Raw genomic sequence first — 144,179 nt, 5'->3', positions numbered from 1 at the left:
CTACCCACCAAGAGATGGGGCCCCTGGAGAATCTGCCCCCTGAAGGAAGATGTCTCTCTATGCCCGGTGGAGAGTCTTAAGGTCTATCTTCAAAGAACTTCAGACTTCGGTGTAGGACAACTCTTCAAAGGAGAAACCCCGGGTAGCGACCTGTCACTGAAACAACTAAGAGCAAAAATCACCTACTTCATTCGCAGAGCGGATCCTGATAGTACACCCGCAGGTCACGATCCTAGGTAAGTCGCCTCTTCTCTGAATTTTTCAGAATATGGATTTCGAAAGCCTCAAGAGCTTTACAGGCTGGAAATCATTGCGCGTGTTCTTCAAGCACTACGTAAAACAGGTGCACGAAGTGAAACATCTCGTGGTAGCTGCAGGTAGTGTAATGAAACCTGCCGCTTAAATCTCCATAGAACAGTGAGTTATTTGGGACTCTAACTCTACGGATGATCTAACTCTACGGATGCCTGTGTTGACCCTATCGTGATACACAGTGATTTAATGGACACTTAGTGTTTCTAATAGACTGTTCTTTATCAAGGTGAAATGTCATAGAAATTTTACACGTGTGCCACATGCTCTCGAGCATGTAGCGTTTTTTGGACTATAAAAGACTGGCATTCCCCGGGGAACTTGTGTTGCTGAAAAGCGAAATTTCCTTTTCAGACTCAAGATCACCGTCTTTAATTTTCTATGTACATTATTCATTATTATTGTAAATAAATTCTATAATCATTATGGTAATTACTTCTATAATGACTTGCAATCTTAGAAATAAAATGTCTATTTTATTTCCCATGTGTGTCTCCTTTCGCTCCTATTCCTTATTAGGAAATATAAGATTGTTATAGTTTCGTTTACCCCTTTCCTGTCTGATCTAAAGAATAATATAAGTATTTACATTATATACTCACCTATGCTTGATAATATTCCTACTCGAATATTAACCTTTGATCTGTCTCCGAGACCAGCATGATCTCTCCACCAGGTGAGTAGTTCTTCAATGATCACTTCGAGATATTCCTCTTGTCCACCAGGACTTCCCTGCCAGGGGGGCAGGAAGCCAGTTCATCGTAGAATCTCTGGTAAGGACAATTACTAAAATTGTCATAGTCTCTACGGTCTCCAGACCATAGGAATATTACTCGAAGCCCTTGGCACTTGGATTAAGGGAAAAAATCCACGATACATTAATTCTCTGGTACACTTCTATCAGGACGACATGGCTTGAGCCCAAAAAACGGATTTTGAGTGAAGCGAAAAATCTATTTTTGGGTGAGATAGCCATGTCGTCCTGATGGACCCTCCCGTCTATTCTAGTTCAGCCTTTCAGGCCCCTCCCTGACCTACTGTATCGCGGAGATTGGTAGGAGCTGAGCTCAGGATGAAGACGGACGTGATGTCATTTAGCAATGGCGCCCGTTTGTTTACGTCTCGAGTACCAAAAGTAGCCACGGATGAGAGTAACTTTGGAATGCAACCTTTCCATATCGAAGTGTTAACTCTATATGGGGTGCAGATAGCTATGTGGCGTGTTAATACATGCGTCCCCTGTTGATATACGATATCCTAGAGGGAAACCTTTAGGGTACTCGCACCATAAGTTAGAATTCTGTGATAACCTTTAGTTTAATTCTCTGGGAATATCCACTGTAGTTAAATATACCCTAGGAAGCTACTGAAGTAACCTTCCATCAGGACGACATGGCTATCTCACCCAAAAATGGATTTTTCGCTTCGCTCAAAATCCGTTATTACGGCCGTGCTACCTTCTCTATACTCCGTTACCTTTGGTTCTCCCACACTTCGGTGCATGTAAGGCTGTAGGATGAGCTTAACCGACATATCAACTTCTCACCTCTTCGCCGACTCGTCGTCTGGCCACGATGCAGGAAGCAACACGCCCATCGCACCCAACGGCCTCGCCTCCACGCCCAAAGTCAAACTGCCACCCTTTTCTCAACACAACACCGCTTCCTGGTTCCTGAGAGCAGACGTACTCTTCCGCTTCGCTAGACTCAGCGACTCCTGCGCCAAGGCTGACATCGTTCTCACCTCCATACCTGAAGAGGTATTCGACAAGATTTCCCCATGGCTCGACACCCAGGCCGGCCAAGTTTCATACAACGACCTGAGAACAAAACTCATCGGTATCTACTCCCTCTCCGTCTCAGCAAGGGCACAGAAAGTCCTGGACCTCGCCGGCAAGCCCATGGGTGACACCTCTCCTGTCGAGGTGTGAGACGAGTTAACCGGCCTGCTTATGCTCCCCGAAACAGACAGCAACGGCCGACGACGTGAGATTAGCTTATCTCGCAAGATCTTTCTTCGACGCCTACCACAGGACGTAAGGGCCCAATTGACAGACGCCGACACACTCCCGATGAACAAACGCCTGTCGAAGGCTCAGAAGCTCCACGAGGCCTCCAAAGCATCTCGCCTCGGAGCATCATCGTCAGCACGGCCTTCATTCTCCTCCTTCAGCAGCTGCTCTTCCATAGATTCCTCGGCAACGGCCCCTGAGGACGACGAGATCAACGTTCTATCAAGAAAGAAACCGCCGCAACCAACACGACTGAACCCTAGGACTAACCCAGCATGGTGCTTCGACCACCAACAGTTCGGCAGCGACGCCAAGAAATGTAGAGCACCATGCAGTTTCCCTAGAAGATGACACCAGAAGCATCCACCTGCCACCATTGCAGCCGCAGGTAACCAAAAAAAGAATGATTTCTATATCCTCGATACCATTTCCAACCGTAGACTCATGGTAGACACCGGCGCAATGCAGTCAACGTTCCCACCTTCCAAGTCTGACCTAGACCGTGGTCCCGACAAAAACGCTCCCTCACTCATCGCCGCCAACAGATCTCCCATACGGTGCTATGGGATTAGGACCCTCAAGATATCTATCATGGGCCGTTCGTATTCTTGGCCCTTCGCCATCGCTGACGTCAATCGCCCCCTCCTCGGTGCGGATTTCCTCGCCCACCACGGACTCCTCGTCGATGTCGCTAACAAACGTCTCATCGACACGGGAACCTGCCAGTCCCGCGCCCTAGAATACGGCCCTGCAACAAGGTCCGTATCCGCTGTAACGACGCACCCCTACGCCGACCTCCTACAAGAATTTCCCGAGGTTTTCAAGCCCGAGCTCCGACACTCGCCAGGTTCCCCGTCCAAGCACGGGATCTACCACCACATCACAATGAAAGGACCTCCTACTCACGCCAAATTCTGCCGCCTCCCGCCCCAGAAACTGAAGAATGCCAAACGCGCCTTCGAGGACATGGAACGCATGGGTATCTGTAAGAAAGCATTGAGCCCCTGGGCATCGCCCCTACACATGGTAAAAAAGCCGGACGGGTCCTGGAGACCTTGCGGCGCTACAGGCGCCTCTACCTCATCACAACGCCCGATCACTACCCGCTGCCCAACATGAAAGACCTAATGAACGCGTTGCACGGCGCGAAGTATTTTACCAAGATGGACCTCCTCAAGTCTTACTTCCAGGTCCCCGTATTTCTGGAAGACATCCCGAAAACCGCCATTGTAACGCCGTTTGGATCCTACACCTTCGCATACTCAACCTTCGGTCTACGCAATGCCGGGGCGACCTTCCAACGACTAATGGATAGCATTCTGGGTGACCTACCTTTCTGCGTCTGCTACGTCGATGACATCCTGATATTCTCGAAAACTAAGGAGGAACACCGGAGGCACGTCCGCACCGTCCTCAAACGCCTACAGGAGAATGGCCTGGTCGTACGTTTCGACAAGTGCACATTCGGTGCGGAAGGAGTGGATTTCCTTGGTCACCGCGTATCCTCGTGCTGGGTAAAACCCATGACAACCAAGGTCGACGCCATCAGAAAGTTCCCGATACCTACGACCATCCGCCAACTTCAGGAGTTCCTGGGGATGGTCAATTACTACAGGCGCTTCATCCCCAACATCGCACAAACCCTGTCACCCCTCGACAACGTCCTGAAAGGAAAAGCGAAAAAACTTGAGTGGGGTTTGCCCCAGCAACAGGCATTCGCCCGGACGAAGGATGCCCTCGCGAATGCCACCACCCTGGCTCATTTCGACGACAACGCGCCCCTGCGACTAACGACCGACACCAGCAACGTCGCCTGTGGGGCTGTGCTGGAGCAACTCGTCGATGGTTCTCCTCGACCGCTGGCATTCTTCAGCAAGAAATTGAAACCCGCCGAAACAAGATACAGCACCTTCGATAGAGAACTCCACGCCGTCTACCTCGCCGTCCACCACAAAGGGCACATCTTGGAGGGCACTCCCTTCACAATCGCGACGGACCATCAACCCCTCGTACACGCTTTCACGAAATCGACAGACGCATGGTCCTCCCACAACAATGTCATCTCGCAACAATCGCCAAATTTGGGTGCACCATACGTTACGTCCCAGGAAAGAAAAACCCAGTCGCGGACGCCCTTTCAAGGATTGAAATTGACGCAATCCACCTGGGAATCGACTACGCCAATCTCGCAACCGAACAACGCACCGACCGAGAAGCACAGGATCACCTGGCGGGGCCATCCGCGCTCAAGATAAGTACGATTCCCCTCGGACCAGCAGGAGTAACTATTCTTTGCGACACCAGCACCGGCCGCCCACGTCCCTGGATACCAGCCTCCTGCAGAAGGAAAATATTCGATATCATCCATGGACTTTCACACCCCTCAGGACGCACCACCGCTCGCCTTCTGTCTGAAAAGTTCGTCTGGCCAGGGATAAAAAAGGACGCCCGGGAATGGGCGAAGTCATGCATCAACTGCCAGTCAAGCAAAGTCAGCCGTCACACCGAATCGGGGGTAGGCGATTTCCCCCAGCCAAAAAGACGTTTCGGTCACATACACATCGACGTCGTGGGACCATTGCCCCCTTCTGGATCTGCTCGCTACCTGCTTACGATCATCGATCGGTCCACGAGGTGGTTGAAGGCATCGCCGATGACCGAAGCTACGACTCAGGCATGCGCTGAAGCCCTCCTGTCAAGCTGGGTGAGCAGGTTTGGCGTTCCTGACGACATCATGACAGACAAGAGGCCCCACTTTCCTCTCAGAAATATTGCTCGCTTTGGCGAACCTGATGGGGACGACGCTCCACAGCACCACGGCATACAACCCCGCGGCAAACGGCATGGTCGAAAGAACTCACCGCGTCCTCAAGGCGTCCCTGATGGCGAGCTGCACCGACGGGGACTGGAAATCACGACTTCATTGGGTACTCCTCGGCCTTCGCACCGCCCCTCGCACAGACGGCGAACCTTCGCCCGCCGAAAAGGTTTACGGGGAGGCGCTCGCAGTTCCTGGCGAATTCTTTCTCTCATCAACCGACGACACGCAGCTGGATCACCTAAGGGACATCGCCAGGAAGTTCAGGCCATGTCTCAAAACTTACCAGGACAGAACCAAGCACTTCAAGCCAAAAAACCTGGATGACTGCGGGTACGTTTTTGTCCGTGTTGACGCTCATCGACAACCACTAACTAGACCTTATCGAGGCCCCTGCCGGGTAATTAAGAAGACAACGAAAGCCTTCCTTCTCGACGTCCATGGCCAAGAGGACTGGATCTCAATAGACCGCGTGAAACCAGCGTTTCTTGAAGGAAGCGACACCGCCTCCGCCGGACCTGGCAGATCCAGAGTGCCACCTCAAAACAAGGCGCCCAACTTAAGAAAAATCATCAAACGACGACAAGAGGAAGAGATCCTTATGCCGACCGCCGGCGCGCCCCTCCGTTCAAAAACAAGAGGAACCCTCCGACGCCCGAAAAGATACGAAGATTGATCATCAGCCCTCTACGCCGCCCGATGTCTTGGGGAGGGACTACTTGTAAGGACACCGCTCCCTTCGTCGTCCAGAAAATCAACAAACTGTTTATTTATTTTAATTCTCCTTTCGCCACACCGTGGTTTCCCATGTACTATATGTATTCCGCTCTATCAGAGCTACATTTTGACATATGTATTATTTCACTACATGTTTCTGTTAACTCATAATTTGTATTTTTATGAATAGAACTTACCTGGCAGTTATATATACATAGCTAATTATCTCTATTTCGGCAGAATTTTTCTAAAACTAGGCAACCGCCTTGTGGTGGTTGGGTGGTAACACCCGTTAAAGGGTGGTAGGAGGAATCATTCCCGTTTTCTGTTCTTCAGTTCATCTCTGCCGGCCGGATCGATAACACGTTGGTCCGTCATTAAGAGTTTTTCTTCGCTTTCCCTGCTCGGTGTACCAGTCTGCTTTTTTGGTGAAGTACTCTGATTTGGGGTTTTGGCGATCGTTGTATTTTGTTTTCTCTTAGCTTTTTTTTTTTGCTGTTTTTCATTATGAGTGAAAAGAGTCATTACCGTATCTGTGCGAATGAGGAATGTAAGGTGAGACTACCCAAAATGGCGGTTGATCCTCACACTGTTTGTTCTCATTGTAGGGGTTTTGTTTGTGCCCTTGATAATAGGTGCGGGGAATGTAAGGTTTTGGATGAGAAAGATTGGTTAATTATGAAGCGCTATGTGCGTAAGCTAGAGCTCGATAGAGTTAGGAGAGCTTCTAGGTCTAAGTCTAAGTCTGTTAGTGGTAAGGAAGACGAACTTAGCGTAGATTTATCTATTGATCCTATTATTGATTCCTCTTTGGAAGTTGATCCTTCCCTTGAGGTAGTAACTCCTGCACCTCCTACAGGTTCCGTATCTACGGATGACCCTCGGTACGCTAGCCTGGCGGCCGAGTTGAAGGCCATTAAAGAACAGCTGGAGGCCTTTAAAGGTAAGGAAAGTGAAAGTGCTTGTGTTAGTGCAGTGGAGGTGGCGACCGACCGAATCTGTCATACCCCTAGGCCTAGACCTCTACCAAGCTCCCAGGACCAAGGGAGAAGGTACGTCGATGACCGAAAGGGGGTGAGAGGTACGTACCCTCGGTCAGCCGTCGCCTCAGACAGTCCTGTTGTCTATTCCCAGGCTGCTCTTGACCGTCACGGGAAAGACGAGTCGGATGTGTTGTTTTCTTCTCCGAATTCGTCCAGACGTAAATGGAAGTATGAAGCTTCAAGACCTACTAAGAGGAGATGGAACCGCGACGAACGGTCTCGTTCTTTCTCTCCCGGTTCTAGCAGTTATGAACCTTGTCCGTCGGAGGATGATTTCGACTCCGTGCCTGTGAAAAGGACGAAGCCTGCTGCCGAAGATACGAGTGTTATTCGTCAGCCCCCCCCTTCGGATCCGCAAGACCCAGCTGATGTTGCTAAATCCTTTATGTCTGTCATGCAGGAACAACTTTTGACTTTAGTACAAGCCTTTAGCCGCACTCACGCCCAGTCTGACAGACGTAAAGACGACTCGTTGCCGATTAAGAAGTCTGCTTCTAAGAGAGAACGGAGTTCTTCTTTAAAGAGAACTTCTCCCTCTCTACGCCAGGATGAGGAATGTGTGCTTGCGCCAGGCGATACTTCTTCGCGATACCAGGGCGATACGTTTTCTCGTTCTCGATACCGGGACGATACCTTATCGAACGAAGCTGCTTCTCGTTCTCGATACCAAGACGATACCGCCTCCCGTTCGCTTCGACACGACGATACCTCCTCTCGTTCGCTTCGCCACGACGATACCTCCTCTCGTTCGCTTCGCCACGACGATACCTCCTCTCGTTCGCTTCGCCACGACGATACCTCCTCTCGTTCACGACGCCACGACGATACCGACCCTAGTTCTCGACGCCACGACGATACCGCCTCTCGTTCACGACGCCACGACGATACCGCCTCTCATTCTCGCCGCCACGACGATACCGCCTCTCATTCTCGCCGCCATGACGATACCGCCTCTCGCTCTCGACGACAGAACGACTCTGCCTCTCGTTCTCGGTCCCAGGGCGATACCACCCTGCCTCTTCGGGACGATACTGCCTCTCGTTCCAAGGATTCTTCTAGCGCGGGACTCCAGGATGCAACCCGTCTTTTGCAGGATGATGCCTTTGATTTGCCCTTGTCGGGTTCTAAGGATTCTTCTCTTTCGAAGGATATTGCAGATGTGGATCAGGCCCTCGAGGATGTTTCTGATGACGATGATAATCCTGCCGATGCTGTGGGAGATTACAAAGTTCTCTCTCGCTCCCTTCTTGAACTTTTTGGAGAGGAATTCCAACCTGCTGCCCCTCAATCTCCTCAGTCCCAATTTAACAGAAAGAAGGCCAAGAAACAGTCGGCCTTCATCAAGATGAAGCTGTCTATCTCCGCAAAGAAGGCTCTCACGAAGATTGATGACTGGATGATGGAGCGGAGACAAACAGTTAAGACTTCCTTCTCGTTTCCACCAGCTCGTCTTGCTTCAAGAGCGGGTATGTGGTATGCAACTGGAGAACCTTTGGGTCTGGGAGTGCCTTCCTCCTCCAAGGGTGACTTCTCTGGTTTAGTGGACTCTGCTAGAAGGCATGCTCTCAACTCAGCCAAGGTCATGTGGTCAATGTCGGAGCTGGATCATCTCGTCAAAGGTATTTTTAGAGCCTTTGAGGTTTTTAGTTTCCTAGACTGGTCGCTTGGGACTCTCGCAAGGAAAACTGAACAGATGGATGGATCTAGGGACCTTACGAGCATTATGTCCTGTATGGATAAGGCCCTCAGAGATGGGGCGAATGAGTTGGCTGCTCTGTTCTCAGCTGGGGTCCTAAAGAAGAGAGCTCTGCTTTGCTCTTTTGCTTCTAGGTCTGTTACCAATGCTCAAAAGTCTGAGCTTCTTTACGCCCCCCTCTCTCAACATCTTTTTCCCGAGTCTCTGGTTAATGACATTACGCGTTCTCTGGCCCAAAAAGCCACCCAAGACCTTTTATCTCGTTCTGCTCGTAAGCCCTTTGCAGCCCCTCCTTCTTCTTTGAAACGGGAGGAAAGGAGATTCCAGCAGCCCTTTCGGGGCAGGACTACTTCAAGATCAGATTTTAGAGGGAGAAGGCAAGATTCAGGACCAAGATCTACCAGGGGTTCTTTCAGACCTCGCTCCAGGAAATGAAGTTCGTCTCCTCCAGACGGTAGGCGCAAGACTGTCAGGTTTTTGGCAGTCCTGGAAGAGGAGAGGGGCGGACACCTGGTCCCTCTCAGTCATCAAGGAAGGATACAAGATCCCCTTTCTGAAAAAACCTCCTCTCGCAGATGCTCCGCTGGCCTTAGTAGCCCGGTACTCAGATCCTGGGAAACAGAAGGCTCTAGTAGACCTTGTCAACCAAATGCTAGACAAGGGGGCGATAGAACCGGTTCGGGATCTAGTCTCCCCAGGCTTTTACAATCGCCTGTTTCTGGTCCCCAAGAACTCGGGCGGATGGAGACCCGTCCTGGATGTCAGCGCGCTCAACGTATTTGTGGAGAAGACAAAGTTCTCCATGGAGACGACTCAGTCGGTGCTGGCGTCAGTACGTCCAGGGGACTGGATGGTGTCCCTCGACTTGCAGGACGCATATTTCCATGTCCCCATCCATCCGACTTCGAGGAAGTACCTGAGGTTTGTAATGGAGGGCAAGTGCTTCCAATTCAGAGCTCTTTGCTTCGGTCTCAGCACGGCTCCTCAAGTCTTCACCAGGGTAATGGCGAATGTGTCAGGTTGGCTGCATCAGGAAGGGATAAGGATATCCTTCTATCTGGACGATTGGCTGATTCGTTCACGATCGAGGGAGAAATGTCTGGAGGATTTACGGAAGACTTTTATGATGGCTCAGGATCTAGGCCTGGTCATCAACAGGGAGAAGTCTCAGATCAGACCGAATCAGACTATTCTCTATTTGGGGATAGTTCTGAATTCAGTTCTTTTTCGGGCTTCTCCCTCTCAGGAAAGACAGGCCAAGTGTCTCGTAAAAGTCAGAACTTTCCTGGACAAGAAGAGATGCACAGCGAAGGAGTGGATGAGTTTGCTGGGGACTCTGTCCTCCCTCGAACTGTTTGTCTCTCTGGGGAGACTCCACCTAAGGCCTCTTCAGCACTTTCTTTCGAAGACATGGAACAGAAAGATGCAGGAAGACTCCTTTTCCTTCCCCATTCCAATAGAAGTCAAGACTCTTCTGAAGTGGTGGCTGGACCCAACCTTGTTAGGGGAAGGGATCTCCTTACACAAGAAGAACCCAGACCTAGTGTTGTTTTCAGACGCATCAGAGTCAGGCTGGGGGGCAACACTAGGAAGCAAGGAGGTCTCAGGCTATTGGGAAGGAATTCAGCTGGGATGGCACATCAACAACAAGGAGCTGATGGCCATTTTTCTGGGGCTAAAGGCCTTCAAGGACTTGGTGTCTGGGAAGATTGTGGAGGTCAACTCAGACAACACCACAGCTCTTGCTTACATCAGGAAGCAAGGAGGGACTCACTCTCTGTCTCTCTTCGAGACAGCAAGAGAGCTCCTTCTTTGGGCGAAGGAGAACAGGATAAGCCTGCTGACGAGGTTTGTTCAGGGACAGAAGAATGTGAGGGCGGACATGCTCAGCAGGAAAGGGCAGGTCCTTCCCACAGAATGGACCCTCAACCAACAGGTCTGTCAGAGTCTCTGGAGGCTGTGGGGGAGACCCCTCATCGATCTTTTCGCCTCCAATTTATCCAAGAGGATCCCCATCTATTGCTCCCTAGTTCCGGACAGAGAGGCAATAGCAGTAGACGCCTTTTTGATGGATTGGACGGGGATGGACACTTATGCTTTTCCCCCGTTCAAGATCATCAATCTGGTAGTCAGGAAATTCGCCCTCCTCGATTCGGGACGGATGATCCTGATAGCTCCGTTCTGGCCGATGAGGGAATGGTTCACGGAGGTGGTGGACTTGTTGATGGACTTTCCAAGAAGCCTCCCTGCAAGTCCAAATCTGCTCAGACAACCCCACTTCGAGAGATATCATCAAAACCCCCTCGCTCTCAATCTGACTGCCTTCAGACTATCGAGAAGCTCGTCAGATCGAGAGGCTTTTCAGCGCAAGCTGCGAAAGCTATCGCCAGAGCGAGGAGGGTCTCTTCGCAGAGGGTCTACCAGTCCAAGTGGGAGACTTTTAGGGCTTGGTGTAGGAAGCACAAGATTTCCTCATCCACTACCTCTGTGAGCCAGATTGCGGATTTCTTGTTGTACCTCAGACAGGACGCTAAGCTAGCTGTGTCCACTATCAAAGGGTACAAAAGTATGCTCTCTTCCGTCTGTCGGCATAGAGGCTTGGACTTGTCTCGCGACAAGGACTTACATGACCTCTTGAAGTCTTTTGAGACGACCAAGCAGACCCAGTTAAAGCCCCCTTCTTGGAACCTTGATGTAGTTCTTAAATTTCTGTGCACCAAGAGATTTGAGCCCATCTCACAGGCTCCCCTTAGGGAGGTTACCAAGAAGACCCTCTTTCTTTTGGCCTTAGCAACAGCTAAAAGAGTTAGTGAAGTCCATGCAATTGAAAAACAGGTAGGCTTCAATCTGAATGGGGCAGTTTGTGCCTTGAGATTAGACTTTCTCGCTAAGAACGAGAACCCTTCTAAGCCCTGGCCGAGGACCTTTGAGGTTCCTAACTTGACCAACCTAGTGGGTCAAGAGCAAGAGAGGCTGCTCTGTCCAGTACGAGCCCTCAAGACCTACTTGTCTCGCACAAAAAGTGTGAGAGGCTCTTCTAGCTCCCTGTGGTGTTCTGTGAAAGATCCTCAAAAGCCCCTTTCCAAGAACGCTTTATCCTTTTTCCTGAGGGAAGTGATAAGAGAAGCGCATCTCTTGTGTGAGGAGGAAAACTTCGGACTTTTAAAAGTGCAAGCCCACGAAGTGAGGGCCATTGCGACCTCGCTTGCTTACCGCAAGAACATGTCGCTCCGTCAAATTATGGATGCGACATTCTGGAGGAGCAACTCTGTGTTCGCCTCTCATTACCTCAGAGAGGTGAGGGTGGATTATGAGAAATGTTATACCTTGGGACCATACGTAGCTACGGCTTCTGTATTAGGCAAAGGAGTTACTACCTCCCCTCAACCTTAGTTTTGTTTACTTGTACATAGGTTGGTGTATTTTTTTTTATTGGTTGTCTGAGGGCTTCGACTTGTGTACAGTCACCTCAGTCTAGTTAGATTATTTTTATCTACTTTGCAAATGTTAGGTGGTGGGTTTGGTAAAGTTGCGGTTTTTTATTTTGGGCAATAGGTAGTCCTGAAGTCTAGTCAGATTGTTGGTCTCACCCCGTTGACAGACTCGATTGAGTGTTTTTCAGCACTGCAGGTCACATCCTGGCTGACACTCCTAAGGGAAAGCGACTCAAGAGGCAAGAACCTTTGAAGTCAGCTACCTTAGCAGGTAAGGAATCAAGGTGTTTATTTATCCTACAACTTTTTTGGTTTTTTCCCCAACGATGTTACTGTCTATCACCCTCCTCCAAGTGTGTTAATCAGCTATGTATATATAACTGCCAGGTAAGTTCTATTCATAAAAATGGAGTTTTTATGATAAAACAAAGTTTTGTGAATACTTACCTGGCAGTTATATATACATTCGAAGGCCCACCCACCTCCCCTCAGGAGACAGGTCGGGCATTGATGAACTGAAGAACAGAAAACGGGAATGATTCCTCCTACCACCCTTTAACGGGTGTTACCACCCAACCACCACAAGGCGGTTGCCTAGTTTTAGAAAAATTCTGCCGAAATAGAGATAATTAGCTATGTATATATAACTGCCAGGTAAGTATTCACAAAACTTTGTTTTATCATAAAAACTCCATATTTGTAAGTGTAAGAAAACACATATTTTGTCGGGCAATTCAATCTGATTTGGCGCCAGCGCCATCCTACCTTTCCGTCCGCACCTTGTAATATACTCCCACGCACATTTGAATAAAGTATCAGTTGATCTTGGTGACGCTTGTCTCACTGTCCTTACACCGTGATACAAGCTCAGGTAAATTCTCTGGTATATCTCTTGAAGAAATATCCCAAGTAGAAAGCTGCCTTTGAGGAACTACCATCAAGACGACATGGCTATCTCGCTCAAAAATAGATTTTTCCTATGTGAAAATCCGTTGATTAGGTCTGTTATTTTCTGTGATGTTGCAGTGTACGATCCCCACTCCAAGTTGAGGCTTTCAGGTAAACTTCACACCTTAACCTCTAAAGTACTGATCACCCTCATAATCTTGCATTATTGCCTTAACTAAAATTGTTGTTCATCACTCCCAGTTAGCATGTATTATCCTGTGCTAGTGGTACTGTACTGGCAATTCAATATCATACATCCCCCATTAACGTGTGAATAATCACAATCCCTACCACAGTAATTTTCTGACCTATCAACACTCCAATACTCCAGGTTCGGATCTTAATATTTATTATGAGGAAGTCTACCACAATATAAATTGGGCTCTGACTACGGTTTATAATAACCAATTGAATAGGAGACTTTAGCATCCCTTCCCTTTTACGAAGGTGAAAATTAAAGGGGTGGAATTCTTACTGGCTTCTGCTGCCATGGCCACTTACAATCGATTTTGTGTTTGTGTGGGAAGGGGGGACACAGGAGTCATTGAAATGGTGTGCCTTTGTGCAATACAAACTTACCTTCCTCCACTTTTAAAAACCAGACCTGGGAAATAAACCTTGTTCTGAGATAGTCCTGATATAACAATAGATAAAGCCTTGGACTGACAGGCACAGAATAAGGGTGAGATTTGTTGCTTTCAATACTAAAAAAAAAAAAACTTTCCCTTGACAGAACATACAGAATATTACCAGCGAGTAAGGGCAAAGTTAATGCATCAGTCTGTCTTACCTGGTCCAAAACAACAGGTTACTAGAACTCAAAACGGATTTTGAGCGAAGCGAAAAATCTATTTTTGGGTGAGATAGCCATGGCGTCCTGATGGAAGGTTCCTGTTTGGTAGCTTCCTTGGGTATAAGACTACTAAGATATTCCCAGAGAATTTAACCACAGGTTATCACAGAATTCTAACTTCTGGAGCGAGTATCTCAAAGGTTTCCCTTTAAGACATCGTAATACAACAGGGGACACGCATGTCTGGTCGTGCCACATAGCTATCTCCACCCCGAACAGGGTTAACGCTTCGGTGTGTAAGGGCTGAGAATAGCTGGGAGCCGTTCCACAGCTAATCTCACTCGTGGCTACTACTGATACTCGAGACGTAAACAAACGGACGCCATTGCTCTAATGACGTCACGAGCGTCTTTGTCCTGGCGCCAGTTGCTGCCCATCACCATGATACAATTGTGTAGGGTGGGAACAAACTGACGAAGTAGTAGGGAGGGTCCATCAGGACGCCATGGCTATCTCACCCAAAAATAGATTTTTCGCTTCGCTCAAAATCCGTTTTTTGGGCTCAAGCCATGGCGTCCTGATGGAAGAGTACCAGAGAATCAATGTATCGTGGTAGATTTTCCCCCAGAGTTAAGTGCCTAGGCATTGACAAAATAGCAAAGTAATCTTAGGTAAGAACCATAGGAACGAAGTATCCTGCCCCCCATTGGTAGGAAGTTCCCATGGGCTATGCCGACGTCAAAGTGGTATTGAAGGGCTATTCATCTTGACAGAAGAGCTTTTTAAGAGCTTAGAGATGAAGCAGAATGTTTGATATTTGTATAGGAACATTCTGAGTAGGTCAGTGGTGGTTGGGCACTGTGTGTAGGGTTCATCTCCTGATTATCAGAAGTAAGTATTCGAGTAGGAACCTTACTGAGACAAGGTGAATATAATTTAAGAATAGACATCTTAAATTCTTCATGACCATAAGAAAGGAGGAATAAATAAAACTATGACAGTATGTATTTCATAGTAAGTAGGAGCTGAAAGAGACGCACAAGTAATAAAATAGAAATTTTATTTCACAATGCAGAAAATAAATAATTTACAGCAAAAAGTAAAGTTCATTTACAGTGATAATAATGTACATAGAAATAAAGGCTTGCTCTTGAATCTGAAAGGGAATTTCAGGATTAGTAGGTACTCGTTCTCGAGGAACGCAAGTCTTTAAATAACACATCATGCTCAAGGCATGCGGCACTTGTGTGACACTATGACATTTCACCTGGGATAAGAACAGTTATAAAAGCACTAAGTGTTTTTAGACATCACTATGAATCACTCGAGGGTCAACATAGGCACCCGAAGAGTTAGAGTCCCAAGTAACTCACTGTTCTACGCAGAGTCAGGTGCAGGTTTCATAACACTACCTGCGGCTACCACAAAATGTTTGATTTCGTGCACTTGTTTCGCATAATGTTTAAAGAAAACTCGCGAGGACTTCCAGCCCGTAAAGTTCTTAAGACTCTCGAAGTCCATGCTCTGAAAGAAATTCAGAGAAGATGCCACTTTTCTAGGATCATGACCAGCGGGTGTACTGTTCGGATCCGCTCTGCGAATGAAGTAGGTGATTTTCGCTCTTAATTGTTTCAGTGACAGGTCGCTGCCCGATGTTTCTCCTTTGAAGAGTTGGCCTCCACCAAAGTTTGAAGTTCTGCGAAGATAGACCTTGAGACTCTCTACTGGACATAGAGAGACATCCTCCTTCAGGGGGCATATTCTCCAAGGGCCCCATCTTTTGGTGGGTAATTCATTTTTGGCGAGAAACGTCGGATCGGGGGAGAGGGTCACTTCTCCTGAATCAGCAAACAGGATGTGTCCCTCTTCTCTTGATAATGCCACTATTTCGCTGACTCGAGCTCCCGAGGCGAGAGCAAATAAAAATATAACTTTCTGAGTCAGATCCTTGAGGGGGCATGAATCATTGTCCAAGTTGGAGGCGAAATGGAGCACCTTGTCTAGTGACCAGGAGATCGGTTTCGGAGGGGGTGCTGGGCGTAGGCGAGCACATGCTTTCGGCAGTTTGTTAAAGATGTCGTTGGACAGATCAATTTGGAAAGCATATAGAATTGGTCTAGTCAAAGCCGATTTGCAAGTTGAGATCGTATTGGCTGCTAATCCTTGTCCATGAAGGTGAATGAAGAAGGACATACAGAAATCAATGGTGATTTCTTTAGGATTTTTTGCTTTAACAAAGGAGACCCATTTCCTCCAGGATGATTCGTATTGCCGTCTCGTGGATTCGGTCTTGTATTCCTCTAGGAAGTCTAGACTTTTCTTCGAGATCCCAAACCTCTTCTTTGCGGCAAGGGAGAGAAAATCATGAGATGAAGGTCCTTGATTTTCGATGATGAAGCGAAGACAGTCGACTTCTGTACTTGTTGAGAGAGAACTGGGCCCGGGAGAGGGATCAGCTTGGGCTGCAGCTCCAGGACCAGGGGGGTACCAGTTGCTCCGGGGCCACTTGGGAGCCACTAGGGCCGCTGTCCCTTTGAAGGTTCTCAGTTTGGAGAGGACTTTCAACAGAAGGTTGGTGGGAGGGAACAGGTATATCTTCGACCATCTGTTCCAGTCCAGTGACATGGCGTCCACCGCTTCTGCTTTGGGGTCCTCGTACGGGGCTACGTACAGAGGAAGTTGATTGTTGTCGCTCGTTGCAAAGAGATCTATCTGAAGTTCTGGGACTTGATTGGAGATGAAGGAGAATGATCTTGCGTCTAGAGACCATTCCGACTCTATCGGGTTTGTCCGAGATAGAGCATCCGCTGTCACGTTGCGGAATCCTTGTAGGTGAACTGCAGACAGGTGCCACTTCTTCTTCTCCGCCAGACGGAAGATTGGGAGAAGCACCTGATTTATCTGGGGCGATCTTGAGCCCTGGCGATTGAGACAACGAACTACCACCGAGTTGTCTAGGGTTAGACGGATGTGGATCGAGGGTGGCGGGGATAACTTCTTCAGAGTAAGAAGGACCGCCATGGCCTCCAAGATGTTTATGTGGAACGTCTTGAATAGTGGAGACCAGGTCCCTTGAGCTTGTTTCAGGTGGGAGTGACCTCCCCAGCCCTCCAGTGAGGCATCCGTGTGGATGTTGAGTGATGGAGGAGGGTGTTGGAGAGGAATGGACCTTTTCAGGGCCATTGCTTCCGACCACGGCTTTAGGAGGCGTCGAAGTCTGTTTGGAAGCCGTCTCTTGAGGTCTCTTCGAGCGATGGATGCCGATCGTCTCCAGACTCCCGCGGCATCCTTTAGCTGTGCACGAAGCACTGGGTTTGTCACTGAGGCGAATTGTAGAGAGCCTAGAACTCGTTCCTGCTGTCGTCTTGAAATGCGTTTGGATTTCAGTAGTCGCTTGACAGACCCTGCTATTTCCTTCCTTTTCTTCTGGGGGATGGAAAGGCGGTGTGACTGAAGATTCCAGTGGATTCCCAACCACTGAAACTTCTGAGCCGGAGAGAGGCGAGATTTCTTCTCGTTGATCTTGAATCCCAGGTGTTCTAGGTACTGGGTAACTTCGTCGCAAGACTTTGTACACTCTTCGGGCGAGGGAGCCCAGACTAGCCAGTCGTCGAGGTAGGCCATCACCTGGACGTCTCTTAGGCGGAGCTGTTGTACTATGGCATCCGCCAGCTTTGTGAAGATTCGAGGGGCCACATTGAGGCCGAATGGCATGGCCCTGAAGGCGTAGCTTTTCCTTTGGAGTCGAAATCCTAGGTAGGAGGAAGCGTGATGGTTCATTGGAATGTGCCAATAGGCATCCGCCAGGTCTATAGAGACCGTGTAGGAACCCTGAGGCAGAAGGGTCCTTATTTGTTGAAGCGTCAGCATCTTGAATTTGTTGTTCTCTATGAACTTGTTGAGGGGGGATAAGTCCAGAATGACTCTGAGTTTGTCTGAGTCCTTCTTGGGAACGCAAAACAGTCTCCCTTGGAACCTGGTGGACTTTACCTTCCTTATCACCTTCTTGTTCAAGAGGTCTAGAACATATTCTTCCAGAATGGGGGTTGATGGTTGAAAGAACCGCTGGAAGATTGGGGGTGGTTGCACCCAACTCCAGCCTAGACCGTTCTTGATGATGCTGTGTGCCCAAGGATCGAAGGTCCAACGATCCTGGAATTGGCGGAGTCTTCCTCCCACCGGAAGCACTTCATTGCTTCTGGTGTCCCGAGGACTTGTTGCCTCGGCCGCTAGCTCCCTTTCCTCCTCTACCTCTGGAGGGACGACGAGAGGCGTCTCTGCTTGCACCCCTGGACGAGCCTCTACCTCTGGCATGAAAGGTAGTGGATGACTGCTCAAAGGCAGGGGTGAAGACCGGTGACTGTGACAACACCGGTTGGGGGACCAACTGAAAGGTCTGTTGTGGTTGGGCAACCACTTGGGAGGTAGCGGGTCCCGGAAACTGACGTCGTTGTTGACGTTGCTGGGGTTTCGGCTTCTGAGGTTTCCTCTTAGGCTGAGGTCCATCGTCCTGAGAGGTTTTCCTTTTTCTGGACATGCCCCACTTGTGGAGAAGGTTCCTATTCTCCGTGGCGGCTCTGTCAGTTATTTCCTTGACAAGGTCAGAAGGAAACAGGTGCTTTCCCCAGATGTTGGAGGAAATCAGCCTCCGGGGTTCGTGTTTCACGGTGGCACCGACAAACACGAATTCACGACAGGCTCTACGAGCCTTTATGAAATGGTACAAGTCCTTCATTACCGTGAGTAAGTGGGATTTGGCCAGTACCATGTAGTGATCGGGTACCGCTGTGTCACAGGCCATTACTTCAAGTTGGACTTGATGAGAAAGCGAAGCTGCAAGCCTCTCCTTCGTGTCTTGTTCCCGGCGAAGGAGGTGGTCGTTGAGCTTAGGGAGGTCTTCATTAAACTGACGTCCGGCGACGTCAGGATCGAGCCTACCCACGACGAAAGTATGTTGGACATCTTTCCATTGCCTAGTGTCAGGGGGTGTCACGATGGAGAAGGGTCTGCACTCCTCCAGTGCAGGGCAGGGTTTCCCTTCTTCCGCCGCTTTAAGGCATGCAGCTAAGGCCTTTTCCAGAAATGGAAGAATCGCAGTGTCAGGTGCGACATAGGTAGGATGCTTCTTGCTCAAGGCAGGAAGCTTAGAGCAGGTAAAGCCCCTGCTCTTAAATGCGTTGGCTAGCATAGCTTGGGCCTTTGCGAGATCGAACACTATCTCCTCTTTAGGTTCGGTCTCCTCCTTCGAGGCAGGTTCAGCACGAAGTCGGACGTAACAGTCCGGGTAGGCCTCGAAGCTTGGGAAGAACTCCACATCTTCCAACGGGACCGTGCCGATCTTGTCGCTAACAAAGATCCTGCCGGTTGCAATAACCATATGCTCTGCATACCTCCACGGGTTGGCATGAGAGCAAGCTGGGAGATCCTTGACCGAGATCTTCTTCGTGTCTCTGGATCCAATCATCGACCTGATGGACTCCTGGTTCTCCTTCAGTCTGTCGTCCATGACAGCTCTAATCAGTCGGATCAGTTCTTGGGTGGAAGAGGAAGGATCCGGGGTCGAGGAGGTAGACGGAAGGGACAATTCCGTCGGTGTAGGAGTAGGCGGAGGGATGGACGAGGGAGTAGCTCCAATCTCCGACTCGGTGTATTCCACCTTGTCTTCGTCCTCTTCGGCTCCTTGAGCCATAAGCGTCTTCTCCGTATCTTCCGAGACGTCGGAGATCCGTTCATCATCCTCAGAATCCAAACGGCACTCGTGCATGGACTGAGCCATGACCACATCAGGTTCCACTGAAATTTGGACAGTGGGGATTGCTTCCTTTGGAACCACTGAATCAGGGGAGGCCTTAGGGAACAACAGGGACCTCAGTTCTTCGGTGGCCAGGTACGGTCCAGTAGCATTCCTCTGAAAACCACGCACCCACTTGCGCAGTTTGTCACGAGCAATGTCTCTAACCTCCGCTGAGGGAGGGTTATGGAAGGCCTCAACTAGATAGGCCTGGCAGACCGTACATTCCAGTGGATTCCAGAACTTCCAATCCCCTTTCTTGTCTGAGCAAGGGGCGTGAGTCCTGCACGCCGTATGTCCGTAAAACTGGGAGCGTTTCACAGCACAGTAGGCGAAATCGCACTTCATCTGCTCCTCCTGTGGAAGAAAGAGAAAATGAGTATGGGGGAGCCATAGGAGTGGCTCTTAATTTAAGTTAACATTAATCATTAATTTTAACTTAAGGAAGGTGTGATGCATAGAGAATGAAACAGTAAAGGAGACACGCTCCATGCATCTCGCCCGGCTGGTTACCATAGGCTGGTCCTGGGATAATCCAAATGACCTAGATCATTGGATATAATTTCCTAGGGTTCCCATTATAATGGAACTCCATGGAAAGCCAAGGACAAGGTTGGGATCGAATTCATTCGGTTCCCAGATAAGAGCCAGAAGGCCTCATTAAGGGTAATTGCTTCTGGCAACCAGCCGCGCTAAGATGCACATAGCATGCTGGAAATAGAAGAATGCAAAGAGACAGCATGATCACTAATAGAGCAGTACTAGGTACTGATCTTAGAAGCAAAGCAGCTTATCTATTTGCAAGGTAGGGCTATCTAGTCTTATGATAGCTAAAGAGAGGGGGTGCAAGTATTCTTGACGCCTCTGGGGCATCCGGCAGCCGCCGGCACGCCGGAGCTCGCTCCAGCATAGATTCTGGCACTAGAACAGACAATTTTCAAAGTCAGTTAGATACCAGGATGGCGGCCGCCGGCACAACGGCGGCGCGCCGGCAGGGAGCGGCGGCTCCGGCAGCCGGAGGATGCCGGATTGGTGACGGGTAAGGATGGTACAGGTAGTATCGGGTTGCCGGCAGTATATGCCGGCACTCCGGAGATCGACCGGCAAGCGGACGAATAGATAGGAGGAGGAAAGCCGCCGGTAGTAGCCGGCGGCAGCCGGCAGCCCCTCGGTACACGGGGGGGCTGGGGGCAAGGGTAGGGAAGTCACCAAGAGGGAGGCAGGTATTGCCGGCAGTAGAGGCGGCAAGAGACCGGCACCCGGATAGAGAGAGAGACAGGGGGAGGGGGGAAGGGATGTAGGAAGTACCGTCAGGGTTCCAGACATCCCTCCCCCTCCCTGAGGGGGTGTACCCATGATAGAGACAGGCTCTAGCATCCAAGCAGGGGTCACTAGGGACCGGGAGCAGGTAGCCCAAGGGAGGGCTAGGGAACACCCAAGAGGGGGGGAGAGACTCCCCTATGCAGAGCTACACTAGTAACTAACCTTATAGGACACTATGAAGGTATATGTACCAGAGCGGACAGCACAGGGAAGCTCGGGTAGCCCTACTCTTCCACCCTAAGGAGGAATTGTAGGACAGGGGACAGATGAGTATAAACTAACCTAAGCATAGGCTAGGCTATACAAGAGATAGGTGGGGAGGGAGAAGAAAGGGGTCTTCCCAGGAAGGGTTTCTGTACCAGAGCGGCCACAAAGGGAAGGGAGGACACTCCCTAACCTAAGATTAGGCTGATCAGCTAAAAACGGTGCAAGAGTACAGTTTCAGCATGGAACAGAGAAACCTTCCTAACCCAGCCTAGATCAGGGCTAAAAGTCCTGAACTAGGCAAGGAAGAAGACATATCGCTATCGCAGGAAAGTCGTAGACTATCCTAGCCATAGAGGTAGGCTAGCCTAACCTCACTCTCAGACGCAATCCTAAAGGGGGTTCATTCCTTTAGGGAGGACTGAGAGGCGATATAATACTCTATTAGACAATAAATCCCTTTACTCAGAAAAGGGATCAAGGCTAAATAGAGGGAGTGCCAAGGCAGGGGATGAAGGAAGCATATAGGGGTCCTCAGGTTAGGTTAGGCTAGAAAGAATCACTGACTAGCCTATCCCCTATATGGTCCCTGAAGGCGAAAACATTTGCATCACTAGTCAAAAGTATTGTAAAATAATAATGCCACTATCTTCATAACTTAGTCTAGGATCACTGATAAATCATGCATGAACACTTGTATATAAGCTCCTGGCCTGGGGGCTATAGTAGCCGACTGGTATGAGGTCAATCGATGACCGATAAAAAGCGTCTAACACGATATAAAAGTTCCTAGCTATGAAGACTAAATAAACTAATGTATTCGATTAGTATATAAGGCCGGAAGCGTTGTTGTGGCTAACTAAATAAGACATGCAAAACAACAACGACGCCATAAAATGGCGGGTCCGGTAGAGGCACAGCTCCGCCACAAAACATCAATTATTTCGCGAAATAATATTTACTTTACGGCCAGAGCTTAATTAAACAATACTGGAACCTTGTACTCAACTTTCCAGAAGAAGGCGAGGCTGAAGGTAACGACATAGCGAAGATGCAAAACGATAAAGTTCACACAAGGGAAAATCCGTCTCAGTAGGGCAGCTACTAACAAAAGGATAAAGACGCTCGTGACGTCATTAGAGCAATGGCGTCCGTTTGTTTACGTCTCGAGTATCAGTAGTAGCCACGAGTGAGATTAGCTGTGGAACGGCTCCCAGCTATTCTCAGCCCTTACACACCGAAGCGTTAACCCTGTTCGGGGTGGAGATAGCTATGTGGCACGACCAGACATGCGTGTCCCCTGTTGTATTACGATGTCTTAAAGGGAAACCTTTGAGATACTCGCTCCAGAAGTTAGAATTCTGTGATAACCTGTGGTTAAATTCTCTGGGAATATCTTAGTAGTCTTATACCCAAGGAAGCTACCAAACAGGAACCTTCCATCAGGACGCCATGGCTTGAGCCCAAAAATAGGACTTGACACTAAACTATTACCATTACAGACCGTAAGAGAGAGTGTCTTGTTCAAAGGAATTTACACCCACATTTGGCTTCGTAATAATATAAACGTTCGCTCTACTTTGTATTAGACAAAGACAATACGCAAGATAAAGATATTTGTATGCAGTGCCATATAGCCTCAACTGTACTATGGACTTCACCTGCCTTGCGCAGAGTTCTCTTCCTTGAGGGTACACGTTTCTATCTTATTTCTCTTCCTCTGGGTTTTTGAAGTTTTTAGTTTACATATGAAAGATTCATTTTCATGTTGTTACTGCTCTTAAAGTATTTTAATTGTTCATTACATCTCTTGTAGTGTACCTATTTCCTAGTTTCCTTTCCTTACTGGGCTATTTTTCCCTGCTGGAGCCCTTGAGCTAGTAGCATTCATTTTTTCCAACTAAGGTTGTAGCTTAGCTAGTAGTATTAATAATAATAATAGGATAGTAATTTATGAATAGATTTTTTTTTTTTTACAAAGTATTGTATATTGTACATACGGTATACAGCATGAATGTACTTATAGTATGCTATGCGCACGTACAGTATATAGGTTTAAACTTACAATGGATTGTAAAAATTTATCATTCAAAACCTAAGGAATTCCAATCAGAATTTAGTGATTAAATAGTGGATTCTTTAATCAGTAAAAGCATGGTTAACAAACAGGAAATTCGTCGGCATGTACTCGTATCCGATTATCACAGTTTTCAGTCCCAATAGAAGGTTGAATAGAGAAGGTCATAGAAGTGAGCCTTATGGCTCGTAAGCTCAATTCGTGCCCTGAATCGTGGGATGTGGTTGTGGTTGACTTGCTCTTTCTGCTCATTGCTGTTATTGAGATCTTCTATTTTCTTCAGGGGTCCACGGCTAATTTAATTTTGCTTCTCTGCTGGTTCCTGTTGCTTGCTGAAGCTTTGAAGGTGTTGGGTTCTATGTTAGCTTCCTTGAGGGATTTCTCGAGTTGGTCTTTAAATCGAGGGATAGGGCAGCCACCTGTATTTAACTCACTGAAAAGTATCTTCTTTGGTTGTCTTGTACTCCATGCATATCACATAGCCAGACCATCTTTGACAGAGTTTCATGATAATGGCCTCGATGCTGGTGACATTGGCTCTTTCAAGGGCTGCTGTATTGGACAGTCGTTCCCTTCGATTTTCGTTATTGCTCTCAGTTTTTCTGGTTGAATTTTGTTTTTTTAGGTTCTTACTATTAAGGGTCCAAGCTTCACATGTATATAACAGGGTAGATACTATAATAGCATATACCATAACCTTTGTATGGGTAGTGAGATCTTTGTTCATGAACACCCTGGTGGATAGTCTCCCATGTGCAGAGTGGCCAGCTTGTAACCTGTTTTCAATCTCTTTAGAGGAGGTTCTCTGGGTGGAAAGGATGCTTCCCAGGTATGGGATGTGTTCGACGTATTCAATGGTGGTTCCATCCATGGTGACGTTAGTTACTGGTGGATTTTTCCCTGGCCTTGGCTGGACCAATATCTTAGTTTTGGCCTTGTTAACTGTTAGGCCAAAACATGTGCACGCAGCATGGATATTATCCACAGACTCTTAGAGTTCCTATAGGGGGTTATTAGGGTGAACGCGTCTTAGGCTAAGCTAGTCTTAACCTTACTACAGCCTCTCCTCCTAACTACTTGCATGCTACCTTCCCGTGGTACCCGTTTATTACAGAATGCATGCAAGCGACCGAGTGTCTGACGGTATAATCACTTCCCCTCTGCTGCCTTGTCGGGTATGCCACTTTAGGTAAAGATTAGACGGAAAAGTCCAAAATAAAACCATGCCATTCAGTCTGGCTGAAAGGCGAGATCTGTTGGACTAGATTATCGGCAGACCGATGCAACTCCACACCACATTCTTGCACGTCACACCTGTGTGCCACAGGAGGAAGGTGTGGAGCCAGAATGTGTGGGCATCGCTCTGGCAGTGTTGTCCAGCCTAAAGAAAGTCATGCCAACAGCCTTTACAGTTTAACTACTGTCTCTATAACACATTTCTTACTGGATTTCCTTTCTCTTCCTTTCCTCCTAACCATACCTAAAAAGACCAGTGGTAATGGGACAAGAGTGGTGGGAGTAGGCTAGGTGTAGCTGAAACTCTTAGCCCTGACCTGCATACTGGCGACATGCGCGTGACGACCCCTTTCCTTGTGACCGTGACCACACAGGAACTCTGTCCTGCACCTGTGAGTGAGCAGGACTATTCAGGAGCACCGCTGCTCACTCTCTGGTGAAGGCCCTATAAAAGGTGGGCTAAACATCGTTGGTCACACCATACCAGTCATCGGCAGGTGCACCCAATGACACACCATATATGCAGCAGTGAAAGAAGGAATTATTACAGTATAGTAAATTGTCCACCACCCCGAAATCTCCTCAACCATATGGATTTCAAGTAAAACAATTAGTAAACAGTCTTGATAAAATTAGAGGTAAGATACTTCCATTTAAGATACCATCAACCCCTCCGTGGAAATTACCAGAGATATCTTTCTGTAAACATTTTATTGGTGTTAAAAAAACATGACTGAATTAGAAGCTAGGTGTCTTTTTATAGAAAATGTTGATGAACATGGGAATCAACTCTCATATAAACCGGTGGCTCCAAATCTGATGCTAGCATTGGATTTGGAGTATATAGTAATTCTTTTAACTGTAGAGGGGAATTCTCCAATATTTTCCATATTTACTGGGGAATTATATGGCATACTAACCACTATTGAGAAAATGGCGTTATAAGAGGAGGGCAACACGTAGGTGTGTCTGAAATGAAGAGGCAGATTCACTGGCAAAGAGTGCTGCAGCCGAGTTGCTACCAAAAAGGTCTCCCATTCTTTGTGATGATTTTTTACCAGCAATTGGGAATTCTATTTATAACAATTGGCAACAACATTGGGATAGTTTAAGCGAAAATAAGATGAGAGAAATTGCAACTGGTATATCCCCTTGGAGGTATAATGGGATGCCCCCAAAATGGGAGACTACTCTTTGTCGTCTCCGCACTGGTCACACCCGGATGACACACGAGTTTCTGCTGGCTGGCCAACACCAACCATATTGCGACGACTGTTTGATACTCTTAACAGAGAGGCATTTGTTGACTGAATGGCCCACTTATAGCACTGAAAGAAATAAATATCTGTTCGAGGCTCGAGGTGAAGATGGCAGGTTCATCCTTGCCAAGATCCTTGGACATATGTCGTACAATACCAGTTGCATTTTTTAATTTATATCAGAAGCAGGTCTTCTTAATGCTATTTAACTTTTATAACATATTTACTTCTGGTTTTAATTGAATATTCTTTTAATCTTTATTTATAATAAAACGATATCGGCGTCAATGACCTAAGATGTCTGGATGCCAGAGAACTAAAAAATCAATCAATCAACACCGCCCCGAAAGATGAACAATCTTAGTCTCAAGAGAACTCACTGTATTCAACGTCGATGTGGCTGCTTCAGCGAGACTAGAATACCTGGCGAAGGGCAAATCACAGAAGTTGGGTTAGGATATACTTTCTTTTGGAAAGAGAAAAACCAGAAAGACCCCGTTTCCAGTGTGCTCGCTTTGCAGTTAGACCCAATTAGTAAAAGCACATAACCTGACACCATATGCGATTCATGAAAGAATCACCTCACGAAGACTAACACTTTCGAAAAAAGTTCATCCCGCGAGTATCAGTACGCCCCAACACTATATGTGGAAGACCAAGTGAAAGATGTCTTCTACCAACAGCTTGAAAGTGCCATATCCCAAATTCCAGCTGGGGACCTTCTCCTTCTCTTTGGAGATCTTAGCACATGAGTGGGGTGAAACAATGAACTCTGGCACAATATAATTGGCAGGCAAGGCGTGGGAAACTGCAATGATGATGGCTTCCTCCTCCTTGGGGTTTGTGCTGAACATGAACTGTTCATCACAAACACGCAGTTCAGACTCCCAAATCGATTTAAGACCACCTGGAAACATTCTAGATCAAAACACTGGCATACCTTAGATTATGCCATTGTCATACAACACAAAAATTAGTTTTTGATCACGAGAAGCATGCCTGGAGCCAATGACTGTTGGACACCCCACCGGATGCCCATCACTAAATTAAAACTAGCCATTAAAAGGAAGCCACATAACATCCAACAAAAAGCCACAAGAAAATTCGACACTGGTAAATTAAAAAGATCCTAATAAATCTTGAGTATTTCAAGCAGCAATCCAGCAGAACCTTCAATCAACGGTGAATGGACTAACTTACAAGATGCCATCAATGAAGCTGCAAGGTCTGTAATTGGCCACCAGAGCAAATAGCACCAGGAATGGTTTGACAACAACTAAGATATTAAGTCCCGTATCAACATACACGGAAAGCTCGAATAGCCCTCGACCCAGACCCTAATTCCTACCCAAAGAAGGCTAAATGTGCACAAGCCAGGCTTTGAGAAATACAAAATGAATGGTGGCAACAAATGGCTCAAGACCTACAAGGTTATGCCAACAGTAGGAACATTGAAAGCTTCTTTGCAGGCACAAAAAAAATTTTCAGACTAAAGCACACTGCTGCAGGGACACTATTGGGAGCAGACAACACTATCCTCACAGAAAATAGAGAGATCCAGAACCGGTGGGTAGAACATTTCAACACCCTCCTGAACAGGAACTCATCAGTCCAACAAGACTTCCACCAAAATGTGCCACAACATCCACCCCAATTATGGATGTCCCTACAACCATTTCAAGACCGGACAGGACAACATTCCCACTGAACTTTTAACCCACGGCAGTCTAGTCCTGGAGACGCATCTTCACTCCCTCATTATAAAATCATGGGAGGAAAAATACGCGCCCCCAATGATTGGAACGACCCTCCTTGGCACCATATTAAAAAAAGGAGATAGAAGAGAATGTGGGAATTATCGATGGATATCCTTGCTATCAATTGCAAAGGTCTTAGCAAGGCCTACTAAATAGATTACAATACAAATGTAGCCGAAACAATCCTGCCAGAATCCAAGAAATCTCACAGAGGTTTCTGTCCATCTAGAGGAACCATAGACATGATTTTCTGTGCTCGCCAACTACAGAAAAAAGTCAAAAGAACAGCAAAAACCCATAATCCTAATCTACTGGCCTTGAAAAAGCATATGACAGCATACTAAGAACAGCCATGTGGTCTGTCCTCAATCACTTAGGAATCCCTGAGCCTTTTGTTGACATGTTCAAAGTTCTACTTGATGGATGACAGCTAAAGTAATACACCAAAACAATTTGACAGCACCTCTCCCAATCACATGAGGACTAAAACAATGATGTATATTAGCGCCGACCCTTTTCTCTTTATACTCGGTTGCGACAAAATGCAGATCAAGAGATTGGAGGAATTTTCAAACTGGTCAGACTCAAATCCCACTCATAAATGTGACAGAACTACAGTAAGCATATGACAAGGATGGCATAGCCCACACCCAAGCAGAACTCGAAGAATCGGGATATTTTCCATGCTGCCTACACGTGTTTTGGCCAAGGAAATTACTAACCAAATATAACATTGAACAGAAAGACAGACTAGATATAGAAATATTTTGTTCTTGTCATAAAATGTCATTAGCAACTTCAAATGACAATACTTGCAACTCAAAAGCAGTATGCATCAAAATATTTCTATGCTTTCATTTAATTGTCATCAATGTCTACACATGAAGGGGTTAAAAGAAAAATTCAAGCTGTGGCAACAGGCACAGAAAAAGATTAGTGATCACCTGTATAAAACACTTTATTTTATTGAAATCAAGGCTATTACCTCTTTAAATGACCAACGTCAAATGTAAAATTACCCTTCATCAAACTACAACATAATGAAAAAAAAAACCAGCTCGAGAGAAAACAAAAGGAATATAAGTCTGGCAGACGATCCAATGAAAATGGATCATTGTAGATTGCTTTAAAATGGGAACCTTGTTTCCACTCTGTTCTTGGCTGGCTGGCTGCGTATCAGTCACCTGAGGTATGATGAGGGGGACGAGGAAAAATTTAAATATATTTTGCAGTCTGTCAAATTGCTACAAACAGTAAACAGCCTTTTACAGTCGAAGGTAAGATTCATGGAAATAATATAGGATTCAAAAATTATAATTCTTCCACTTGAATGGAAAGGTAATGTTGATTTAAACTTGCTCAAGCCGAGACATTCTTATGGAAGACAAAGTTTTCTGAAATATAATCATGACTAAAATAAAATTCAAAGCATGAAAGCACTAGCTAAATGCAGCATAACTAATTGGGAATATGATTACGAGGTTACCTCTCCATAAAGTATAGATTGATTGAATTCACCAAGTTAACTATGTAAAGGTCTTTAAAAATTGCACATGTACAATGCTTCAATTGGAAGATTTTTTTATGTAACAGACTTCAAATTGTGGGAGAGGGATGAAGCTATTCTAGTGGTCATAAAAAAAACCAGTGACAACAGAAATAGAGATATTTTGAAATTTTACAATGATTTCTCACACCTGTAAAGATAAAAACCTTAAAGGGTTTTAAATAAAGCTTTTTGAAACATTTTATAATTTTATTTGACTAATACATACAGTTATCACTCGCAAAATTTATTCTACATTTGCAGCGCTGCAATACAGTTCTACCTGGGGATACAAACAAACAGGAATCATCTGCGCTGGCTTCTGCTTCTCCTGCCACCTTGAAATACTCACAATTATAATCAGTCCCCGGAGACGCACTCGACCCCAGCCAACCGAAAAAAGTTGAAAGAAGAGAAAGCACAACTACAATAGTTAGCCCATTGAATGAGGTCAGTGTATGATTTCCCCCATAAAAAACCAAAAACCCTCAAAATAAGGAGAATATAACAACAGGTGCTGCTTAGCAGAAACCAAAAAGTAGACAACTATCAAGTTTTTCTTTTTATAAAATTTGTAAAAAATATTAAATCAAATGACAAGTATAGAATAAAAAACAAACGGATATTACAATTGTTCAAGAAATTAAACTCTCCATGTCACCTAAATATTCTTTACTGAAATTAAAATTTCACTATGTGGAGCAAAATGCAAAAGGCTATGACATTCTACACTGCTTCTGGTCTCTGTCCTTAGTCAAACATTATACAAATGGTTAAGTTCATCTTTTACACACAAAAAATTGTGTAAAAACCAAGCAAGAATAAAACCAGAGAAGTAAAATTTTGAAATCTTCACGTATTATAACTATATAACCAACAAATTACAGTCAGTAGAACTTAAATAATGAAATAAGATTTGGGATGGGGCTGTTACTTTTTAAACTTAAAAAAAAACTAGTTCATTTCTTGGCTGGAAACCTTGGAGTTATGGCATGGCACCAAATAATACAATGAAATACCAAAGTGGCCCGATACAATGCTGTCATTAATATTCTGGTCACTGCTACTACACAACAAATTTGAGAAGGCAGCAATTGTAGCAATGATAAATGTAATCTATAACATGATTGATCTAAACAATGTACAGTGCTGAAATGATATCTACATTAGGATCCAAGGAACTGACACCTCCAGATTAAAGGAACTCTCCTCATTTCTAAAGACAGCAGGTATCTGACTTGCAGGAGTTTCTCACAGAACCCACCAAAAAATGCTACGTTATCTGGTCAGTCTCCTATGATAAAAGAAAGGTTGTAATGCAAACAAGTGTTACATACTGTATATCATTGAGAAAAAACTTTAGTTTGTAAATTTCATGTGTGTGAGAGAGAGAGAGAGAGAGAGAGAGAGAGAGAGAGAGAGAGAGAGAGAGAGAGAGAGAGAGAAATATATTTAAATTGTTTCAAGTAAATTCTTGCAAAATTTTTTGTGGTAAACAAGATTAATAAATGGAATTAACTTAGGCTTTTTTTTTCTCTTTAAAACACGGCCCTCGACAATAAAAAAGCAAAAATATAGTTTACCCCCAAACCTAATGACAATCTTGATTGGTTGTCTTTTACAATTAAATAATGCTGGCAACCCTTAAAAGGGGTCTCTTGCATTTCAGGCTACAGAGTTTTACAACCACATTAGCTGTATACTACAAATGTTATTACCCTTGACTTAAACATTTGAAATAGCAATTGATTACACAAGTTCAAATTTTCATGAGCAACAAGAGATTTTGAAGCAGGCCTAATAAAGGTCTGTATTTTAAGAATCCTCATTAAATTTATGCAACAACGGGTCATCTCTCATAGTAATTTACCAGTAAAATCAATTCTAAATATAAGAGCCTCTTCTACACTCCATAGATCAGTTTTTGCTGTGTATGGTTATACTGCTTAATTAAAAATTACTTCACACAAATTTTTTTTTTTTTAAGCTAAATTATGTAAGTCTGGAATGGATTTTATTCCCGAATAATTAAATTTCTTTAATGCAGTTGGTACTTGATTACAATCTCTTCAGTATGGAAAATCTAGAACAACAGCTGGTGAAAAAGCTTAAAAAAAAGGGAGGGGGGAAGCTCATATAGTGTATGCAAATAAGCATGATGACGAAGAACAGTACAGTATAGCCGATATTCAATGAAATGTATAAAACTAATTAGTTTACAGTACTGCAGTGTGTTTTCATCCTCTGCATTGGGCCTAAATAAAGCAAGCCTGAAAATACAGAGCAGAACCAAGTAAGAAGACAAGAGAGCCAAGAATTTATGTTACGTCAAAATAGAGAAGCCGAATATTGATGTTACTATTGTAAATGACAACTGGTGCAGAATATAAATGTATTACACATAATAAAGTAAGTAACCTGGAGAGCAATTTACAAGCGACCTTTCAGCTTGAGTAAATAAAATTATATATATAAAAAAAAATGCATGTAAAACTTTTAAGACTGTCAGCTTGCTAATGTGAAATTTCAAGAATGTTTATCTAAGGGTGGAAAAAATTCTAGGTCTTCATCTCGCTAGTTGAACCATTCATGCTCAAAACCCTCTAAAAGCTTGTACAGTACAGTGATTGTCGTCAAGACTTCTCTCCCCAAACCACCATTAACAAAGAAGATCAGTACCTTTCACTTAAGCTCTGGAAGGCGGGTGGCAATAAGTAGGTCCCTGTTGAGGACTGGTAGTTTTCTCAACAACACTGCAGCCACACCATCTTGACTCTGGGGACCATACAGCAACCGCTTCCACCAGCAGCAAAGCTAACCTGCTTGATGTGCTGGCTGCTAGTCTAACCCATAGGCAGCAGCCAGAGGTTAGTGCTTAACCCAGGTGAGCAGTGATGCCTAACACGTTACGACACAGAGGATAGTGTGAGATGGAATTCACCAAGCCCCCAATATACTACAGGGGGCTGGGGACAGAGGTCCAACAGCACCGTGACAGGCTGTGAATGAATCACCAAACCACATCCGGTTGGGGGACAGACTCCCAACAGCCCCTGGTGCTGTGAATTCGGCCTACCTGGTGGCTGCTGGAAGACTGAACACATTCATAATGGGGGCTTCTAGGGGCTACTTGAGCAACAAGGCCAACTGGAGTCAATCTCACTCAAACCACCCTCACCACATGAAACACGAGAGTATATGCCAACGTTCTCCAACCCAAAATATTTAAAGTAATGATACTGTAATCACAACAGTAGTAAAATAAACTTTTCTAAGAACTGTACATATTAACACACATACATGATAAAAAAATTGGAAAATACATATTAGAATGAGTGGTTTTGAGTAATCGCCTGATAATAAGCAATGTGTGAGCACATTTACACACAAAATCAGTCACACACACACACGTACACATTTGGGCAATGACGATGAGTGTGGTGAGTGAGAATTACTCATGGGGCCCCAAAACTAAGAATGTGGCCTCACTTCCCAGATTCACCATCACCAACAAGCTAATTAAAGAGCGGGGCTGCTGCGGCCATGCGGAGACGTAACAGGGCTCCTGAGAGGCTGCAAGCTGGGAAAAACTGAAACTGGTCTCACCACTGCCAAGTGTACTGGAATGTCTCAATTGCTTGTTAGTCGTTTGTTCGAGAAGTCGAGGCATGGCAAAGCAAACCAATTATAACTTTGAGAACAGAAAATAATAGCTTAAAAAAAAAATTATAAAAATATTCTAGCCAATTTTTTTTTTTGGCAAAACAAGGGAAATCAGTAATAATTTCAACCCATAAATTATACAAATTAACTTTACAAAATCAAAATGACACTATGTCTGAACAGAAACTAAACATGAAAGCATTACCTTGCCCCGACACCCTCTGTGGCCAGCCATCATTAGATAGGCATCCCCAAAAAACTTTGGTAACCCTTAATAATATGACCTTTACATGCATACTTTGCACCCACTATGGGTTCAAAAAGTAAAGTCATAATTCTTTTGAGTGTTATTTGAATATTTGAAAATTCCATGCACACTAGCGAGTGAGGAATCACAGTCATACTACTGTAAATGTTTCAGCTTTACGAAGATGCTGCCTCTATGCAACATAGCTATGGGAACTACTTAAAAAAGAAAAGAAAAAAGAAAGGAAAAAAATTTAGTATATGGTATAAAAGATTTGCATAAACTAATAGATAGAGATCTGAGAGATGTCCATAGCTATGATTGAGAGACAACAGCCAGCATGCTCTGCTAAAACAAGTTCCAGTGTACAACTGTCAGACTACTCAACAGGAGTACCAACAATAATGAAATATTCTCGCCTAATCCCCAGCCTCGCGTCCTCTCGTTTGGGCTCACCTGTTTTGGATTTCCCACATTGACAGTTCGTTTGCTCTCCACTCTTTCCACCTTTTCAAGTAATAATACAAAAAAACTTTATTACTTTCAAAAGAATTATATTTTATATAGGCATTATAACAAAATATAATGCTTGAAACAAAGAGACTGATTAACTGAATTTGTATTTATTTCACAACATACATAGAACATGTGATCATATGTTAACAAAGCTCATGATGAATCCACGTCAATAATCTGGCATTTAGGATTATTAAATACAAAAATGTACTTACGGCCTTTAAATAGGATCTCCCTTTCAAACATTTTAACAAGTTTTTGTACAAGTTGCAAAGAAAATATTAATGAGAAAAATTATATAAATGGACTAACCTGTATTTAAAATCTGTATTGGTAGAATTAATATCCAACAGTGCTTTGTGAAGAACTACCATATCTAAACTAAACATTCTTACCTTATTGGCTAGACAGTATCTTACCTTAAAGAGAAAAATTCACAAATACACAATGATCACTCAAACGAATGATAAAACCTAAAACACTATAATACAAGTGCCTGAACGCTCCAAGAATAATAATAAGACAGTCAAGCCTCCACCCTCCACACCACATCAAGTTTATGCCAGAAAAGACTCCCGTAAGGTTTCCGTCTTGCAGCGTCCGTGCATGAACTTCAATTTCTATCTCAACAACCAATACGAAGCAATAACATGGATTAGAAAAAAAAAATAGGAAAAGATCACACAAGGAAGTACAGTGGAATCCTGTGTGGAGGCATTTCCCTTGCACACTCAAGTTGGTCTGGAGGGCAAATACATACAATAAGTGTAGATCCCAAGAAGCAAGTATACAAGAGCAAGTATACAAGCACCACTTGCTCAAACATAAGTTCCACGTGGGCGGCACACAAACGACAGTCTTGTGGATAAACATTTCAACACTGATCAAGTAATAAGAGACAAAGAAGTCAGTAACAATTGATAATAACAGATGCTTGCTGCAGTGATGCAGTGTTAGCTCGTCCACACAGGACTAACCAAGCTGTGATGCAAAACCAACATATAACAAGGAATCAACCACCTTCTCACTAAACATTCAAGAATTAAAAATCAGACAATACAAGAAAAAAAAAAAAAGTTTAAAGAAACAAATTTTATTCCTATACTGCAAAAACATCACCCATGGCACATAATCTGTCCTTGCTATCTCCAATAACTAAAAGTCAAAACTGCCTAAATCTGGACATAGAATCATTTAGCATGAGTGCTGTTTTACGTTCTCAGATAAGATGTTTTTCAATTAATCCCAGGGCTGTTGGTTTAACACACAGAGCAACTTAGTTACTGATTGACTGCGCTAGTGTGCTTAGCGAGCGAGCGAGGGAGGGTCGGTGAGGAGCTGACTATCAGTCATGATGAGGGCATGCGTGTGTTGCCTCACCAGCGCCGACCTGCTGCCGCTGCTGCTTCTCAATCGCCATCCTTTTCTGCATCCTACCTGCTGCCTACATACCGGGACCAAACGGTCACCTGAAGCGTGGGATCATGTGTGGCCCGCCCATCATGGGGGCGCCCATCATAGGCGGAGCGGCAAACCCGTGAGCCATCTGTCCTGGGCCAGGCAGAGCTGAAATAACAGGTTACAAGGCAATTAGTTATGACAGTGACAAACGACAAAACCCTATGGGACTCTACATAATGAAGTGCAGCATAACATGAATTTATGTAAATGTAACACCACTAGCATTCTAGGGAATATGCAGGTTAAATCTATAACAACTAAATTACAAGTACGAGAATGCAATATACGTGCTCATTTAAATCTAATCTAGTCGTCAATGACATTCTGCACAGCTTGGAAATGGTAATAACTTTGCCATAAACACCAGTAAGTGCATGTTATGGTGCCTATAGTTTTGTATACACTTACTTTTACCATGGCAAAAACAATTTTAATAAGATCATGAACATGATAGTTTGTTATTTTCCCTCATCTCACTTAGACCTTAAATGAAAAAAATATAACTTATAACTATAGTTTAGATCTAAAGTACTTTTCAAAAGCATGCAAACTAATGATTTAAAAAAAATGGTGCAAGAATGTCATTACCAAAGCTCCAGCTCAAAAAGTGAAGAAGACCAAATTATCATTTCTAAATGACCCAAAAAAAAAAAATCCGTAAAACAACTGTATTCTACGAGGTCTTACTAGTTAATATAAGTAAAATGTGTTTTAAATAAGTCCAAACTGTACAAGACCTACTTTTTCTTTGGTGTGGGCAATCTTTTTATAGCCAGTTTTCAATCAAGAACACCCAACAAGCACAAAGTAAAAAAAAAAGAAAAACATGGCTGAATTTTCAAAGCAAATGAATATCATAAAATGAGAAATGTCATAGCTTGTAAAAGTAGAAAATTGTACACAGTTGCAACATTCAGAAAAGACTATAGACTCAAACTCAACCTTACAACGATTACAATTCCACACACTATTTCTATGTATACTGTATATGATTCTACCATTTAGCTCAGGTTGCTTCTTGCATGTTTACAAAGATTCATAAGATATAACAAAGTTTAACATCGTCAAGCATCAATATTGCTACTTTAGCTTTTGCCTTTAAGGAGTTTAAAGACATTTAATAAACTTTTCCCACTTCTTCAGTCTTGCGCATATCGTCCAAGTTATCTATCTTGGTATTTTCCAAGTTTTCACGGCCTTTTGTTCAGGTTTCATCATACCAAGAGTACTTTTCTGAAAAACTTTTCACTATCCCTCCACAACACATCCCAATCATAATAACCTTCAAGATCTTTGCCAGTTCTGTTGCTGTGACCCTTTTAGTGCATCACTTCACACGTAAACCTATTCCAACAACACTGCCCATAAAATCTTGAAACCTTCTTGGTCCCCCTTTGCTATAAAACTAATTCTTTCAAACATACCCTATATCTAAAAACTTTAACACTGTACAGTATTCATTTTCCTACATTCTCTAATTCAGCCTTAGGAGTGGTTTTAAGACTTGCCCAACTACAAAAGAAGTCGCTATTTGTACTTGAAGCTTGTAAAAGCAACCATGTTTGTTTTGGTACCTTTGCTTTGAGCCACTAGATCTGAAAGGTGAATTTTATCAAAGATTGTTAATTTGAAAGAGAAATTTGATACTGTATTTATTTGGCTGCATCCAATACAATGGAATGAATGCTGGGATGGTGGCAAACTACCGATAGAGTTATGGGGTCCTTTGACTAGCCAGGCAGTACATTGGATTCTTCTCTCTGGTTACGGTTCATTGTCTCTTTGCCTACACATACACCGAAAAGTCCGGCCTATCCTTATTCTCCTTTGCCCTCATACACCTGACAGCACTGAGATTGCCAAACAATTCTTCTTCACCCAAGAGGTTACTGCACTATCATTCTTCAATGACCACTTTCCTCTAGGTAATGGTTTAAGACACTTTAGCTATATTAAGCAGCTCTTCTAGGAGGACACTCCAAAATCAAACCATTGCTCTATAGTTATGGGTAGTGACTTAGCTTCAGTACCATGGTCTTCAAGTTTTGGGTTAGAGCTCTCTTGTTTGAGGGAACGCTCAGGCACACTATCTTATTTCTCTTCCTCTTGTTTTGTTAAAATTTTTATAGTTTATATACGAGATATTTATTTTAATGCTACTATTGTTAAAATATTTTTTTTCCCTTGTTTCCCTTCCTCACTGGGCTGTTTTCCCTGTTGGAACCTCTGGGCTTATAATGTTCTGCTTTTCCAACTAGGGTTGTATCAAGAGTCAAACGCAGACGTGATACAATATATTAACAAAAAAGTAGTAAAAAGGGGAAATATGCATCATATTTCTTGTACTTTTAAGTAACATTATTTAAACTTAATATCACAGAGCTGCAGTCACTACAGTACTTCAAATGGAGAATACTCTTGTAAAACAATTGAAATTTGTTGTTGGCTTCGCTGTGCAGAGGGAAAGTGAGCAACACACCATTCTATATTCCATTATTGATATTAGGGGATTCTAAAATGGAAGGCAAAACATGGCCACTTCAAAATTGGGAAAACCAGTGTGCATGCCTGTAAGTTATTTCTTTTTTTATCCGGTCTTTGTGCCTTTAGGGAGTCTAAAGGCACAAAGACCGGATAAAAAAATTATCAATTCCTTAATTAAAAAGGCTGGAAATGGTACAGTTCATTTTATATACTAAATTCATATATGGATCAAAAAATTAAATTTCCCCCCCCCAAAAAGGGAAAGCCATTTTTAAATATAATAGTAGTCTCCTGACTTAAGAGGCTGATAAGACTACAGCATACCTTGTTAACTCCATAGTGCTGGCAAAGAACACCAAATCAGCACAATGCATAAAGAAGAAAATACACCAGCAGTGTATCAGAGATTAGAGCTGCGCACTTATCAAAAAATAAAAAAAAGAAGGGCAAGTAGTTTAAGCAGAACAAAAAAGTAGGTTGGCGCAAGAAACGAACCCCTCGAACCCATGCAGCTAGGTGGTCACTGCACCTAAATTCAGCACGGATTAGAGACGCCATTCACAAGAGCCGGTAGGTTAGTGTACACAGTGGCACACCCGAGGTACGCATACATTAATGACACTAGTAAAGCAGTATGAGCCAGTAGTTAAGAGTCTAGGTGTAACTTGTAAGAACAATGAAAGCTAGGGTTTCCAGTGCCTGAGTTCGGCATGGATTAGGAGTATACCTGCTGCTAGACGCTGGGAATAGGCAAATAAGACACGAGTTGAGCCCGGTAGACACGTGGTTATTATTCAAGACCAAAAAGATTCTGGAAGATGATTTTACTAATGATGAAAAACTTCTGGGACTGGTAATTAAGATAAGACAATACTGTCTCTAGAATCAGAAATCTTTCCTCATAGGCACTTTTCCATTGGAGGCAAGAGTATTTAGAGTGTTTAGCCTGGACACAAATGATCTCAATAGCCTACAGGGGGGTCAGTACTTTAGATATGAACAGAATATCTAGGCACTACAGCAAATTTCTCAGAATAGGGACCTTTCAAGGACAAGTGGGTTCATCTGATGAACTGAAACTGTATGATATTTAGTTCTCTGTTAAGAATAGAGGCATCATAGTGATTAGTTTTACTTCTGACCCAAAAAAAATGAAAAAAAATATTATCGATTGATAACTCAGGGACATGAAAATAGGAAAAAAGTAGTTGTATGTTGCTTTTCACACTACCATTGCAACTGTTATGATTGACAGGACCCTTCAACTAAGTTCTACAAGCCTGACAGATGGAGGGGTACATATTTGTTTTTCTAACAAGTAGGGCACATTAAAGACCAAAGGTATCTACGCAATTCCGAGCTATGACCAGAATCTGGAAATCTAGTGGTCTCCGTATGACCTAGATTTGGGTTAGAGTTGGAAAGTCTAGGGGTGGCGGCAGTCTTTTTCTATCCATCCTCAGATTGAAAAGGGAATTTCCCACTTGAATAAAAGGATATTGGCTACACCACTAATACTATGAGCTCACACTTTAGTTGAATTAAAGTAAAATTTAGACTTCTAAATTAATGTGAATTATCAATGATCATACTTTTCAATAAAAATGACAAATTTTATAATAAATCCTTATAGCACAAAAGAAATATTTGATACTTTATACATAACAGATTATTCAAATAGGCTTGTCGAACTAAACATAACATCAGCTCTGATGGCACCTATCCACGATAGAATCCATTCCCCCCAAAAAAGTCTTTTCAGACTCATTACAGTACTTTAAAATAGTACCCATTTCCTAACCCAGAATGTAAAGTCATCCATGTACTGTCTCTTCGATGTGAAGTATTCTTGTAGTAATCATATCTGGTGTGAAGCAAGAAAACAGGAGAGTTCTGCTACAAGTACCCAAACCTTAAGGGCAAAATAGTTTTAATTATTCAAACCTACCTCCATACAGTATTCCATGACAACCGATGGATTACATTAGAGTATCCCATAAAGCAGGATCTGGTCATTACAGGTTAGAACCAGGAGTATAAGGAATAGAAGTCACCAAATTACTGTGACCTTTGATCGGATTTGGGCTATAGAGTGCTGGGTCCTATGACGCTATTAATACATATAGGTTAGCTCATGACGAATTACACAGGTAAAAGTTATACGAGGTTGGACGAGGGAAGAAAGAATGAAGGTAAAGTAGAATGATACACAGCAAGTACAGTTAGGGATCAAGTGTATGCTGCAAAGACCTTTAAATAATACCTACAGCAGTACACTAATGGCAATAACCCCCAAGGGCCGTGGATATAAAACTAGCTGTAGGAAAGAAAAGGACTCAAATAGTGCTATCTATCTATCTATCTATCTCTATCTTCCACTTCATTTCAATTCTTGGGTTACAGTACAGTAACATGTCCAGTCCAATAATGCAGTAATGGGACTGGGGAGGACATTTATACCATTTAAGCAGAGATTAAGAAATTGTCCAGCAAGAAGGAAGGGATGTAGGAATAAAGGAAAAAGCAGAAGGGTCAAAACTGGAAAACGATTGGGGCATAATAAGGGGAACGAAACCTATGGCGGGTCTTGACCTTAAGACAAATGAACATACATATCTTAGGGATTATGTCAAATGGCTTCAAAATATCTACAATTATGCAGGAGATTGTGTCTCAGCTTGGTACTCTTTGTGTGCTTGGCTATCATAAGACTTTCTCTGTTGTTGATCATCTGGTATGAAGCCAAACGACACATTCTAACTCTTGTAGTACTATCCCTTTCTGTAATAGTCTTTCCGATAACATCATTCCCCTTCTCCCCCCACCCACCAGAGCTTGAATGCTTTCCCCTATTCAGTTGCCCTTTGTACATCCTAACTTCACAGATCTCTGTTTCTTCAACAGTAACATTGGAAACTTAAAACCTCTTTTGTATGCAATCTTTCAGTGGTTTCAAACAACACCATTTTGATGGTGATTTTGCCAAACCTTTCTTGGTATTATGTGTTAATATTCATTTTTTTTTTAGTCTGCATGCTTTTCTTACTTTTACTCCTTATTTTTCCCATCCTTATAATTTACCTTGCAAATGTTATTACTGTATGTCAAAAACAACTTTTTTTTCTTAAATCAGGTCGGTACTTCTAAATCATCAGTTTGAACTTCCTAATTCTTCTATGCTATCAAATCATAAGGCTTAGAAGCCTTGAAAGTTGCTTCACCCGCTTGGTTTCTCTTTACCATGACATCCAAATCCCCAGTTAACATACGGCTACTTAAGGAGTTTTCTGACAGCATTCCCAACACATTCACTACCTTTTATAATATTTACCAAAAACTTTCTTTCCCAAAGTGCCAATCATTAACAAACCCAAATTTATGTTTGGGACTGGGTGTTGATGAACCACTAACTCCTCCTAAGTTTATAACACACAGCAGGGAAATCTAATGGGTCTGAAACTTCTCTGGTATACTGTTTAGTGTATTATCTGTAAAGGAGAAAAGGAATGGGCCATACTTATAAAAGTGATCCAACATTAGACACTGGTCAGCCCTATAAGGGGCCTGTTTTTTTTCTAGTAGAAGCATATTAAAGGTATAAAATCTTGATTTGAGCAACACTGCTTAAATTATTTCCAAGAGGTATGCTACAGTCCTATTTGAGAGAGAATATGACAAAATTTACAATCAAGAGCAATTGCAAAAACCTTCTCTTCTCCTTACAATATACTGTTGATTAACCATTTTTGCTAGCATGGACTTCTAAGGTCATATAACCTACATTTTAAGAAATTTCCCTTCTCAATGCAAAAATGAAAAAGAGGAGGAATATGAACAACAACACTAGAGCCCCATAAGCCATTACTCAGTGCATAGTGATAATTATGGAATCAACATTCACCCTACTAAAAGACAATATAGAAATAATGACCAATGGGCCAAAGCTTGTTTTAAAATGAGACCGAGGTTGGGGCTAAAGTTCAAAAGTTCAAATTACCAGACATCCAGATGAGAACATAGAAAGCACATGAAAGGGTGAGCAAAGCAATAGCAAGGCCAGAGGCAAAAACACTCAACAGAAAATCTTCATTATTTCATAATGTGCACCTTGCAGAGTAAAACTTTATACAGGTCCCCATATGGGAGTTACTCTGAGCACAAGAAAAGCCCACAAATTGCATAACACACTTGCGCATTGAATGAAAATGTAAAAATTAGACTCCTCATCTGCAAGAAAATGAATATCGTATGGAAATTCAAAGATCAATTTCAGCAAACTGGGTTAGACCCTATAAATCAAAGTAAGGAATGCAGGAAAATCTGTTTGAGCAATATTATAAAAAGCTACAGATACTGCAGTATAAGCAAGCTGAATGTACAAAGAATTATCTTGAATTGAAAATTAAGCTGCTTCTAAAGAATTGGAGGAACATGACAAACTACTGAACAAACAACTATTAAAAGGTAACTCCTTAACAGAAGTTATGAAAATCAAACTACAATAATTTGTTCCAAGACATAATTTAGGTCCAGGTAAAGGGTAGGAAAATTCTAGCATGTATTAAAAGGCATATAATTACTTCCTGCAATCAATGCTATTATAATACTTCCAAGGACAAGCATCACATTTCACAATTGGGAAAATCCTTTGGGCGATGTTCTAATCCAATAAAACGGACTTCTATCCAAGCTGAATAAAATCAGCTAACAAGGTAAAATGAGCTTGAACTACTTTTCAAAGAAAATTGTAATTTAAAAAAAAACTTTTCTATATTCACGATGTTCATTTTGCTTCACCTCGAAGCTTGGCTTACTGTATATTGGTACTTGGCCCAAAATTACAATTTTCCACTTCCTTTTCTTTTAATCCAGTTAGGCCTCTAGCACAGGATTAACATAATCTAGCATTTAATGGTAATAAGCTTGGCATTGGTACGCCGTACATACTTTGACTTTCAGTTGATAATAATCTATCCTCTTGACATCACTAGTCAGCGGGGAAAAGGGTGGCAAGTATTACGAAAACAAGGCGAGAATGGAAATACTGATTAGATCTTGTATTTCATTACTAAAGCTTTTTGTTCTCTGACCCGGCATTGCCGTTCAGTTTGTTTACTTTATCTTTCCTTTTAAATGACCAGGTTCTGGTTTGAGTCAATGGTCATCTTAAAAGATAACATATTATCCCCTCTTTGTTAGGTTTAGTTAGAGAAATTGTAAGTTTCTTTACTGACTTCACAGGATAGTTGTACAAACAACCACCTGGTAGTTTGATAGTTTTTTTTTTTTTGGGGGGGGGGGGGGGACTGAGTGAGACAGTTACAGCAGACGATTTTAAAAAGATTAGTTTTTTTTTTATTGAAAATGAACCTGGGGGGGGGGGAGGAAAAATGGACCCAACTTTCATAATCTACAATGTATTCATAAAACAAGGTAAGTCTCACCCATGTCAAAATTTTTCAATCTAGTGGGTTCTATAAATCACCAACCTATGATAGCAATGAAGTTCACAATTTTTTTGACTTCCACCAAAAGAAAAATTTCCATTATCTTTTGGTCTAGACCATTGCCTTAAACCAAAACCTGATCATATCAAAATGAATATATGCATGGAAATATTTGCAAATAAAGTAAACAAACCGAGCAGAAAATCCTGCTACGATAAAAAGCTGTTCGTAATGAAACGCAAGATCTATTAAGTGGTATATTTGACATATGCAAGAAATAAATATACCACGTTTTGATCAAAATAAACGAACAGTACTTTACTGACATAATCTAACACCTTGGTAAAGTCTACAAATAAAGTTTGTTTGACCTTGTTTCTGTAGAAAATGTTCCAAAATAAAACCACCCACATGACCACTAGGTACTATGGTACCTAAAACTTGACCAGGATTTTTCAAGGTAAAATACTTAGCAAATTCCTGTTTGATACACCTCTGTTGTGCTGCTGCTTTTCCTAAGAAATATCCCTACCAACATTGAGGGAGTTGTACTACTAATATCAGGAACACTAGCAGGTAGTAGGTTAGCCAGGGCACCAGCCACCCATTCAAATACTACCACTAGAAAGTTATGGGGTGCTTTGACTATCCAGACAGTACTACATTGTATCCTTCTCTCTAGTTACGGTTCCCTTTTGCCTACACATACACTGAATAGTCTGGCCTATTCTTTACATATTCTCCTCTGCCCTCATACACCTGACAACACAGATTAGCAAACCATTCTTCTATCAAGGAGTTAATTACTGAACTGTAATTGTTCAATGGCTACTTTCCTCTTGGTAAGAGTAGAAGAGACTAGGTATGGTAAGCAGTTCTTCTAGGACACTCCAAAATCAAACCATTGTTCTCTAGTCTTGGGTAGTGCCATAGACTCTGTACCATTGTCTTCCACTGTCTTGGGTTAGAGTTCTCTTGCTCGAAGGTACACTCTGGCACACTATTCTATATAATTTCTCTTCCTCTTGTTTTGTTAAAGTTTTTATAGTCTATATAGGAAATATTTATTTTGACGATGTTACTCTTCTTAAAATATTTTATTTTTCTATTTCCTTTCCTTACTGGGCTATTTTCTCTGTTGGGGTCCTTGGGCTTATAGAACCCTGCTTTTCCAACAAGGATTGTAGCTTATCAAGTAATAATAATAATAATAGTAGTAATAATAATAATAATAATAATAATAAACTTTCATCTAACTTGGATCCAATTCCCTAAGAGTTTGTGACTAAGCTTTTAACAAGAAAGGACATAGCTTTTTTGGGCAGGATTATTTGAAAGCCTTACCCGCCCGCAACCAATTTAGGAACATTAACCGCAATGTGTTACTTTTCATCAAAGGTCAAATTATGGAGAAGGGTGAAGAGGTGCACAGATCAAGATTCGGCTGTTTACAAGACATACACTTTCTAAGCTAAAGGATCTAGAGCTCTCAAATAAAACACCTTTACCTCTATGTTTAGCAATGTCGCAAACATGTCCACACTTTGTCATCTCCAATTCCAAAACTCTTTTAGACACTGACAGATGAAGAGAATTTGTTTTAAAAAATCTGATTTTTCCAGCTTAACTGAATGGCCAAGATATTAAATTACTCTTAGATAAACTGACGGAGAATGACTACTTCCCTCAAATGTATCAAAGTCAATAGCACTTCTAGTCTGGAATAGGGATTATAACTTGGTTCTGGTTTGATTTGTTTCAAAGATTACTAACCTTGTGGGGTAGGATTTAATACTAAAAGGGAACCTGATGTAGCAGCTTTTCTTTGCACTCAAGATAATTTACTGAACCTATTTTTAAATTATGAGAAAACTGAGAGGGTTTACATAGTCTTGAAGGTGGCAGCTTCAGGAAACTTGAATGAATAAGATTCAGAACTTTCCCAAAGTAACTTGCTTGCCTAGCTTTCAGAAAAAGTTTCCTTAACAAATGAGAAAACTAACGAGTCTGACTCTACCTCCATATTTTCATCTTCCCATTCAAATGGATTCTATAGAATGTTAACTACAGGACTTGACTTTTTTCTTTACTTTGAATGGGAACCTTTGTGCCTGCACTAGGCAAGAGACTACTTTTGGCAGTTGAGATACATACACTCACACTGTCAAGGAAAAACTAAATAAGACTAAAGTGCATTACCATTGGAAACATGACACACCCTATCAGACTGTGCTAAACCTTTTAAAAAGATTTATCTAAGATACGTACACAGTTCAAGAGTAACCATACGATATATGAAACAAGTGGTTGCTCACGAGTGCTTATGGAAGCAAGCCGAGACAATAGGGTCCAGGCTACAAGCTCTAGATTCTACCTTTGAATCCAGGGTCAAAATGAGCAAACGGCATTATGGAAGAGCGAGGGTCTTGCAGTAGAAGAATCTAAACTTATTCGAGTGTATGGCTTAGAAAGGCTACCGACTATGGCATGCACTATGTACCATCAGACTTACTGACTGGCACCACCAAGTAAACTTGCGGAATTAGGCTAGAGTTCAACTTCGTCTTATTGCTGTACTAAAGGACACCCCCCCCCCCACCAAAGAGAGAGAGAGAGAGAGAGAGAGAGAGAGAGAGAGAGAGAGAGAGAGAGAGAGAGAGAGAGAGAGAGAGAGAGAGAGAGAGAGAGAGAGAGAGAGGAGAGAGAGAAGCGCCTCCTGTCCCAATTTTGAATCACTTGTCTAAATTCATAGGAAATTCAACTACAGAAAGATGAGTTTGAACCTTCTTAAACTTTAGGAGGAATTCTCAGTAAGAGTGGCTAAGTTAAAACCTTATGGCCGTTCATCATGCACAACATTAGTTACTTAGAATACCAATATGACCAGCACCCTCTAAAACACTGGAAGCCCAATATTTCAAACTAAGGTTACACCTTCAGCTACCATTTGAAGCACTACTCTAAATACTTCCTTACTAGTGTGACAGCAACCATCAGTTCTTCTTTTAATTCTATAGCTAGTTTCCAGATCAAAATAAATATACTTCCAGCAATAACTAAATAATGTAAATCACTTATGTACTTATTCCTTGGATAAAAAGAAAAGAAAAAGTGTCAACATTAGAAGGCTACAGTGGAATGAATTTTTCCACTTCATTGTACTAGTAGGGTGTTAAAAAACATGCACGATCAATCTGGATGCCACAATGGTGAAATATATGCATTTAAGGATGCGAATAACCTTTGGCTTTAAAATACCGTAAAATCAGTACCACAACTTCCTGCAAAGTCTTGAAGCACTTGTAGCATGTAAGTGTTCCCTTAAAATTGTTGGTTACTTCTTAGTGATAGTAAAAAAGAAACTATCCTATTGATATTACAATACTAGAATAACATTGAATACAGTGCCAACATGCATTTAATATCTTAGATCACCATACGGGAAATATTACTGCCAATCGCCTGTTTGGAAATTTACCATGTGAACGTCCTTTGTTTATAAAATCTCAAGTGCTTGCATAGCTCATACTTTCTTAAATTTTAGTAACCTGTTTTACAGAAACAAAACAAAACAAAAAACATTGTATTAGACTTCATATTCCACGATTTATTGAGGTTCGTAATGCATGATTATATATTGACCCAACCTTTATATTGCATTATTAAAATTATCTAATTATAATGAGATGAGTTTTCAACTTAAAATACAAAGGCCCAGACCTAACATGCAGCAGTGTCCCACAATTGTATGCTATTTTCATTCGGGTGTTTGTACCAAGAGCTAATTCTAGGGTGAACTTGAATCTTCCTGCTTTCTGGAGTCTCACTGAAGGAAAGTTTCATTCTAATGCAACCGTTGAAATCTCCCTCACACAGTTACTATCACACCCTATTTATACAGAACTATAATAACAACTGTACCCCAACTCTCATTCTCATCTTAAGTAAATACAGATCTGTAACGATTATTTAACCTTGGGTAGAGAAATTCTTTTTCACATGTTTGTCAATTTTCCATTAGAATATTTTCTCAACTTGACAAGAACGCTTTCCGCAAATGAGCTCTAACTTTCCTATTTTCAACAAGCTTTCTGGATGAAATTCAACTAATTTATTTTGTTCTATCTTCCTCTTCTTAGGAGTGAGAGAGAGAGCAATAGAGAGAAAAAAAATCATCTGACTTCACTGTTAAAATGGTTACATAAAATTGGAAACTAAACTAAAATTGATCTTGTGTAGAAATTCAAAACATTTTATGTAACCAATCTAATGAACAGCAGAGCAACGAAAAAATACCAAATCTGTTGAAGAATTTACACCAAACTGTCAAAAGTTTTAATGGACAAAATTCAAAGGCCATATTTTTCATTGTTAATATCTAAGACCCAAAGTTGATTGGTCAGCTTGGTTTCTACTGTAATGTACAACTAAGCAAATTTAAATAAATATTTTAGCGGGGTAGTATAACATATTTTTGGACAAAAATAAAATCACAAATTGTTGAAAAAACAATAAATCATTTCATAGTTCTGGCAACCACTCCCGGTTGCCATAAGGGCACTAAAAACTGTAAATTTATGTAACTCAAATGTGGTGCCAGCTTACACTGTGTTTACAGTCAGTCCTTTAAATGCCCATCTTAAACCATCCTTTTAATTCATTGCTAACCATCAGCATTTTTAACTTATTTGGTTGTTGTTGCAAAGTTGAAACAAACTAGCAACTAAATTGTAGGCCCACGTGCGCTACCATTAGGAAGAACAACAAACACAGGCCTACTGGAAATTTCTCCAATTGTTTGGGAGCATCTTTTGGTGTAAACATCAACTGTGACACCTCCGACAGTGATCTCTGGAGATCGTGTTTTTTTTTTTTTTTGCATTTCTTGTTGTCTTTTACTTACAATTAGGAATGCCAGGAGGAGAGGGCAGCATCCTTAGCTGCTTGAAGTATGCTGAAAAAAGGCACAAAGGCTTTTATAGAAGCTACAAGGAAGAAAGGGATGTATGTGGCTGTGCCTTAGTTCCTGAAACTAGTGCTGTGAAACTCAGTTTTATAAAACACAGTACGAAGATAAAAGTGTGTTATTGATTCCCCTGTGTAACAACATGTAGACATCATCTATAATCTGGGACAAAATGGTTATGGTGTGAGTGAAAAAATCAAGTGTAAAATTGATGCATCATCAGCTAGACAGTGTTTCTGTTGTTTGAGAGTTACATTTAAACTATCAAGTGAAGATAAAAGGGTGAAAAATGGAGTCAACCATCACTCTGCTATTTGTGTACTGTTTGAAGACTTATGGCCATAATTAAGCAGAATTGGAAAAAACTAATTCATCCGAATATGCAAAATACATCACAGAATGTGCTCTTTAAAACAAAACAATACTAGATAATGCCAGCTAATCTGTGAGAGATGTTTTGGGGAAAAGCTCAGGAGAACTTGTTGAAACTGCTATGACTTTTGATAGAGCATGGCACAGGTTTAATTATGGCATAGGAGCAGCTATAGAAGCAGACTAGTTATTGGGGATTATCAAATTCAGGAGTAAATTTTGTTTATCATTGAATACAGAAAAGTTTTTGACAAGAATGATGCTCATCTGATTACAACAACTCAAAGAGCTTTCATTAGGTGACAAGGATGCCAAGTGTGTTGCTCAAATGTGGAGGAAGTCTGAGCAGTTTCAGATGCAGTATAAAATTTATTTTCTATTTGGGGTGATAGTTATGCTTACAATGCAGTAACAAATATGAGTGGGTAGAGATGTCCAAAGGGTGCAAAAATAAGAAAAAAAAATAAAAATTGTAAATGCAGTGTAACCCATGTTTCAAAAAGGCTTGGTAGAAGTCTCTCTGATATGGACAAGAAATATACTGTATGTGGATAGAGAAGCTGATAATATAAATCCCCCAAGAAAAGGGAAGTAATGATGAGCCACCCTTGAAAGAGAGAAGTGGAATGGGAGGAAAAATAAACTGTCGGACCCTTGATCATATGCAATATTATTTTCATGTCAGTACCAACAGAAAAGTGAGCACCTCTGTAGCTGAAATGAGAAGACATCCTTTTGTCTTTTTGATTGAATGTTTACTGATGAAAACCCCCATGATCTTTGTGCTGACGGACATGATTCTGGGTTCCTTAATAACAGGGCCATGGGTTGTGGTGAAAATATGCCACCTTGTAAGTTAACGTTAGTATATTTCCCTATGGCACCTCAAATATCTATGAAATAAAAGAATCAATGCCTACTTAGCTTACTCATAATAGAAGAGTCATTGCATTCTTGAATTTGGAATTTGTACCCAAATCAACAACAACGCATACTTTGGATCATGGCCCAGTGTTAGGACCTGGGTGGCCATTTAGCTTCCAAGTGCAAGTAAAGGGAAAGTTCAAAGTTGCACTTTAGAAGTTAAATCAGAAAAAAAAAAGATGAAAGGAAGTGGGAATGTAGGTACAGTAGGCTAAAAAGTTACCAGCTAAGAGCTGAAGGGCAGCTGAAAAGACTGTACTAGTCCCCTACATGGATATCAAAACAAACAACTCTAATAAGCTACAGTTGTTGCCTTTTGTAACGTTAGCTATTAGCAATCTCGTGTGAAATTTTGGGATTACTGCAGATCTGAAAAAGATCCTTCTGATGAAGAGCGATACTCATGGAATTTCCAAAGGCAAAGAAAATGGGTAAAACCCATTAGATTTGATCTGAAAAGCTTACTGGGTCATTTGAGTAACAGATTCACTAACCCATGAGAAAAATTTTTTTTCTCAAATATAGGGATGTATTAATTTCAGCCATTAAGCCCAGTATTCTGGGGCAAAGCCCGAAGATTGCAACATACAGTAAAAGTTGAGGGGCTGAACAGTATATATATAAAAAAAAAAAGAAAAAAAAAGCAAGCAAGCAGGAAAGGACGTAAAGGAAGTGGTAAAATATGCAAGTAGGAAGAAGGAACTGCGGAGAAGGAAGAGGCTAAAATGTGAATGCAGGAAGAAAGAATGGAACAAAAGATCAAAAATAGAATGCAAAAAGAAAGAATGGAAGAATGAAGCAAAAGGAAGAGGCTTAAAAGTAAATGCAGAAAGGAAGGAAGAAGACATGAAGCAATAGGAAAAGGCTAAAAAGTGAATGCAGAAAATAAGGGACAAAGTAAAAAGAGGGGAAAAATTGAATCCAGAAAGAAAGGACGAAGGAACAGTGCAAAAGGAAGAGGCTAAAAATTAAATGCAATAAGAAGGGAAAAAGGAACAAAAACTAGAGACAAAAAAGTGAATGCATTAAGAAAGAAGGAAAGGAACAAAATTGAATGCAACTAGGGCCCCAAGGGACTCTGCACAGGTAACCAAGCCTAATATGTTTGCTTTTATGGTGTACGTATGAATGATTCTTGAGAAATTGTCTTAAAAGTATTTTCTGTGGTATGAAAAATAATTTCAAATGCATATGACGCATTTTATAGCATTCAAAATTTATGTATAAAGTATTTCAATATTTTCCATTAATACAAATTATTTCTCAGAACACAGATAAAGTTTATGATTGAATCAAAAACCTTTCACTGCTAGTTTCTCAAATTATCTCTAATTGCTAATGTTTCTTTGGTATACGGCTAAAAAGGCAGCAAATGCAACTTGCTTTTACCCAAATTTTCTCCTTTTTCAAGTACTCACTTGAAACATTACATAACAAGCGTGTTAAGAATTACCATTAAAACTTCTACGATTTCAACAGTGACAATCTGATCTTTGTCACTAAAAAATGTTATACATCCCCTTAGACATTGCTTAGCTGTACAATCAAATTTTTGGCATAAAATCACTTAAATTTCTGCTTACATGTAGTCAACACCCCTTCGATGTGGGTTTTCATGTCAATCCAAATGTATTGAGAGAACATCATACATAAGACCAAATACAGTACAACATACAGAGTACTGTATTTTATCGGAAAGCAGCCTTACAATGGATCACGATTCAGTTGACTGAGCAATGAAGATATTATCGCGCAAGATGATGCTTTGATCAACAAGTCGTGTTTTCAGGTTTTCAACATAAAGGCCTACCTACTTCTAGTAACGTACCCTATTTACAACACCTAAAGTAATTCAGTAATACAAAGTTGAAAAAACAAAAAGGAAATGAAAATAAAATAAAACAAATAAAAAAAAAGAAGGAAGAAAGACTGTGTGTGTGAATGTAATCCCCTTCAATTTTGAGGAAGTTTACAATTTTTCTGAACAACACCTATGCCAAACCTATTTTGTTTAACACTATGACACAAACAGATCACTTTAAAACATGACTAAATGTAATGACGGTGATAGGAATCAAAGCAAATGATGGCGAAATTTAAGCATGCATGAATGTAGAGCACTGGGCAACTATAGATGACAAAATGATTTATGCAAGTGTCAATTAATATCCTGAAGATGTAATGAAAACATATCCACAGTTATGCCAAATATGAATAAACTGTATTAACTTCTTAAGTCAAAAAAACTAATTGGTTTTTAACTGTAATCTCGTGCATTTACCAGTCTTCTTTTCTTGTCATTGAAAATTAATTTAGTCAATTTAAAACTATAAGCTTCAAAGTCACTAAAAGCTAAGACAATTTCCCTGAATAGTTTGTGGGAAAAAAACATATACACCAGTAAATGTTTCTAATATTAAACAAGGCACTTCAAAATGTGCAACACTATTCCTTGCTTAACTTTAAAAGTAATGAATTATTTCAACCAATTTAATGATGCATACTATACATAACTTTAAAACTACAATGAAATATATCAACAAGTGCTAAAAAATATTCATTTTCCCTTGACTTCTTTTAGAGATCTACCTGCTATTACATCATATCCCTCCTTGAATGCAACTATTTCAATTCCTTAACAATAATATATTTTAGATCGCCATCAAAATAGGACTTTAAAAGCGGCTTCCCATACATTTATCTCCACTATAGTAAAGTCTAAACTTAAACTTTACAGTATTCTTATTTTAAGCACCAACTTTCTTATTCTAATAATTATTCAATGTACTTTATGTCACATATCCCCTTCATTCTAATTTTGATAATCTGTATATTTCCTTAATTGCAGGTTTTTTTTTATCTTATCAGTACATTGCAATTAAAAAAAACTACATTGCAAGTAAAAAAACTATTCTTACTTCAATTATTAGAAATATATTTCAAATTTTAAATTTCCCCTTACTATTTATTTGAATTCTCCTTCTATTCTTGTACAAATAATTATTCAGAATAATTTGAAGTCCAAGTTTTTCCCATATCTTAGTCTAAATTTCCCTCTATTCTTAAGCTTAAGAACAACAACAAAATATATAACACTTACTTGTCCCATGATCCCCCCGAACGAGGAGGTACGGGCCCGAGCCTAGGCTAGCTTATTAAAAAAAAAGAAAAGATATAATAATAATTTGATCATTAACTTGTCATTCATATATAACTCTCAACAAACAACAAAGTCAAAGTGTAACTTCAATTGCTGGTTTCATTCAAACTCAATCATTCTCTAAGATTTTCAAAAAAACCATGGCAGATGGCCACTCCCAGACAAAACTTCCAACACTCGGATGGAAACAAAGCTCTATGAAATTATTTACCTATGAAGGAACTGTCTCTATATCAAATTCTAAAACAAATATATTCTATGGACATTTTCTTTAACTACACTTAAAATTATGAGATCACAAAAGAATACGGAAGGTACTATATTTTGCAAGCGAGGACTCTTCTCAGGGCGAACCAAAGGCATGAGGGCAAAATTGAGAGAAAGGGGTAGAAAAATTAAGGCCAGCTTACACAGGAACTATACATAAGTCAAAAGAAACAAAAACCCTTCACAACTAATCAAACACAAACATATGATATGAACAGAGCACACCTATATATTTGCAACTTTCAACAATTTCCTAATGATGTTTGTACAATTATCTCACAAGATGAACCAGTTCCAGGGTACCTTAGTTGAAAATACTTTTCTGCATATGCAATACTCGCTTCTATGCATATTATGTATAGAATATGTATGTATATCAATGTATTCAAAGATATTTATACAATGTATATGAACTTATTTTTTACACATTGCATTCACATGAATGACACTACATACAACTTTATACATAACAAAAACAAGAGCCCTTTGTAGGCAAGCATTCTTTCGATTCCAAACAACTAATAAAAGAAATAATGAATGACGGCATGGTAGCCACTGGTCAATTCAGAATTGTTTTATTACTTGTGTAAAAAACAAAATTAATTAATATACAGAAAAGAAGCAAACCAAGTATGTAAGTATATATATATATATATATGAGAGAGAGAGAGAGAGAGAGAGAGAGAGAGAGAGAGAGAGAGAGAGAGAGAGAGAGAGAGAGAGAGAGAGAGAGATTTATATATGATCTATTGCCCCCTCCCATACATGTGAGCAAAGCCAGAAATATTCTGTAGTTGTAGGTAAATGGTGACGCAAGTCATAACTTTTATCTCTTGTTTAACTGTAGTTCTCTATCATACTCCACCATTAAGAACAATATCTATTTTAACCTGGGCACATTACATAAAATTAAATCAAGGAATATTTCTCTACGAGACTATCCCATATACATCAAATAATACTGTATTCATACTTCCAGTATTTACCGTATTTCCCGTGTCATAAGACGCACCTTTTTTCACGAAAAATGCCCGCCAAAATTACCTTGCGTCTTAACAATTAAGAGAAAATTGTATAAGGGAGTTTGACATCCCTCAAACACCAAACTATTGACATACAAGCACTCAAACTGACGAGAGATAGAATATAAACCTACAATTATCATTCATATGTAATAAATTCATTTATTTTTATATTGCACTTCCTTTAATGAAGTAATGTGGCATTTTTTTTCTTTTTTTTGGTAATCAGCTGATGATTCGCTACCCCCTTCTACAAGAAAACATGCCAACTAATGGTCTCATAGCAGACACCGCTATGACATATTAGTTGTTTATGCAGAATAGGCCTACTGTATATCTATTTTCACATTTTTTGTTGATATTTTGTAATAAAAGTAATATATTGATAATGACTTTGTTGCCTAAGTTACAAAATAATACAAACAGACAGTTGCTGAATACGACCTTGGAAAAAACTTGTTTGTTGATTGCAATACTGTATTACCAATTTGCAGAAAAGTAACTAGACCTAGAATTACATAAACAGGCAAAATTATTCCACCAAAAAGAATGTCAAGTTTCTTTAATCAATATTTACATTTTGTGTGAAAGTTTAAAGGCTACGAGGAATTTTGGAAATATTACGAGAATTTTACCTCTTTACCAAAATTTTATGAACTTTTGGCAATGTTGCTTTCATGTAAACAACACTTGAAACACCAAATACTCTAAACGTGTAGTTGTGGTGGAAACCATGACTGGATTAGTGGTTTCTTATATGAATATGTAATAAAATTTGGATAATCAGCATACATCTAATTAATATTAACTTAAACATTTCATAATACACCCAAAATAAGAAAAGTTACTACTGTGCAAGACAATAATCACACTAAAGTTGCTGACTAGGGATATGTGCTAAGAAGTATTTAAAATCCTCAATTTCTTTTTTTTCTAAAAGTGCCTTGCTAATTTAAGGGTGCGTCTTACCACTTGTAGCGTCTTATGACACGGGAAATACAGTAATTTTCCTTTACTGAATAATGATCCTGGAGGCACTTTTACAGCCATGAAATACCCCATCATACTAGTTTGTTTATCATTACAGTAAAATCTATCCTTTACTGTGCCATAATTAAAAAAAATACTGTACAGCTGTCAATGGGAACAAAAGGTAATTCCAACAATGACTGATTAATGAGAAGCTAAGCCAGTTTCATTTTTACCCAGAGAAACTTAAAGCAGATTAAGAAAACAGTACAAAATAGTAAATTATTCACATAAAAATGGAATACAATACAATCTGCCTGAACAATAAATGTTCAATCAAGAGGCTAAAAGGCAAAATCCCTTCCCCATATTGCCTTTAGAAAATAATTTGGATCAAGTGAAGAGCATGATATGCAGGATGCAAAATTTTGAAAAAATTTGTAAAGAATAAACACAATTCCTTGTATCTCAATCCACAAAGGAGGGTGTGTGGATAACATAAGAAGTCGACACACAGTAATTCTACATGATTATCGATTAAAATGACAAATTTCATCATGAAGCAGCAAAATATTTCTTAACCATACATACATACATATACCAAGGCATTTCCTTCAATTTTGGGGGGTAGCCGACATCAACAAATGAAACAAAACAAAAAGGAGACCTCTGCTCTCTACGTTCCTCCCAACCATATGCTGATAAATTCTAAATTCTTATGGTATTAACCTTTAAAAATCTATATATTCTATTGAATTTTGATAATGTGTGTATGCACAATACATGGTTAAAAGTTTTGATGTAAGAAAACATTATTTTGGGGGAGGTACTGTGGTTCTAAAAACTTTCCTGTGAAAGGCTAAAACAGGGATTCCAAAACGACAAATACCGAAGGAATATTGTCTCCCGTTCTAGAGTGAGTGTATCAACGTGCAAAGCACGAGACTTAGTGTATACGGGAAACCTTTGAGTTCAGACTTAACAGAACTTGACACGACACCTCTAATGCTGAAATTCGTCTGCTTTGGGTGACGTAATGACTATGTCATCATCTCTTAGAAAAGAACCACTGTTCAAATTGGAAACAACGCTATCAGCATAACACTTTCACCAAACTGCCATCTTTTAGTTTGTAACAATAACAACAACTGAGTATCTAATTTTCAAAGTAAGAAAGAGGGCCATGTTCTCAGGTAACCGCGGAAGAGCTTATTCTGATATGAAGTCTGCTTTGAATATCTTAGCAGAGGCAGCTTTAGGCACTGGGGGTTTTCTTCTAGATCACAGTTTGCTTGATGCTTTTGTTGTCAGAATGGCAGTGCCAGGTCGAAGATCTCCCTATTTTGTCCAAAATGGTGTATTTGGTATCTAAGTTAATGAGGAAGGTTTTACCGATAGATTTTACCTTGACCAAAGTGTAGCCAATTTATGGGGTTTATATCGGAAAGATTTGAGAATCATGGATTGAAGGTTATTGTGAATTCTTTCACCCTAAAAAATTGGATGCTCGGGTAGGTACCACTCAGTTGGGTGACCATTTCCTTTAGACCCAGATCATCTTTGGCCAGCAAAACTCTGTGTCGGGCAGACTTTAATTAACCTAGTGTCTGTTGTCTTCTTTGGAAGAGAGAGCTATGGAGGATCCCAGATGGCAACCCCTGCCGTAATACAGCTACAGTAGCTAGTGTGTTATTTACTTATTACCCAAGATAAAAAATAGAAAATTTATTAAATAAATGTACACACAAATGCAGCATAGTCTGAGAAGCAAGATTAAATTCAGTACAATAGTACTTTGGTTTATGAGTGACTGAACATGACAAATTCGAAGATAATTTGTATTTTTCCTAACCATACAAACCTTAGCTATTTACAAAGGGTATTACTTTTAGCGTAGCTGAAATGGCGAGCCATTAGAATTTAACGAGGGTGTATTACCCCCGCGCTAGTTAGCGGGGGGGGTAGGGGAGTGGTAGCTAGCTACCCCTCCTCCCCCTCACACACAGGAGAATACTCACTTTCACTTAGAGGTAGGACTTGTCTTGGGGGACAGGGCTGGCGGGCAAATATGTGTAAATAGCTAAGGTTTGTATGGTTAGGAAAAATACAAATTATCTTCGAATTTGTCATTTGTTCCGTAACCGAAATACAAACCACGCTATTTACAAAGGGTGACTTATCCCTTAGGAAGGGTGGAAAGTCCCCAGCCATACTGGCTTTGGCTTTACCCGGGGACTCAGAATCCGAGTGAGTCGCACTCGAGAAAAGGAGTCCCTGCACCTCACAAGTTCCTTGCACCGCAAGGAACCATGTGGCCTACGTAAGCTTGTGTGTGAAGGAAGAAGTGTGACCCGTCTTAGGCAGTTGACCTGGAGTTCCAGAAGGAACTCTGGGTTAGGACGTTCCCAATACCACCTCGTCAGGGTATGGGGGACGCGACAGTATTGACTCAATACTCGGAACACAAGGAAGCATGGTTTACCTGCAGAGGTTCGAGGTCAGCTATGCAGAGACCAGGATGCTGCTTCCCCGTAGAGGGGATGATGAAGAAAGAAGTAAGGGCCAGACATACTTCTTTCGTTCATGCAGACTAAAACCTGATAACAATGCCCTCAACCTTCTGCTACCTGTCCAAAAAGGAGCCTGAGGTTAGACCAGCTGTTGTGTAGCCACCACAGAGCGATAGAAAACGTATCGAGACTCCTGTGGGTCACGCCCTGCAGGAAGCGGGCTGCGAAGGTCATCAGACGCTTCCAGACTCCAGCTTGTAGCACCTGCGTCACAGAGTAGTATTACTCGAAGGCGAGGGACGTTGCGATGTATCCAACATCGTGCTGTAGGGCGACGTGACGGGGGAGGGTCTGAAGACAGGTCGAGATGAATGTCCTTGAGTCCGGGCTGAAGAGGTATACTGGTGACTCTCCCCCCATGTCCTCCTTGTGTTCCCAAATCGGCTGCAACTGAGGCCAAACTGCAGCTGTTCCCAGCGCTAACCTCTCGATTCCTGTACTGGCAAGAAAGAGAAGGTCTTGGGACATCAGACACAGAATGGAGACTCAAAATCTTGAATGAATCGGACCGAAGGGTCGGGACCCTCAGATTCTGAGTCTAGCCAACAACTCAGGAGCGAGCCTGAATGTTGCCTTCCCCTCTTCCTTAGAAAGGGGGGGAGTAGTAAGAGACCAAGAAGATTGCTTACACACTGGCCGTGGCCAGAGTGAGCAGAAGACCCAAGGCGGAATACAATCCGAGGCCTGTCGTAAAAGGGTCTTGAGAAGATCTCTTAAAGGACTAAAAGTCCGAGCCATGCTCCAAGTTGGAGGTCTTCCTCCGACTAGGGCAGGGACGATCGTAGCTTCGCATGAGCGAGAATAGATCCAGCGGGCAGGAAAAAGTTATTCCTTTAAGCCTGAAGGTCAGGGAAAGGCTGAGCGACAGGCTTCATTGCCAAGAGCGGAAAGGAGTTTCCTCCCGCCGAAAGGCAATAAGACCGTTATTGCTGGAGAAGAGGCCTCACGGGAAGAGGTATATCTCCCACGGCACCAACCACCTTAGACTCTTCACTTTGCCTGGGAGACCCCTGTGGATGACTATCGCAGATGACGCGACCTCCGTACCGCGACTGTAGCGGGTTGTCTCTTCTAGAGGAGGAAGCGTAGTGTCTCCAGGCATGAAGCCGAAGCGACGCCCCGGTTCGGGAGAGATGTCGCAGTGTGGTTGCTTGAGTAGCCTGCGCCGTGGGAGAAGCTCTCCCGGGAGTTCCGTCAGGGGAAGCAGAGGGTCCAGAAACCGTTCTGCGCATAGTCCCAGTGGAGCTCTCCCATTGAAAGGTTGACAGACAACCTGGTTTTGTTGAGACCCATTGTCCGCAGACAAAAAGGAGGGAAGACGCAGGCGTCGAAGTTGTCCCACCATCACCGGAATGCATCTTGCCAGAGTCTCGGGGTCTGAGACTGGGGGGAAAACTAGCGGAAGCTTGAGGTTCCAAGCTGTCGCGATCAGGTCCCCCAGATCAGCACTTGCTGGTTACCCAAGGTCAAAGACCCCTAGGTACACTCTCTCTATGAGGCTCTGCTTGGATAGTCTGAGAGAAACATTCCCCTGCCTGGAATGAGAGAGCCGATGGTGGAATTGAGAGAATCTCAATCATCCCGGTATCTCTACTGCAAGATGTGAAGGTGTGAAAATGCGTCCCCTGCTGGTTAGCATGAAGTCGACACGCAACGGGGCGACTTGGCAGGAGCGGTAGGACTGAAGAGGGGCCAGACTAAGGCCCTTAAGCCTGCCTGAATGATGGAGAGGTATCCTTCAGGTCTTGGCCATAGGCCTGGACCGGAACATGCCCCCCCCCCTTTCCTTTGACGAGTCCGAGAACCGCATCAAGAATGTGGGGAAAGGACGAGAATATCCACTACCATCAAGAGGCTCCATAGGTCAACACCCATTGCAGGTTTAATAGTTCCGCTGGTCCCATAGGGCCAGGGAGTCCGGTTAAACATTGCCTGAAGCCACCGGAACTTGGATCGCCCCACATGGAACTTATCCTGAGGCGACCGTTCGGACTATAAACGGGTCAATGAGGAAAGAAGAACTAGGAAACGTTCCAAGGTAGGGCTGAAAACTCTGCTTGACTGAGAACAGGTACTGCGACTCTCCTCAGTCTTGCCACAGTCAACCGAAAGGAAGGCTCGGAGGATGTGGTAACAGAATCTGGCGTCCCCAGGTGGTCACCCATCCAAGTGCCGACGTTGCTTAACCTCGCTGGACGGACGAGAAGCGGGGTTTCCAACGTGGTAAGGCGGTTGACTCAATATCATGGCCAGATACTCCAGATGTTGAGGCAGAGGAAGAGAAGGCTCCAAGCAAAATACCATGAGCCCACACTCATGGTCAGCATTCGGAAGCTTTTCCCGGCGCTGAAGAAGGTCGAAACCCGAGCCTACCGGAGTTGACCAGCCCTCCAAACAGCAGAGGAGGCGGAAGTCTGCACCTGAGCGGCCAAGAGGAAGGCAGGGAGAGTTCTCTGGGGAAACAAACCTGCTATGCCACGGCGGGATAGCCACACTGCATCATAAGCAGGAATACTTGCAGTTTAGGCTGAATTCGACGAGCACCCTGGAAGATGGATGGAATGGAAACTGAAAGTACCCGTCCTTCCGATCCAGGGTTAAAGGAGTCCTGTCGCCTCGTTACCAGTCTGATCGATTCTGCTGGTCTACGCTGGCCGAAGTTTGTTCGACAAACTTGATCAGGGCTGAGAGGTCGACTATGGACATCCCCTCTCAGATCCTTCCTTACAAGAAAGGATCGACTGAGGGGGCCGGGGGTGAAGCCGTCGATGATCCTAAGGAAGACCTTCGCCTAAGGTATGGATCATTCTGCCCAACCGGGCAACTCTGCTGATGCTATGGCATAGAGGTTCAGAGACACTGAATTCGCTGACAGAGACGGCAGGCGCGATATCCTTGGCTACTCACAGAGATTGTGCGGGAATGGGCATCGGGAAGCTGTCATTCGGATGAGTAACCTTAAGCATCCTCCCAGCGAAAAAACCTGCAATCCTAGAGTTCGTGAACTCCTTTTAGGACTATGCCCCCCCGGGGGAGTCTCCTGTGCCATCTGTTCCTGACAGGAGGAAACTGCAATTGGACACCTTGTCCCAGTTGTCGTAGCCGATAACTTAGGCCGACGTGGTTGAAAGAAAAGGGAGCTGGAGCCCTGCAGAGTCTGGAAGAAAGCGCCTTGGAGGAGTGAAACCGGAAGTCGATTTACTCCGCACAGCAGATGTTTAAGTCTCTGTCCTTGGGCAAAGACAAAACTCTTCTCAAGGATGGAAGGGTGTCTGAGGTCGTTGACCTCCACAGATGAGACACCCGAAGGAAGCCTTCAGTCAGTGCGTCCAGATGGTAAAACATCGAGCTTGTCCGCAAGTAGATACTTAACGACGAAAGGCCAAGGTGCCTGAGCTCGAGAGGAGGAAAGTACCCTTGATCTTCCTGTAGCTTCCTTGAACCAAACCTCGGGCCGTAACCGAGGAGGGAAAGAACCTGGTAAGCTCCCAGAGGAAGAGGTAAGCGGTCACCCCTTGTCCGATGGAGAAATCTTCAACGGAAAGCCCCCCCGCCAAAAATCCTTCCAGGGCGGGAGAAGGAGAGAGTACTCGTGCAGGAGAGGGGACCCTCGAGACCGACCTCTTGGGAACCAACTTCGCCCTGGGGGAAGTCACCACGAAGTCCACTCCTCTCTTTCTCTTCAGCGTAGGAGAGACAGCCGCTGGTTTGTTACCCTGGCCGGTGAGTGCTGGTTTCATAACCCTCATTAACGCCCGTGCCAGCGGATCAAACCATGTCTGCTGCTCCAAGGACACAGAGTCCGAAATCCTCGCTAAGGTGAAAGGGATCGGGCGATCCTTTGGAGAGGACACGACGGTTCCTGCCTGAAAAGAAGGTGGGAAGAATGCTGTACTGACCTGTCTTCGTCCTGCACTACCAACCTGTGCTTGGATGGAGGTGATCCCGAGTGCCGCCTAGGAGCACGCGTCCCTGCTGCTACCACCGGCTGTGGAATTCGCCGCGAACTACGGTCGCGCGAGGGCGAACGGTCGCGCAAAGGCGAATGGTCGCGCGGGCGCACAGGCGAGTGGTCGCGCGGGCGCGCAGGCGAGCGTTCGCGAGGGCGCGCAGGCGAGCGATCGCGCGGGCGCGCAGGCGAGCGATCGCGCGGGCGCGCCGGCGAGCGATCGCGCGGGGCGCGCAGGCGAGCGATCGCGCGGGCGCGCAGGCGAGCGATCGCGCGGGCGCGCAGGGGAATGGGCGTGACGGCGAGGGATCGTGCTGCCGCGTAGGTGAAGAAGATCGCTGGCGGTAAGCGATGGCGAGCAGCATGTGTAGGTGAATGATCGCGTGATAGGGTGCGATGGTGATCAGCATCCGCAAGAGGGCGAGCGTTCAGGGTTGTGCGATGAGGAGCAGCATGCGTAAGCGGGCTATCGTGCAGGGTTGTGCGATGGCGAGCAGCATGCGCAGGTGAATGATCGCGTGAAAGGGTGCGATGGTGATCAGCATCTGCAGGAGGGCGATCGTTCAGGGTGGTGCGATGAGGAGCAGCATGCGTAAGCGGCCAATCGTTCAGGGTTGTGCGATGGCGAGCAGCATGCGCAGGTGAATGATCGCGTGAAAGGGTGCGATGGTGATCAGCATCTGCAGGAGGGCGATCGTTCAGGGTTGTGCGATGAGGAGCAGCATGCGTAAGCGGGCAATCGTTCAGGGTTGTGCGATGGCGAGCAGCATGCGCAGGTGAATGATCGCGTGAAAGGGTGCGATGGTGATCAGCATCTGCAGGAGGGCGATCGTTCAGGGTGGTGCGATGAGGAGCAGCATGCGTAAGCGGGCAATCGTTCAGGGTTGTGCGATGGCGAGCAGCATGCGCAGGTAAATGATCGCCGCGAGTTGGGGGTCGCGCGATGGCGATCAGCATCCGCAGTTGGGGGTCGCGCGATGGCGATCAGCATCTGCAGTTGAGGGTCGCGCGATGGCGGTCAGCATCTGCAGTTGAGGGTCGCGCGATGGCGGTCAGCATCTGCAGTTGAGGGTCGCGCGATGGCGGTCAGCATCTGCAGTTGAGGGTCGCGCGATGGCGGTCAGCATCTGCAGTTGAGGGTCGCGCGATGGCGGTCAGCATCTGCAGTTGAGGGTCGCGCGATGGCGGTCAGCATCTGCAGTTGAGGGTCGCGCGATGGCGGTCAGCATCTGCAGTTGAGGGTCGCGCGATGGCGGTCAGCATCTGCAGTTGAGGGTCGCGCGATGGCGATCAGCATCCGCAGTTGAGCTAGTAGCTGGCGAACCATGTTCCTTCAGAAGTGTTGGAGAACGTTGGCGTGCCAGCTGTAACACACGTGGGCGATCTGGAGATCGCTGGCGAGCTGATGATCGCTGACGAGCTGACGATCGCTGGCGAGCTGATGATCGCTGACGAGCTGATGATCGCTGACGAGCAGAAGGCTACGCGTGGAAGCCTGCACAAAGAAGAAGAGTCCTTGACCCCGACCTGAACCGAAGTTCTAGATCGCGAGGGCGAACGTGGGCGCACAGGGCACGTAACAGGAACCACAGGGAAGATCATCTTGAAAGCGCTGACGAACAGGAGAGCGCTGACGAACAGAAGGGCGCGCAGGGAAACCCTGGCACGCAAGGGAAGAACCCCCGTGGGGGCAACCCTTTGCCCCGAAGGGATCGTTGTCCGCCGGGAGACTGATGTCCGTCGGAAGACCGCTGTCCGTCGGGAAGACCGTTGTCCGTCGGGAAGACCGTTGCCCGTCGGAAGACGAGATTAGACTGCTGTCCATCTGCACCAAGACGGAAGATCGAGAAAAAGAAGTTGTAGGCTGCAAACGGAGATTCAAAAAGGCGCCTCAAGCACCCTTATAGGGAGATGAGAGGCCCTTACGACGAGGCGGACGGAGGGCCTTACGGCGAGGGAGGCCAACAGCAACAGCAACAGAAGAAACCTCCGAAGAGGAGTCTCTATGAGTGTACTCTCTCGCGAACGAAAGAGAAACACTTCGTGGAAGAGACTGGTCAGCCAGTGACCTAAGAGGGGCAATCCTCCGAAGAGGAGCTCCTGCAGTTGCCCAGCCCCTTGAGCGAAACTGCAGGTGCGACCGCTCAGCACCAAGAGCATAGTCGCACGAAAAAAAGGCAAGAGAAGAACCCCCCAAAAGAGGAAAAGCTCAAGCCTGGACAGGAAAAAACTTCCCTCGGAAGGAAAGTTATCCGCCCAAGGAGGCAAGCCTCCTGACTGTTCTAAAATGAACTGGAGAGCTGTCCGTCGACACGGGAGTACTACCAGTAGAAGGAGACACGCCCCTGACGACAATACAAGGGGGGAGGCAGCAACAGCCGAATCCCCAGGACTCAACCAGACAGCTCACACCGTTGCTATATTACAGAAACGAACTAGATCGGTAACTGTAAAAAAATAAAACAAATAATATTAGTACACATTCATTCCCCCGGGAAGGCTCCGAAGAGGAATCCCGAGGAAAAGGAACAAGAATTACACAACAGGCACGTGCCCTCACAACCACTTACACTCGCGGAAGGAGAGCTGTAACCAAAACAGAGTTATAACAATTATAATTATGTAACTATGTAATTATGTAATTTAAAAATGAATGAACACTAAAGAAAAAACGAAAACCCCGAAAGGAATCGTTCTACAAGCTGAAAAATTAACAACTACAATTAGATTCATAAACTAATTGAGACAAAATGTACGGCGTAGCAACCCCACCCACACGGGAAGGAAGCTACAAGGGCGTAGTAAAACATAGTAAAAGGGTGAACGACCTCAAGAGAGAGAGAGAGAGAAAGACCGAAGTCAAACTCGATCGCAACCCATAAAATTAGGCCGTGGTGGCCTAACTGCCGAGGCCTCCACGAAGATATCGTACACTACACACACACATCTGAAAAGGAAACTTACTTATTTCTATACTCAAATATATATACAAACATGAAAACATGTTTACATATATATTGAGTAAAAGAAAAGTAAGCGATTAAGTAAAGACAAAACAGACAATGGCTGCCAAGCGAGGACCAAGACAGAGACGTCTGTCACAGTCCGAGCCAAAAGTGAAAAGTGAGTATTCTCCTGTGTGTGAGGGGGAGGAGGGGTAGCTAGCTACCACTCCCCTACCCCCCCGCTAACTAGCGCGGGGGTAATACACCCTCGTTAAATTCTAATGGCTCGCCATTTCAGCTACGCTAAAAGTAATACCCTTTGTAAATAGCGTGGTTTGTATTTCGGTTACGGAACAAATGAGCATAAAAATTCAATTCAGTTTACGAGCATCGTGTAAGCTTACGAGCAAAAATTTCCCTCAGCATGCACATTGTTTCTGTGGACAACTACTCGTAAGACCAGCCAGAAAAAATCTCATGGTGCTTATACACCACACACGCAATGTTTATGTGGGTTTTATCATATTTAAATGGAAAAGTACTTGTCTCTAGATTAGTTCTTATCAAAATTGAATGCAGGTGTAAAAAATAAAAACTCCATAAAGTGTAAATTAAGAAATACAGTCAGTGACAATGAATGTCATTCCAGAAAGATAACTCAAAATATTTTACCCAGTTTCCATGCAGGGAGGTCCTCCTTCCAAGCACTATCCGGCCCCCTTCTCCCCCTCTCTCTCCTCCCTCACGTCAGCCATGACTCTCCTCATAGGTAAGGGAGAGTTAATTTGTCAATATATTTCTTTTTTCATTGTAAATTATTAATTTGTATTAATATATGATATTAAGGGTTATAGTTTGTAAACTAAATTCCATTACAAACTTATTAAAATGATTAAGTGTATTCATGGATTTGTGAAACGCATAGAGTGAACTTCCTTTATATTATTGAGCATTTTTGGTTACGAGCTTGCTCCACGAACGAATTAAACATGTAATCTGAGGTGCTACTGTATTTGAAACTAAGGCAAAGAATTCTCGACTTAAAAAAGAGAAAGGTGGAAAACGGGAAGAATGGAGAAAATACAAAGGGTACCAGAGATGATAGAGCAAAGCTCAAAATTATAGAAAACTAAAACAACTTTTATCTTTCTTTGATCGGAACAAAAAGTGAGCAAAATTAATGCTTTCAAAATTCTTCAAGAACCAAACATTGAAAGGCGGGCCACCCTTCCAACTACAAGGACATCATAGCTCCTTGTCTTGATACAATGGTTAAACAGCAAGATTAAAATGGGTGATTACCCTGGATTGAATATGCTATTTGTGATACAGTATATCATCATAATAATTGTTAGACATAATTCGGCAGAGGCTATGCCTACCACAGAACGGCCATAGCACTATGATGCATCTGCAAACATACTGTAAAAACCAAGACAATTTACTTCATCGTCGTCGTCGGCGCCCACTCGTGTCCGAGTATTGGGTTCTGTCGTTAGCCATCAGCCTCCTATCTGTGGGGTGGGTGCTTATGCCTGATGTGGCTGGTAAGTCCTAGTCTGTGGTGGAAGAGTCGCGGACAGTGTTCACAAGGGAGGGTAGGTGGTGGGCGGGGCTGTTCTAATCGCTCTCTCCTTCTTCTCCTCCTAGCCTCCTCATTTTGTCTCCTCCTCTCCTCGAAGTCCACGGTGCCATGGTGTACTGTACTCCTCCAGGTTTTCCTGTCCCTGGCTGTTTCTTCCCATGAGGAAGGATCGATGTCATTTAGAGCCAGGGTGCGCTTTAGTTGATCTTTGTAGCGCATTTTCGGGGCTCTTCGTGGTCTGGTGCCCTGGGTCAGTTCTCCGTAGAATATTTTCTTTGGGAGCCTAGATGGATCCATCCTATGCACGTGTCCTATCCAGCGGAGGTGGTGGTGGATGATGGTGGCCTCCACGCTGGTCAGCGAGGCACGTTCTAAGACTTCAATGTTGGTGGTGTGGCTCTCCCGGGGGATTTTCAAGATCTGCCTCAGTTTCATTTGTTGGAAGCGTTCTAGGATTTTAATATCGTTTCTATATAGCGTCCATGTTTCACATGCATACAGGAGCGTGGAGAGGACTACTACCCTGAACACCAGTATGAGGAAAGGTCACTCACAAAGAAAATAGATTACCAAGTAATAACCGGAAAAAGTGAGATGGGCTATAGAAGTACCAGTAGCTGATGCTATAAAGGTTGAGGATTGTAATGGATTTACAAATTTGGGCCAGAAGGCCCACGGATTGGGGGATCATTCAGGGGCCTGAAGCAACTTTCACGCAACCCCACAGTTGCCGGATAAAATTAAGTTAAGAGGGTAGACAGCAAGACGGAAGAAAGTAAGTGAAAGAAGGTATAAATAAATTCTGAAAAGCATGTGCAACTGGTGGGGTAAAAGGATGCTGCGAAGACCTTTAAATAAAGCTTACAGTGCAGAGCTTGTGGTCCACTGATAGACAATACACACCCCCTACATGATATGAGGTAGTGGTGTAATCCTCCGACATGATTTATAGCCAAAAGAACAGGCAGAAAAAGGTCATACAACAGAGGGACTATTTGCTTCTTCCCTGTGGTATTTGGAACATCTAAAGTTTGTTTATCAAGAGAACACAATGGCTTCCGCTAAAACATCACCAATGGTCTCACAAAACCTGCAAAACTACAAGACCCAAGACCAAACAGGATCAATGATAGGTATATCATTATGATTCATATTTATTGGGAAGCAATACGCCCATTTTATAATCCTGAAAATTGAGCTCACATAATGAGCTACAACCAATGATAGTACAATATAAATTCTGATTCATATTTATTGGGAAGCAATACGCCCATTTTATAATCCTGAAAATTGAGCTCACATAATGAGCTACAACCAATGATAGTACAATATAAATTCAAGCTAACCAACTAAAAATCAAGAAGGGTATGTATTACAATTCCTATTTCCCTCTCCTTTCGGTCTCTCAAAAGTCATGATATTGCCAGTCCAAGGTGTAGTCAGATTTTGCTTATTGACAGTTGTGTAAACTTGACTTGAGAAAACTTCACGTACAGAGTACCCAAAATAAAGATTGTATACTGCACAGTCTATGGATTCACAAACTTAGGCTATTTTGAACAGGGAGGCCATTGTGCCATTGTGTAACATGAAAAACAATAAAATTTAAGAGACTGGAAACCAAGAAGGAAAAACACATCATGATTGGGAGGGCAAAGTCTAAAAGGTGGGAGTACCTAAGGTGCCGTAATGGATGTGGCAAAAACCTCTAACACAGTGCATGTGTATTTGCTCTATAGGAGATATATTCAAACCACTGTGATGTGGAACTTGGGTCTTACCATTTCATAAGACTAACAATGTACAGTAAATACCCTAAAACTTAATTCTTATGTAACAACGCCAGAAAACGCTAAGACTTTCAACTAACAATTGAGCTAAAGCAAGAAACAATCTTTCACAATGCCAAACCACCAACAACTTTATTTTGGAAAAGAAAAAAAAAAATAAATAAATTGCTCAAATCAGATTTGATAATGAATCTAACCTCCAAATTTGAATGATAATCAAACTAACCATACAATCACCTCGACACAACAGACTAACAGCATTTTTAAATGTGGTATCAAGTAAAAAATTAAAAATATAAAGCTACTAAAGCATATATTTACAGCTTTTCCTTTGTTTGTAAAAACAAGTGCACAACAAGCTTTTCATGCTCATTTACTGTACTGCAAAACTACATAATCGTAACTAAAAAGTCTTTGCGAAGGTGAAAGGAGAAATTTAAAGGTAAAAGTGTCATTGCAACTAATGGAAGAATTTATAGATACAGGTCTCCGATTACATCCCATAAAACATTAAATCAAAATATTCACTAACCTTTGAATGCAATGTGACCTACATATCTTATGGAGTGAATGTTCTTTACTGAAAATAACATGCAGCAGTGAAACCTTGCAGCAATGGACTACCTTTACTCCACAAGAGTTACAACCAAAGCTCGGTTTGACTTACGGTTCGTTCCCCACATTCTCTAGAATAAATACATTCTCAGTGTCTAATGTGGCCCTGCACATTAGCATTATCATATACAACAGATGGGAGACAAAAACTCTTGAATGCCATAAAAAATTTGGCCGATTAATGAAAATGTCATCCTGTGACAATTTCCAAACTGTGCATGTCAAGACGCTTATAACTACAGAACTTTTTTTTTTTTTTCACTAAGACCACTGCACTGTCAATATTTATACATACTTAAAACCAATTATGAATGACATAAACCACAGCATTATTAGAATTTGGTTCAGATCTTTAATTTGGCTTGAAGCTATAGAAAAAAAGCTTTAACAAGAACAGCACAATTTTTACATTCTTTACAAGTACTGTAAATTCTTAAAACCTTACTAAATATTCTCTTATCAAACAACCAGCATGCTTAGAAAGGTTACGTATAAAGCGATGCATTGACAAAGATTTCACAAGATTGCTGCATGTAATATTTACATGGTTAAATTAGACATTTCAACCCATGCCTACTAAACTGATTATATAAAGCAAATGCAAACTAAATATCAACTAAGATTTGGCAACCCTGCATGTTAATTGGTAATGAGGACTCTCGACTTATTTGAAATTTTTAAGTTTAAGAATGAAAAACAAATACAGTACTTGGAAGTTTTCATTTACCTATTACAAAATAAACTACGGTAAATTGTTTCTTTACTTATACAAAATGTTGCTCAATCTGTTTAAGAGAGCTGTTAATCTCTAATATCCCCTTAACAGCCAAACTTGACAACTGGCATATTGGAAAGAATTTTTTTTAATCTAATCAAACTTCCTTGGATAAAACAACATTTTGAATTCAATATTGTTAACGTCCCATGAGGCCTTCTGAGTATTTCTCAAAAGATGCTTAAGAACAAGCAATTAAAGCTGTCAAATTTCTGTTCAAAAACAAATGCCCATCGCCATTTTCCTAAAACCAAGTGCCTCGGTAAATACAATCCCGTTTCCCTCACTACAAAAAAAAAAAAAAAAAAAAAAAAAAAAATATATACATATATATATATATATATATATATATATATATATATATATATATATATATATATATATATATATATATCAGTAACATTGTGGGACATCCCTACAAATGTGGAAAATCCATTTTAAAACATTTACAAATGCAAAATGAAAAAATCAGAAAACCCTACCTTCCATGGTAAAGGGCGATGCTTTAGTACATAAGAGCAAAATAGAAAAAACTGTAAATAAAAATCATAGTTTTACTTCACTGATAAATCTTTAAATGTATGAGACAAGCTTCACTAGACAAAGTGAAAAAAATCACCCACATGCACATAATGTCGTACATGCACAAAGTAACCACTAACTACAGTTACACTATCTAATAAGTTTACAAAAAGGTACGATGAAAATAATACATTACATGTAAAAGGCAACAACAATGGCATAATTTATAAATGTAACTAAAAAGCCCATTCTCTTCGCCTCGTGCAATGAGCAAGAGAAATTGTTTATAATGTTAAAATATAAAAACAAATATATCCAACTGCAGAAATTTAAGTAGTAAAAGACTTGTGCACATCTAATGTTTAAAACAGCAACGAACAAGCACATACACGCATGATAACTATAACAAAATCTATTCAAGGAACAAAGTGAGAATTCAAAGTCTGAAACATGACAATCCACTGTACTTTCCTGACAGGAAAACTAATCTCATCACATCTGGAGGAAGAGGAAGAAAATAGAACAAAAATTCATCGGATGAAAATGTTATAACATCCTAGCAATGGTACCTTTTGCTAGATAAAGACCTATGAAATGCATGCAGAACATCAATTTTCACTAACTGGCTACAAGCTTCGGTACTCTTTATGGAGAAAAAATTTCTAGGTCAACCACAACACTACAATTAGGGTGACTGCTCCCGCCACCCACCTGCTTTGAAGCACACAGAAGTGTTTAATCTCTTAAACAGCTACTGACAATTCATCAGGGAACATAAGTGAAAACGGACACCAAAGACAAAGCATTCAAGAACCAATTATGTTACGGTTCTATTTCTATACCAACTGAATGATGGACAAATCATGATGCACGGAGAGCTTTGAAATACACGATTTTCTAAATTGCCAAAGGAAGAAAGCAGGAATCAAAAGACAATACAAAGTCATGAGAAGCTTACTGGCTCTGTCTTAATTTCATGAGATGAATAACACTTAGAAAAACATACTGGCAAAAGTGTAGTCTATCATCCTACTTAAACATTACAGGTAGATTAGGAAGGGCACACATTGAGAATATTGCACTCGCTTGAAAACACTAATAAACAGCAGTAGTGAGCCTTAAAAGAAATGCTAAAAAGGCTGGCCTAAAAAGCTATGTGAAATGCTCTACCAAAAATACGGTAGCATATAAAAAATTAAAATTTAAAAAAAAAAACAAATGATATTAGTTAACATGTTAAAATAGGGTCCACGGGCCTCCTACCCTCAAAAAAATGTAGTTAAAAAGTAACAAAGCTTTTGTAGTTGATTGTAGTTAAAAAGTAACAAAGCTTTTGTAAATCAAGTAGCTCCTTTACACCAATGTCTACATTTTAGCATCAGATACTGAAATGGGTTGCAATTTGGTGATTAAAAATAACATTAAATCCCAATCTAACCGGCATTCATCAACCATCCTGTTGAAAAACACACACTGCTAATTTCAGAACAGAAAAAACTAGCTCTTTACTCTTGTAATTTTCAATCACTTCAAGATTAATACATAATCTATACAGAATAGTAAAAATAGACATGAAAATAAACACCCCTTACACGAAATCCAAGCATAATACTTTCTATTATATATATATATATATATATATATATATTTATATACATATATATATATATATATATATATTTATATATATATATATATATATATATATATATTTACCATATTCAGCTATTACTTCAATGCATCAAAATCTAATTCCAAATTTCAGTTTAGCACTTCATACTGTATGGTATCTGACAAGAAAATTCTCCACTTTTGATCCTCTATCCAACACCTTCAAATGAAGAACAACCAAGCCATAAATCATTCATATTTCAAAGCTTCATTTCATGAAAATTCTCAAAAGCCTGTGCAGGAAAGCAGTTATCTATTGCAAGTGGAAGAAAAAAAAAATAATGTGCACAAGTACTGCAACACATTACAGTGCTATCTTTCACTGTAAAAGAACCACCACGTCCTCAGTGGTATGGAGGTTTTACTTGCTATTAATAACATACAGAATGCAATACATTTTGCTACACAATTGTGCTACAAACAAAATCTACTTAGGCTGAGGCTGAGAGAAATATATCAAAAGATACCAGCTGGGAACACAAATGCGTAAAGTGGAAAACAAAACATTCATGTCTATTTACAACAATGGTCAAAGAACAGACTATGATGGGTGGAGACAAAATGAGGGAAATAACTATTACCCTACAGTACAGTAGTGTCAAATCTATTCACTCCAGTTCCTTAATGGAATTGGTTATACTGTATAACTTATTTTTTAAGTTACAAACCCTCCTCACTACATATATAGTACTACTATGATGAAACAATCTGGCCAAAACTGCCAAAAGCATACATCATCTTGTTCCATTCGCTTGACCCCCACGTGAAATTGATGCAAAAATTCTACGGACAGTGGCCTCATTAAATAGTGCAAACTATATAGAGAGATGTCAAATGTAAATAAATATCAAATGTGGAAATAAAAGTGAAAGTCAGATGTGACAATTTTGTTTCCTGGATTTTTATAAAAAATTATTTCTAAAATTGTCTAAACATTAGCAAAGCCACATGGAGATGATTCTGGGAAACTCATCAAATATACATTCATCCATATAAGGAGGTACTGTATGAAGAAATACATGGCATAAAAGTAAAATTTATAACTTTGAACTAAAAGAAGCCAACCAAGAGGTGCGAACAGCAAAAAGCTACTCTTTCTCTGCAAAAATCAATTTTCTCATGCTATTCAAGTCCTATATCCCCCATGTTTCAAACCCTCTACTGCCAGTTGACTTTCAATTTACTTACAGTATGTTTCACCCCCCCCCTAACATCCTTGAGTAAATTTAGGACACTAGCTAACAATATTCAATTGGATATGATTGGAATACAAAAAGACAACTTAGCTTTGCCAAAAATATATTAAAAACCCATAATTCATTTCTCAATTGCTTAAAGCACAGAAGCAAAAATTCCAAAAGATCTGCTGAAGCCATATGGCACCACAGCTAATTTTAGGTGGATGGAAGTTAATCAAGTATTCAAATGATCAACTAGTTGTGTTGAAGGGATGGATATATAGAATTTAGGCCCTAGAACTCAGAACATGGGCCAAGGTGGTCATTCAGAGCTGTGGTACAACTTGGGAGTCAAACCTAGCAGTTGCCCTGCCTTCTAGAGCAGATGTTCAGAGGATGGACAACAGTCAAGTTAAAAAGTGCAGGGCAGCAAAGTGCCAATGGACTGATGGTATAGACAGTATATGGAATCTGAGCCATATTGACCATGCACCCAGGAACGAGAGCACGTCCACACTGATGTGCAACTGTGATAAACCCCACAGTTGCAATATAAAGTGAAGTAGAGAGGTTGGAATACAAGAAGATGGAAGAAAGAATAAGAGGTAAGTTAAACATTAACCTGTTAAGCGTCACCCACGTGATAAACCGTTCACCCCGATCTACTCCGTACCGCCTTCAACTGCATATTCCGTTCATGACTTTAATTGCCTTTTTCAAGCCGTCAGTCTCGTGATAATACGTTTACTCGTATAGTAAGTATAGGATCACCACTTGGCAACACTCTCAGCATATGGGGGCTGTAAATAGAAACTTATATGATGTCTGGCAGCTATTTTTCTGAAGGTAGCTTGATGTTAGAGAACTGGTTTCCTCTCAGTGCGCTTTGAGCGTTCATGCGGAAAAGTTTGTTTGTTGTCCCTTTTGCAATGAGCGGTCTAAAGAGAAAGGTTATTTTAGATGAAATAAATGATATTTTTGTTGAGGAATTTAATAATGATAACCTGTTTGATAATGAGAGCACTAGTTCTGAATCCTCCAGTGACTAGTATATTGAAGAAAAGTTTTCTTTCGATGCCGAGAGCGAAAATGACATCTCATTGCCGAATGACTGGACAACGAGATTTCACAAAACTATATGTGAGAGAGAGAGAGAGAGAGAGAGAGAGAGAGAGAGAGAGAGAGAGAGAGAGAGAGAGAGAGAGAGGAGAGAGAGAGAGGGGGGGGGGGGGGGGGGGGGGGTTGCGTTAACGGCAACCTGGTCCAGGGGGGACGCTTAACAGGTTAAGGGTGTACGGTATATAGATAGGGGCTGAGGGAACACTGCAATGACCCTTTAGGAATCCAAGTGACTGGCTTTAGGGGCAATGACGATGGTAAACCCTCACCCAACCACCCCAGAAGGCGAAGAGATATTATAAAGACCCTTTAACTATTCATACTGAAAGCAAGACCAGTTGCGTTGAGAAGGTAAAATAAGCCTAAAAGAACACTTCTAAAGTTGATTAGTTAAAACTTAATGTTTATACTGGGATAAGGTGAAAACTCATAATTAATTCTCTCTAGACAAGAGACTTCTACGTTTATCAACATTCTAGTATCAATGTCTTTCCAAACTCTACATCAAGATTGAGAAAAGAAATGCATGGTCCTTCCATTTATTCTAGTTAGTAAGAATACATCACATTATAAAGACCAAAAAAAAGTTAACTACCAACATTGTTAGAATTTTAATCTTGCTTGCAGCAACATTCTTACTGCAAATACATTAAAAATACCCCAAAATTAATAAGCCTTTACCAATAAAAATCAAGAAATATCAATTGAATGGGTTACCCTATGTATTAATGAAATTCCTAAACTATATCCGCCTAACGATCGCTTACTGTACTCATAAACCTATGGAACCTGAACCACTTTTATACTTTCATGATTACAGTGATTACTCTCACTGACACAAGATAAGAACTTTTCTGTTAGTGATTTGATATTTATGGAATTTGAGCCATACGGTCAGTTCATGGGGCCAGAGAGGCTATTGACTGATAAAATGCACTCAGCAAATTCTGCACTTGAACTATTAAGCATTCGGTATTTAGTAAGAGGTTGAACAGAGATAAGGAAGAAAGTAGATATAGGGACTAAGTACTATGCTGTAGAGATTAATTTGGGTGCAGAGAGGGGCAACAGGAAAACTGCTAAGACCCTTCCGTTATGCCTACTGTTAACCTCATACTAAAAACTACAGGCCATTTTATAAGACAAAAGGCAAGACCCTAAAATCAGCCACTGGAGTGATGTCTTTCTGGACACCTTACAGTGACCATTTGGTGCTGAATTTGATTAAAACAATATCATATATACACTATGAGAGAGAGAGAGAGAGAGAGAGAGAGAGAGAGAGAGAATATCATATACATAACTGATAAACAAGATAGCTAAGTACCTCGTACATTTCTTTCCTAACTAATTCTTATGTAGCCCATGAAAAGTGAGACCATACTAATGAGACTTTCAAAATCAATGTCGTGTCAGATTAAAACAAATCATTTCACTTATAAGAGAGAGAGAGAGAGAGAGAGAGAGAGAGAGAGAGAGAGAGAATCATATACATAACTGATAAACGAAATAGCAACGTACCTCGTACATTTACTACATAAGAGAGATAGAACTGAAAGGCATTTAAATTTTTGTGATGTTAAAATTTATCAACTAAAATTATACATATCTAATGTCAGTGCAAAAGACAGTCTAGGTAAAACCATGAGGAAAAAGTTAGAAAAGGGTATGACACTAAGGATTAGGAGAGTGGATATTCTGTTTGTACCTTCAATCATATAAACTTGTTTCTTGACAAGGTTGTCCAATGTATAGCTTAAATAATACTGTTCTGACATAGTTATGTAGTTACCAGCAAGAATTCGACTCATTTTCAGAAGTAACGATACTCTGGTTTTCATGAATAGCCTTGCTAAAGGAGAACTTTTACCTTACTGTCACTAAGCATTTACTGTATACAAAAAGGTTTTGAAAGATCTAACCATTAAGGCATTTTATATTTTCTAGTCTTTATACACAAGTAATTAATTGTCCATCTATTTAGGGCGGATAATGAATGATCTTTCTACCCACTGTGTTGGGTAATAAAAAAATTAAAAAGGATTTTTTTTTTTCCTATCAGTGATTTCACATATTGGATTTTACTGTCAAATGTCCACCTCCCCTCATGGTTAAATGTAAGTTGTTGATCATACGATAAAAATGCTGGTTTCATCAGATACAACTTTTAAATGACTACTACCATGTGATTGAAAGTCTTCTTCATAAACAGAAGGATGACAAATCCACAACAAACGAATGAAACCAGAATACTGTTACCTTTACAACTTAAACAGGTCAAAACATAACCCAAACCCTCCAGTGAAACATTTACACCAAACAGAAAAGTGAACAAACTTGGTCTTATCATAAATTGGAAAACCCAATCTATTTTTTTAACTACCTCAACATAGAAAGATCACCAATACATACCACAACAAAGAAAGGAAAACTATGTTAATGAATTGTGACATACTCTTTGCATAGCCTCAGTAAACCCTTCAAATCCTAATCCACAAACTAAAAGAGCAATAAGGTCAGAACTCTACAGCAACATGTTATTAATGAAAACTAAGCAGGGATATAAAATCAATTTACAATAGCTCCATGCAAAGTGAAGAAATTGACTTCAATGATTATATATAATTCATCTGGATTGGAGAATTAAAATATGTACAAACAACTCAATAATGCTGTATATGAGCATATTTATCCTCTACTAATATCCTTCAACACTCAAATGACTGTCTTACTATGATATAACTTGTGTGTGAAGTGTGTCTCCTCTGGTCAAAAAAAAAGAGAGAGAGAGAGAGAGAGAGAGAGAGAGAGAGAGAGAGAGAGAAAATTGTGTTCACTTAAACTTCAATTTACAGAAAACAAATGGAAATCTAGCTAATGTAACTAGACTAAACAATCTATCAGTGACATTAAAACTTCCTAATCATGTGTTACCAACCGGTCAACTTCAATACAGTTAAAGAGCCACGCTAACAATACTGAATACCCTTACTCCTACATTTAGATAGAGAAAAAGTACCTTTTTGAACTGTACACAAGAGGTAGATTATGTTGCATTTTCATGACTTGAAAAGGAAATAAGACTAGAAGAAATTTGAAAGGACATAACCTTGCAAACCTTAGGTAGTCGATGGCAAAAATAAGAATTCCCATCCATCTGCCAATGCAGTTGGGGATTATCTACTCTAATACTATAGGTTGAAAGGGCATGTCATTCAAGCTTACAAGATTTCAAACATCTCTCAATTCATGAATGGAAAACCTCAACACTAAATTAGCTTCCGAGGTAATAATAATGAAAGTTACATCAACAGGGATGAAAGTGTACTATACCAGAATAAATTCATGCGCATTGCTTACATGTTACAATCCTCCCATCTTTGCTGCCTAAATTAGTCAACACTACATGCAAAATCTTAAGACCCATAAGCTTCCCTAAAAAACCAACACATTCACAAACAAGCATGTCGAAGCACACACACGCCAACCAATATAATTCATAAGATATGTGCCAGTCTCCAAGCCTAATGATAAAGATTTTGTGAATTTTCTACAATCAAGTAAATCCTTCATATATAATCAACCTTTGTAATCTATACTGCAATATTAGTTTGAGGATTATTAACGTACCAATAAAACTCTCACACAAACTTCCCATTTAAACCTAATTTCTGTACTGCCCATAACAAACATGTCAAGTTTCACATTTTCTCAACCCATTCAGAGCAATCATACTAAGGTACAACACCACCTAGGCAAAAGTGAACCTCACATCACATCCACCCACTAAACATCAAAATTGTTATATGTATCAAAAGACAAAATTACCTTCTCAATCCTAAGGAGAATCTTAAATAAATTTAGTTGAAAATTCAAGTGAAAAAAAGCAATTATCCTACCATTGACATATTGTTATTGGGAACGAAAACTAGTCAAATGAAAGTAATGTATCTTTAAGCAAGACACTTCAAATACAGAAATTCTTAGATAGCAGCATACTCTTTTATGAATTGATACACATGGCAAATTATTACTGCTGAAAAGTAAACACTTGGGCACATACAACTTGCTGTTGTGTATACCAAGTTAAAGTATTGAACAACAGATTAATTGTGAGGTTTCAATACTGCATCTAGAGAAATAGCTGTAAGTAGGCTTCACATAGAAGACTGCCCACCTGATGAAAATTTCTTTCACTTACCTAAAGACAGGGACATGTAGGGGAGGGGGAATTATTGGAAGAGTACTTACCTTGTGGTATACCTATGGGTGGTCTCATACCTCCAATGGGGAGGGGGGGGCATACCCGTAGGCACTCCAGGAATGGCAGGTACAGCAGCGGAAACCATTGGCTGCGTCATTATAGGCTGCATGCTTGGCCGCATTATGGCAGGTATGGTTACAGGTAAAGCTACATGGCCAGTGGGTACCATGGCTTGGGACATAGTTGTCACCATGTTGGGACCTATAGTCGAGACCATAGGCTGGGCCTCCACCACCACACCTGGATGTCCTTGGCGGACTGCTGCGTGATGGGACACCATTCCACTCATAGCCATGGCTGCTGCTGCAGCACTGGCCTGGGTGTACCTCGCCATCTTCATACGGCGCTCCTCCTGAAAACAGATAACACATTATGTCTTATACTGCTCTTACAAGCTAATTTTGTATTAGAATTTCAAATTTGTTGTTCTTCTTGACTGACAGTAGTACTGAAGTGCTTGATCCTATTGCAATTAGAATAATCCAGGTCTGGCAATGACACAGTAGAGGCGGGTTGCACCTGTGTGTCTAGACACATCGCCGGTGGGTAGAAATGGTCCAGGCAGGCAGGCACAAGTTGAGAGAGATGTGAAGGTGCAGTACTCACGGGTGGAGACTCCACGCGCTGCGGAGGTGGAGCCGGGGCTGGAGCCCGAGCCCTCTGGGGAGAGACTCGGGGAGCCTGCTGGTACCGAGGCATACCTGCCCGCTTCTCTTCCTACGTGAGGGTGAGAGGAAGACACGTGAACACAGTACAGCCCCGCCAAAACCCATGCTGCCACCCACTGCCGTCACACTACCACCACCAGCCAACACAGCACGAAACACACATACATACAAATGCTACATAAGTACACACATTCGCACGAGCGCAACCACACAAGGTAATCCTTTAATGGTAATTTTCATAACGCTAATCCTTTAATGTAATTTTCATACATAATTCTACACTAACATGAAACTTGTTAAATAATATCAATGTAAAGAACCTTACCAAACCCTTTTATGATGAGCATCAAATGAAATTGAAAAACCAACATGAAATGATCTGACCACTAAAGCTTCAGCTATTCATAATGTAAATATTACTTTAATAGTTTTAGTTTCAAATTTCTAAAACATATAGCTAAAGACAAGGCATAAATAATGTAACAAATCTATATAATTTAATGATGACCTCCATTCTTTCACTAACATCATAATGCAGTGTATCAAGGTTAATAACACAACCAATACAGTACAGTAATGTGAAATACACTAATCAGAACCACGTTCCAAAAGGGAATACTATTTAGAATTGGAAATGTGTGTATTAATCCAACCTCAATATGCACTTTAAACATAACCCACTAATTATGAAAAAATCAAAAAGTAAAAAAGAAATAAAATATAGGAAAGTAGTAATGCTATGTTGTAAAGTTGTTACCATTTAGTACTTGCAATGGTAGGCTCAGAAGTACAGTAAATCACATGAGAATAATAAAAACACAAATTAAAACCAAGTCAAATAATGAGTAGGCTGTTACAAGCACACTGATTATAAGTGACAGCTGTGTGGAAGGGTTGTATTAAGTTCCAACATGAATAAGGGATAAACAGCGGCAACTAGATTGGCTGGAAGCGGCAAAAAATAAATTACCTGTGGCACCAAGAGGGGAGCAACCTTCCATCACACGGTTAAAGATAAAAAGAGCAGTTAATTATTTGACCAACCTATGATGAACTCAACTTCTGACAAATAAAACAGGTTGGTCAAAGACGAGACACTGAGGACAACAAAGTCTGCTCTCTACATATACATTTAACATGAAATACTTTTCTAAATTGGTCAAGGTTTTAAAATACTGTTCACGAATGTAACCATTTCCTTGGTATTATGGAACAAAGTTTTTCCATGTGAACAGGAATAATGTGTAAATATTTATGAACATTTAAATTTTGATCTCAGTGCCTTAACACAAGCTATAGTATCCAAAAAAAGAATGACTGGGCATTCAAGTGTTTTTCATGCTTTCCAGCGACATCCCGATGTTCATAAAATATTTCCCTCTACACAGTTTTTTATGATTTCTGGTATCACCCAATATGAAGAAAAAAAAAAACTTTCCTTTTACCCTTTAGAGGGTTTTTATGGTTTCTGATAAAGGTCTAAAATAGATTACAGCCATATCTTTTACTACCTTTACAACAATTTCATAAAAAAAAATTATAATGAGAAAATTAACCCACACAATAGGTTAGCCTTGACTCTTAGAGAGATGAGAAAAAATTGAGAAAAAAATGTATGAAAAATTTCAATTTTATCTATTAAATTTAATACTCCTTAAATACTGTATTCTTAAAAATAGAAACTCTCAGAATCTGATAAAACGTCACACTTTTCTGACTTAAACTCATCTTTGTCTTTTAGAAATTTTATATTTGCTAACCATTATAAAATATATACTCTCTCTCTCTCTCTCTCTCTCTCTCTCTCTCTCTCTCTCTCTCTCTCTCTCTCCTCTCTCTCTCTCTCTCTCTCTCTCTCTCTCTCTCTCTCTCTCTCTCTCTCAGAACTTCGAAATTAAACAAATGCCATTTATATCATGTTTTTTCCTTAAGACGCCACCTGAAAACGAAACCCATTTGTTTCCTGTCCGCTCCATCTTCGGTCATAATGAACAAACTACCGCATTAAACACGCATGATTAAAGTGATAACTAATGATATCAAATGCTTATTTCAAATATTTTACTTGCATTCAATCATCGATAGCAAACTGCTGCTAATGACAAAATGGTAATTTACGATAATTCTAAACTTTTACAAAAGATAACTGTCTATTCCATATCCAAAATACTTTTCCTAACTTAAATTATTAGTCAACTTGTACCCACCTCAATTATGGAACCATCTGAAAAAAAGTAAAAGAAGAAGAAAGTACTACGGTTGGTTTTTAAAGTCATCGAACAATTGGCTACCGCTATAATGTTCGATGTGACTTATGGTGCGAGATTGGAGAAAATAAGGAAAATTGAACCATGATTGACTTTTAATACAAACTTTGTGAAGCAACAAAGATTTCATTTGTTAAGAGATAAAGAGGGGTAAGAAATGTGTGTGAGAGAGAGAGAGAGAGAGAGAGAGAGAGAGAGAGAAGAAAGATTTCATTTGTTAAGAGATAAAGAGGGGTAAGAAATGTGTGTGAGAGAGAGAGAGAGAGAGAGAGAGAGAGAGAGAGAGAGAATGATAGTTTTAAATGTACTAAACAAAAAAAAAACATAAGTTATAACACATTGGTGGTTATGTAACATTAACTGTATAGAGGGTTTGAATAAGTTAAGAAATGGTATAAACAAAACTGTTACTGTATTTGTACGCGGATATTCTTGAGAGCAGCAGCTAGACATCAGCTGAGCTAGTCATAGCCAAAAGTTAAACAAAATTGAGTCAGCAATACTCAATTTTCAAAACACACCCAAAATTTACAAACAAAACTACATGTTTTCTTAAAGCAAAATTGAATATTTAAAGAGTACAATTTTCTAGAATAAAATGATGTTTCCTAAAAATGGCAGTTTGCTGACTAAATTGGATGCCATATTTTAAGTCACGATTGAAATGGATGTATACACGGTATAATTTTTCCGTTTCATATTTAATTGCCACTTTTTAAGGAAACTGATTTTTGTTTCCTCATCTATATGTAAGTATTGTATAACACATAAACGAACGAACGAACGAGAGAGAGAGAGAGAGAGAGAGAGAGAGAGAGAGAGTGTGTGTAGGCCTCTTCTGGACAGAGTACAATTCTCCTTTTCGTATTTAAGAGTGATAGTTAGTGAACTACATCAGTAAAGTTATTAACAGGGCGTTTGTGCCCTGAGCGACATTGCTCTTTATCCTCCCCTGTTGATCTTTTAGGAAGTGACGTAGGGAGACTTTCCTAGAGCAACAAGTTCCCACTCAACAACTTAGAAAAACATCTCCAGAGAGAGAGATCAGCCGTTTTCTTGTACTACCTGAAGCGAGGAATTGATTGCCACAACTAACAATAGTCATGTTAATTTCATTCTTAAACTCAGGTTGCCACATGTGAACTAAGATTTTATTTCTTACACACACACACAGAGAGAGAGAGAGAGAGAGAGAGAGAGAGAGAGAGATTTGAGGTTTCTGGTATCAGATCAATCTCTCTCTCTCTCTCTCTCTCTCTGAGAGTTTTTATAATAATACCATATACTATATAAAACAAATCTATACTGCTTAAAATGACAAAATATTGCCGACTCGTTACCGAAATTTAGGCTATTTACTACCGATAAACAAACCAAGCCTACGTGTGAAAACCTTGAACCACCGAAGGGAAAAATAAAGCTTTTATATATATTGTACTAAAAAATAATTAACACTACCATTAAAATTATCGAAAGGTTAGAGAAAGATAGAGATTACCGAGAACATAACCACAATTCTGTTTACATTTTGTCAGCTGGACTTAGATAGTAAAGTTGATTTCATTGTTGATTTGGAATTTTTCCTTAAATAGGCTATTTACTATGGAATTATGTTGTAAGGTAAATATAGTTTTGTAACATTTATTATCAAGCACCGTATTTAGGGCTACCAATATACTTAAAAAGACATTAGATGTGATATTCTTGTAACACTTGACTCCCAGACTGAACAGCTTCAAGATAGGATTTTTTATTTTTTCAAATAGCGACCGCATAAATGGGGAACCACATAATTCAGGACCATACTGTAGTTTAGCCTTTTCGATCTCGCAAAATCAAAGCTCTCTTGATGGGCTTTGATGCTTATGGAGGTGCAAACCCAAATGGTATTTTTCCTTTGTTTTTTTATAAAGACTGCAAATTTCAAAGCTACAAAGTTATCCAGTATTTTGTGCAAGTTAGCAAGCAGCTTTTTAGCACTTGTTGGAGAATGGATAATGTTATTCCACAAAGTAAATGTGTAACTTAAGTACAACTGGTTAACGGCCAACTTTCATAACTACCATATTATCTAAAGTTTTTGAACGTCTTTTGGCAAAATGTCTTAATAGGTTTGCTAAAAGTAATCAATTGTTCCCTAGTTTGCAATTTGGTTTTTGTAAAGGCCTTGGAGCATGTGATGCCCTTCTTACAATCTCCAATGCTGTACAGAAATCCCTTGATTGTGGTCAGGAAGTTCGTATGATTGTCCTTGATTTTAGTGCTGCCTTTGACCGTGTTAATCATAAGGGTTTTGTTTTCAAACTCAAAACAGTCGGGAGTGAGTGGGTCATTTCTTAGCATCATTATTGAATTTTTAAATAACAGATTGCAAAGTTGTTGTTGATGGTCACCATAGTGAGTATTGGAATGTGATATCTGAGTGTTCCTCAGGGCAGTGTTCTTGGCCCATTACTTTTCATACTATATACATATAACATGGTTTCGCCTAGAAAACAAGCTTGTTGCATATGCAGTTGATGACACTCCTTGCCTCCATTCCATCTCCTGAATGTAGATCTAGGGTTGCTGAACCCCTTAATAGAGATCTAGCTAAAAATAGTGCATGGTACAAATTATGGGGTATGAAGTTGAATCCTAACAAAACTCAGAGTATAATTGTAAGTAGATCAAGGACAGTGGCTCCTCTACATGCAGGCTCAGCATTGATAATGTTTCTTTAACTCTATATGACTTAAAATTTTAGGTGTAATTCTCAACAGCCAATTTACTTTTGAGGAACAAAGCATTTTAAGATTTTTGGTGATCAATCTAATCTGCAGTAGTTTTAATTCTTTCATTCTCTCGTTTCGAATATTGTTCTCCTGTCTGGTCTTCAGCTGCTGATTCTCATGTTAATTTGTTTGACAGGAACTTCAGGTCTATCAAGTTCCTTGATCCTGATATAGATATTAATCTGTGGCACCGCCATTCAATTAGTTCGTTATGAATGTTGCGTAAGATTTTTCATAATTCTGATCATCCTTTACAATAAGATCTTCCAGGAGAGTTCCATCCTGTTCATAATCAGCTAGTTAAACCGGTAGAACTTCAAAAGTTCAAACTTGCAGCAAATGTTATGTTGAACAGGCTGACAAAAGTCTTTTAACGGTTTATATATGGAACCTGTTTTGATGAAGTTACTGGTTTTAAAACATTTCATTAATTGCTAATTATTTCTCATATAGTTTATATACTTCCTTTCCTCACTATTTTTCTCTGTTGGAGCCCTTGGGCTTATAGTATCTAGCTTTTGCAACTAGGGTTGTAGCTTAGCTATTAATACAGTAGTAATAATGATTATTTGTTTCTTGCCCTCCAAACCTAGTTTGTAATTTTCCATAATTTTATTAGAACATTTACTGCCCTAAACATTTTGCCTCTTAGTAGGGTGTAAGAAAACTACTGCTATACGTCCTGCATGACGTAAAAAGCAATTAAAAGGACATCTGCTGCTTTGTAGTTGAATTATTTAGCTTAAAGTTAGGCCCATTGCCATTACCTGGTTGCTGACTGCAAGGGGATACAATCGTAAAAACCCTCTGCCAAATAATAAACCATACCTGATGGTACCATATCAGGCAACACCCTTATGTGGGGATAGCGGTGGGATAGACAACGACAACAATTAGTCTCAAGAGTAATGCTAAGAGGGGCTTACCAATTGCTGATGGCCTTCTGGTTTTATTATTACATTCAGTAACGAGATGCTAAGGAAGGTTAACACAACCTCATTGAAGGCTGTCTAGCTGGGTTAATGGTGAATGTCACTTTAAATTGCAGTCAATTTCTGGCTTGATGTTGGTTAAATCCCAACTGAGTGTTCATCAGTTATAACCTTGGTAAAGTTAGTATTACTAAAAGATTAGTTTACTTATTCAGCAATTCCATAGATTCTTTCAAAAATACTTAATATTTTAGTAGGGGGGGCTGACCATTCAGTCAACTGTTCTTAAAGGCACTTATCCCTCCATATTCATCTGATGTGGGTATTGGAAGGAGTGTTGATATAAATAGAATCAGGTTTTGTAAATCTTTTCGCATTTCAAGACTGGGAAGGCTCACTTTATAATTGTTCCCATAACCTATGGCTTGGTAAACAATGAGGTTATAAGAGATTGGGTCTCGGATGGACTTTTGCCTGCCTTTCTGAAGTGAATATCTTAGATAAGAGGGTATTTGTATTGTGAGCCTCTCTCTCCTGGTTTGGTAATCATAAAGGAAAGGGTTGGGAGATTTCCTAACTGCTTCTGAGCTAGTTTATAATGAGGGTTTTTTCATTTAAAACTTTTCTAGTACATACAAATGTGATTAAACCAGATGCATCCAAGTTGGATGTGATAACTACGCTAACATGAAATGAGGTCACAAATGTTGCTGGGTGTATATGATTGTTCTGCTGATTGGGACATGGATTGGGACCCTAAAAATTGTCATTTGTTTGAAGTATTTAAATAAATTTCGTTCGAAATTCCGAGCCTAAAGCAGAGCAACTATCAATGTGGGTAAAAGGGTTTTTTTAAGATTGTGGGGCTGTTGATTATTTACCCAGCAAGGCTCTCTGCAATCTCTTCAGCCTTGATATCCAAATTTAAGCAATTTGGGGTTCGGAAATAGGGTCCAGGTATAGGGTCTAGGTGGACCACGCCCCAAATCCGTGTTGTTGGCTTTAGTTCCAAGAATGACCTAGACTCCACAGAGGAGGAGGCCTTACTACTAGGATCGGAGCCCTTGGGATGCTCAAGGAAGTATTTCTCCAGGGACATCTTGACAACCAATTCACTGCCTAGGCTGGATCCAGATCAGGGTTCCACAAAGCAGATCACCAATCCGCCTGATTTTGGTATGCTTGCATCGATCCGCTCCCTACATGGTCAGCCTACTCAAAAGATGGGGCCCATCCAAGTAATGCTGACTTGCATTCTGCCTCCCTCCAGCTTCAGACTGGGAATTCAGCTGTAGCTGGGCCTCTTGGTTACCAGCTTCAAGAAGGGCTTCGATGGGAACGCTTCCTTCTGATTCTCTTAATTTAGTCGTCACTGGGCCTTTGGGTTACTACCTTTCATGGGAAACTACAGGGAGGACTCTTTCTCCCGTTTCTGCAGGCTGCTGTGGCTGAACCTTTAGCTTCCAAGGAAATCTTTCCCTTCGTTTCTAAGGATTCAGCTGTGGTTGGGCCTTATGGTTCCCAGTTTCCAAAGAGAGCCTTTCCTTCCATTCCAAGTTACGAAGGCTGGAGTTTCTGCCACTGACGTCGAGGAGGAGGATTTAGTAGGTAACCCTTCGCAATCCTGTAATAGATGTGGATTTTGGCCCGAGTCGAATGATTTTCAGCAAAAATATACATATTTGCCATTTGACGACTGTTTGAAAACCTGGTAATATTTCCTGACTCAAAGATCCCTCTCTGAGAGCACATCTCCATCAACCAACTCAGAAGGAGGTTGTTCTGATGCCATACAGGGATACTTTTAATACCTTAGCAGAACCAATATCAGATGCTGGAGTTTTTTTCTTGAAAAGTTTGCTTGATGCTACAGTGGTCAGAATGACAGCAGCTGACCATAAAACTTCCATTTTGGCCAAAAACGACTACATTAAGGTGGCTAAGGTAGCTAAGACAAGTAACCCCTATTTAACCCTTTTACCCCCAGGCTATTTGGAACTTTCCAACCCTTAACCCCCTGGGGTTATTTTTTTTCAAGCACATTTTGCAGTACATTTTTTTAAATTGCTCTAACAGCCTTAATTTTTGTCATAGAGAGGTCAGGTTGGTCTCATTCTCTTGGAAAATGCCCGAAGTTTTCAAAAAATTATCAAAAACATGAAAAAAAAAATGTAAAGTTTCTTGCAAGGACCCTTTTACCCCAAAAGGACGTACTGGTACGTCCATGGGGGTAAAGGGATGCGTTTTGTGAAACGTACCAGTACGTCCTTTGGGGGTAAAAGGGTTATTATCCTATACTCATGAAACTTTGTGCAATTGTTTAGAGTATATAAAGCTACTCTCATGCCAAATTTGAGAAAAATTGGTTAATGATTTTTTGTTTTTTTTTGTTTTTTTTTAGATCGTTATAAATTGTTTTTGTTCGTTTGTTTTTTCATCAATTTTTTTAGAACTTGTAGTGCCTTTCATTTCCTTTAATTTGATTTTTTAATATTTCTTATATTAGTAATACTTAAGAGTTATATAAAAAAGAAAAAAAAAATTATCTATAAAAAATCATGAGAAAATAAAAAAAAAAGGAGAAAATTTAGATTAAAACCAACGAAAGTCTTAGGGATTTATATACACTCATATCACTCAAAATTCAGTTTCGAGAAAACTTCACTTGAAGTTTTAGCATCATTAACACATGAATTATTCTCACTGGGAAGCACTTTTTCTGGAATAAATAACTATATATATCTCATAAATTTTTTTTTTATCATATTAGCTTTCTCTTTGCACTTGGGTGTTGCATCAAAACTTCCAGAATTGCATAATAAAATAATTATGCAATTTTTTTTTTAAAGTCAAATTTCACTTGAAGTTTTGGCAACATTCAGATATAGATGTTTAACTGTATAAATTGCTATTTGCCTGTCATACACTTTTTTTTATCAATATAAGCCAATTGTTGCATAATATCTTTAGAATTGTATGCAACAATTATAATTTTTTTATGCATGATTTTCCAAATCACCCATGAGGTATCACACTAGGCTTGTTTTTTTTAGGAGTATCCCCAGCTTGAAAAAGCAATTATACAATATTTGCAAAGTATATGGGTCAATGGATGGAATAGGTCTCATGGAATGACAACTCATGAGGCACGCCCCCTTTACCACCCTTTTTTTGCTTTACAAGCACGAAATTCACAAAATTTCATCAAATGGCATTGCCAACACTGTACTTGCCGAAAATGCACAAAAGTAAATTTCGGCATCTGACACCCAAATCAGTTAATTTATGGTACACTAGCCCCCTTAAGAGGATAAGTCAAATACATAAAATCAGGTTTTGCAGATTATTCAGGACCTTGGATTTTACCAACTTTGCAAATTCAAGAGCAATTCTAAGAAGGCTATTTCAATTAGGTCTCATATGTAATAAGGTGATAAGCCACACTAATCCTTACAAAGTATCTCTGCAAAGAATTCTAAGCAGGATCATAGCCTTTGTGTTCCAGAAGGTAAAAAGAAGATTCTGGGCATTCTCCAGTTCACCTTGATAGTCGATTTGGACCTCAATTAGGCATGGGGGAGGGTGGGTCACAAGAGGTTTGGGCACCATCAGGTTCACTTACCCGGTTGGTGCAAAAAGAATTCTCGTCAAAGATAACGCCACATTCCTTGGCCAGGCTGGTCCAAGAGGTCCATTCCCCAGTTACCATTATCATTATTGATACAGGAGAATCCAGGTCAGGCTAGAGAGGTCATTCAGAGGAGACCTTTGAGTTCAGGAAATGGTCCCCTCAGTTTGTAGCACTTTCCATAAATGTGCTGGAACTACAGTGGTCTTCCTGACCAAAAAAAAATTTGTTCAATGAACAAAAAAAAGGTGGCAGTCTGTTGCCTCAGAAAAAGGGGGGGGGGCCTGCTCAAGAATTCTCAGCGACCCCTCCCATCATGACGTTACTTCAAGAGAGAAATGTCCCCCCCCCCTCTAACCAAACATTGTTGGGTTCACTCAACATACTAGTGGATGCCCTATACAAGCAGACAGTCTTGCTTATAGAGTGGACATTGGATCAGTATTCTTTTCAGGTTTAGAAAGAGCTTCAGATCTCCAAATATACTGGTTGGCTACATAAGAGAACCACAAATTTCCACTATATGTAGCCACAAATGTAGACACTCAAGCAGTGGCAAGAAATGTCAATCTACAAGTTTCCTCTGATGCGTTTGATTTCAAAGGCTTTGAATATCCTTCATGCTTTTTCAGGGACAGCTGTGCTGATAGCACCACTTTGTCCTAACAGCCCATGGTATCCACTGCTTCACCATCTGAGACCGAGAATACACCCACTTCAGCTGCAGGGCTGTATCAGAAAGTAAGGAAGTAGGTAGGTGAACTACCTTTGCTTCTTTCTTACTGACCAAGAACCTTCACGCTTCGATTTTCTCTCCAGTATTTTAAGGCTGCCTCCATCAACTATAGTTGTAATTGTTCAGCGGCTTCTCTCCTCTTGGTAAGGGTAGAGGAGACTCTTTAGCTTTGGTAAGCAGCTCTTCTAGGAGGACGACACTCCAAAATCAAACCATTGTTCTCTAGACTTGGGTAGTGCCATAGTCTCTGTAGCATGGTCTTCTACTGTCTTGAGTTAGAGTTCTCTTGCTTGAGGATACACTTGGGAACACTTTTCTATCCAATTTTTCTTCCCCTTGCTTTGTTAAAGTATTTATAGTTTATAAAGGAAATTTTATTTTAATGTTGTTACTCTTCTTAAAATATTTTATCTTTACTTTCCTTTCCTCACTGGGCTATTTTCCCTATTGGGACCCTTGGGTTTATAGCATCCAGCTTTTCCAACTAGGGTTGTAGCTTAGCAATTGATAATAATAATAATATTGTCATATAATCCAGGTACAACAGACCCCCTCAATTGTGCCTTTGACGTGGATCTCGATTTAGAGATCTTTCATCAGATCATTCAGTCATTTGCTTTGCATAAGCAATTCCCCCCCCCCAAAAAAAAAAAAAAACAACTCCTTCCCCCAGGGCTTTGACTGTATAATCAATATTTTATCTGGAGACCAAAATTTTCATGGTTCAGGTCATCATCCTGCTCTACAAAGCAACAAACACTATTAAGAAAATGACCAAGTAGACTGTCAGTGCTATGATGGCCTCTCTAGCATTCTTAAAACCCTCACAATCAATAAAAAATATCTCCAATAATCAACATGTACTAATGCTACAAAACAGAAAAGTAAACATTACTTGATATAGAAAAATACTTTTACTACAATTCCTGTAAGTTTGATACCCTCTAACTTTGCAAATCTGATTATTTAGAAAATGTAAAGGTGAAACTTAGTACATCTAGTCATAAATGTATAAAACATTACTGAATGTACAAAGTTCTATTTCCTTCTAAGAGCAAGCCATAAAAAATATTGAAAAAATGTACAGTATACAGACACAAACGATGTAGCTAGTTATAAGCAAAACCCTCTAAGATACTATATAAAAGTATTGAAAGTTTTAATCACAACGCTATACCTATTATTCTATAGATAAGCTACTGAAAAATTTCTATTATATGGCACAAATCTGAAAAATATTCAACACACCAAACCATGTAATTAGTGTGCATTTGACTGACCGTGAACATTTCTGTCTAACCTACAAACTACTGCAAGCTCTCCATTACATGGTACTACTGATAATATAATTCTATTTTTACTCAAGATATTTTACAGCAATTCTCTTAGTTATAAAAACATGAAAAATATGCTCCTAAATCCACTGTCTAATTCTTGACTTGGGCAAAGTTAATCTAAGCTATCCTGTAGACAGATGTCTTTATAGCCTACAAACTAATTTTTCTTATCATCATGAATTTCATAGGTATCACACCACTCCGCTAATTAGTTCTATATCTATTCAAGAGGTAGCAATTCACCCATATCAGTGACAGCAAATCTATCAAGGATTGAGAAAGCGGCGATACGAGAAAAGAAAATTTACAACTGCAGAAGAAAAGGACAAGAGCTCATTTAAGATGATGGGGGGGGGGGGGGGTTTCAGAGGAGTTAACCAAACATCTGAGCAAGATTCTAAACATCTCAAGTGAAGAGTCATTGGGATTTTCACAATGAAGTTTTTGAAGAGATCAAAACTACAAGTCAGTCAAAGAGGATAAGCAGTCTAAGCAAATGAAAACTTTGTGCTATATTTCCACCACATGCATTTGCATCACTTTCACAGGAAGAAAACTGAAATTTATAAAATGCATCAAGTAAAATCATCAGCATTTCTTTGAATAGGGACTTGACTTGCACCTTTAACAGGTCTCATGCACTGTAAAATAAAATGCAAACCTGTTTAACCCGAGAATCAGTACAGTATTCCCACAAAAAAAGTGGAATATAATGACAAATTGGAAGCGAGAATTGGTATTTTCATCCAATTTGATAAAACACGAAGTTGACACATGCTACATTTGACTTGGGCTATTAATATAATGAATTTGCAACTACCTGTATTACTAGTGATCGATACAAAAAAATATGGCACCCAAGAATAAATTGCTTAAAAAAATTCAACATATAAATAAATTCAGTGTAAAAAAACAGAACATTTGGAATAATAAAAATAATGCAGCAATTCATCACAATGATGAAAATCCCTACAATGTTCTAAGGTTGAAGAAACAAAATTTGACCAATTCTTTGACATTACTGTACTTACCTTGAGGTCTATCAACCAAACTCTTTACAACAAAAAAGCACTAGGTAATAAAGTAACAACACAATTTTCAAATATCCCTACATAAATACTTTTTGCTAACTAGATACAGAGAGAGAGAGAGAGAGAGAGAGAGAGAGAGAGAGAGAGAGAGAGAGAAAGAGAGAGAGAGAGAGAGAGAGAGTGAGAGAGAGTGAGAGAGAGAGAGAGAGAGAGAGAGAGAGAGAGAGAGAGAGAGAGAGAGAGAGTGTGTGTGTGTTCCTCTTGGTGTTTTGAAGTTTTTATAGTTTATGTATGAAAGATTTATTTTAATGCTATTAAAAAATATTTCATTCTAATTGTTTATTACGATTCTTGTAGGTTGTTAATTTCTTTTCCTTTGACTCCACAACTACGAAAGAAAGAATATCACATTTTACACGAGTTTCAAAATTTTATGTTGCATCTCTGATAGTCTATCGACATTAATCTAATGAAAGTACATTACACTAAAGACAAATATTTTCTTTTACATTACAAAAAATGAGAAACTTTTGCTGGGTAAATTAGTATTTTTCTTGCAAGATAACCAAAATGGTTTTACAAACCTAATGAAAGTACTGTACACTAGCGAGACAATATTTTTATTACATTATAAAAAATCAAATACTTTTGCTAGGTAAATTAGTGTTTTTCTTGCAAGAAAACAGAATGGTTTTACATATTTCGCAAATCATTCTCTGTCGAGTTCATATCACAACGCACAAGTCTAGTGACGTCATACTTTGGGGGAAATTAAAGCAAGTGGCAAAACGAACATTTTCCTATTAAATCTTTATAGAGTAATCTTATTACCATCATAGACTCATCAAGTAACGATACCTAGTATCTCAGAAGAATGTATCAGTTGTTTTGAGTAGTCTACAGTACTAGTTACTGAAAATTTAAGAAAAGAAGTACTGGATATCTGGTGACGTCATTTTTATAGCGGAAAGTAAGTGCCAAATAAGTTATTTCTTTCTGATACTTTATCGATTATTATAAGCATTCTCATTACTGAAACATCAAGTAACAATACAAAGTATTTTTAATGTGAGAGAGAGAGAGAGAGAGAGAGAGAGAGAGAGAGAGAGAGAGAGAGAGAGAGAGAGAATAAAGCTATAATTGATACACTGCATTAAATAGGAACAAGTTCCAACTACTAATAGTTAAATATTTTCTACGCTTAAATTAACTAAAGCTAATCATTTCATCATTCACTTTAAAACTGAGAACAAAAGGAGCCACAACTATATTGACAAAATGTTTTTTCATCAAGTTGCAACTCCTTCCACTCAGCCTAAAAATGGTAGGGAAAAAATTAGGCACACATCACTTACTATCATGAAAATCATTCATACTAAAAACAAAATTCAAGTTAAATTAGGTTCAGTTGCATTGGCTGTGGCAAGTGGACAGTCTGCGGGCAGCTCAGAGCCCAAAATCACCTGTTAATCCCAAGGAGAGAGAGAGAGAGAGAGAGAGAACAAGAGAGAAGGAGAGATCTCAAGAGTGCAGAATCCCCCTCCTCTCTCCCACTCTCTTTGAATTAAGCCAGGTCATTGAGGAAATTACAACTTAATGTTTCCAATATCTATGGTAAGAATTTCTATTTTCAATATAAACCCCTAATCTTCTCATTTCCCCAATTTACAGTACTTAAAAATTTACATCTATTTATGGCAAAAACATGAACTAACCCTTCAAGCTGAAATTAAAATAAAATGTTTGTGCCTATAAACAATACAAAGTTGTATTTGCCACAATAACTGGGACAATACTGATGCGTCACCATGCACCACGGAACATGAACAATTCATGAGCCAAATGTGTTATAAAAAATTGTAGGAGGCGGCCCAAACCACTACTTATTAAAAGGACACATCCTCACATAATGGGTTACATGAGACTAACTTCTCAGCAAGAAAAGAAAATATTGTCTGGGCTTGACAAACAGAAGAGCACTATGCATAACATGCAGTCACGTACAAGTATCAATTATTGAATAAAGGAAAAATTACAGTATTAAATCCCTTTACAAGATGTGTAAAGTATAAAATGCAAACTTACTTGTACTACTTCGAGATTACCTTACGTGATCAATAACCTTCCTACGTTATTAACTCTGAGGGGGGGAGGTGTCACAAGCATATCATTAGAAAATGAAGTATTTACGTTTAGTACCAAAAAGTGAAAATCTACCTACAATTATCCTAAAGGCCACAACCATTTGATCCACTATGCTAAGACAACAACCGTGTACTTTAAAAAATTGAAGGGGAATGACATTATAAAAGGTCTTTTAACAATGATCCACTTCAATTAACTGTCAGTATGAAATACTTATTTCTGATGAAACATTTTTTTTTATTTGTACTGTCAACAACCATTTATTAACAGCTGATTTGCATTGACAGGACTTTTAAATTGAAACCAAATTATTTGGCTGACGAAAGTCACGACCACTTTCAGTACTACAATACGATAATATGAGGAAAGGAAATAACCAATAAATAGTCTTAATTATTGGTATCTAAACAAACAGGAATAAACCAATATTTTCATTGGCCCTGGTCTATTGGTGAAAGCAAAATCTCTCTCCAAACGCTGTGTTCCTATAAGTTATCAAACTACAAAAATCCCAGCTTGAATTACTACTGGCTCTAACATTTTGGTTAAAACAAAGTAAATGTACCTGAATGTCTATCTATTACTAACTCATTACTATACTAAATAATGGCAATTATGAGACTGTGGCTCTAATCCGACCAGAAGCAGATGCGTGTCATTTGGAGTAACTGAAGGTCAGACGGACTCATTCCAAGTGGATCAACTCGACATTGCATTGTATAACCAATGTCCTTCAAAAAGAATGCCTAACCTTAAAAATAAAAAAAAATTACACCATGATACAATCTTAGCAAATAGTTTGAGACTACTCTACACAGCAAAGTCCGTAAAACATTTACAAATTATGGAAGAAAAATGCAACAAAACCTTTTAAAATTCATGCCAGTAAATGTAAGCAGTATGCTATCTAATGGTTTGTGGCTAACCTATCATCCAGAGGAACAGAGGTACTAAACTAACAATTGACAAGTGGCCTTGGACCGCCTCCACAAATTTTTTTTTCTTTTTTTTATGAACAGCTGTGCTTCATGCACCAAGCTGAAAAAAATTACTTATATCATGAGAAAACTACATCTGGTTTCAATCAGCTTAAAAACTACTCAAAAAGCATATTTGATATTAAAACAACTAACTTCCATAGTCCCATTTCCAGTTTATCCAATGATTATACATTGAAAATACAATTTACTATGCATTAAAAACAATCAATACTCCATTAGATCAATTATGATAAAAGCTTGAAGCTATACCAACGTTGTCCATTTGTAAGACTAAAAAATTTTAGAGACAAATTTTTGAAGGTACACTGGAAACTGGACCAGGACTAATTCAATAAACTATTTACACTAAACAGTTATTCTACTCCTACACATCTGAGTAAACAACCACCAAGATAAAATAAAAAAATATTCTCAATTCAATCTGCCCTTAATGGAATCCACTACAGTGCCTCTTTGAACATAAGATCTTCCAAAATATTACGTTATTTATAGTTTGATTTTGCATATGTAACATCCTATCACACCAACTAAAGGAATACTAATCAGCAAGAGAAACACTACATCCTCAAAAGACATGTTATATCATTATCTGGACGCTTACACCAGGCCATTCAATTCAACTAGCAACACTAATTAATAATAACCATGAGCTGGTTTTAAGCATCATGCTAAATCTTTCTTCAATCTTTAAAAATAAATAAGGAAATTTATGTTGAAATATTATTCTAAATGTATGAAATTGTATAGCATAAAAAAAAATCTGAATAATGTATTAAGTATGAAATAAAACTCTTAACTATCAAATCTGAAAGCAAAGTTGTGCTGAAGTATGGATGGTGTGCTTAAATATGACTTCAAGTTCTGAAAAGTTTTTGGAAAACACCAAATCCATATCTTGTGGAAAAATGAGTAGGAACCCAAACCAGATCCTTATCAACAACCTCCAAACTAAGCAAAGCAACCAATGCAATATGAATATAATCATAATGTACCATGGTACTAAATAATTACTTCCTTACAGGATCACCCTCTCAACCAAGAGTAAGAAATCTTAATACCTCCTAAGATCCTAGATAACAAATGAAGTGGTCTGATCTCTCTAAAACAGCAATGAAAATTTTGCAAATGTGAGGTTTGCATGATTCATGATACTAAAAAGAAACTAGGGGAGGAATTAACACAATAGCCATCTACAGTAGTAGTACGGTAGAAATACCACCATGATATGAATATGGCAGTCATACAGTTTATTCGAGAGGTATGTCATCACTACCAGTGCTGATCAGAAATCTTAATAATGTCTACAGTATGATTTATAGATACCTTGTCAACAGATTCAATAAAAAATAGATGCTAAAGAAATCTTTTTGGACTGTTACAGTTTATGACTATTATATACAGAACCATAAATTCCTGGATAAAAGAAAAGCTTTAATACTGATAAGCTCGAACCAAGCTCATGAACTAATTTCTACTGATTCAAGCAGGGAGGCAATAACTACCAACAACCCTATAAATTTTTTTTACAGCTTCAACACTATTTTAAACTGTGAAAATTTTTCAATGATGTGACTAGTTTACCACACAAAACAGTGCTGCACTGCACAAATCAAATGCAATGATGACAAGCCTGCAGTGCTTCAAACAGAAAAAATGCCATGAAATCTAAGGAATATACTATGCACCAACTATCAAATCTTTGACTCAAACATTTTTTTCAGCCTACAATCCACAAGACTGACAAAGAATCATGAGACAATAAGGAAAAAGTGCTTGGCAAGGTGCAGGTGAGAAAAGGGCAATTCTAACTTCATTTTTCTCAAAGTAGGTATACATAAATTGAAAAGAAAAGGAGGCATAGCTAATAGCCCTAACCTGCAGGGCATGAAAATTCCCATTACAAATGACAATGCACCTGTGGTCAAGAATAAGTGTTTTTGTCAAAACATCAGTGTACCTAACAATAACAACAACAACAACAACAACAAAAATAAAATAATAATAATAATAATAATAATAATAATAATAATAATACACTATGAGAAAGCTTTTGACATTTACTGTAAAATTCCTTTATCAAACTTTGTGTCATACCAAGCACATCTTGGCTGCCTGAAGACTAAAATATCTAGAAAACTAAATAAATTAATGACTAAGTCTCTTGACTCTGAGAGCTGAAGGACTTCTACCCATCTAAGAAGCAATGCAAATTTGTAAGAGAGACATATGCAGAAAATGAACGAAAACTATCATTTACAAAATGGTAAAATTAGGTCTTTTAAAGAGACGTTTTGCGAGTTTTGCACCACAAAATTCAGGACTGCAGTATACAATTATTTACATACATTCCAACAATAACATCTCCCCCTAATATGTAAATCTACCTTTCAAAATATTCCTTTAGCTTCACAATCCCTTAAAACCCCTACAAACAATCGGCCATGGTGAGTACTACCTATTCAGGACTAAGGATTAAACACTTTTCTAATGTCACATCTCAGACATCTGAAAACTACCAGAAGTAAATTTTGTATCTGAATAATAAAAAAAAGCCATAGCCACATACAGTACAATCATACATTTTAAAGATGAATATGAACATTAATAAAATATTATTTCAATTGCCTCAAGAGTCCCATGGTCTATCTTTGGAAAGTACGCATAATTGAAGGGAAAATTACTGTTACACAATTCAATAAAAATATTACTATAATCATATCTACCAAGAACATGTCCTTATATTGCAATCTCCAATCTACTTTTCAATTGTTGCTAATTTTCATGTATTTGCTAACAAGCTTGCCGGCAAAGGCCGTCTGCCAAAGGATGCAATATGGAATCTGAATTGTAATGCCAAAGATAAAAACAAAAGGATGATTTTGTAAATGAAAAGAAAAAAAAAACAGCAATGCTAAAAAAAAGTTTTTACAACCTGAATGAAAATTTAATGTACAACACTCAGAAACTTTCCCAGCAAAAAAATGAAATGAGGCCGTAACTGACAAAACAAAAAATTTCAAACCTTGTCTAAAGAAACTAGTTAGACTAAATCACTGACACTAATAAAACTAACAGAGTAGACAAAAACTTTCAATTGATGAAATGTACATCAACTCAACACACTAGAGCTTAGATCAAAATGCACTAACCAATAAATAGCCTTTATGAACAAAGGGAAATGAGATCACCAGAATTCTAAAAATAAAACTAACTTAATCACACATGAAGGCCTTTCACTTTCCTTATATTCAAAATGAAATAGCTTCACACAAAACAAAGTCAATACAACAAATTCACTCTCAATCCAAAAAAATATAAGATATAGCCATCGCTGACACTGCACTAAGATGTTAATTACAAGGTTGCAAAGCAAAATCAAGGCCCTAATATTTGCTGCAATTTTTGCTACAATAAATCACTTGCTCACTTTTTATCATTCAATATTATGCAACAAAATGTCTATGAAAGCAGACTTTGCCTGTACAACTGCAAGCAATACAAAAGAAAAATGCTCAAAAAAGACTTCGTTATTTCTTACTCAAATGTTAAGAAAATATAGACCTGGGAATATTACAACTTGGGTAAACTTACTATCACTGTTAATTAAGGACAACTTTTTGAGGGAAATTTGTCTATCACTATCATTTTGCTATAAAATTAACTTAATCGTTACTTATTACTTGGATAAAACTGCCTACAAAATGTTAAAGCAAGTATTGTATTCCTAAGATACCATTGCATGTAAAAACTACAATACTGGCCTGTTGACACTGCTCTAACTTTCTCTCACCCATGAGCCTTTCAGCAAGGCAAACCTTAGAAAAAAAATGACAATCAACATGGGGAGGAGTTAATAACATTTACTCATCAATTAGGTCACTCAACCATTACTTTCCAAACAAGAAGGATGCTATAAACCCCGATACTTTTTGGATAATTGAAAAAATAAAAACAATCAGATTACTAGTGACTGGGGAAAAAAACTATTTCAAGTTAAAATTCTTCCCGAGATTGTAAATCCTCACACAAGTGCTACAAATGAATTGAGACATTAGTGAGCATATCACAAAATTATTAGAACGTGCAGTAGCAGCAGCACAGAGATATCAAGTAAGAAAGAGGACTTACATTTTAAAATTTAATTAAGATTTGGTCACTGTAGGCTTGCGATCTAGCTCTCCCCCTCTCAAAATTTCCATCTACCTCTTTCTTCCCTGATTCAAAAGTTAGTACATAGCAAAAACACACACACTATACCCCTAATAAGGAAAATATTACTACAGTAGCTTTTTAATGGCTAACTAGAGAAGTTAAGCGCCACCATATAAAGAAAAATACATAAGGAGAAATGATCATTAGTTCACATACCAAAGAGATGTCCTCTTCCGGATGAATTATGCGGGAATTCGCCGACACAGTTGTTATCAATGCAGGCTTTTTAGGTTCTAATTTCTCCTGATGTACACCCCCACCCCCACCTGAGGCCATAACATTCGGCGTTGACTGACCGTTGGCTTGACTATACGCAGGAAACGCAGGTTTGACGGGACCAATCTGATTATTGGCAGTGGTGGTATGCTGTCAAAAAGATGGTGAAAATACATTAGAAATATATTACTTAGAAGTAAATCTATGGTATACCAGTAAAAACAAATTTCACTCATATGTTGTCAAAAAGAGAGTGAAAATCCATAAGAAATATTATCTAAAAGTAAATCAATGGTATATCATTAACTTCAAATTTTACAGTATGCTATCAAAATGGAGAGAAAATCCATTAAAAATATATTACTTAAAATTAAATCATTGGTATACCATTAACAACAAATTTCCGTACTGTAAATCTATTATCTGTATACTTTCCCAATACAGTATTCATATGCCATCATATTTCAAGTACCAGCTTTTTAAATAGTATAAAGTATTAAACTCCAATCAGTTCATTCATAGGCACAATGAATTATGGGAAGGAAAGAGGGGTGTATAGGTATAAACCAGGCATATTAAGGGAAATGTGTTTACATAGAGGATGGGGTTGTTACTTCCTGGCAGATGAAGTCTCATGGTAATGTAACTTACAGGCATATCCTCAAGAGGGGGCAAAGGGAAGCATACTGTATAAGAATAGGCTACAATACTCTACCTATCCTTGCAATTATGCCCAAATTCGTTACCTTGGACGAGACGCATACCCTTCTGAAAGGAAGCTGAAGTTATGCACCTTTAAGTAGCTTACACAGGACCTGAGGTAAAGGATTCAAGGGGACATGGGCAACATACCTTGAGTGAACAAAGGAGGATAACTTGGTACATGTGCACCAAGCCCATGATTATCAACAGGTATTTCCAAAGTCTACCAATAGGGCTAAGCCCTTAACCTCATCAGCTCTTGCTTGAGATTGCACATGTGCATCAACACAAGGCCAGAATGATGATGTGTCAAACATTTCCTTCTTGTTCCTGCCCGAGCTAATGAAGAGGGTGCGCATGAGCCAGTCTCCTCTTGAAGTAGTACAACAAGGCCTCACTGGACACTAGGTACATCACTAGTATTCATCATCATCTCCGTTTTGGAGGGAGGGGATTGAGAAAGTCTAGTCTAGGGTCAAGGACCAGAGGGCACCGGGTCTTTGTAAAACAAGTTCATTATGGTTCTGCAGGTGGTCATATAAAGGCTGTACAGGCATGAAGTATCAGTCGGGAAGACAACAGGTAGGACAGGGTGGACAAACTAAGTCCAACTTCATGCATTGAAAGGCCTCATCATAGTCAGGAGTCAAAACTAATGTTCTATTGGGGCTCACTAGAGGACATTGGAACTATTCCGGTGGAAGCATTATGGATAAACTTTGCTAGCTTGTAGAACAGGTCCATGAGTGATCTGAGATTAGTCAGGTTGGCAGGGGTTGGGAAATCCCAGAAGGCACTGACATCAACCCAATTGCCCTCCGAGTGTGCATCTATAGAAGTTAAAGAAAGGCGTGACAATTACAAACTTGCTGTTCTGGAGGGTGATCCCAAACTTACAGCACTTGGTGAGCAACTCGTGGATATGGTGAAGACCTGTTAGGTAATCTTCATCATCAAGGCGTGCAAGGTAACCTCATCATCATAAAGGAGCATGATATTGATGACTGCCTTTTTTTTTATTCCTTCACAGGCAGAAGGCATCACCAGTAGTAACAAAGCCCACCAGCAATCAGCAGTGTGTGAACTGACTACAGTATGTGGCAAAACGAAGGTAGTGAAATGTTGGACCTCTTCAGCAAGTTTCAATTGTGTGTATTCAGAGATGATATCAGCTGTGGTAAAATACCAAGCCATTGGGTCCACACCATGAACACTGACCAAAGGTGTGGGTGAAGGGTGGGTTGAGAGAGTTCAACTGTGATACATACTCAAGGGTCATTCTTGGCAACTCTGAAGGGATGACACCAATCTGTGTTGTCACCACCGGCAGGCTTCATGATTTCCTGTGCTACCATCAAGTCTTCTTCCTTGACCTGGTTTGTGAAGGCATAAGGAATTTGTCTTATAATGCAAATAGCAGAAGGGTTAGCAGCATTCTTATGAATCCTAATACAAGAACCAGCCGTGGGTTTAAGAGAATCTCAACTAAAAATTCTTTGGCAGCCAACACATCTTTATATTCTTGAAAGTATTCCTTGTAGACCAAAGGTGATGTGGTAGCAGAGATGTGTAGCTCCTTGCATCGGGTAATATGACTTCCAAAATGGGAATGTTCCTGTCTTAATAGGAATGAGAAGGTGGATGCTTAAGGACCTGCTCTCACCTGGCCAATGGTGCTGGTGTTTGCACATGAGGTACTCCTCCAAGTGGTAGCAATCACACTGAGCTCAATCTCCAATCAACTGACCACAAAGATACCAGTTAGCAGGAGAATCTTGACCTTCATTCCCAGAGGAAAACAGTCGCTAAATATCTAACGGAACTTTCGTACGAGACTAAAACTGCTACTCCTTAGAAGGAAAGGAGTCGTCCAAAGATGAAGAGGGCCAAAGATGAAGAGGAAGAGTTGATGTTGGAAAAGGGAGAAAAATCACAAATTTTAAGTAATTTTTATTTTTCCTAACAGTACTTACCTCGAACTACTTTCTTAGGAGGATCTAGGATCTCCTCATTAACCGACCAAGAATTTTGCGTAGTTCCCCCTCTCTCCGTTACCTTGTTGGGGCGCTCCGGGGCGGAAGGATACTCACCCTGGGGCGACCGGGGTCAGCGTGTGAGGCTGCGCTGTTAGGATCATCAGTAAGGGTATGTTTAAGACCTCTTCGAACTCCTGTAAGATACTCGGGGCAGGATGGGTGGGCCATAACCCGAAAGTAGTTCAAGGTAAGTACTGTTAGGGAAAAATACAAATTACTAAAAATTTGTGATTTGTTCCAACACGGAGTACTTACCTCAAACTACTTTCTTAGGTACCTTAGGAGGAGGGAGTGGCTTACAGACCGGAATATCTTGTAAACTCCTGGGGAACAAGACCTAGATAGGAGGCTAGGTCTAGACTGCCCAGGGAGAGGTAGGAGAGCAGGGGAAAGCACGCAAAAGTCTACCTTACGTACAACTCACCTTTAAATATAATCCAGACATGGTGTCCCTCAACGTCCATCTCTCACATGGAAGGAGGATAGAAAAAAGGATGGGACAAGGGAGAGGGTAGCAAGGAAAGGGGGGAGTAAGGAGGAACCCGTGTCGCTTGCGATTACTTCCCACGGGCTACCCGGGACCAAAACTACTGTACTAAGCTTGCTGCATAGCTGAAATTACTGGCCCAATGGAGAAGGCATCCAAGGACTTCCTTGTAAAATCCTTCAGGTAAGGGCTGTAAAGGTGGATTGTCTGGCCCAAGTACCCACACACAAGATTTGGCCCACTGCCATGTTAGTGTCAAAGGCCAAGGATGTCCTAAGGCCCCTAATGTCATGGGGTCTCGGGGTCCCAGGGACCGTGGAGCCATCACTCTCGTACGCCCTTTTGATAACCTGTCGGAGCCAGAAAGAAATAGTATTCTTAGAAACAGTCTTCTTGACTGGGCCTGTCGATACGAACAAACTTTTGATAGCTGGTCTGAGTTTGGATGTCATACTGAGGTGTTTCCTGATAGTCCTCACGGGGCACAAAAGCAGGTCTTCCTGGTTGTCCGAGCGCGGAATTGCTGGAATAGAGAATTCCTCGAACCTAAGGTCAGCAATTGCCGCGTTCTGGATCTTTGCCACGAATTCTGGTAAGAACCTAAACGACAAATCCTTCCACCCCTTCGAGTGTGAGACTTTGAAGGACAAACCGTGGAGTTCGCTCCGCCGTTTGGCCGAGGCAAGGGCTAGCTAGAATACAGCCTTGAGGGTGACGTCCTTGTCTAGGATGTTTTTAAAAGGCTCGAAGGGGGGTCTCGTGAGAGCCGTGAGGACCCTGGCTACATCCCACTGGGGAACCCTTGAGGAGCGGGGGTCACAAGACTGTTCAAAACTCCTGATAAGCATGGAGATGTGGCGAGAAGCCCCTAGGTTGATGCTCTTGAGTTGGAAAACCTGGCCCAGTGCCGCACAGACTCCTTTGATGGCTGGGATGGAGACTCCCAGGTCGTCCCTCAGATGAACTAGGAAGTCTGCAATACTGTGGACCGATGTGTCTAAGGGCCACAAATTCTGAGTGGCACACCATTTAACAAATGTGGCCCATTTTGCCTGGTACACCACGCACGAGGACTTCCGGAGATATCCTGTCATCCTGGCGGCAGTCTTATCCGAGAAACCTTCCTTCCTTAGCGGGCGCTTGATAACCTCCATGCGTGTAGCCTCGGGCCCTGGGGGTTTTCATGTAGCCTTTGGAAGTGAGGACTTCTCTTGCCGGAAGGGGCCACGGCGGAAAGGGCCCTCTCCAGCCACCAGGGCACTACCAAAGTCATCTTTGTGGAACTCGATTGTCTTAGCCTGTTGAGTACCTGCCTGATGATCCTGAAGGGGGGAAAGGCGTACATGTCGAGGCCGTCCCACGAGTGCAGGAAGGCGTCTTCGAACGCTGCTGTCGGATCCGGTACTAGGGAGCAGAATACGGAAAGCTGTGCGTTGAATCTTGTGGCCAACAGGTCTATCACCGGGGAGCCCCAACGCTGGAGGACCTCCTGTGCCACCTGCGGATGAAGAGACCATTCTGACCCTACCACCTGATCCGTCCTGCTGAGTCCATCTACCAGAATGTTTCTCTTTCCCGGAATGAACCTGGCTGTTAACAGAATGTGGTTCCTTTCGGCCCATTCCAGGATTTGAGCTGTGAGGTCGCACAGTTCCCTCGACCTTAGGCCTCCCTGCTTCTTGATGTACGCCACCACCGTGGCGTTGTCGCACATGAGTGCCACAGAGTTTCTCCGAAGGAGACGGGCGAATGTGGCTAGGGCCTTTTTTACCGCCATGAGCTCTAAAAGATTGATATGCCGGGTCTTTTCCTCCACTGACCATTTGCCCTCTGCTGTTTCTTCGAGGAGATGAGCTCCCCACCCCTTTTTTGATGCGTCCGTGAAGAGCAGCATCTCCGGAGGAGCGGAGGTGAACGGGATTCCTTTCAGCATGTGCCTCCTGTCGGACCATCAGAGGAGCGTGTCTTTGGAGGACGGGGACACCTTGACGATCTTCTGCGGGGACTCCTCCACTGACCAGAGATCCTTCAGGTTCCACTGGATTGGTCTTAGCTTGAGCCTGCCTTGAGGGACCAATTTCTCCAAGGAGACCAGGTGACCCACTAGTCTCTGCCAATCCTTGGCTCGCACTGGGGTGCCCTCAAGAAACGGGCGAATCACCTGGTCTAGGTTGTCCAGCCTATCCTGGGAAGGGAAGGCTCTCGTCAGCTGGGAGTCTAGGACCATCCCAAGGTACGTCATCCTGGTGGTGGGGACTAACTGGGACTTCTCAAGGTTGAGCGTAATCCCGAGCTCCTTGCAGAACTGCAGCAGAAGGGCGCCTTGATTCTTTAAGTCTGCCTCTGAGGCTGAAAGCAGCAACCAGTCGTCGGGGTACCTGATCAGCCTGATGCCCTGTTTGTGTGCCCAGACTGAGACCAGGGCGAACACCCTCATGAACACTTGTGGAGCCATCGACAGACCGAAGCAGAGGGTCTTGAACTGAAGGGTCTGAGAACCCCACCTTATCCTGAGGAACTTCCTGCTGGAGGGGTGTGTACGGGAATCTGAAAATAAGCATCCTTGAGATCCAGGGACATCGTGAAATCCCCTTCTCTCAAGGCCGCCAGCACCGACTTCGGCGTGTCCATCTTGAAGGGGGTCGTCTTGATGAACTTGTTCAGAGCCGAGAGGTCGATGACTGGCCTCCAACCTCCCGTCGCTTTCTCCACCAGGAAGAACCTGCTGTAGAAACCCGGAGAAGGCTTGTGAACGGGCTGTAGGGCTCCTATGCTTAATATGGCTTCCACTTCTGCTTGCAGGGCAGCTCTCTTCTCCGTGTCTTTGGGCAGTCCGCCCGATGTTCGGGGATCAACGGGGGCGGTTCTGACAGGAAGGGGATCCTGTATCCCTCCGTGAGGACTGTCACCGTCCATGGATCCGCTCCGTTGTCCAGCCATGCTTGCCAATACTGTTTGAGGCATCCCCGCACCTGAGGCGTGGAAAGGTGTGGGGCCTCTCTCCCTATCTCCTTCTGGGGAGACAGTTGGAACGTCCTCTCCTTGACCCTGAGTACTTAAGTCTAAAGGAGGCCTGAGGTTGGGCACCACCCCTTCTGCAGGGCCGTGGGGATTGGTGCCAGGAAGAGGTGGAAGCCTCCTGTCTAGCCGGAGGCGTAGGCGGGTAGGCCCCATCTGTTGGCGCTCTTCTAATTGAGGGCCGCCTTGTAACTTGTTGCCTGGGTTCCGCTGTACTCTTCATCTTACCGACCCTCTCTATTGTCTCCGCTACTGCCTGAAGGGGGAACACTGTCTCGCACCAGACAGGGGAGTTCCTCAATTCCCTCTCAAGGAGCCTACGGGGCAACCTGTTCAACACCGTGTCCCTTCTCCTCAGGACCAAGTTAGCTGTCTGGGTAAGGGACTGGAAGGTGAGGAACTTCATCGCCTTGCCCCCCCCATCGGATTAGTTCCTGCAACAGTGCCTGATTTTCTGGCGCCGACAGGTCGTGCGCCAGCTGGAAACCTGCTAGGGTGCAAGCCCACCAGTCCAACCAAGAGGTTACGTTGACGACGTCTTGCGAGGTGTCTTCCATCATGGCGGCCTCCGCTTGCGAGATGACCACTGGCGCATTCAGGCTCCGTTCATCGGTGTTGCCCTGGTTTAGGGTAGCAACCGCCTCATCCAGTGTGCGGGGCCCTGAGTGCCGCCCGTCTGGCACATAGAATTTCTTCTGGGTTCTAAGGCCGGCAGAAGCTTGAAGGAACCCTGTGCTCTCAACGAGTTCTTTGGGCCTAACACGAAACGATCCACATTCCATCCCCAGGGCAACGTTGGGCGCTAAAGGTAGGGTAAGGGATGGTTTCTGCTGGACAGGGTTGTCCACCATCCTGCCCAGACCTGACAAACAACTCGTCCAGCCTATGGTGGTGTCGGATAAGGGCCAGCACTTTCCGGTAGGATGAGACCTCGTCCGGAGAGCACTCTCCTGCGCCCAACAGATCTTCCACTATCTGCATCTCCGTGTCAGAAGCTTCATCAAACACGGAGGGATCCATGGGAGCGGAGACATCCCTCCCCTCCTGGCGGGTTGATGGAGCAGCCTCCACCGCGGGGGTAGCCATCATGGGTCTACCCCCTCCCGGACCTGGTTGATGGTCGCGGCAGCGGCGTCCTCCGTAACTTGGCCGGTGCCGCTGCGACGCAATGGCTGGGAGCTGAGCCACTGGGTCCCACCTGCGGAAGGTCCAGTCGCGCGGGTGGAGCCACTGACTTGCTTGGAAGGGGCAACTGTAAGTGTGCCAACGGCCGCATCAGACGAGTGGGTGGGGCCGAATAGACACTGTGCAAGGGTACGGAAGCGGCTCCAGCAGCCACCGAGGCAGGCACTGGAGCGGCAGCCGTCTTGCTAGACTCCCGACGGTGACGAACCACTGTGATATACCTCCTCCTCGAGGAACTCCTCTTCTTATATTTCCTCCTCTAGGATTTCGACCTCTTCTTAGCCGGGCTGGTGTGGGAGCTAGGTCTCCTCCTTCTGGACCTCTTCCTCTTCCTCCTGGAGTCCCGGTCGCTAGAACTTTCCGATGAGAAAGAACCGTAAGAGGAGTAGCTGTCCGAGGAAAAGGAGCTGTTCGAGACGTCTGTCTCAATCACGAGTCTTCTGGGAATCCTTGGTCTGGATACCAGGGTAGGGGGCTCCATGAAGTCCAGCGGAAGCGTAGCTGAGGGCGCCAGGGGTGAGCGGATAGCGGGTCGAGAGGCACACCATCCCTCGAACTCTTCTTCTAACCTCATGGGGGACCGGAAAGGCGTCCTAGGCGCTGTCCACACAATAGAGTCCGGGTCCGACGAACATGTCGGCCGTCTTTCTTTATCCTGACCACCCCCGGAACCCGCTGAACCTGAAAAGCACTGCCACGTTGTGGGGGTAGGCGCTGTTTCTGGCTTCCCCCACACCGGGTCTTCACTTGAGACGAGTCCTGCGGGCACCAGGCCTACGTCTATCACACAAACTTCCGCCACAATAGCAGACCCCCCCTCGTCTGCGTAGGCCCCTTCACAACAGATTCCCCGCATCAGACTCATGGGGAACGGCAATGGGCCGTTTCCCCGCACGGACTTACCTCGTCCCCTACTCTTGGTTGGAGAAGGTGAAGGAGAACCTCTCTCTGAAGGCGCTGAGGGCGACATTCGCGGCGAGGTAAGGCCCGTCTTCTTAGGAGATCTCTTGGGTGCCTTCTTTTTGGCGAACAAGGTTCAGCCCAGGACTCGCATTCCGGACACGTGGAGGTAGGGGAGCACTTATTCCCCCGACACGAGGAGCACAACGTGTGCGGGTCGACCTCTGGCCTAGAGAGCCAGGCTCCGCAAGACTTACCCGCTTGGGGCCCGGGACAATGACGCTGGGATTCCATAATGGTGGAAAACGAACACGCAAGCAACACAAGAACACAAGGGAAAGGTGAGGAACACAACGGGAACACGTGGTGTACAAGGGATAAGGAAAACAAGGAAACACGTGGGACACAAGGGAGGGAGAACACAAAGGAACACGTGGTACACAATGTGATCAGACGGGATAATTGAGAGAGCTGCGAGATATTATCTATGCCGCGACCAGACGCTTACTGACGATCCTAACGTGGCTTGCCGTTCTCTGTCTCGATTGCCCCCAAAAACCGCTATTCCTGAAAAGTACTGCCACGATGGAGGGGAAGGAGCTGGTGTTCCTGACCTCGCCCACACCGGGTCTTCACTTGAGACGGGTCCTGCGGGCACCATAACCTTGTCTACGGAAAGCACTTCCGTCACAATAGCAGACTCCCCACTCGTCTGCGTAGGCACAATGCAATTAGAATCAATGAAATCAGACTCATGGGGAACAGCCATGGGCTGTTTCCCCACAACGGACTTACCTCGTCCCCTACCCTGGGTAGGGGTAGGGGAAGGAGAACCTCTCTCCGAAGGAGCTAATGGAGATGTCAATGGCGAACTGATACCAGGCTTCCTAGACAACCGCTTCGACGCCTTCTTTTTAGTTCAGAACAAAGTCCACTGCAGCTCCGGCCAGGACGCACACTCCGGACACGTGGAGGCAGGCGAGCACACACTGCCTCTACACGAGGAGCAAAACGTGTGCGGATCGACGCTCGACTTAGAAAGCCATGCCCCGCATGACTTACCGGACTTGGGCCCAGGTCGACGTTTCCACAGGAATACACGAGCAACATAAGGAAAGGATATGGATGGGAAAGCACAAAGGGAACACGTGTAACACAATGGTGGGTCGGACGGGATGTGAGAGAGAGCGGCGAGATGTTATCTATGCCGCGACCAGATGCTTACTGGCGACACAGACCTAGTAGCGTTCTCGCGCGCGCTGACCCTGGGTAGCCTCAGGGAAAACGGAGATAGGGGGAACAGCGCAAAATTCTTGGTCGGATAGGGAGGAGATCCCAGATACTCCTAAGGAAGTAGTTCGAGGTAAGTACTCCGTGTTGGAACAAACTATTTGAGTAATATTGAAAGTTCTTTTTTTTATTTATATTTGGTTAATATTCATTGTAAGGTCTTTCATCATGTTGGAAAATTATATAAGAGCCCAGTTGAGAGAATGTAAACAATACTATTATTATTATTACTTGCTAAGCTACAACTCTAGTTGGAAAAGCAGGATGCTATTAAGCCCGGGGGTCCCACCAGGGAAAATAGCCCAGTGAGGAAAGGAAACAGGACAAATAAAATATTTCAAGAAATCATTAAAATCACAAATTTTAAGTAATTTGTATTTTTCCTAACAGTACTTACCTCGATCTACTTTCTTAGGAGTATCTGGGATCTCCTCCTTATCCGACCTAGAATTTTGCGTAGTTCCCCCTATATCCGTTTCCCTTGTTGGGTCGTCCCGTGGTGGATGGATACTCGCCCTGAGGCGACCCCGGGCCAGCACACGAGTGTGCTGCTAGGTCTGATTCGCCAGTAAGCATAAGTGAAAATACTATTCGAACTCCTGTAAGGGGCAGGATGGGCGGTAAATAACCCGAAAGTAGTTCGAGGTAAGTACTGTTAGAAAAAATACAAATTAATTAAAATTTGTGATTTGTTCCAACACGGAGTACTTACCTCGAACTACTTTCTTGGGAGACTTACACTTTAGGAGGCGGGGTGGACTTACAGGCCGGACGACCCGCCATACCGGTACGTGATACGGGACCTAGATAGGAGGCTAGGTCCAGGGTAGGAGAGTCGGGGGAAGCACGCAAAAGTCTACTTGATTGAATATCTCACCTTTATGCATAATCCGGACATGGTCTTCTATAACAACATCCATCTCTTATATGGGAGGAGGGAAAGGAGGAGGATAAAAAGGGTAGCAAGGAAAAGGGGGAGTAAGGCGGAAACTTGTGTCGCTTGTAATTACTCCCCTCGGGCTACCGCAGGGCTTTAGCCTTAAACTTGTTGAAGGGTGGAAATGACTGGTCCGATGGAGAAGGAGTCCAGGGACTTACTCGTACAGTCTTTCAGGTAGTGGGCCGTAAAGGTGGACTGCCTGGACCATGTGCCCGCCCGCATGATTTGACCTACTGCCATGTTCTTGTTGAATGCCAAGGAGGTGCCCCCTAATGTCATGGGGCCGTGTCTTGCCAGGAACTGCCGACCCCTCACTGTCATAAGCCCTTTTATGATTTTTCGAAACCAGGAGACCAAGTTCTTATACACTGCTTTCTACACTGAGCCTGAGGAAACAAACAGAATTTTGATGCTCGGCCGAAGTCTGGCTGTCTTGTTAAGGTACTTCCTGATTGTTCTCACTGGGCACAGGAACAAGTCTTCCGGGTTGTCTGAGTGAGGGATCGCCGGGATTGAGAACCCTTCAAACCTTGGGTCTACGATGGCCGGGTTCTGTGTTTTGGACACAAAATCCGGCAGAAACTTAAAGCCCAGGTCCTTCCACCATTTCGAGTGTGAGACCTCAAACGACAAGTCGTGGAGTTCACTCACCCTCTTGGCTGAGGCCAGAGCTAGTAAGAACACTGCCTTGAGGGCGAGGTCTTTATCCAGGATAACTTTGAGAGGTTCGAAGGGTGGCCTAGACAAAACCTTGAGAACGTTAGCTACGTCCCACTGCGGGACTCGAGAGGCGCGGGGGGAACAAGATTGCTTGAACCTCCTGATGAGCATGGAAATCTGACGAAAGGCCCCCAGGTCAATGCCTCTGAGTAGAAATACTTGTCCCAGTGCTGCTCGGACCCCTTTGATGACTGGAATGGAAACCCCTAGGTAGTCCCTTAGGTAGAACAGGAAGTCTGCAATCCTGTAGACCGATGCACCCAGGGGCCTCAGGTTCTGAGCCGCACACCACTTTACTAATGTGGCCCACTTGGCCTGGTAAACCATGACCGAGGATTTCCTGAGATAACTGGTCATCCTCGAGGCTGTCTTCTTTGAGTATCCTTCCTTCCTTAGTAGATGCCCGATAACCTCCACGCGTGTAGCTGAAGGTACTGGGGGTTCTCGTGAAACCTTTGGAAGTGGGGCTGGCGTAGCAGATCTTCTCTTATCGGCAGAGGCCACGGAGGAAGGATAGCCGGGTCTTGTAGGTCCGCGAACCACTCCATCTCCGGCCACCAGAGCGCTACCAAAGTCAACCTTGTATCTCTTGACTGCCTGATCCTGTTGAGAACCTGCCTGAGAATCCTGAAGGGAGGAAAGACATATACGTCGAATCCGTCCCACGAGTGTTGGAAGACGTCCTCGAACGCTGCTGCTGGGTCTGGCACAGGCAAATAGAACACGGGGAGCTGTGCGTCGAGCCTCTTGGCAAAAAAAAAGGTCTATCACCGGTGAGCCCCACCTCTGGAGGCCCTTCTGTGCTACCTGTGGGTGTAGGGACCACTCTGACCCCACTACTTCTCCTGTCCTGCTGAGGCCGTCGGCAAGAAAGTTCCTTTTTCCCAGAATGAACCTGGCTGTGAGGCTGATGTGCTCCTTTTTGGCCCATTCCAGTATTTGAGACGTGAGGTTGTACAACTCCCTTGATCTCAATCCTCCTTACTTATGTATGTCACCACGGTGGCGTTGTCGCTCATGAGTGCTACCGTGTTTCCCCGGAGACGATGGGCGAACCTTGCGAGGGCCTTTTGGACTGCTAGTAGCTCGAGCATGTTTATGTGAAAGGTCTTCTCCTCCAGGGACCACTTTCCCTCTGCTGTCTCCACAAGCAGATGGGCTCCCCACCCCTCCTTTGATGCGTCTGTGAAGAGCAAAGCCTGTGGAGGAATGGACGCGAAGGTACCCCCTTTAGGATGTTCACCCTGTCGGACCACCAGAGGAGCATGTTCCTGGAGTCTGGAGACATCTTGACTAGTTCCTGAGGAGGGACTCCTGGTAACCAGCGGTCCTTCAGGTTCTATTGGACTGGCCTCAGCTTGAGCCTCCCCTGAGGAACCAACTTCTCCAACGAGACCAGGTGGCCCACGAGCCTCTGCCAGTCCTTGGCTCTCATTACCGCACCTGTCAGGAATGGTCGAATAACTTGATCCAGGATACTCAGCCTCTCTTGAGAGGGGAATGCCCTTCCTAATTGGGAGTCCAGGACCATCCCTAGGTACGTCATCCTGGTGGTGGGGACTAACTGGGAATTTTCCAAGTTGATGGCGATCCACAGTTCCCTGCTAAACTGCAATAGCTTCGCTCCTTGCTCCTTTAAGACTGTCTCCGAGGCTTAAAGCAGCAACCAGTCGCCTAGGTACCAGATCAGCCTGATGCCCTGCTTGTGGGCCCAGGCTGATAGTACGGTGAACACTCTCGTGAAGACCTGAGGAGCAGCCGACAGTCCGAAGCAGAGTCCTGAACTGCAGAGACTGGGATCCCCACTTCACTCTGAGGGAGAGGAACTTCCTGCTGGAGGGATGCACGGGGATCTGAAAATAGGCGTCCTTGAGATCCAGGGACAACATGAAATCCCCTTCCCTCAAGGCTGCCAGCACTCCTTGAGCCGGCGAATTTTTGTCTAAAGGAGGACCGGGCCGGGGCACCGCTCCTGCGGGAGGGCCGCGTGGATTGCTGCCAGGAAGTGGAGGGGGCCTCCTGTCTAGCTGGTGCCGTAGGTGGGTAGGCCACGTCTGCTGATGGTCTTCTATGGGGAGGACGTCTTGCCACTGACTGGCTGGGCTCCACTGAGTCCTTAATTTTGCCCTCTCTCCCCATAGTTTCCTCTACAGCCTGCAGGGGGAACACGGTCTCACCCTACACCGGCGCATTCCTCAGAAACTTTGTTTCCCATTCGCGAAGTCTACGGGAGATCCTGTTAAGGACCGTGTCCCTCCTCCTTAACACCCAGTTTGCCGTCTGGGTCAGGGACTTCATCACCTTCCCTCCCAAACGAATGAGTTCTTGTAGAAGGGCCTGATTCTCTGGTACTGACAGGTCGTGAGATAGCTGGAACCCTGCTAGGGGGCACGTACACTAGTCCAGCCAGGAGGTCACATTGACTATATCTTTCGAGGTGTCCTCCATCATGGCGGCCACCGCTTGAGAGAAAACCACTGGTGCAGTGACGTTTCTGTCATCTTCACTGCCCTGGTTTAACGTTGCAACGGGCTCTTCCAACGAGCTGGGACCTGCATGACGTCCGTTTGAAACATAGAATTTCTTCTGGGTCCTCAGTCCCGGCAAGAGCTTGAAGGACCCTTGGGCTCTTAGGGAGTTCTTATGTCCCCCAACGTATTTATCGACGTGCTCCATGCCTAGTGCCACGTCCGGCGCTAGCGGTAGGGCCAAGGATGGTTTCTGCTGGCCCGGGTTATCCACCATCCTCCCCAAACCTGAAAGCCAAGCCTGCTCTGACGACGGTTTAGGCTCGTCTAATCTGTGGTGGTGGCGGATCAGAGCCAGGACTTTTCTATAGGAGGACACTTCGACGGGGGAACACTCGCCCGTATCTAACAAGCCCTCTACCACTTGATCCTCCGTGTCGGCTGCATCCTCGAGCGTGGATGGATCCGTGGGGGCGGCTGTATCCCTTACTTCTGGCTGGTCCGATGGAGCGGCTGCCTCCATCACGGATGGAACCGTCATGGCTCTACCCCCTCCCGGGGAAATCCGTGGGGTGTAAGTACCCTAATATGCCAGCGGCTGCCTCCGGTACTTGGATGGGGCTGGCGTGGCAACGGGTATGGATGCCATGCTGCCAGACCAAGCCAGCGGCTGCCTCGGCTGGAAGGATGGAGCCGGTGATTTGCCGGGCAAAGGCAAGGTAAAGTTTTGTGCGCCAACGGCTGCATCCGACGGGTGGACGGAGACCAAGAGACACTGCGTAAAGGCGGTGTGTGTGTGTGTGTGTGTCCAGCGGCCACTGAGGCAGGCACTGGAACAGCAAGAGCTCTGCTTGACCTGCTAGGGGGGAAAGCCACTTTGCCTCCGTCACGGATGGAGCCGCCGGGACGGAGGTAGCCGTCATGGGTCTATCCCCTCCCGGGGAAATGCGTACCCTGATATGCCAGCAGCTGCCTCTGATGCTTGGATGGGGCTGGCGTGGCAACGGGTATGGATGCCACGATGCCGGGCCGAGGCAGCGGCTGCCTCCGCTGGACGGATGGAGCCGGTGACTTGCCGGACAAAGGCAAGGTAAAGTTTACATGTGCCAACGGCTGCATCCGACGGGCGGATGGAGCCGAAGAGACACTGGGCAAGGGCGCAGGGGCGGCTCCAGTGGCCGCTGAGGCAGGCACTGGAGCGGCAAGAGCCCTGTTCGACTCACTAGGGGGAAAAGCCACTTTAGCCCACTTCCTCTTGGAGGAATTCCTCTTCTTGCTCTTCCTCCTCGAAACCATGGCCTTCTTCCGCGAAGGGCCTGCGTACGAGCTCGACTTCTTCCTGCTAACCTGCTTCCGCTTCCTTCTTGTCTCTTGGTTGTTGAAGTCCTCCGACGAAGATGAACTGTAGGACGAAGAATACTCCGAGGAGGAAGAAGAAGAATAGGAGCTAGCCGAGTCCTCCGAGTCTTCTGCCAACAACCTAGGGGCTTGTAATTGTGCTACCGGTGTGACGGGTTGCATGAAGTCCGACGGGAGCGCTGCTGAAGGCGCCGGGGGCCTGCGTAGAGCCTTCCGAGAGGCGAACCAGCCCGAAAACTCTTCCTCTTGCCGCATAGGTGACCTGAAGGGTGTCCTAGGTGCCGTCCACACAATGGAGTCTGGGTCTGAAGAGCCTGTGGGCTTCCTTTCTTTGTCAAGCACATCCCCGGAAACAGCTGAACCTGTAAAGCACTGCCACGATGGAAGGGAAGGAACCATTCCTGACCTCCACCACACCGGGTCTACACTCGAGACGGGTCCTGCGGGCACCAGAACCTCTTCTACAGCACACACTTCCGCCACACTAGCAGACTCCCCACATGTCTCCGTAGGCACAATACAATCAATATCATCGACATTAGACTCATGGGGAACGGCAATGGGCCGTTTCCCCGCAACGGACTTACCTCGTCCCGTACTCTGGGTAGGGGAAGGGGAAGGGGAAGGAGAACACCTCTCCGACGGAGCTGAAGGCGACATCAAGGGCGAGGAGACGCCTGGCTTCGTAAGCGACTTCTTCTTTTCATTGCGTACAAGGCCTACTGTAGTACAGGCCAGGACGCCCACTCGGAACGTGTGCGGATCTACATCGGGCTTAGAGAGCCACGCTCCGCAAGACTTACTGGCCTTAGGCCCGGGACAGCGACGCTGGGATTCCATAAGGAAAGCACTAAAACACCAAACAACACAAGTAACACAGGGAAAGGATGTGAATGGTAAGGCACAAAGGGATGGGAAAGCACAAAGGAAACACGTGGTAACACAAAGGCGGGTCGGACGGGATGTGAGAGCGGCGAGATGATATCTACGCCGCGACCAGATGCATATTAGCGAGTCAGACCTAGCAGCACACACTCGTGCGCTGACCCAGGGTCGCCTCAGGGTGAGTATCCATCCACCACAGGGCGACCCAACAAGGGAAACGGAGATAGGGGGAACTACGCAAAATACAGTACTTGGTCGGATAGGGAGGAGATCCCAGATACTCCTAAGAAAGTAGTTCGAGGTAAGTACTTCGTGTTGGAACAAATATACATTTTCCATATAAACTATAAAAACTTTAGCAAAACAAGTGGAAGAGAAATAAAGACAATAGTGTGCCCGAGTGTACCCTCAAGCAAGAGAACTAACCAGACAGTGGAAGACCATGGTACAGAGGCTATGGCACCACCCAATACTAGAGACCAATGATTTAAATTTGGAGTGTCCTCCTAGAAGAGCTGTTTACCACAGTTGAAGTCTCTCTTCTACCCTTACCAAAAAAACCCAGTGGCCACTGAACAATTACACTGTAGTAACCAACCCCTTGACAGAAGGCTCCCGCTTTCAAGTAACAAATAGTAAACTTTATTTGTAAAGATGGTGTTATTACAAATGTTGTTTTGCCTTCTGTATCTTTAGAAATACAACATAAATGACCAACGAAATAAAGTAATTTCTATATTGTGTTTTCTTACATAATACGTCCAAAAAGAAAACAACTTTTTTGCTACCGCCATATCTAACGCTAAATGCAATGAACAAACGAACACACTTACACATTCAAATAATAACTAATAATACTAATAGCTTATATAGTAAACTATTAAAACAGTGGTAATCTATAACAATGGTATTTGAGCAATATATTGTGTGATGTTTTTAATAAGATTGAAATTTATATATGTGTGAGGACAGCTGTGATAGTGTAAACATTGTCAGCTGTTTCAAGCTACACTGTTGAAGAGGTGTCACGGAAGAAGAAGAAGAAGAAGAAGAAGAAGAAGAAGAAGAAGAAGAAGAAGAAGAAGAAGAAGAAGAAGAACTGTAATGAAAGTTCTCAGATATATTGATATTAGTTGCCGTTACTTATTTACACAAACGTAAGCTTTTTACATTATTCACACATTTGAATTTCTCTACTATTTTATTCACAAATAAAAAATAATTACGATTCTTTTATTGTTCTGATATTGACCACTATTGTTTCCAGAGCTGTAATCAATTAGTTTTGGATGATTCGGCAGTCGGCACACATGCTTGTGCCTTGATCAGTGGCTTTTGTTTCCTAAAATTCCTTCAGTTAATATTCCGTAATTATGTCTTCCAAGGGTGGAAAACGAAAGCGTATCAATCTCGGCATTAGTTCTAAATTGGAACTAGAGTCAGGTACTTCTGTGTCAAGTGTTTGTACAGAATATGGAATTGAAAAGCAAACTGTTAATGATATACTAAAGAGTAGAGAAAAACTCAAAACTTTTGCCACTCGTTTTGATATCACACCTAAAGAAAGAAGTGTGGGGCTTACGTGTAAACACATGAGGGTTGCTGAATGTAAAGATTTGGAGGAAGTTGTTTATAAATGTTATGTGCAACAATGTTCATTTAATGTAAATGTGCACATAGTGGAAATTGCTGATGCAGCAAAGAAATTAGCAGTCCACATGGATATACAAAATTTCCGTGGCAGCACTGGTTGGCTCTGGAGATTTTGAAATAGGCATAGTATGGGTAATAAAGTGGTCAAGGGTGAATCGGGGAGCGCCGATCTTAGTGCTATACATAAGAGTTATTCTGTAATAAATTGCAGAAACTTATAGAAAATGAGAAGCTTGATTTGAGTCAGATCTATAACACAGATGAAACAGCATTATTTTGGCGTTCCCTTCCCTATAGTGGGTAGTAGGTTTGCCAGGGCACCAGCCACCCATTGAGATACTACCACTAGAGTGTTATAGCATCTTTTGACTGGCCAGACAGTACTACATTAGATCCTTCTCTCTGGTTACGGTTCATCTTCCCTTCGCTTACACACACACGGAATATTCTGGCCTATTCTTTACACCTGACAACACTGAGATTACCAAACAATTCTTCTTCACCCAAGGGGTTACTGTACTGTAATTGTTCAATGGCCACTTTCCTCTTGTTAAGGGTAGAAGAGAGACTTTAGCTATGGTAAGCAGCTATTCTAGGAGACGGACACTCCAAACCATTGTTCTCTAGTCTTGGGTCTTCCACTGTCTTGGGTTAAAGTTCTCTTGCTTGAGGGTACACTCAGGCATACTATTCTATCCAATTTCTCTTCCTCCTGTTTTGTTAAAGTTTTTATAGGAGATATTTATTTTAATGATGTTACTCTTCTTAAAATTTATTTTTCCCTTTTTCCTTTCCTCACTGGGCTATTTTCCTTGTTGGAGCCCCTGGGCTTATAGCATCCTGCTTTTCCAACTAGGGTTGTAGCTTAGCAAGTAATAATAATAATAATAATAATGATTAGTGAAGAAAAAATTCTGGGGAAAGATATAAGTAAAGATAAATTCTCAGCATAAGTTGGTGCTAACGCTTCGGGTACCCAAAGGTCTAAACCTGTTGTTGCTGGAAAGGGTGCAAACCCTCGATGGCTGAAGGACTCGATGCTTGAATTGCCCGTCCATTATTATCATACCAAAAATTCATGGTTTATTCCTCAATTTTCAAAAATATGCTGTTGGAGAAATGAAGCATTTCCAAACCAGTTATAAAATACCGGCCAATGATGTCGAAATGGGTTTGGATGAAGAGGGTGTATGAAACAGCTTCCCCACTTCCCAGAAGTGGTCAACAGAATGTCATGATCATGAAGGTTGAAGACCTGCCAAACTGGGCCTGGATGGAGGGGGTGGTGTTTTCCACGAGACCTACAAATAACTATTAACTAAATAGTTCCAACACCACTGAAAACATACTCTTACTTAAAGACAATAGTTTAAATCTGTGTAAGAATAATTTACTATATAGAACTTTCTCAATTTTTCTTTAATATCAAATCTTATGTTTTTGCATTTAGAAGGATCTGGGAAAGAGACCTGTTAAGTACCACAGCAGCAGCCTGTGGGACACCAGACTGCGAAGCAGGTACAAATGGACAGTACGTAACAAGCACAAACTTACCTGTGCAGCGGAGGGGAAGAGAGGTTTATTGGGTGCAGGTGTAGCACCAGGCGCAGAACTAACTGGAGGCCCGCCTGGCGGAGGTAAAGGCCCCATTGGACCCATAGGGCCCATCATACCTGGCCCACCCATAAAAGGTGGCATATGACTCATAGGTCCCATTGGACCCATCATTGGCATCATGGGGCCAGTGGGTCCCATCATAGGACCCATGGGACCTGGAGGTCCCTGAGGAGGCATACTTGGTGGTGGTGGATTTGACTGACCCGGTAGACTAGACTGCGAATCTTCGTCGTCGTCATCATCTTGCCTTTTATTACCACCCCCTACTCTACCCGCACGCTGTCTCTCGTGGTCTTTCAAATCTTCCTCTGGAATACCTGTCAGGCACACAAAGGGGCATTAGGTAAATGACTTAAGTTTAGAAATTATATTTACATGTGACTACTTTTCAAATTTAATTTTTTTGTATTTTTTAAAAGTACATGACACTGATAGTGATAGCCCATGAACTGTTCCCACACCACTTCTAAGGCTAAAATCTGAATATTCTTGAAAAAAAGCAAAATGCCTCAGACCCCAGTCACCTATATTCTAGTCCTGAGCTCACCTTCCATTTAATAATGTACCTTCTAAATATATGATACTAGCACTTCAGTACCACATTACTCATTTGTAAACAGATTTTACTGAATCCCTAAATTAGAACGATTGCTCCTCCTAAAATATGCATTTAACACACAAATTTCCTATTATGAACATGGTTGTTTAACTGGTAAGCCCAGATATGATTTGACAGCATTCTCCAACCTTCTTCTGGCTTCAGTTGGTTTAAGGTGTTATGGGTGTGACAAATAATTTCTTAATGACCCATTACTGTATCTATTTTTCTGTCTCCCTTATTCCCATGAAAGAGTTTGGTGTTCAATTTTCCATCTACCTACATTTCAATGTACTGTACAATGTAATTTTACGATTTATTTTCACTGTCAAATTTACAAAACCTATGACAATGTTTTCGATTACAGTATTTTGTAGCTTATATCTTGTCATTTGTTATGTTCCCCTATTTATAACCTCATGCAAGATCAAATAATTACTATGGCTGTTAGTGCAAAATAGGTGGTGCAGGCTTCAGTAATGTAAAGTTCTACAACAGATGAGTAAACTTAGGAAGTTGGTTTGCCTACTAGAAATTTCATTTACTTGTATGCAGTTTGGAACTTTGCCTCTTAGAAGTAATTTTACCACGTATTGTACGATAGCCACAATTTTTGAAATATGCTAAATGCAATCACAGGAGGCAATTTGTTAAAGGACACTTAACAGATATTCGCTGTATCTGAACCAGTAAAATGACATATTCAAGAGATAATTTGCTTATTTCCCTAACTAATACTAACCTGGAGTTATTTATGTGGATTACTTTCAGCATAGCTAGATGGTAGCCATCCGACTTTAGTTACTTTGACACCTCGCTGAAAAATACAAAAAAAAGAGAGAGAGAGAGAGAGAGAGAGAGAGAGAGAGAGAGAGAGAGATGAGAGAGAGAGAGAGAGAGAGGAGAGAGAGAGAGAGAGAGAGAGAGGGGGGCCTTATTGAGGAAATTTTTTGAAGATTTTCGGTGATCTATCTATTCTGAAGAAGTGTTTTATTCTTTCATTCTACCTTTTTTTGAGTATTGTTCTCCTGTCTGGTCTTCAGCTGCTGATTTTCATCTTAATTTGTTGGACAGAAACGTATGGTCTATTAAATTTCTTATTCCTCGGGGCTATTTTTCCTTGTTGGAGCCCTTGGGCTTATAGCATCTTGCTTTTCCAACTAGGGTTGTAGCTTGGCTAGTAATAATAATGGCACGTTCGGGAACCTATTAGGAGGCTTCTTGAACCCTTCTGAAAAGGGTGTTGGTTTTCTGCTGGAGGTGGAAGACGCTGAGGGTCGTAATGAAGGTGTTGGTACTGCACTTACTCGTGGTTCCAAGACATCTGCTCTTGAATTGCTAGCGGAAATTGTCAATTTGACGAACAAAATCGTGTTTCGTGCATCAACGGACACGATTCATGAGCAGAAGTGCTTGCAACAGGAGCACTGGGAGTCACACTGGAAGAGGAAGGTCTAACGCCTTCCTGCTGCCCCAGAGAAGCACCAATGTCCGACGAAGTCGGCAGAGGCGGCCTCTGAGTAGAGACTACTTTAGTTAGAGAACGTGTTTCCAAGTGTTTTGTAGGTGAACAGTTTGCTAACACTCCCACTCCCCAGGCAGTGAAAGGCACTCGGGGTTTAGCTGGAGGCCTCTTTTAGGAATGGTCATTCTCATCTTCAATTCCAGTCTGAGGTGGTTTGAAAGGCCTGGTTGAGGGGCTACGTGCTACGGACAGCGTGTACGCCTACCTCTACCACCTTGATCGCGAACGGGAGCGTCTAGCTCTCGTCCAAGGATGGCATGAACGTCGCGCCTATCTCGGGAAAGAGAACGCCGTTATCATGAACGGTACCCTCGCGACCATGAATGCCGCCTTCGTAAACGTGACTTCGATCTCATGATCTAAATTGCAGAGATCTAAAATACGAGCGTGTGGACCCCAAGTCTAGATTGTGCTTGTGATCATGTAAAACGCGATCGCAAGACTCGTCCTCGTGAAGAGGAACGCCTCCGAGGAGAGCATGGAGACCTGCGGTCTCATGAGAGCAAGGCCCTCGAGCGTGAGCGCTTTTTAAAAGAAGAGCACTCTGATCATGAGATCTTAAAATATTCCGTTTGTGGCGAACGGCGATCAGGGGAAGAGTTCAGAAGGGCAAGGAAATGGTGATGCTTGTCCTTTAGCGCTGGTCCCCAGAAGACCTACACCTGCAACCTAAGGGTTCCTATGGGGAGAAACAAAGGATTGAAGGTTAGGGGACGAGGAGGTCCTAGGATGGAGAGGGTTTGTCGTCAGCAGGGGGCGGTCACCTCGTCCACGCGTGGAAGGGCCAGGAGAAGGTGAAAGATGGACCTTGCACAGTTCCAGAGTGTGAGATGTCGGCGGCTCCAGAGAAGGGTCCTTCCTGGCACCATGCTGAAAAAGGTGCAGCAGCTCCTCCTTCAAAGGGGGTCCCGAAATCCCTAAGGACGACCACACCTGCAGCAAATATGAAAGATGAAGTGGCTCGCCGGCAGCTGCAGGAGAAGTTGCTCCTCTAGGGGAAGCAACAATCCCACCAGTACCCAACGGTTGCCAAGGAGTTAGTCGATCTGCGCTCCTACTCGATCATCCCTGGGAAGAGCGCAAGCGAGAAGGAGCCTTTGAGAGAGATTTGGGGGTGCGAAAAGAACGCTCTTTGCTCACCCGAGAGAGAACGGTCGCGCTTCGTCACCGTCTTCCTACGCTGCCCAAACTTCTCCCATAGGGAGGCAGACCACTCACTACACTATACGCACGACAAACCCTGCTCGCATCGATGCCCTCAGCATGTAGGACACAAAGAGTGCGGGTCGGTCTCCACCGACGGCATGTAGGTCCCGCATGCAGCACCCTCGTGCCCTGGACAGGTTTGCCTGATGAGGGCGATCACAATAGAAGATAAACACACCTGAAAAGAGGAAAAGAGAAAGCAAAATTGAAAAGGTCCAAAGACAGTCAGGAAAAGAGGCAGACACGTCCAATCTCAACTGAGCCAAAAGAAAATGTGACATCTCACTGCCATGACAGTATATATAGAGGCGGCTGGGTACCCCCCAGCCTACCCACTCATGCGGCTAGGCAGCGTTGCCAACTCACAATTAAAAGTGTAATGGCTACCTTCCAGGTACACTGAAAGATAATCCACATAAATAACAGAAGGTTTGTTAGTATGGGAACAAACTGCCTTTAAATAATTGCACTGATAAAATGTCCATACATACCTTCCATGCCATATATTTCTATTTCTATATTATTACGATTAGGTAGAGCATTTGGAACTTTGTCTATCGTCTCTTTGTGAACCTGAAAAAGAGAACAGTCAGCTGTAAAATTCAATAAATCAATTTGATACATCCAGATAATTCATATAACGATATTTATGGTTGAATCTGAGTAGTTCAAAACCATATTTATGACAAATATGCATATCAACTCGTATCATACTGACCTGCATACAATGGATGGATAAACCTGGACCCGTATATAATCTTTTATGACATATATGACATTTAAAATGTTTCGCCTTCTGGTGTTGAATCAAAATTTTTTCGTCATCAAATTCCCTATTACAGTACCTGAAAGAAAAGGAAAACTTATTAACACCTCATAAAAACCACTTTCATCATTCAAATCTAATAATCATAAGCTTAAAAAATTGTAATTAAATGGAGACCTTCATAGATTAGTGTTAGGTATGGTGATACACACTATTGTTAAAGAGGGGTTTATTCTAATATGGTTTAATTTAATAAACTGCATGCCAATTTCAATAATTGGAAAACAATAACGAAATTGGAAAGAATTCTTGGCAAATTCCATTTCCAAATCTTGACATTAGCTAGAGTTTTAATATTTCAAATATTAGTATTGACCAGCGCACAGAAAATATAAGGATGCTGGCAATCATCAAATATTAAAGGTTCAATGAATTGAGGGTTTTTATTTTACAGATACTGTTTTAGCAGTCAGGGGCAAACTAAAGCAATCCAACACATGCACGCTCTTGGCCAAAAAAATGGTCAAATTTTAAAGGATTCTGTATTTTTTCTACTTGATAGAAATCTGGGTCCTTTAATAGGAGTAAGACTTCAGCGAAACGAACGGCAGTTAAAACCTAACATGATATTGTGTTATGGTCCAGGAGTTTCTGAATACAAGAACCTATCTGAAGTTGAAACAAAATTCCTGTTAAATACTAGTATAAGTATTAGGTTCACCTTAGCAGTCATACTTCCCCTCAGACAGAGCAGGATTCTACACTTTTACTATTAGTATAATGACTATTCTGCATCAGTGTCCATTCTAGCTCTACTGTATAACATTTACCATGAAAGGGAAGGAGGGAAGAGAGAAAAGGCCAGTCATTCTCACTCTTAAACCTTTAAAAAACATTATGTAAACGCTACTTTGAACCAGGGCTGGGGAGTCAGAGTCGAGGCCAATTTATGGACTAGAGGAGTCGGAGTCGGTAAAATTCCACCGACTCCAACTCCTCAAAAATGAAATTTCTGCGCTGGAGAAATATTCTCTTTTGGTATCCTAAGTCACATTTTTCAAAGTCGCTCAAAAAAAGGTTCACATTACCCGCCGTTTTCTTTAACACCCTCTCGAATAAAGGCAGTCACTGGGAAACACCTATAGCTCCTGCCATCTCTCATCCATAAGCCAAACCAAAACAATAGTATTATACATGCGATCAGCTGTTCTCTCCACGCACCAGTCTCTGGACATTAAAGTTTGTTTCATGATTAACTCTTCATTTAATCACCATTAGCCATTTAAAAGGTAGGAGTTGTTACCGATTCATAGTTTTATGCAGCACGTATATGAATAATCTTAGAATTAAGTCATTATTTATAACATCTCGAAATGACGGGTGTTTTGATTACAGTAGTTTCGTGTAACCTAGGAAAAACTGAATCCAAGAAATTACGTGAAATGTTTTCAATAAAACAATTACTTACTAGGCTAGTAATGATGAAATGCTATTTTGACTAATAGGCAACATAAAATAAGAAAATTATATAAAAATATTTAATTATTCTTATTTTTTTAAAATTGGAGTCGGAGTCGGTTCTAAAAAATTGTCGGAGTCGGATCTTCAGAGTCCCGACTCCTCAGCCCTGCTTTGAACACGATCCTTCTATGTTCTGAAAGAAGCAAGGATTTCTACACCCACTTGTTGGGCAACTACCACAGGTCCAATGGACAATGTATCCAGGTATCTGTGGGCCCAATCCCGAAGATAAGTGTTGTGAAGGTGGATTGCCTCTTCCAGACACCTGCCCTCAACACATGACTATTGAATGGATCTTTCTGAGAACTAATGTACTAACCTTCATGTCTTCATCTCTTGGGAGAGTCTATGGGTCTTGACTTCTTGCTCTCTGTAGGTTCTACTGATGACCTTATTAAGCCACAAGATAGCATTTCTGGAAATTTTCTTTTTTGACCTCCTTGTTTAAGGTTTAAAAGTTCTTCATGTATGGCAGAGGCAAGGGAGAGTCACACTCCCCCAGATAGTAGGTCAATGTACTAGAGACTGGCCCCTCTCCATCCAAGCTAGGACCAGTGAGGGCCAGGCAATTGCTGCTGATGTCAACAGGTAGACCTACAGGCTCTCCCAAAACCCCTTCCTTAGCTCACACGGACAGTGAGGCTGCAAACACCACAGATACTATCGAACTTGAGTGGGACTCGAGCCCCAATCTAAAAAATTGCCACGACTTCTTTATGGTGACAGATTCTACAACTGTGGCCTATGTGATCTCATTTGTTTTATGTAGAGCCTTACACGACACAGAAGAAAGTCGTCACCTTTGTTGATGATACGGAAAAGGAGCTAAGCCTAGTCAATAATTGATGGACTGTGTGTTTTTGCCACAAAATCGGGAACAAATGATAACGAAATCTGTCTCCCACCGCTAGGAATGTGACATCAAGTATGAGACCATGCAGTTCTCCCACTCTTTTGGTTGAAGATAATGCTAACAAACTGTCTTAAGAGTAAGATCCTTGTCTATGGCTCTCATCAAGGGTTTATAAGGAGCCTTTCAAAAAGACTAAATGACCTTTCATATTCCAAGCTGGGGGTTTGATTTTCCAAGGGGGACAAGATTGTTCAAAACTTTGTGCCAAAGCTGATAATTCCTCAGTCTAAAGGGCTCTGGAGTGAGCAATAACCATTAACCGCCAACACTGAGACGAGTTTCTGATCCTGCTGGTACACAAGAAAGTCTGCAACTAATGGAACAGAGGCTTCGAGTGGAGAGCGTCTCTCTTACGACACCAATAGTGAAGACTTCTCACTTTGCTTGGTAGATTGCTGTTAAAGACTTTCCAGGGTATCCAGAGAGCCATTTCGCAGTTGGCAGCAAAACTTCCTCAACAAGATGCTGGATAACCTCCAACTGCAAAAAGACGGCTAATCCACTGCACTGAGGTTGTTTCACATGTGGCTGACACAGGTCGTCGTACCAAGAATGGAGCTCTCTTGAAACTTCTGTCACTAGACTTAGATGATCTGGCTACCACTCTATGCATGGCCATTTCGGTGCTACCAGAGTGATTTAGAGATTGAGCACGATGTTCGTTCTGCTGATCACTTTCCTTACGAGACAAAATAGTGGGAAGGCATAGCTGCTGAGGCTGTCCCACACTTGTTGAAATGCATCCTCCAGTACTGCTGCTTGGTAGAGCACTGGCAAACAAACTGAGTTTGTTGTTGATGTGAGTGAGTGGCAGACATGTCTTTTATAAGAGAGCCCCGCAAAATCAGGAGTTCCCTGGCCACTAGAGGATTCAAAAGCCACTCTAAGCAAGCACAGTAACTTGATTGTGATGGTGTTCAATTTCCCAGGAATAAACAGTACAGGCAGGTTTACTTCCTTGTCCTCTGACCGCAAGCATATGCTCACTACTAAATGGCAAAGGGGACAAAAAATCAACAGCACTTGCATGTTGACCTAAGTCACTACATTACTAGTCACTCATCAACACTTTGTCACCTCTTATAAGTCCTAGAAGTGGATCAGATACGCTGCTTTCAGTTATTAGAAGTTTATATGGGAGTGTTATAGACGTTTCGCCGTCAGTCGGTTTCGCGGTCAATCACTTTCGCCCCTGGGTGAAGTCGATTCGCCGTCCTAATTGCACCCACACTTTGTGGAGTCTGTTTGCCGTCAGCATAGGAGTCGTTTCGCCGTCAATATAGGAGTTGTTTCGGCCCCGTTATTAAGAAATGGACCAAGAAATAATGTAAATTATTATACATAGAATAGAATAAAATGTGACATTAATCTTAATTATATTAACGATGACTTTACAAACAATAAAAAAAATTATGCTGCCAATTGCATGTCTTGGTCCATTTCTTAATAACGGGGGCGAAACAACTCCTATATTGAAGGCGAAACGACTCCTATGTTGACGGCGAACAGACTCCACTAAATATGGGTGTAATTAGGACGGCGAATCGACTTCAGCCGGGGGCGAAAGTGATTGACCGCGAAACAGACTGACGGCGAATCGACCATATACCATATGGGACACCTTGTCCATGTCCTCTGCCCATAGACCTAACGTGGAGGTAGTTAGGAAGTGGGCTTCCCACCTTCCACTGGATGCATCTGGGAACGGGATGAGTCCTAGGGGAAGAACCTGCAACGAGGATCCCTCCATCAGGTTCCTCCCTTGCAATCACCATGATAGGTTCTTTAGGACTTCCTGAGCCACACTGACTAGAACACCTGGGGGGTCAGATCTCTGCTTCCAAATGGACTTCAAATTCCCACCATATGGAATAAACCAGACATTCCTGGGGAGAGATGCACAAGCAGTCTGCTAGATCTTTGCTGTAAGGGATTCCTGTCTCAAGAATGGAGTTGTGACCTTCTGCAACCTCTATAACCAGTTCTGTGATGGAAACACTTTCCCTTGGACCGTGTCTATACTCACTAACAAGTAGACAAGGTTCTGACTTAGGGTAAGAACAGACTGGGATTTACCCAAATCCCCAGATCCAGACTAAAGTCAAGAAACTCACTGAGTAAGAGAAGCTGAAACTCTAACAGCAAGATCTGCCAATCATTGAGATATCAACAAGTGTTATTCCCATCTTGTGAGCCCAGTGTGAACACCCTCCTTGTGAATACTTTGAGGTGCTATGGAAAGTCTGAGGCAAACAACCCGAAACAAATTTAATTCCTTGATCAATTGGAAATTGGACGTATTGAATGCACCTTTCAGGCCTATGAACAGAAGGAAGATTTATTGATTGTAGGACTGTGCCAGGGGTCTCCGTCTTAAAACTTCGTTTTCAGAACAATGTCGTTTAGATGGGAGAGGTCGATGACTGGGCTCCAGCCTCCTGACTGCTTCTGGGGGAAACAGAAGCACTCCTTAGATAGAGGGGTGAGGTATGAGTCATTGCTCATGGGCGGTGAAGAGGGCCTTGGCACAACAGGGAAACTCAAGAGACCTTCAACCAAAGCAATCTCAACAGCTGAGTTATCCAAATCTGAAGGACAAGGATCATCCTCAAGCGTAACCCTCCCTGTTTTTCCAAGGGAAGCAAGGGAGTCTACCACTCCCTACGCTTAGTCTGCAATACCAAGGTCGTCGATCTTCTGTTTGCCCTCAGAGATAGCCGAATAACTGAAGAAGTGCCGGAGGGGCGAGTTTCGGAAGTCGGGATCTCGCTGTCTGTTGATCACAAAGACAACATGAGGGAAAATGATCACGCTTGGATTTCTTTTTCTTTCTACTCTGAAACCTGACACACTGGGAGGGTATACACTCCCTACACACATCCCAAGGGGAATCCGAAGTGCAGCAGTGCCCTTGGCACATGATACAAATTCTAAGGATAAACCACAACCTTGCTAAAAGGCTACACAGCGTCGATCCAACAGACCTGGACATGTTCGCATTTTACTCAAGTTCCTTCACACTCACGAGAATGAGAAGATAAAAAAAAAATTCACAAAACTTACGGATGGCTAGAGAGCGTTAAACACAACAGCCAGAATAAAAAACAGAGGCTCCAAGCCCTGTCAGACCCACACCACCATTGAATAATGGGTGGCATTTGCCAGTACCACAATGATTCTTCAATGGTCATAACCAGTTTCACCAGAATCTTACCCTACTAAAGGACGATGGTTTGTATTTCCGAAGGAACAATTTTTTTTTTCTTACAATTTGTAACTTACAAAGAATATTTTCAAAATACTTTTTTAGTTTTGTGATTGTGGAAGAGTTACAATAAATTACTTTAATTTCAGTGCACTATTGGGACAGACCTAATGTACTTTACATCGCATCTAATAGTTGAGTAATTTAGGGTAATGTACTATACAGCAGCTTCCTTGCCTCTTCCTAACTTTAATCTAAAATCGCTAATACAGGGAGTTTCAATCAGTTTAAGATTAAGTTGTGGAAGATTCAAATTGGATTATTAACCATTTTAAATTGTTCACTAGACTGATCAGAGGTATTCCTAATTTCTAATCTCTTTCATTATTTTGTTGACAAAGATAAGGTGTACTTTTTCATTTACACAATTCTACTTATGAGGAATTACCCAAATTCCTGTAAATAAAGGGCCTCTTCGAGGCATTTGCAAGCCCGTGTAAAGGAAACGGAGACAAGATTAACCAAGAGTGTTATGAAATTACCGGTAGTATGAAATGCTATATAATATAAAAATTGCATTGCGTGAAGTGTGATGGGCTATTTCAATATTTTGGCAGTGTTGGAATCACTTTTTTTTTCAAGTATACCATACTCAGGTGCATAAACACACCACTCCAGTGCAAGATCAAGAGATAAAAATTCTTTAAATATCAAAATACTGGAAAAGTAAATAGAATTATTCTTAAACAATTTGAATAGCCTTTCAATATGTATAAAATTTTTTATAGTATACTTTGTACGACTTTTTAAATGGCTTATGGGAAGTCACAGTCACTTTCAGATATAGTGGATAATGCCATAAAATTTAAACAAAACTTGAAGATAATTCTTTTTTCTTCAATGGCATGTCAGATAAAATATCAATTCATTACATACTTTACACTGCTTGCCATTGAAGGAGAAGTCCCAGATGACGTGAATATATTGAAATTTATGATTTTTGGCGAGAGATTATATTGCCATCATAAAAGAGATGCCAAAGACAGGTCAGGTGTTGAAAAGAAAACTTAACACAACATTGCAGCTATGTCTCTGTATAGACTTGCCATTATATGGCCGATCCATTTGAGAGTATTTGTCTACAGTTGCCATTAAATATTGAAAAGTTTGGATATTTAGTTTAACATTTTCAATATCAGTATCCATACATTATGCAAACTCACGCACCAGCAATAGATATATATATTTTCCAGAATTGGGATGCCAATAGATATATATATCATATATATTATAAATAGATATATATATCACACATATATATATATATATATATATATATATATATATATATATATATATATACAGGTATATATATTTCAGAATTGATGATGCTAAATAAGAGGGGGGGGGAGTGGAGCCAGAGCCATACTAATAATGGTTCGGTTAATAATAAATATGGTCAGAAGAAAGCCAAGTTGTCTGTTCAAACCGAGTTGAACAGACGTTGAAAACCCTAGTGTGTTCGTTCTTACACTGGTTACTGTAAACAAAAAAAATTAGGAAGGATCCTTTGTATAACGTAGAGGCAGCCGTATGAACTGGTGTAAAATTATTCAAAAGAAAATGAATAGAAGTGATGTTTGTCAAATTTTCCCTTTTCATCACTAACAGAGGAACTTTTCCTTACACTGCAAACTAAGAATGCAGACAGATTTAAAACAAAATATACAATAATTTCAATAAGATTTATAAAATGAACACTTAAACCCAACTTTTCACGTCTGAAGTGTAGCAACACAATGACAGACCGCAATGTGACAAGGCTTAAGGGGGCCGGACGGCTAATGCAGTTTTTTAAGGACAGGAATTTGACATTCATACCACTTAATAAGGTGACTTACGACATCTCCAAAATGCATTGGATTTTTGCCTCCGACCTTCGGTTTTGCAACGCATGGGAGCTTCATCTTGAAAATTAATATTTTTCAAATTCCATCTCCTCCCTTGATAATTAATATTAAGACCTGGGATTACTACCCTATATAGACCTGATGTAGACCTCCAATCAAATGTTTTTTTTTTTTTTTAGTCATTTTGTTGCTTGATTTGATTTTTTCATTATGGTAAAAAAAAATACTCTAAAAATCAGGGAAAAATTAAGAAACATATGAAACAAAAATTAGAAAAAAAGGGCAACATTTGATTGTTTTATGATGTCTTTCTAAGTTATATACCAAATTTCAATGCTAAATCTTAATAAAATTAAGGGAGAAGATAAAATTTGAAGGTCAATGAGTATAGTCAAGAGAAACGGCCGTTCAAAGTTTTCCTTTGTATATTTTACACTGACAATATTAATAAATCACAATTATTTATTATGAACTTTGTTTCATTTTGGATATTAGTAAACCAAAACATAGTTATTTATCACAATTTAATCATAAATGAAGATACCTTTAATCAATATCTTGCTTCTTACACCAACTCCGCTAATTTTCCCAAAGTTACCCACTTCTGAAATCTTATTAGAGCAAATTTTCTTTGTCCCTATGTCAGCAAAAGATGTTGATATTGTCTTTTCCTCTGTGGCACGAGGAAATTCCTGCCGAAACTGAGAAAAAGGAACAAATGAGAGGTGAAACTCAAACGTGAACTCTCTATGAGGTTTGTGCTACGACTAAAGTCCAAAGGGTGTAATTTCCATGAAATACATCGTCTTATAACTCGTGGAATCTATACAGATGCCATTGCTCACAATTTGTTTTTTATCAAAAGGTGATAATTGTCAAAATTTACGATAACAAGAAATACTGCAATTTTGTAGGATAAAATGTTTTTGGTTTATTGAGTTATTTATACTCATTATAGTGTAACTATGAAAGTATGAGGAATTTTGACAATGTTTCATGTACGCATTCCCTAATGTCATGCGAAGCTCAGTGAATTTTTATGGATTTTGTGTTTTTCTTCCTATATCCCCTTATATTGGGATAGTGGCCCAGCACTTCAACCCTGTCTTCGTAAATATTCACTTGCGTACCATAAAGAAAGATACACTGAAATCCAAAGTTCCCCCAAAAACAAATATATTATTATTATCATTATAAGCCAAGCTACAACCCAAGTTGGAAAAGCAAGATACTATAAGCCATGGGCTTCAACAGGAAAAATGGCCCAGTGAGGAAAGGAAGTAAGGAAATAAATAAGCGACGAGAGAAAATTAACAATAAATCATTCTAAAAACAGTAACATCAAAACACAAGTTATATATAAACTACAAAAAGACACTTTTGTCAGCCTGTTCAACATAAAAACATTTGCTGCAGGTTTGAACTTTTGAAGTTCTACAGATACAACTACCAGATTAAGAACTTCATTCCACAACTTGGTCTCAGCTGGATAAAACTTCTAGAATACTGGGTGGTATTGAGCTTCATAATGAAGAAGGCCCGACTATTAGATTTAACTGCATGCCTAGTATTACAAACAGAATGGAACTGTCCAGGAGATCTGAATGTATAATCTTATGCAACATGCATACAGCATTTGTATGTGTATGTATATATGATTTATATATACATATATAATATATATATATATATATATATGTATATATATATATAATATATATATATATATATATATATAAATATATAATTTGACGGTAAAGATTTACTGTAGAATGTCAACAAATAACTGAAAAATATACCGTTAGTATAGGATATAGATAATTAGCATATTTTTCATCGGTTTATCATACATACAAGAAGATAATGTATACAGAAGAAATGGCTTGTTTTACCATTATATACTGTTGCCCCAGTATGATATCCCCACCCAAAACCCCGAGTTCCCACTGGGATCCCCCATTATCGGCGGATATAGATATATATACATATTTCTGAAACTATTCGTTTGCGACAGAAACGAGTGTCATTTTCGAAGAGAACGGACCTTTTTCTAAAGGAAAACAGTTTTTTTTTCCCCCTAGGTTAATTACCGTTTTACAGTACAATAATACCGATATCTATAACTAGTAATGCTTATTATTTTATTGTGGGTGGGGGAGATGACCAAGCACGAAGGACGGAAAGTTGTCTACCACTGAAATTATTCCGGTCGCCGACAGTACTGTATTGGCTCATAACCTCCAAAGGGTCTAACCGAAGTACGAATAGTCTACATCATAATTAGAAATAATAGCAGAACCAATATATAGGACATTTTCTAAATTTTAGGTATAGAGACTCATTTCATATTGAAAAAAATTCTATATCGCTAAAATTATTCAATATCTTTAGGACGCATTAATAATTTACGGAGGGCGAAGATCGACCCCCGGAGATTTTCTCTTATTCCTAATTTAACAAGCGAAGGAGGTCGATCTACGCTCTGACTATGTCACGGGGATTTGGCAAAGGGCACGGAGAGAAGTTTCGAATTATTCATAAAGTCCCAAGTGACTTCGTATGATCGATACATTGTGATCGATCGCCAGCAGCAGCGAGAAGGAATCTCGAAACCTTCCACTCCACCAGGACATTATACAAACCATTTTAGGTTTATAAATAAACTTTGGCTTCACAGGCAAACAACACAACATACGCCAATTTAACTTAATCACTTCAATCACGGGCAGTTCCCCATATATTTCTTTCACTTACCAACACCAAGGCTTCGTCTGCTTCTTCTTTTTCCGACCCATTTTGTTCGAACTAAAATCTTCAGTTGTCTAAAAGTCAAACAATATGGCAGACTGCGTCTTAGGGGAGCAGCAGACTACGCATGCGTACTACGAAAATGCCGCTAGATGGAACTTGAATCGCAAGCGGTCTTTTTAACTAATTTCTGTAAATAAAATACTTCTGATATTTCTCGCATAGCTGTAAAATTCATATATAACTCTTGGATAATTTATTAAATTAGCATACATAATATTATGAAAGCGGCCCTAGCATTTCAAACTTTCATTTATCTGACACTTGATATCATATGTTTTTACTATTTATGAGTAAAGAAAATGATTCAGCTATTTCCTAGTTTTGCTTATATTTTGTAAATGATTTTTAAAATATATATTATGGTTTACTTTATGTGTGTTTGGAGCTTCAGCACTTCATTAATCGACCTTCTTTAGAGGCGTTCTTTGTGATACGCTTTGTGTGACTAAAATGTTTCGGCTATTTCTTATTTTCATCACAAACTACATAAATATTTTTTAAACTTGAACCAAATAGTTTTTATTCATAGTATTTTGTGCGTTTTTTAACAGACCAGTGATTCGAAAATTCAGTTAACCAACATCAGTACCGTTCTTTGAAGTTGTGTCAGACATTATTTATACTTTGTTTTTAGAGAGAGAGAGCTGAAGATGAAGGTCAGTTAGGCAACGTAAACGAAACAATAATTTTACTTCCTCAAAATATTTTAAGATCAATATATAACCGGCAACTTTCACCAGGGAGCCTAAATTACTATTTGGCAAGTGTTAACGTTGAGGAGCACTTCGTAAGATCGTCAGCATATTCATAGATGAAGATATAGCCCGTTTGAACCCGTATTTGTTTGTTTCGCGGACTCACTCCGCGAAACAGACAAAACAGGAGGTCCCCCACACTTTGCCACAGACTGTGTACGGTGTAACCCCTTTAGCACAACGCCATTGTTATATGGTAACACACCATCCTGGTATAAACTCTTCTCAGTCTATATTATTTAGCCTTTTCGGACTGATATTTTGCTTGTATGATGGATAAAGCCAAACACGCAAAACATACTCTCTCTCTCTCTCTCTCTCTCTCTCTCTCTCTCTCTCTCTCTCTCTCTCTCTCTCTCTCTCTCTCTCTCTCTCTCTCTCTCTCTCTCAAATATGTAACCGGATATACATTATGTAGGACCTTTAGATATAAAAAAAAACTTCTTAATATGAAGAGAAATGCAAAAGAATTAAATATACAATACTTAGCCGTCAGTTTTGACGGGTATCGTACACTAGTGTGTCAGAGTATAATGCTATCTTTTTACATAAGGCGTTTCCCTCCTTGTTGAAAGTCTTATTCCACTGGAAAATACAATCTGTAAATCTAAAAAAAAAGTACCTTATTCGGTATATGTCACCTGTGTTTTCTACTCTTTAATACACAGTCCTCTTGACACAATATCAAAGTTTCTCTATTCAACTGTAATTTTCATTTTTTTTTTCACCCTTTTCTTCTAACTGGTTAAATTTTAGTGATTGCTGTTCTTATTTTTTTTTTCAAATTGTTCATTACTTCTCTTGTAGTCTGTTTATGTTCTCGATTACATTTCTCACTGGGATATTTTTCTCTGTTGGAGTCCTTGGGCCTATAGCATCTTGCTTTTCCAACTAGGGTTGTAACTTAGCTAGTAATAGTAATAATAATAGTATCAATTACCTCACTATTACTATAATTAGACTATTAAAAGCGTTAATAAAGATCTGCATATATTCATTGCTCCTGACACACACACATTAATCTTCCTGTTTTGTTTCGACTATCTGTTCTTGGACACACACCGCCAAGTACAAACTAGCCACTGTTAGGGTCGCACAAACAGGGGATGTCACCCTCAACATATGGATCATCTCATAATCGTGAGAGAGAGAGAGAGAGAGAGAGAGAGAGAGAGAGAGAGAGAGAGAGAGAGAGAGAGAGAGAGAGAGAGAGATAATTCTGGAAAACAGCCAAAAACATAATCAGATTAAAGCAAACTACCTTTCGTTTCCACAGACTAGGTCATTCGTTTTATACAAAAAAAAAAGTCTGAAACTGAAAGGTTATTCCTTGTATTCTTCATAGACACCATCCAGGACCTCTGATTTACAAAGATATTGATCATGCTATCCACCCCGATAGTGCAGATCAAGTTTGTGTAGGCCTACACATCTCTACCATCAACTGTCTGGATAGACATGCAGGTGGTCTGGCCCTACAAAGCTGCCCAGTTATTATTATTATTATTATTATTATTATTATTATTATTATTATTACTTGTTGAGCTACAACACTAGTTGGAAAAGCAGGATGATATAAGTCCAGGTCCCCCAACAGGGAAAATAGCCCAGTGAGGAAAGGGAACAAGGAAAAATAAGATATTTTACATCTACAGTACTGAGCGGTGTAATATGATCCCACTTTTTGGAACCCAAAGTCGTGAACTCATATGGCCCATCTTCAATAACCCTCCCCCTTATACATTCTTCAAGACTAGAAATGGGGGGAACGGCATACTGGGAGCTTCCTTTTCAGAAAGGTCTGTTATTGCTTTGTTCCTACTCAGAGTTCATTCAATGTCACTACTCTCGTTAAGTTTTACTAGATCAAGAATAATAGGCATTCCATGAGAGGAATATTAGTCACAATAATAGGGTACATTCGGGCACACTATTCTATCTAATTTCTCTTCCTCTTGTTTTGTTAAAGTTTTTATAGTTCATATGGAAATATTTATTTTAATGTTGTTACTGTTCTTAAAATATTTAATTTTTCCTTGTTTCCTTTCCTCACTGGGATATTTTCCCTGTTGTGGCCCCTGGGATTATAGCATCCTGCTTTTCCAACTAGGGTTGTAGTTTAACAGGTAATAATAATAATAACAATAATAATAATAATAATAATAATAATAATAATAATAATAATAATAATAATAATAATGGGCCTTCAAGGACACCAGGATCGAGCAATCGTCAAGATACCTAAAAACACATATCGCATGAAAGTGGGCCTAGACTGAGAATAGGGTGGAAACCTCGGTGAACACCTGAGGGACAGTGCTTAAACCTAAACACAGTCTCAAATTGATACACCACTCCATCAAAAAGGAAGCAAAAGAACTTTTGGGAGGACTGAACGATGGGCACTTTAAAGTATATGACCTTGATATTCACCGTAAGCATGAAATCCACCTTTCTGATGGGAGACGGTACAGGAAAAATTGTTTCCATCCTGAATGGAGTTGTGTGAAAAAACCTGTTAGATAATGTGCTAAGTTGGTGATTGGTCTTCAGTCCCTTAATGACTTCACCATGAATTAAAAGCAGAAGCTCAAAGTCTGGTTGTTTGCTGTTTCTAGCATCTTCCTCTCCAACATTGTAATAACTTCTGCAGACAGGACCAGAGCTTTCAGCAATCCTGGAAGGTTGAAATGGATTGGAGTGTGAGTGAGGGGAGGTGAAAATCACTGAAGGGGAGTAAGTAGCTTTCTCAAAGGACAATAATCAACACATACTTAACATCATGATCATCATGATAAGTATCCCACCACATGCGATAGTAGAAAAGGAGAACACATACTTCAGTGTCCCCTACCTAACTCCCTTTCCGAACTGAGTTTGAGAGCAGCGTGAAAGGGAAAGAGGGTGCCAAGGATTCTGATAGAGCCTTAGTGAAGGGGTAGCACCCACCTTAAGTACGAACCAGAAGCCCTAGCCACCTTCAAAGGCGTGGCAATGGTTCTTTTCAAGTGACCAGAGGCCCTAAAGTTAAGTGCATGGTGGATAAGGAACCCCTGGATTTCGGTTCTCTACTTATTCCCTACTGCCTCCACGCCTCTCATCAGAGGGAGAGAGGGAGATCTCAGTAACAATATGTTGCAAAAGCTGAGGTTGGTCTCCCCACTATATTGTTGAGAAAAGAAAAAATAATTACATTAATCCTTTTCAGGACAAAGTTAGCATGGGGTTGCTTTGACTCTTCCGCTAGACATTACAAGCCTCCTGTATTTTACTGTCATCCTCAGAGGATAAATTGGTGGTCTTTGCAAAGAGTGAAATCGTGATGGACCATTTTTTCAACCACGATACAGATTGAAGAGAGGACAGCACTGTTCTCTTTGACCATGGAATCAGTGGCAAAGGACATATTCTGCCCTTATCCTTGCTGGGGTATAGTCCCAAGCAAGTCTACATACCTAACAGGCCTAATTTTACGAGAGAGGGCTCATTATTAGAAGGAATGTAGTACTCTCGCTGACATTGGAGGGAGTGTTGTAGGAACTTGCACGGTCAGTTGGACGAAAGTGAATTCTCTGGCCATGAGACCAAAGAATTCATATGGCCTAAGACCGCATTAGCCAGGCCTAACCACAGTAAAAAAAAAAAAAAAAAGGCTTTCACACCTGAAGGAGTGACAAAACAGCATTGATCCTCTTCCATCATTTCAGGAGTGGGAGGAGCAAATGCCAATTTATTGCCCTCACCAAGACTTCAAGGCAAGAGATAAGTTTCAAAGTGTTAACTAATGCCAGTCTTTGGTGCATCAGCTAAAGCAAAGGTAATGGACCTACAGATTAAAAACCTTTCCAAAAGGGAGTAGTTTTTGGCAGGGAGAAGTAGCTTACTTTAAGGTAGCCAAAGACTTGTAAGGAGTTCATTAGGAATTCATACGACAGCCCCTCCTTTGCATATTTTTCTTCTTACTCTTTTGTCACTTATGGATGATCACAGCATGCGTGATATACGGGACTCCCATATATAAAAATGCACCGCCACTGGGAAACCAGTCTCTATAGGTAACCCACAGTGAACATACGGTAGGCCACACACTTGCTTATTCCTCCTCAAGGGGCATTTGTACTTCGGTTCCTAGTGTGGTGGTACTGGCAACTGTTGATGTAGTTTGGTTTTGGGTGTATCACGGGCTAGCATTGTCCTTTTCTTCTTGTTCGGGTTACCTGGTTTGCTTCATTCTGTTGGGCTCTCCATAGTATGTGGTGGTATACAATCCGTCAACACTGTGAATGGAGATACGATCGCCAACACTGAGATACAGAGCACGACTGGGGATGGCGTACAGCCGCTCTTACTTTATATACCAGCACTGAATACATGTGCAGCAATGCATGTTGTCATATCTCCCATAGGGATGTATACCGCATATATAGTTTTGAGAAGCGATTAGGTTAAGCAATATGGGCGGAACAGAACACGGGTAATGCGATGCATTATCCCCTTGCACGTGTGGTACCGCAGGTGCCCAGGAATCACCACACCCTATACGATAAAATGGAGCATGTTTCATTCTGTCCACCAGCACCACGACGAGCGTGGCAACCCGGGATGTATCGCACAAGTGGCAAAGCTCACCATGGTCCGTGGAACGTAGCGGGAAACACACCCAGGATGAATGGGGATATGTGGCGATATGCTCAAAATTTAGCTAAATCCACATCTCACTGCATTGTCATGGCTCTATCTCCCCAGTGTGACTGCAGCTTAAGGCCCGGGTTAAACATCTGCAATTGACCTCTGTGACTCGCTGCAATGTCGAAAAACCCAAAAATGGTGGAATGTCTAGCGATTGTTCTGCTGTTTTATGTCGGAGCTACCTACCGCACGCTTCCTGCTAGATTCCCGCTCTCTTTTTCTTGAACATGGGCGATTATTGGAGGGCGTGACTGATAGAGTTGAACACGAGTCGCTGCCTACGGCATTCAGCATGGTATTAAGCCTTGCAAATAATTGTGACTAGTGAGGATTCCCATGATATTTATTGCGAGGGCTTCAGAATGCCTCTCGATTACCACTTGACTTGGCAGCGAGTGCACATCGATGGGCCAAGGAGGCATATGGAGACTGATGTAAATGACCCAGCATCAGGAAATCACTTTACCAAGTCTGCAAACGTGCAAGGGGACTATCTGAGGGACTATTGCAACTCATGCTATGGCAAAATGCAATGCTATAGAGAGCGTTGGTGGATATTTTGTAATGTGCCCAAAGTGTTTGAATGCCAAAAGAAATAAAAACAGATGTATAACTTCATATTATTCATTCATATCATTAATTCCTACTGAGCTTCTAAGTTCTTTTCATGAAACGTGATCATTTTTAACATGTTTTTATTGATATGGATTTCAAATTTTATTTATTCATGTTTTTCTTGACTTCATTCATAGTAGTGCTTTTAATTATTCATAATATTTATTTTCTATTTAAGTCATTCATAATGATTTAACATTTAATTTATTTACGTTCATTTTCTTTATTGACTTCATTCGTAGTGATCATTAAAGGAATTTTATGTATTCATATTCTTTATTTTTTATTTGATTTATTTATAATGATTGAAAGTTTTATCTAATCACGTTCGTTTTATTTATTCATTTCATTCATAGAGATCATTCAATATCTTTTTATTTATTATATTCTTTATTTTCTATTTACTTCATTCAAAATGTATCAGGAAAATAGTGAACATTACTTCCATAAAGATTTTGATAACTAAAGCAAATACCCATGTTTTTTTTTTATCACAAAATAACATAAATCTGGTGGTTTTGATGATCTGAGGAGAGTATGGATTTCTACAGGCAGGAACACTTGACTTCAGTTCAAACCATGAAGAGGCATACACCAGGATCATCTTGCATGCCAGAGTAGTGTACCAACCGTGAGTCACACGATCGTACATAATTCATTTTGTATATATTATGCTTGTATCTTCGCTCTTCCCTCGCACTAAAAAGAACCAGAATAAACATGTCTGCGTTTCTCCTATGTAACATTGTCTGTTTCTCGAACATGTAATTTCCTGTTGCCTTGAGGTTTTGTATATAAAGGAGAGTGTTCTATAATAAGTTAACTCAGTTGCTTTCACACTGCCTTTGAGTTCACAACCTTCTCTCGGCCCGTCACATTGCTGACCCCGGAAGTCGACTCGCTCCCACCACCTTCCACCCCCACCCCCCTTGCCCCTCCATCGTTGGTACTATGACGGACTCTACAGAAGTTGGCGCTGCGGCTGGCCCATTGAAACTTTCACCGTTCGCCAGCGGATAGGCGTTTGCTTGGTTTCAGCGTGCAGAAGTCCAGTTTCGCATCAAGGTCGTGACTCGCTCAACCACCAAAGCAGATTATGTACCACCAAAGCAGATTATGTTCTCGCGGCGATACCCAAGGACACCTTCCCGGAAATATCCGACTGACTTTGTGAACAAGGAGACACCCCAATAGCGTATGACGCCCTCAAAACATACTTTCTGCAGCAGTACTCGCCGTCGCCAGCCGCCTGTGTAGCAAAGCTTTTTCAGCTCTCACAACAACCGTTGGGGGACCAAAGGGCTTCGCTTGCCCTCAGGGAAATGACCAGTATCGCTCGCCTTCAACCTGCCGCAGACGGCTCTCCTCGTGAGGTGAACCTACTTTGTGCCCTTTGGATACGCTGTTTACCCGGACCTATACGCGCTGCCATACCCGATGTCGATAGTTTACCTATAAAGGACTTGATGACCAAAGCCAACGCCCTTATGGACAGCAACTTCAAGACCTCCGTCAACGCCTCCACCCCTGATGAAGAGGATGCCTATTCAACGTCAACCAAAGCTAACATGAATGCCGTAGGACATACATGCCTACACCGTGACATGCCGAAGCGGCGACAAAGCCGCCCACCACCACCAATCGCTCGCGCCCCAATAACCGACTTCTACAGCCAATTACTACCTCCCATCTGCCGCAGTTTTGCTAATACCACTTCAGATTCGGGGCAACTGCGAAGAAATGTGCCGAGGATTGTCAGTGGCCAAAAACGTGTAAGTAGGCCATCGCTCGTGGCGGTGGCCTCCCGTGTTTCTAATCTTTTCTTTTTACATGATGCAGGAACGGGCGTGCGATTTTTGGTAGACACGGGTGCTTGTCGTTCTCTTTTGCCAAGGAAAGTCTTCAAGACACGACGTAGTCTGTCTACATCTGCCTTACTCTCTGGATGGATTGCAAGATTTGGTATCCCTGAGCATATTACTTCCGACAGGGGAACCACTTTCACCTCTCAATTGTGGACATCATTAGCGAATCTCCTGGGCATCACCCTACATCAGACAACGGCCTACAACCCCGCTGCCAATGGAATGGTTGAACGTTTTCATCGCACCCTCAAAGCAGCTTTGATGTCCGCTGCAAGGATTCCAACTGGTTTACTCAGCTTCCCTGGGTCCTCCTGGGACTAAAGACCACTCCTAAAGACGCCCTCGATGTCTCGGCAGCTGAAATGGTGTATGGCGACCCGTTGGTCGTCCCTGCCGAATTTTTTCCTTCTACAACATCCTTCGACGATCTCCAGCGCATACGTCACGTCGTGGGAAAATTTACTCCATGCCGCCATACTTACAAGCCCCCAGCGAAGCATCACATACCAACAGACTTGCACTCTGCAACGTACGTCTTTCTGCGCAACGACACTAGCAAGCCACCGCTAACGCCCCCTTACACAAGCCCTTTCCTTGTGATCCGCCGCAGTCCGAAAGTATTCCTACTAAACATTTGTGGCAAAGAAGACTGGGTCTCCATTGATCGTCTAAAACCTGCTTATCTTCTGCCAGATGATCCGCCTACAGTTCGCCTCTCTAGATCAGGGCGCCCTATTTATCATGTACAGTATGTCATTTTTAGGGGGGGGGAGCCATGTACCAACCGTGTGTCACACGATCGTACATAATTCATTTTGTATATATTATGCTTGTATCTTTGCTCTTCCCTCGCACTAAAAAGAACCAGAATAAACATGTCTGCGTTTCTCCTATGTAACATTGTCGGTTTCTCGAACATGTAATTTCCTGTTGCCTTGAGAGGTGTTGTATATAAAGGAGAGTGTTGTATAATAAATTAACTCAGTTGCTTTCACACTGCCTTTGAGTTCACAACCTTCTCTCGGCCCGTCACAGTAGGCACAATACAAGGATATACAAGAGATGTGTCTTACAATGCCGAGGCGCAGATATCCTGGTGTTGGCCATAGGTCTCCGCAATCCCCTATCTCCAGAAATGTGGTTCAGTACAGGGTTGAAATGCAAACATCCCTTCATACCCATCCATCAGATTGCACTTCCAGATGATCAAATTCAAACAATTCTCTCATTCCATGCATTAACAGTGTGTGATACAGTCAGTCAGTTTCCCTGAGCAATAAATAGTTCTGCATGGAGGCTTTCCCTTACAATTGCAAGTCATTTTCAGAAATCTTGAGATGATGGGTGGCAAGCAGCTGCACCAAGGAGGATACGTTTTGATTCATCAAATCTTTATCTAAAGTCAACGAATACTTCGTCAAAATGTTGATAAACAGAGACCTTTTACAGTAGGCTTTTGGGTCCTCGACCTTTCAAAAACGTCTCATTGGCCTATGTTTTTTATTACAAAGGATTCCACCAGACGTGAAGATGGTTTTCTTTTCCTTGAAGGATGATGGAAATTGAACTTGTTTATGTCAGTAGCAAAAGTCATTGGTTTTTTCTAAATGGTGTTAGAATGGTAGTCTGCTGTTCCTTTGTCACTAATAATTTCAAGTGTTTCTTGTGCCATGCTAAGTACTGCAGCAAGTCCCATATTTTCATTCTGCCATATCTTTGATAGTGTGGTTGTAATATGAAAAACCCCAGAAAAAGTGATCAACAAAAAGACTGTCTCAAACTTAATTAAAGCTTGTAGGAATCCATTCGCTAAGGCATTTTCTTCACCAGATCTTCCATGGCTAGATAAATCTTTTAGAGTATCCATCAAAATCTCATAGCATTGTGATATTGGCTCAAGGCCCTTATGGTTGTATTCACATTTGTGTTGACACACTTTAGGAAGTTTCAGAACTGACAATTTTTTGTCTTTCTGGAGGTCTGTAAATATATAATGGCACAAGGTTGAACCCTGGACGAAGTTAATCAGAGGTGAAATCAAGTTGAAAAATTCTGCTACTGTAGACAGCCAGCTGTGTGAATTATGACTAACTTCAATCTCTGTGTAGAAAATGGTGCATAAAAGCATGGACTCTTCACAGATTCTCAGATTTGTGCCTGTACATCACTGATTTTGCCACTCATTAGGGATACTCTAGGATGTTTAGGATTGCAGGATAGGAACGAGATGCAGAGTGTTCAGTGAGGAGTATAATATGAGAAGGTATGTCTCATAAAATACCCGGCATCTTTTATGCATAACTAAACATAAATTGTAGCAGCAAAAAAGGAAAATTTGAAACTTAAGGACAATTATTCACATAATTGCACGTTTCATGCATAAAGGGTAGACAGTGTTAACAACAAGGTAAAGAGGAAACAATAAACAAATACAATTACAGTAATACCTCGACATACGAGTGTCCCAACATACGAGAAATTTGAGATACGAGGAAAGTTTCAAGTAAATTTTTGCCCTGAGATGCGAGACAAATTTGAGATATGAGTATACGAGACGGTTCCCCATGCGGCCGCTAGGTGGCCCTGTGTGCAAGAGGCTACTCATGAGGACAGCATCGCTCGCTCTTCCCCACTGGATCTCCGTCACATAAAGTTATCTCCGAGCATCGGCCGTAGTGTTTGCATTTTTATGTGTTTTTTGCGTTAATCAGTACAGAATTAAGTGGATAAGCAATGGGTCCAAAGCAAGTGAGTTCAAACAAGGGTAGTGAAAAGAAAAAGTGTATGATGACAATCGAGATAAAGCATGAAATAATCGAAAAAAATGAGAGTGGTGTACGAGTGACTGAGCTGGCTCACCAACATGAGAGGAGTACATCAACAATGTGTATCATCCTCAAGCAGAAGGATGCTGTAAAGAAGGAAATCAGAGACATATTAGCGTAGTGGCAGGAGTTTTCTGATTTTATGGAAAAGAGGCACCCGGACAAGTTAGAGTGTGGTCGTGCGTTAGCCTTTTGTGACGACACTTGTGTACGTTATTCTCGTAACATTTTGAAGGGGAGACAAAAGCAAACATCCCTAGATAGGTTCCTTTTAAAAAGGCCAGCAAAAAGTGAAGGTGAAAGCGAGTCAAAAAGCGAGGCAAAAAGAGCCAATCCGGAAGAAGAAAAGTAAAAAAATGAAAATGAAAACAAAATTAGAAATAAGTTTAGTGTAACGTAAGTTTAAAATTTATTTTGAAGTGTGTGTACTGTAAGCTAATTTCATTTAAGTTAAATTTAAAGTTTAAGTTTTGTTACGTAGTGTTACAAAAGCTTAGCGTACCGAACGTGTTGCCGTCAAGTCTCTCTCCTCCACTTTCTCTCTCCCTCCTCCTCCGCACACACCACAGTTAGCCGCTACCGTCTGTCTCGAAGGTAAGAACTCCATGATAATGTCACGTTTTATTGCAGATCATAACCAGTACATAGGTATTTGTTATTTTGTGAGCGTAGGTTGTGAATTAGAACAATTAAAAACATGTTTTTCTACTGTAACATACTGTTTTTAGGTGTTTTTTCAGAGGGTGCGAACGGATTAATTTTTTTCTAGTTATTTTATATGAGAAAAATTTATCCGAGATACGAGCGAATTGACATACGAGCTCGGGTCCCGGAACGCATTAAGCTCGCATCTCAAGGTATTACTGTACAATGAAAGGAAGAATTGCATATAACACGTTTTACATGTTGTCATTGTCCATTATGTAGTTGGAGAACCATGCCGAGTGAGTAGTCTGCCTCTTCGGGTATACTGACACTTCCAACAGAGTTGAGGTGGTGGTTGATGGCGTGTGAGAGAGGTCGAGGCCGTTAGTAAGTGCAACATGTCTCCTGTTTCTTAGCGACAGACGTCCACTGCTATCGAACTTGATTCAGTACTGCCAGTGAGGCAGGGAGTCCACTACCAACCCCATATGGTCCCATTCATTTGTTACCAGGTTTTGCACTCTCCCACGGGTCCCTACTCCCAAGGGTTTGAGTGCCCTGGTGGTGTGGCTAGCACTGATTTTCTTTCTATTGACAGCCATTTGAATTTCACACTTACACAGTGTTTGCTTCCAATACCTGTCAACCACATAATGTTGTTTCGCTGTAAGAACGCC

General features: G+C 41.7%; 1 protein-coding gene across 6 annotated transcripts; it reads right to left on the bottom strand.

Annotated features, from left to right (window-relative positions):
• Positions 1-29,755: 29,755 nt before the first annotated feature.
• Positions 29,756-132,188, bottom strand: LOC137660311 (BUB3-interacting and GLEBS motif-containing protein ZNF207-like). Of its 6 annotated transcripts, none has more exons than XM_068395121.1 (10): positions 132,052-132,188; positions 121,701-121,827; positions 121,474-121,555; positions 117,591-117,970; positions 98,334-98,543; positions 77,888-78,163; positions 77,434-77,798; positions 52,146-52,192; positions 47,687-47,737; positions 29,756-34,957 (listed from the first exon to the last, which is right to left on the bottom strand). In XM_068395121.1, exons 1-10 carry the CDS (start codon positions 132,090-132,092, stop codon positions 34,857-34,859), a joined length of 1,680 nt encoding a protein of 559 aa, XP_068251222.1. In that variant the 5' UTR covers positions 132,093-132,188; the 3' UTR covers positions 29,756-34,856. The 6 variants fall into 6 exon arrangements, 5 of the variants coding, with proteins under 5 accessions (XP_068251222.1, XP_068251225.1, XP_068251223.1 ...); XM_068395124.1 differs by having other exon boundaries at positions 78,053-78,163; XR_011047665.1 differs by having other exon boundaries at positions 34,923-34,957; positions 52,146-52,196.
• Between the last annotated feature and the right edge of the window lie 11,991 nt (positions 132,189-144,179).

The sequence above is a fragment of the Palaemon carinicauda genome, chromosome 20 (assembly GCF_036898095.1).
Source record: "Palaemon carinicauda isolate YSFRI2023 chromosome 20, ASM3689809v2, whole genome shotgun sequence".
Lineage (NCBI taxonomy): Eukaryota > Metazoa > Arthropoda > Malacostraca > Decapoda > Palaemonidae > Palaemon > Palaemon carinicauda.
Note: the sequence above shows the minus strand (reverse complement) of the source record. Positions and strands in the feature narration are given on the sequence as shown.

What these genes read in the sequence shown, in the direction of transcription:
- LOC137660311 (XM_068395121.1), bottom strand. Translation starts at nt 132,092, where the DNA reads ATGGGTCGGAAAAAGAAGAAGCAGACGAAGCCTTGGTGTTG. An exon ending in ACCCATAGGTATACCACAAG is followed by an intron (nt 52,193 to 77,433) that starts GTAAGTACTCTT and finishes TTAATAAGCTAG; the next exon opens with CCTAGGCTCGGGCCCGTACC. An exon ending in TCCTCCTGGCATTCCTAATT is followed by an intron (nt 34,958 to 47,686) that starts GTAAGTAAAAGA and finishes CTGTTATTTCAG; the next exon opens with CTCTGCCTGGCCCAGGACAG.